The sequence below is a fragment of the Lynx rufus genome, unplaced genomic scaffold, assembly GCF_022079265.1.
Source record: "Lynx rufus isolate CCGP_SWC_20201006 ecotype Redwood Valley unplaced genomic scaffold, mLynRuf1.p SCAF_4, whole genome shotgun sequence".
In the NCBI taxonomy this organism is placed as follows: domain Eukaryota; kingdom Metazoa; phylum Chordata; class Mammalia; order Carnivora; family Felidae; genus Lynx; species Lynx rufus.
The window spans coordinates 31,091,910-31,235,587 of record NW_025814856.1 but is presented as its reverse complement, the minus strand read 5'-3'; the positions used below and the strand labels follow the sequence as shown (position 1 = coordinate 31,235,587).

At 46.3% G+C, this 143,678-nt stretch overlaps 1 protein-coding gene across 1 annotated transcript; it reads left to right on the top strand.

Annotated features, from left to right (window-relative positions):
* The first annotated feature begins 24,493 nt into the window (after positions 1-24,493).
* On the top strand, positions 24,494-140,761 carry PRICKLE2 (prickle planar cell polarity protein 2). Its single transcript, XM_047096902.1, has 8 exons — positions 24,494-24,610; positions 49,911-50,094; positions 81,561-81,674; positions 84,591-84,728; positions 88,777-88,980; positions 92,042-92,228; positions 97,227-98,102; positions 134,713-140,761. Exons 2-8 carry the CDS (start codon positions 49,951-49,953, stop codon positions 135,585-135,587), a joined length of 2,538 nt encoding a protein of 845 aa, XP_046952858.1. The 5' UTR covers positions 24,494-24,610; positions 49,911-49,950; the 3' UTR covers positions 135,588-140,761.
* The last annotated feature ends 2,917 nt before the right edge of the window (positions 140,762-143,678 follow it).

The following is a 143,678-nucleotide window of genomic DNA, read 5'->3' as shown; positions in this document are numbered from 1 at the left end:
ACTACACTTAATGCAGCTGCTTTTATTTTCTTAGATCGTTAATGTATGTATTTTCCTTTATGGAAGGGGGAAAGATTGTCAGAGTTTTAAAGGTAGTTCATCATATTGAGGAAATGTTTGATAGGTTTGTACATCACAGGAGTTCACTTTAAATCACAGTTTTAAATGACAGCTTTGATTTGCAGAATCTTCTTTTAAGAGTTAAATTCTCAACATATCTTTCAGCTTCCCTTAAGTTCTGTTACTAGCCAAAGTATTGTGTGATCATGGTTTCTTTCTTTCTTTCTTTCTTTCTTTCTTTCTTTCTTTCTTTCTTTCTTTCTTTCTTTCTTTCTTTCAAGCATATAAAAGTATAATGAACTTGCATGTACCCATAATGCAGCCTTAATAGTTATCAACACATGGCCAGTCTGGTCATGGTTTCTTTTCTTAAGAGTCTATCGGGATAAAAGATTTGCCACATTTTGCAACAGGGAGTCATGTGGGGGGGGGTGTCCTTTTAAAAGGGGTGATACATTATCAAATGGAGGGACACAGTTTTCCAGCTGGATTTGTCTCATTGGCTTTACCTCTCACTCCCTTGATGTGAACGGTGATTGATCTGTGCTCTAAGTCACCACCTGCCTGATAGCCAGAGAGGTCGACCTTTTGCTGTTCATGTGGCAGACTTTAATTATTAGCCTGCAACTTACATTCACATGCTGTTGCACATTCATTAACTCTCCCTGGTCCTTTCTGATTGGGAAGCCATTGGGGAAGAGAGGCAATTTCCCTTTGGAGTTGACTGGAAGGTCCCCCCCCCAATTATTTGCCATTTGCCCATTATTAAATGCTTTCCTTGAAATGAATAAGGAAGACTGAAGAGGAGTTACGTGAAACAGGTTCCTGCCAAGACAGATCATTAGCAAGAAGTTAGTGGGAATGACTCATGAAAATTAACTGATGTTAAGTGAATTATTTCTAATGTGCATCATGTGCATTTTAATTTTTATCTGGCGAGAGGGTGGGCTGCCTTTTTAAAAAAAGAAGTACTAAGTGCTCAGCTTTCTATTGCAAAAATGTTCAGAGAGTAAAGTTTGAGTTATATAAGTTTTATAGAGGATGGGCTTTCAAGTTTTATGGTTGGGGTGTGCAGACCGGGGGAGTTTTGTCTGTTTTCCTGACCCATCTAAAGAAGGAACAGCTGATTTCTCAGTCGGTGACAAGCTGGTGAGAACCAGTCCAGGCCCGAAGTCACTTTGATCTCAAAATTATTTTCTGTAGCCACTTGTGTTTCAGGCACATTAGAAAATGAAATTCCATGCTGTAATGCCTAATTAAATTAATTTTCTTCATTAAGAATCAATTTGAGTTGTCAGCTCAGTGGTATCCCACACCCGAAGGCCTGTCTCCTGTGAAAGTCTGTGTCTCATCACATTGCTAAAGACACTTTAGGAGGAAAACAGTTAATTCTAGCCTATGTCATGGTGGTGGCCCGAGTCACTTTAATTACGACCTACAATACTTCGGTCCCTTTGAAATGGTGTTGTGATAAGTGAGGGAAAAAACTTTGTGCCTTGCTCCTAAGTGCTGCAGAATTTTGCACAGCTAAACAATGGAATCAAAAGAATCCACCTACAATTCAGGAGGTGATATATGGTGCAAGACAAAAGGATTGCAAAATAAAATGTCTTTATCCCTTGAGAATAATAGTCATTTTTGAGTGTTACTCTTTTAAAATCAGAATGCTTAAAGGTAACCGGTAGCCTATAAATACATGGCAAGGTAATATAAATAGGATGGTGTTGGTTCAAAAAGAACTTCGTTTGTGTCTTCCTTGCACATTAAAATGCTTGCATAGTAATAGCAGCAATTATTAAACTGTATTTTAGGAGCTTTCTGTTCAAATGAGGAAAGAAATATTATATAGATCACTAAAATGTATCATCTGATCAGGGAACCTGGCCTTCTGGAGAATTCTCTACTGGAAACTGACTGATCAAGACTCCTGGATTCTAGGCGTGACCCTGCCGGCTACAGCTAGCTGGCATTGTGGCTTCGGACATGTCACATGACCTGCTTTGGTTTCAGGATTTTCATCTGCAAAATGAGATGTTGAAATATGTGATCCCATATATATGAGTTTTGAAAAACTTCACATTGACTCATGAAGACCTCCCTGTGAATAAGTATTAGTAAACCTTGGAATGAGCCCTGTGCATAGATCCTGTCCCCTCCTTCTCTGGGATTCATCCTTGTTTTCATGGGCAGGACAGTCCAGGGGAACCTGAGAACTTTGTGAAGCACTTTATACCAGGGACCTTATTGAAACAAAGGCAGGGGTGTCACCTGGGCAAGTAAGACCGGGCTTACCCACAATTTGTCTGTGAACCAGATCCGACTTTGTCTCTCATGTTTGAGCGTCTAATTTAGTGGTCCTCAATGTGTGATCCCCAGATTCACAGCCTTAGCCTTGCCATCGCATGGGGACTTGTTAGAAATGCGAATTCTTAGGCTCCACCCGCCCCAGACCCACTGACAAGTGGAAACTCTGAGGTTGGGGCCCCATAGTCTCTCTTTAACAAGCCCTCCATAAACAAGCTCTCCATTTAACAAGCCCAACATTTCTGTTGCACATTAAAACTTCAAAACCACGAAATAACTGAACCCAGACCATAGGCCTTATCACATCAAGACACTAGAAGATCAAGAAAAGAGAAAAGAGAATTTTAGAACATTATTCTGATGTTCAAAGGTGGAAGTGGGGCTGGGAGTTGGGTTAGGGCTGTCTGAGATGATCCAGAGCTCTGGGGTTTTTTTTTTCTTTTTATGTATTGTTTTTGTTAAATGTATTTATTTATTTTGAGAGAGAGAGAATGAGCACCCTCAAGCTGGGGAGGGGCAGAGAGAGAGGGAGAGAGAGAATCCCAAGCAGGCTCCAAGCTGCCAGCGCAGAGCCCAATGCGGGGCCCCATCTGACGAACCACGATGTCATGACATGAGCGACAGTCAAGAATTGGATTAACTGACTGAGCCACTCAGGTGCCCCAGAGCTCTGTTTTTTTTTGTTTTTTTTTTTTAATTTTTTTTTTATTTTTGAGAAAGAGAGAGACAGAGCATGAACAGGGGAGGGTCAGAGAGAGAGGGAGACACAGAATCTGAAACAGGCTCCAGGCTCTGAGCCATCAGCCCAGAGCCTGACGTGGGGCTCGAACTCACTGACCGCGAGATCATGACCTGAGCCGAAGTCGGCCGCTTAACTGACTGAGCCACCCAGGCGCCCCAGAGCTCTGTTTTTTTTTTTAATGTTTTTTTTATTTTTGAGAAAGAGAGAGACAGAGCATGAACAGGGGAGGGCCAGAGAGAGAGGGAGACACAGAATCCGAAACAGGCTCCAGGCTCCGAGCTTGTCAGCACAGAGCCCGACACGGGGCTCGAACTCACTGACCGCGAGATCATGACCTGAGCCGAAGTCGGCCGCTTAACCGACTGAGCCACCCAGGCGCCCCAGAGCTCTGTTTTTAATAGCATCACCAAGATCCCTGGGATAAAATTTTTAAATGACAACTACGGCAGTGAGGTTTTCTAAGGAAAAGGAGGGTACACAGGAGGGATTTTGTTTTTAATCATATTTAGGAGAGACCAGACTGACAGGAAAAGTCTGAGTGAATAGTCTTTAAAAAGAAAGTCATGTTTGCGGAAGCACCTGAGCTATTGGCCAAATGGCGAGCACACGGTGATGCACATACGCGGTCCTTTCACCCCCGCTTTCTACCATATGAAACGTCTGAGACCAAATTTGGATTTCAAGCCAGAGAACCTTCAGCTAGAGAATGCTTAGCTGCCAGTTACATTGGCTTGGAAACCTTCTCAGAAGTCATCCATTGGTCCATAAGAAGACTCTCTCCCGTGCCTCCCTCCCTAGATTTTGGTGATTGGCTTGGTTGAGGGACTAGTTTTAGCACTGAGTCAAAACGGCAGAATTGCTCAATGCATCCTCCTGACGTCTGCTTGAACACATCTCAGCTCTTCAGAGTTCTCATTTTTCTTTAAGATCTTCTGTTGGTATGAGCTTGGAGTCTGATTCCAAACAGGAGCTGCACTCGACATGTACTCGACATGGATTTTTGAGAATCCTGATTGCTCTAAAAGTAGAAGGATGGTGGTAGGAGATGAGGGCCACTAGCTTTTATATATCCTTCATGACAAAGAATTTGAATCCATCTTTCCCCAGTTTCTTCCAGATTGAGAAACCCAGTATAAACCCCCAGCAGGTCTCCGTCCTTCCTCCTCTACCCATCCCGCCCTTTTTGTGGTGGAACTGTTAGCAAGACTGGAATTTTTGGCAGGAAATTTTAAGGGAATATGCCCCTTAGCTGTTATTACTAATAAGTTACCCCATTGACACCAGGTGGCTGAATAACCTAATTCTACATCCTTCAGGCAGGGTATCAGGTGGACAGCTTTGACTACAAAACCAACTTCTACACATTAATCAACATCTGATGGCCCACTTTTGAGGCAGGCAGGGTACGCTGTTGTATGCCACGACACTTCGGTTGAGAACAATTGGTCTAGTGACAGCCTCCGTGTGATCATGTGTGTGTATTATGTATGCAAGTATATCCTTCTGTTTTGAGCTATGATGTGCTTAAGTCAAGGACTGTGCCTTATTCTTCATGTCTCCTCATGACCAAATGAAGCGTAAATCATGCTAAGATGTGGTGTGTTAAAGGAATATAGGAATTTACCAGTACTCGTTCTCTCTCTCTCTCTCACGCACACGCACACAACGCCAGCCATGTGCTTTTTTCCGTCTAGGCTTATCACTACTTTTCCTTTACTTTTCATCACCCAGTGGCTGACATCAGAAGGTCTAGCACGTGCTCACGAAATCCAGGGTAATTGAATGTCAACTCCAGCCAAAGAGCGCTCCTTTCTAAATATGACTTGATAATTATCCCGGACATTTTCAAGCGAGAGGCTAATTACCGCATTAGTTACTACACGACTCCCTCCACCAGCTAGCGCATCTCATAACTTCCCTTAAAATGACAAGGCACAAACGAGTTACAAATTGGAGGATATCGAGGTGGTGTTTTCCCACTTGAACTGAGATCCCAGGGTTTCTGGCTGTGGTTACCAAGCGGTGGCCAAACGTTTTCACTGAGCACACTCAAACAACGTGGGGTATTCCACAACCAGGGTTGATTTCAGCAGACTATCAAGGCCAAGATACTGTCCCTTCACAAATGCTGGAAGGGTCTCTGTGAGCCACGGCTGTGATTTCATGCAAGTTTTGCATGCTTCTTTTTCTCCTGTGTTCTCTTGCCTTTGATTCACTGCTCCATCAAATGGATGGTAGGTCCTTGCCTAAAAGACTCAGCTTGTCCCGTTTCATAATGTGACTACCACAGATTGGCACGCTAGCAATTATGAGCTGAACGAACATGGGGGGTTCAGAAATCACACACTAAGAGGCTCCAGGACCCAATTTTATGGGGCATAAGTGATCATGGGCATTGGAGAACTGGCCAAAAATGTGTGTTCTTGGGGAAGTAGAACAAATCCTAATTAAAAATAATACCTCTTGGGGCGCCTGGGTGGCGCAGTCGGTTAAGCGTCCGACTTCAGCCAGGTCACGATCTCGCAGTCTGTGAGTTCGAGCCCCGCGTCGGGCTCTGGGCTGATGGCTCGGAGCCTGGAGCCTGTTTCCGATTCTGTGTCTCCCTCTCTCTCTGCCCCTCCCCCGTTCATGCTCTGTCTCTCTCTGTCCCAAAAATAAATAAACGTTGAAAAAAAAAAATTTAAAAAAAAAAAATAAAAAAAAAAATACCTCTTGTTTCTGAGCCTCAGTTTATTTATCTATGAGATGATGTGATTAGATACCTTCTAACATCTGTTTTTCTTAATCATGATAACAGCGGCTGACATCATTGCATTGTTACTATGTCAGGCACTCTGCTAAAGCCTTCATATGCATTTTCTCCTCTAATCCTCAAAATACTATACTCTCTGTCCCATTTTAAATCGAAAAGCTCAAAGAGATGAAATAATTCATCCACAGAACTAGTAAGGGGCAGGCCTGAGGATTCTGACTCAGGTGTGTTTGATGCTAAAATTTGTGCCCTTCACCTCCACATTATATGATCCCCAAAGAGGCCCTTAGCAACCTTCTGCAAGGCAGGCCCTACTTCTAGGCCAGTGGTTCCCAGCAGGGGCATTTTTGTCCCTGAGGGGACGTTTGGCTCTGTCTTTAGGACATTGTCCTGACACGTGTCTTCAGCATTTCTAGTTCTCACACCTAAGAACAGCAGTGCTACCTGCCTCCCTGGTGGATAGAAGCCAGAGAGACTAACAAACACTACCGTGTGTGGCCCAGACCCCCACAGTAAAGAATTACCTGGCACAGATTGTCCTTACCATCAAGGTCAAGAAACCCTCGTCTAGGCCCAGCATAGAAACACCCTCTTCACCGCTGTCCACAGAAGTTAAACAACAAGTGCCCATACTCCAGGGACGACAGCCCTATTTTTAGAGTCGTGTACACATGCATATCACAGTCGAACCCTCTTAGTCCATCACCGCATCCATAAGCCACCGACCTTGGCGCAAGACAGACCCATGTTCAAATTTCTGTCCCGTGTCTTTGTGTTTGTCCTCAGGGCCGTCACTTTTGCTCTTAAGCCTCATGTTTCTCATCTCTCAAATGGAGATGATCATCGTCCATCGTGGGATGACGGGGTCAGGGCAAGAGCTCAGCATCCGTACCGGTCTCTCTCGTCCTTGTCTCTCCTGCCTTTTATAAACCTCTCAGTGTGCCTATGCTCTTATGGATGGCCAGGTATGTTCTTGGCTCCACCATTCATGCTGGCAGGAGCCACCGACTGCCATTCGTAGACTGCTGCTCGGTGACACAAACACACAGGAGATGGAGCAGTTGAAATGCACTCAGAGAGAAGCAGCTGGGAAGTATTGGTGGCCCAGGCCAGTGCAGGAGTCTGGGTGGGAAAAGCAAAAGAATCCAGGAATCTTGGCCCTTGGCCAAGGCGTTGGCTGAAATGGACTCCCAGGGTTGGCTAGTTTTATTGTAGAATAAATTGTTGCTCCGTAATGTAAATGGAAAATTAACTGTGTAACTAATCAAAGAATCTTTGTGACTCTTTGTGAAACATACCACCCAGATAAGTTAGAGATTTATGTATTTTCTGGAGTAGACCCCGTAGGAGAAGGGTCTGCGGGAAGAAAGATGGAGGTGGTTAGGTGGAGGAATTTCCTTCATGGAAAGGACCCCCCCCCCAAAAAAAAGGCATAGTTCACAATGTTGTGTTTGCTTCACGTAACTCAAAATGCAGGATTCCTTAGCTAGACTGCTAAGAAGGTCATGTTAAATATTCCCTTTTCTTTCTTTAAAAAAAAGGATCGTTATCATTATGTGCACATTATTTATTTATTTGGGTCAGTGTGAAATGAGAAGAGGAGGAAAGAAAACTGGATGAGGGTGGCGGCTCCCAGTAAGACCTCTGATCCGTTAAGTTGCTTACGGCAAAGAGAAATGGGGATCAGAAGTCACACCTGGCGTCCTGAGCTTTCCAAAGAACCCTCCGGCTGATCCGAGCAAGGTAATACATAGGCAGGGATTTCTTCCCAGACTCTTGGGCACAGAGGTGGATCAGGACAGGACCAGTGGAATAGCACCCGCTTTGATTCCAAAAATTGTTTAGATACCTGATGTAGGAGGGAAAAAACCAAAACCAAACCCTTTCCTCTGCTTGGCTGATCCTAAAGACATAATGTGCGTGGCCGTCCAGGAGTATAAGGCTGGCTTGTTCTCACAGCGACCCCGGGAGGGATGGCTTCCCGCATTTGGACACAAGAGAAAACTGTGCCTCTGAGAGAGTCAGACTCTTGTTCAGGTTACAGCCTCATGGACAGCTCGAGGGCTGGGGCCCTTATCCTTGGATTCTAAACCAGGCTTCATACTGCTGTGGTATTAAAGCCCATTAGAGATCACTGAGATAGCTCCATAGTACAAAAGTACTGAAAGCCGGTGAGCACAAAAATATTCATGCACATGTACACAAATACACACATATACACACATTTATGAACACCTGCACGTTGAGGTCTGTGTAAGTAGATAAGTGAGACAGTGAGCAGGACAATAATGGGAACGGACTCTGCCCTGGTATCTGGGAGAGAACAGGTAGGAACTATGACCAAAGTGTCCCCGGCTAAAGGAAGGCTGCCCCATTCAGCTCGTCTAGCTAATCAGTGTGCCTTGGGACCTTGAGCTCAGAATGGCCAGATCTTCTGAGGGTTTTTTTCCTTTTCTTTTTTGGTGAAGAGAAGCTGTTGTACGGATGGGGGTTTGGCAAACCACACCCTGTAGCCCACTTTCGACCGGCACCTGTTTAAAGTTTTAGAGGAATAAGCCCCGCCCCCTGCTTGCTCACAGATGGTCTGTGACGGCTTTCCTGCTCAGGTAGCGGCACTGAGGAGTTGTGACAGAGACTCTATGGCCTTCAGAGCCTAACATCCATACTGCTGGGCTCTTCGCAGTTTCCCTGCCCGCGATGTAGGTCCAACAAAACACAAGTGGGCCGAATTCGGCCTCCATCAGAATTCACCAGAGACACCTCATTGGTCATCCAGTTTCACACTTTCTTCCTCTTGTTGGCCTCAACAGCCGGTGCTGGAGATTAGTTAGACCATGGTTTTTCACAGTTAAATCTGCGTGCAGTTCCTCTGGACCGCCAGGCTCCACTCTTGATTCAGTGGGTCCGGGTAGGTCCCAAGAACCTGCACATTCAGCAAGCTCCCTGGTGAAGCCGATGCCGCCTGCCTAAGATGCTACCTTGGGAAGCAGGGACTTAGAAACACCATGCTTTTGGGAGGGTCCCAAAGCTCCAGCCCTATCGAGTGGGTGACTAAGTTGGCCAGTGCAGAGCAATGAATTCCATAGAACCCCTAGGTCAGACTCACTGAGGCCTTGCACAGCCCACACAGGAACCTTGAGGAGTTTTGTGAATCTTTCTAGCCCTCCAGAACTGTTACATTTCCTCAATTTGAAGAGCATCCTTTGGGATCCGTCCTGGACCAACTCCACAGCCTGCAAAGGGCTTCTAGCTGTGTGCAAAGCATTCAGTATTTCCGACGTCAGCGTTGCCGTCCAGAGGGGCGATAGCCGGCTCACCCTGCATTCATGACAAGCACAGGGATCTTGCCTGCTAGTTCTGGAGTAAGATCTCTCACACCAAGATCAACCCGAACCTCGGGTGGAATGGGAAGAATGGGCTCAGCAAGCTACGTGAGAAAATTTCAGAGGAGCGATGAATAGAAGAAGAAGGAAATAGTTTCCGAAACTTTTGATTTCTCCAAGCCTCCGTTTCCTTATCTAGAACTCCTTTTCCTTATACTGTTGGTATAACCTTGAAGGTTGTCCTGAGGATTCTATCAGAGGTTGTGTATGTAGTAAAGGTCACCTGTAAATTCGGCTCGTAAATGTCTCCAGCTCTGTCCCTAGGGCTACGCACTCCTGATAGCAGCTTAGAGATCCCCAAAGACTGGGTGTTTGGAAGGTCTGTGCTAGCACCTGGTGGCTCTGATTTGGCTGTGCCCAAGGATCTCTCCAAGACACATTCCTTTTCCTGTGTGTGTGTTTTCTGAGCAGCTGACTCCAGCCACGGGCTGACTTTAAGCTTCTTCTATTCTTGGTGTTTCTGGTTGCCAGTAATGTGGCTCACTCTCATCCCAGCTAGCCGAACCCCCTCTGTGTATCTTATTGTTGGCCGGGCTCCTAACAGCCTTTCCTTGCACAGCCTCTCCAGCTGTGCTGAGCTGAACAGTGAAGAGCGCCAGCGTCAGCCCCCAGCAGGGCTCTGTGTGTGCCATTTAAGGGACGAGGAATGTGGCTTCTGGCGGGTGAGCCCGGCTGCTGCCTCGAAGAAGGGGTGCTAAATAATTCACCGCGGCAGCCTGCTCTGACATCCACCCGGGCCTGGCCCCTGGCGACCCTGAGGATGCCCCAGCAGGGCTCCCGCTTGCTGCGCAGTGGCATCGAGAGGAGCAGGAAGAATAAACAAGTCAGCATGTAAATCGTCTGGTTGTCCGGATCTCAGTGGCCGGGAAGCGTCAGCCTGGGCAGACCGATGGTGTGTGTGCTGATGGTCCCTCAAACCGGAGGGCTCCAGACACCCTCGCTATGCAGAGGCCGACTGCTGGTATGTTTACATTCAGATTCCACAAGCATTTTTGTTTTGTTTTGTTTTGAGAACTTGCTGTGTCCCTGGCGGTTTTACCTGTATTATCTCCTATAATCCATAAAGTCCATGAGGCAGATACTGTTAGAAGAGGCTCAGAGAAGGAAAGGGTCTTGTCAGAGTTCATACAGCTAACGAGGGGGCAGAGTCCGGTTTTGCCCTTGAACACATCCTGCCTGACAGACCCCCTGTTATCCAGAGGTCCCTGGCTACCTGGGAACTTTTCTCTCTCCTCCAGATCCTGGCTGTCTCAGCGGGTTGGACTCCCCCACGTTAGGTCGAACGCTACCAGCTTCTCTATAGGGAGGCGCGTGACGGTGCACAACTGAACCTCTCCCATTGCTCCTTTGGGCTGGACTCTCAGGTTCTGATTCCTGGTTTTGGTAGTCAGCACCTTGTCTTGTCCTGGCTCTCAGCTGAGCAAGATGGTAGCTGGGAGGCAGTGTTGAAAATCGTGGCCTCGTCCCAGGAACTTCCTGCCTGGGGCAAGTGAGGGTCTCGAGGCAGGATTCCCAGGTTCTGCTGCAGGGCCTCATTTAGTCTGAAGGTTGACAAGTGGCAACACAGGCTTGCAGGAGTAGCAAGGTGGACTGGAACAGGAACAAACATTAGCAGGGCTTTTTCTCAGCCTAGGAAGACTTGCTTCTGCAGTTCTGATAGGCCATTTTGCACAAGGCATCACGTGATGCCATTGGATGGACCGATCATCCCCATGCCCTAAGTAGCAGGCCTGTGATGACTGTTTTACAGATAATAATAATAGCTTCTAAAGCTTACTGAGTGTTCCTGCTGCACAAAGTGCTTGGTGAAGATGATTTGAACTCCTACAACAAGAGGTGTTACATTTATAACCGTTGCTCACATCTTTCAGAGAAGCGTTCTCAAGAACAGAGAGGTTAAGCAACTTGCCCAGAGTCACACAGACGGCAAGAGCCAGAGTCCAGAATCAAACACAGATTTCCTGATTGCAAGTTCAGGGCTAGTTTCATTGTAGCAGGGCTCTCTTTTAAACTAGATGTCCTTTATAGCTATTTATAGATGCTAAGCAGATTTAAGGTGAAAAGGAACACAGGCAGAATCCAGTACAGTGGGTTGAGCGATACGTATACCATATCTGCACTTCTCATTCTTTTTTTTCCTCCATCAGTCATCTGCCTGATGACATTCACAGGTGTGACAGTTTCCCAGGGCTGTGATCTGCTTCTGAGAAAATTGCAAAAAAATCTGTTACGTGGACATAAAGGACTGCAGTTACTCATAATTGTCACAACCGTAAATGGATCATCAGCCCTGGCAGTTTATGATCGACCGTGACATGCATAGAATAGGCTGTGGGTCATGGGCACTTCATTCAACCATATTTTCAGAGGGCCTACTGTGTGCTAGGCACTGTTCCAGAGTGCTCAAAGAAACTGCAAAAATCCTGCCTGCCGTCCCCTAGAGCTTACTTTCTAGGTCGCCATAGGGAGACAGAGCGTATAGCAACATAAACAAATAAAATACATAGTGATTTAAGAGTACTAAGTCCTGGGCATCAACTTCCAAAATGACGGTTTGAGGAACACAGCAGACACTTTAACCAGGGAAATAATCCTTTGATTGTGAAAACTATTTTTAAAAAAAACCAACTATTTAAGGTTTCTGAAAATTGTCCTGAGGGTATGTAACAAATGCGGAAATACCTATTCAAGAAAATCTACTAAGTCTTGGTAAGAAGAGTGAGTCTGTGGCTTGTGAGCCGTGACCCCCTCACCTCCTCCTGCCCCTTACCCCCATCAAAAATCATCGTGATGCATACTGTGCTCTGGCAGTATGCAGCCAAGAAGATGGGGTGCTCTCTCTACCGACCTGTCAGTCCAGGGCTACGATTTCACCCTGGGAAGGGCACCTCAGAGACCGACAACACCCTACACGCTACCAAGAAGCCCTACCTTAGATCAAACAGTGGAGCATTGTGTGCCCCAGGGTGTTGTCAAAAATAATAGAACAGTCAGGTAACAATTAGTGGAGGCTAACAGCTGGGTGTGATGCCAATAGGGACCAGCCAGGCGCTCCGGGAGACTATAGTCATGCCCTCTGAGTAGCAACGTCAGAGGCTGCACACTGCGGGGGAGATAGACTTCACTCACCTTGTCTAGTCCGTCACTAAACAAATAAACATCAATAACAGCAGGCTCCAGAAAAGGGAGGAGAGAATCAGTATCCAGAATTGCTATATTACGTGAAATGTTCAGTTTTCAACAAAATACCATGAGTCATACAAAGAAATAGAAAAGTCTGGCACATAGGGAAAAAGCAAGGAAAAGAAACAGCCTGTGAAGGTGTCTAAATGTCAGATTTAGCAGGCAAAGACTCTAAAGCAGCAATTTTAAATACGTCCAAAGGACTACAGGGAACGATGTCTAAAGAGTGAAAGGAAAACATGATGGCGTTGCCCCATCAAATAGAGAATATCAATAATGCAAAACTGTTTTAAAAAATAATATTGAAAAATGGAAATTTTCGGGCCGTGTTGGTGGCTCAGTCAAGCATCTGACTCTTGGTTTCAGCTTAGGTCATGATCTCACGGTTTGTGGGTTTGAACCCAACATCAGTCTCTGCACTGATGCTGTGGATCCTGCTTGGGATTCTGTCTCTCTCTCTCTCTCTCTCTCTCTCTCTCTTTTGTCCCCTCCCCTGCTCACTTTCTCTGTCCCTCTCAAAATAAACTTTTATTTAAAAAAATTTTTTAGTGCTTATTTTTGAGAGCGAGAGAGACAGATCATGAATGGGGAAGGGCAGAGAGAGAGAGGGAGACACAGAATCTAAAGCAGGCTTCAGGCTCTGAGCTGTCAGCACAGAGCCTGATGCGGGGCTTGAACTCATGAACGTGAGATCATAACTTCAGCCGAAGTCAGACACTAAACCGACTGAGGCCACCCAGGTGCCCCAATAAATACATTTAAAAAAAAATTTAAAAATGGAAATTTTGGAGTTGAAAAGTATAATAATTGAAATGAAAATTTTACATGAGTGGCTCATTGGTAGATTTTAGCCCAGAGGAAGAAAGAAACTGAAAACTTGAAGGTAGATCAATAAAGATTATACAATCTGAAGAGTAGGGAGAAAAAAGAAAAATGAAAAGAGCTTTTTAAAAAATAACTTCTCCAGTTTTATTGGGAAACAATTGGCATCCGTCATTGCATAAGGTTTAAGGTATGCAGTGTGATGGTTTGATTACCTGAATGGAATGTTTTAGAAATCTGGGATCAGCTAAAGAGAGAAAAAGGAGCAGAAAAAACAATACTTGAAGAAATAATAGTGGCAGACTTCCAAATCTGATGAAAATTATTAGTCTACACATCCAAGAAGCTAATGCAGTCCAAGTAGGTAAATTTAAAATGATCTACGCTGAGATAACATCGTAGTCAGAATACTGAAAGACTAAGAGAAAATCTTTTTTATTTATTTGTTTTGAGAGAGAACACACGCGTGTGCAAGTGGGGGAGGGGCAGAGAGAGAGAAAGAGAATACCAAGCAGACTCAGCACTGTCTGCACGGAGCCCCATGCGGCACTTGAACTCAGGACCCTGCCGTCATGACCTGAGCCAAAATCGAGAGTCCAACGCTTAACTGACTGAGCCACCCGGGTGCCCCCCGAAGAGAAAATCTTGAGAGCAGCAGGAGAAAACTTTTCAGAAACAAGTGAGCCCTCACAGAATTAACAAGATTCTTAAGTCTTGGCAGAGATATGGGTGCTCCCTTTAAATGTTAAACAGAATTACCATATGTCCCAGCAACTCCATTCTTTGATACATCCCCAAGAAAAGTGGAACATGCATCCTCAAAAAAACTTGTACACAAATGCTCATGGCAGCCTTGTTGGTAATAATCAAGAAGTGGAAACTGCCCACGTTTCCATCATTTGATGAGTTGGTAAATAAAACGTACATCTGTACAATGGCATATTGCTCATCAGTACAAGTGGATGAAACTCTGGTACAAGCTACTGTGTGGATGAACCTTGAAAATACTACTCTAAGTGCAAGAAAAAAAGTTACCGAAGGCCACTTACTGTATGCTTCCATTTATGTGAAGTGCTCAGAATAGGCAAATCTGTAGTCACAAAGAATGTTCCAGTGTCTGTTCGGGGCTGGAATAGTGGGACGAATGGGGAGGGAGTACTCCCAGCTGAGGCATGAAGGGCTGGTGAAAGTGTGTTACAGTTAGATTGTGATCGTGGTGGCATGAGTCTATGAATATACTAAAATCTATCGGATGTATGCTTGAAATGGGTGAACGGTGCGATCTGTAAATTATATTTCAGTAAAACTTTTCTAAGGGGTGCCAAGTGCTAAGGGAAACAGAAAGTAGGGTAAAGGTTTGGTAGCATTAGGAAGGTGGGAGGAAGGACGTCATGAGATAGGATAGTAAGGCTTCACTGCAGTGACACTTTTAAGACGTGAAAAGGTAGGAGAGGGAGCCATGCTGCTGTCTGCGGGAGGAACCTTTCAGACAGAGGGTAGAGCCATTCCAAAGACCTGGAAACAGGCATGTGCCTGGTGTGTCTGAGGACCCCTGTCTATGTGCCAGCAAGGCAGAGAGTAGCAAGAGTAGTATCAGAGAAGCCGTGGGGGATCTGTCCCAAGGCGCATACGCTGAGAAGAGGAGCATTGATGAAGTTTAAGCAGAAGTGTGACGCGCTCTGTTCATTTTCAGAGAATCACTATGGTCGCAGCTTTGCGAATAGACCACAAAGGGTCCGGGTGGAGGGAAGAGCTGATGGTGGCTTGCGTCTCCATCCAGGAGGGAGATAGCCTGGCTTGGAGCGGGGGCTGGATATTGGCGGTAGTGGGAAAGTGTTCGGTTCTGCATTTGAAGGTAGAGCCCGCAGGACTAGTCAAGGGTCGAGAAATACTCCGTGAAAGGGGTCAGAGAGTAAATATGTTAGGCTTTTGGGGCCACACAGTCCCTGTTGGAACTACTCCACACGGCTGTCGAAACCTGGATGTGACCGTAGACATGCATAAATAAATAAGCATGCTTGTGTTCCAGTAAAACTGCGTTTACAAAAACACGAAGCAGAGCAGGTTTGGCCAATGGGATGTGGCGTGCCAACTCCTGGATTCGATGTCAGGGGGAAGAGGAGGAAACAGGTGAAGGATGACTTGAAGGTGTTTGTTCTCATCCATTGGAAAAATGGAGATGCCATTAACCATGATAGTGAATCTGGCAGGCAGAACAGGTCTGTAGAGGGTATGAAGAACTGATCTCTTGTTAAATTTGAGAAGTCTTTAGACATCCACATGTGAATGCAGGGGGATTCGTAAGCCCTGAGTTCGAGAAGAGGCTGGTGTCGAGTGGAATCGAAGACCCTAAAGCAGATCAAGGAAGTGCACGTAGATAGAGGACAGCAAGAGTCTGAGGGCTGAGCCCAGGGATATGCCAGTGTTTCGGTGTCAGGAAGAAGAGGAGGAACCAGCCAAAGAGACTCCGGAAGTACAGCTACAAGGTAGAAGGGAGGCCAGGAGAATGTGACATCATGGAAGCTAAGCTAAGAAAGTGCTTCAGAGAGGGTAAATCTGTCCTTTTCTTTCCCACTCACAGAATCATGTGGGTATGCAAATGAGCAGAGAAATGTTCTTACAGAAGAAATCCTGAATTCCCTCTGATTTCCAGATAGAATTATCGTCAGACTTTTTATTCATTCAGCAAATATTTAGAAGCTGTCAGGTCGCCAGGCACGGTGCTAGATGCTTGGAACAGAACAACATGCCAAAAAAAAAAAGGCACAATCCCTGCCCTCAGAGAGCGTGCAGTCTGGTCAGAGAGAGATGTTAATCAAGTAATCATGAACATTAACCAAGGATGGATCATAGCCGCTCGTGATGGATGCAGATCTCTGAAACAAGACAAGAGTTCTAAAGCAAAGGACTTACCTAAGAAAGCAATACTATGAGTTTTCTACAAAAGAATTGAACCTATCTGGAGGTCCAGGGAACCTTCTGTATTTTTCTTTGTTTTTAATAATAAGTGATTCCCAACACACCACATCCTGATTGGGACATGCCTGTTTGTTTGTTTTTTTAAATGTTTGTTTACTTTTGGGGGGGGCAGGGGCAGAGAGAGAGGGGAGGACAGAGGATCTGAGGTGGGCTGCAGGCTCTGAGCTGTCTGTGCAGAGCCCAATGTGGGGCTTGAACTCACGAACCGTGAGATCATGACCTGAGCCAAGATCAAGAATTGGATGTTTGTTTTTTTTTTTTAATTTTTTTTCAACGTTTATTTATTTTTGGGACAGAGAGAGACAGAGCATGAACGGGGGAGGGGCAGAGAGAGAGGGAGACACAGAATCGGAAGCAGGCTCCAGGCTCTGAGCCGTCAGCCCAGAGCCTGACGCGGGGCTCGAACTCACGGACCGCGAGATCGTGACCTGGCTGAAGTCGGACGCTTAACCGACTGCGCCACCCAGGCGCCCCAAGAATTGGATGTTTAACTGACCGCACCACCCGGGTGCTTCAAGTTTGCTATTTTCTGAGGTAGAGAGTTTTTCAGCTTTTTTTCTGGGGTATCTTCCATTCTGCCAGCTCTCTCTCCCAAGAGAAGCCTGTAGAAGCTCTCGTGCTTACATTTAGGAAGTGCTGGAAAAACGAATCATCCCTGTGTGGCTGTTGCTCGTTCTTCGGGTCCTTTCCAAGAGAAAATTCAGGTTGCTACTCAGCTGTTTAATGAAAATGAGTACTTCCAAAAAGCTGCTGTAATAAGTACAGCTTTCTTTTTCTGAAACAAAAGCAATGTTTGCTACCACATCGTGTCAGTTTCACAATATTTTCATGGAAATGTGCAGTGCAAAGCATGTTTAAATCATCGATGCAGCTTTTAATCTTTCTGGGAGGAGGGAACAAGATCTTTAGCAGTCTTTCATTTTGATTTGTCCATGCTCGCCTGTCCACACTTCTCCTTTTAATTAATGTAATTAAAAAAGGATAAGAGGCCGTGGTAGAATTTGGTGCATTAGGTTAGCGGGATCAAGAATAATGAAAATGTCTGAGATGAGGCAGATTCCTAAAATGGCGTAAAAGAGGAAAGGAAGGCCTTTCTTTTGGTTTTAGGGTGTGCCAGATTATTTTTCATGAGATTCAGAAATGCGTCCGTGGCCTGAGAAACATTTATGATTGGGAATCTTAAATGGACCATAAATAAGGGGTGCTGGGGTGGGTCGTTCCTTAAGTTTGTCACAAACGATTGTATAGTTTATCTCTCATTCTTGCCCCCTTGTCTGAAAACCAAGTGGGGAGTAACATTAATACTAACTGTATGCTAGATACTCTTCAGAGTCCTTTATATACTTTAACTCATCTCATTTACCCAAACCCTTGGTAGATAGATGTCTCCATTTTGCAGATGGAACACCTGAGGCTTAGAAAAGATGAGTGGCTGTTGTTACCGCGTCATGCAGGGAGGAGGTTATAGAGGCACATTGGAATTTAGGTCTTTCTGTTGCAAGAGGCAGATTTTTTCTTGTAAGTCCTAATTGGAAAAGTGGTTAGGAACTATCGAGGAGAATCTCTTTGGAGCATTTCTTTCTTGGGCAGGCAGCTCCACCTTTGTGGGTGCCTTGTGGATCTTTACCTGCCCTTGGTGGGCACTGCGTGTATCTTTACCTGCATTATAGACGCCTCCCAAGTTTATTATCTGTGTGGTTTTGTGGGCTGGCTGCTATTGCTTGAGAGTTCATACAAATCCTGACTGTGGTTTTTGTTGTTTCTTTTTGGAGCAAAACTGATGCATCTTTGATCTCTAGTATTCATTTAGAACTATCATCTTTTTTTTTGGTATTAAATATCCCTTTATTTTAAGACATTATGGCTTTAGTATAGCGTGCTAATGGATTTACATGGCGAAAATAAAAATGGACAGCTGTGGTACATGGTAACAGGGTTCCCCGTGATCTCTTCTTGCCTCTTCTTCCCGGGGCCTGTACTTCACAGCCCCTCTGCAGTCGGTTGAGGTCATGTGACAAGTTCATCAATAGAAGTGGCATCATTTGCCTCCAGGCTAAAGCACCTACACGCACCCCCAGCTCTCTCTTCTCCTGTCGCTGTAACCTGGATATTAAAGGTGTTGAAGGGGCGCCTGGGTGGCTCGGTCGGTTGGGCGTCCGACTTCGGCTCAGGTCATGATCTCACAGTCCGTGAGTTCGAGCCCCTTGTCGGGCTCTGTGCTGACCGCTCGGAGCCTGGAGCCTGTTTGGGATTCTGTGTCTCCCTCTCTCTCTGCCCCTCCCCTGTTCATGCTGTGTCTCTCTCTGTCTCAAAAAAATAAATAAACGTTAAAAAAAATAAAATAAAAAGGTGTTGAAGCCACAGAAACACAAGGAGGAAGCAGACTAGATCCCTGAGTCACTGCTTGGAATGGAGGTACCTGGACATCGCCTGCACCTCCAGCCGACTTTGCATGAATGAGGACTCAATCTTTAATGTGACACCACTGAGATTACAACTGTGTGTGTACTGCATCCCAGTCCAGCCCCTGCTGATAAAAGACTTGTCAGCCTCCCCTCCCCCTCTCTAGAAAGTTTACTAGATTTTGAAATTTGGGGATTTTTTGAAACTATACAAACACTATTCGTATGTATATATATTTATCCCTCCCCATATATATATATAAGGTTTTCAAGAATGTGCTTTATATATTTCTAATATAATATAATATATATATAAAATATATAATAAATATATATATAATATAAAGTGTGTGTGTGGGCTATATTAGATATTATCCATGTAATTATAAAATGAATTATGTATAGTTTATATTTTATAATTACGTGGATAATATCTAATATATTCTACACACATACTTTTTTTTTAATAAAATAAACTAAACTGAACACATGACCTTTGTTAGATGCATGGTTTGAAACCCGGGTGATCTCCCTTACGGTCATGAGGATTTCACAGTAGCAGGGCCAGGAGGTGCTTAATCTAAACCAGAGGGGACTGGTGCTCTTTCTTTTTTGAAAGTGCTTCTGAGACCAAGATGCTTCCATTGCTCTGGGTGACCCATGCCAGTTCTTACCATGTCAGTGGTCAAAAGTCTTCCTTGAGTCCAGATGAAATTTGTTTTTAGTTCATTTAAAGTTCCCGTTCTAGGGGGCGCCTGGGTGGCTCAGTCTGTTAAGCCTCTGACTTCGGCTCAGGTCATGGTCTCATGGTTCCTGGGTTCCAGCCTCGCATCAGGCTCTGTGCTGACAGCTCGGAGCCTGGAGCCTGCTTCGAATTCTGTGTCTCCCTCTCTGTCTGCCCCTGCCCCGCTTGTGTTCAGTCTCTCTCTCCTTTCTCTCAAAAATGCACATTAAAAAAAAATTTTTTTAAGTCCCCATTCCATCTTATTTTACCCCTCTAGCAGTGGGACAGACGATTGTCACCATGACTGTCATCCACAGAGCCTTTCATCTAGGGGGCCACAGTCCTCACTGCCTCAAAGTCCTCATGTACCCTTCTCTTCTAGAAGCCGCCCAGCAGTGATTCGCTCACCCTTCCCTGCAATCCTCTAGCAAGATATTGACAGTTGCTGGCCGGAATGCAAAGCCCATCTGATTTCCCTTAATGTGGGGAGCGCCCTCTTGGTCAGCCCTCGCCAGCATACCTTTGGTGCTTTTCCCCTGTCTTGTGTCCTTGCAGACAAATCTTGAATTCTGCGTTGATGCTAACACTGGTCTCTCATGTTTGTGTTCCACCTGCCTGCAATACCCTTTCCAGCAGCTCAAATTTGACCTTGGCAATTAGAGTAGACTTTTCCTTTATGGCTTCTGGATTTTGTGTCATGTTGTGTAAGGCCTCCCCCCCCCCACCCGCCCCCAATATAAAAATGTTTTCCTGTTCCAAAAGAAAAAAAAAGATTTTTTTGACCTTCAACCTAACTCAAATCCTACTTTCCCTGACTTCTGATCATGTCAGCCGCAATTAATCTAGTCTTCTGTGCCTCTCTTCCTATATGTAGTATGCAGTTTTAGCCACTTTATGTAAATAGCTTAGTTTCTATCCAAACAGAAATTTCTGAAGGTCAGCACTTGTGTCCTTGTCTCCCCAAGAGTGTCCTAAATTTCACAGATCCCAATAGATACTATACTGAGTGTCTCATATGTATCGCCTGTTTTCCCTGCCACCCCCTACCAAGAGGTTTGCTGTTGTGAATGTGAAATTCCACTCTGTTTTTGTAAAAACCACTGTGAGTTTTGTCCCAGTTTGCCAGGTCTCTGACATTTCCAAGAAGTTGTGGTCTCACTTTGTCTAGTACCTAACAGTGTATTTCCTTTTATTTTTCATTTTTTTAGTTTATTTATTTTGGGAGAGAGGGGCAGAGCAAGAGCAAGGACAAGCCCAGGGAGGGTCAGAGAGAGAGAGAGAGAGAGAGAGAGAGAGAGAGAGAGAACCCCAAAGAGGCTCTGAGCTGTCACAATGCAGAGCCTGATGTGGGGGCTCGAGCTAAGCAACTGTGAGATCATGACCTGAGCCAAAACCAAGAGTCTGATGCCTAACTGACTACGCGACCCAGGCACCCTACTAATACTATATTTTCTAAAAATTCTGAGTAGCGGGGTGCCTGGGTGGCTCAGTCGGTTAAGCGGCTGACTTCGGCTCAGGTCATGATCTCGCGGTCTGTGAGTTCGAGCCCCGTGTCGGGCTCTGTGCTGACAGCTCGGAACCTGGAGCCTGCTTCAGATTCTGTGTCTCCCTTTCTCTGCCCCTCCCCTGCTCATGCTCTGTCTCTCTCTGTCTTTAAAAAATAAATAAATGTTAAGAGAAAATTTTAAAATATAAAAATAAAAATTCTGAGTAGAATGGTGTCCAGGATGAATATCATGGTCATGAAGAATTACTGATCTGTAGGCTTTATCATTTCAGCAGTCTGTACAGGATGATGCATAGCTGTCCAGATTCCCCATCACTAAGCTGTGCTCACAGAGCACATGCTGTCACAAGGACTTCAGCATGCTTTTGCACCATCCCCCTCCTGACTGCCTTTAGACCTTTGAGAACCCAGCACGTGCCCTCCCCTGACATGCATCACCCTTGCTCTAATTGCTTGCTTAATTGTCTTCCCCTCTCATTCCTAAGCTTTTTTTAAGGCAGGGTTCACGTCTGTCTTGGTCACCGTGATGTCCCTGAGGCCTCACACAGTGACTAATAGTAGGAGCTCATTTAATGAGTGAATGGGTACCTGAATGATGGATGAAGTGTCTTTGCTTGCCAGAAATATAGCTTTCTGGCCGTGTTGTGCAGCTTCAGAGGAGGAGGCCCCCAGTGCCTCTTGGTCATTTTTGCTGCTGTCTTCCCTAGTTTCATAGCGCTTGCAAATATTTGTGTTGTTTCACGTGGGAAGAGCAGGTCAGCAGCTCACCCACGTTGGGTGGAACTTTGAGTTCTACCCTAGGAGTAGGGAGGATGTTGCAGTCTCCATCAACCCGGTTGCCCCCATATTTTGAACCTTGCCTAGTCAGGTAACTAATTAATGCCAAAGTTAACAGCAAAAACATCATTACGTCCCCTACCAAGAGCTCACGTTTACGGAATGTTGGCTGTGTGCTAGGCTCAGTGCTAAATGCTTCCTACGGAGGATTATTTGATTCTCTAAACAGCTCTGCAAAGGTAGGCACTATTACTCTCCCTCCTCTGTACCTGAAAACGTATGGCCCCTCATCCTGCAGTCAGCTAATATCAGAGCCGGGGCCCGTCCCCAGGCCATAGCTTCCCTCCCCCATGTTATTTTGTGAACTCTTGTAAAGTTGGTAGTCACGTGCCAGCCTGCCTCTTCATTGCTTTCCTGCCAGTCACTTGTGAACTGCTTCTCAGCATTCTCATATGATAGTAAGTACATCAAAGAGTAGTGGGCTCGCCTTCAGATGAAGAAACTGGGACACGGGCATAGAAAGTTGAAGTGACTTCTCCATGGCCACACCAGGGTAGGATGCCTCATTGCCATTGGTGGCCCCCAGTTGTTGTATTTGCTGATCCTGAAGTATCCTGAAGGATACTGAGGTCTAGGGGAACCATCCGCTTCCCCACATGCCCTGAGCTCTGCACGATGGAGACCGAACGCAGAGTGTTGCTCATTGGTTTGTACTCTGTTTCTCTTAGTGAAAAGTTACGCCAGTCCCGTGATTTTCACCATGAAAGGTCTTCTCTGAACCGGAGAGAGGCATTCTGAAAGAAGTTATTAAGCATTATTAATACAATTACATATAACAAAAGACATAATTTAAACTTCCCCACATCTGACAAAGAAATTCATTTGAAGCTTCAGGAACTCCAGCTGGAAGGGCAGAGCTCATCAGAGTGGGTTCTTCAGTCTGGGGAGTGTGGGCAAGGAACCATGCTGGCTGCTTTGTCCTCGGGGACGCTTCTGTGCATGATGGACTACACCTGTCTCCTAGCTTCCCCAGTCCCCCCATCCCCCTCACGCACCACCTAAGGAACCCGCAGCACTCCCTTGATCTCAGGCACAGGGTCGGCATATTGGCTTGCACTTGGCTCTCCCCTGGCCCAGCATACTGCCTAGGCAGCATTGAAAGAACAATTGATTTTAAACAGTAAAAGATGACCATGGAAATACTCCAAGGATAGCAACAACGACCATCCTAGTGGAAAGAAGGCCTTGGTGATTTTTTTTTTTTTTTTACTTCATCCAAAATGTCGGAAAGAACTGTTATTTAGTGAGTGTGATATCGTGTCAATCCTCACTATGGTTGCGTTCAGTATTTTTACTTTATTGCCTCAGACTCTGAGCTAGGAGAGAGCAAATACTGTGTCTGTGCTTAGTCCTCAGAACAGTGCACGGCACAGAGCAGGTGTTCAGAACATACTAAATGAAGGGTTGGTACACGTGAAGAAACTGAACACCCCCAAGAGTTAAGCTACTAGTCCAGGGTCCCATCACTTGCATAAATTAAAGCTGGGATTCGGACCCAGGACTTCCCAGCCCTGTTGAGTTCTTTCTTCATGATTCCTTGGATGGGCCCCTGTTGGTGCAGCAGATGGGGAGTTAGAGATCCAATTAGAGACCCAAAGGTCTGGTCGGAGATTCGGAAAATGTGTGTTCTAGCCTGTCCTTGCTGAAGTCCCATTGTGACTATGGGAAAAAAACCCTTCTCTACTCGAAGCCTCAGTTTCAGAATCTGTAAAATGGAAGAATGGAAGCAGTGCTCTCTAAGGGTCTCAGGGTCCTCAAATGCCCCTGGGCTGATTTATGCTTTCTCGTCTCTTCTACTCAGGAGGAGCTAGGGCCAGGGGTTAAGGGAGGGAATGACTCATTCATCACCCAGGCACCTGAGGAAGGTAGTCTTGTGTTTTATTTCAGACGTGCACAAAAATTCGAGGAGGACCTAGTCTCCAGCCAGCAAACACCCGGAAATGAAAGTTAAAAAGAGAAAAGTAGAGGCATTTGAAGACTCGACACAGTTTTGGGGGAGGAAAAGACGAGCTAGGATTCCACTCCTGGGTTGGTGCATAATATAATCTGAAACAGGCGCTCAGGTTGATAACTGCCCAGATTTGATCCCCAGCACATAAGAGCACAGCCTTTAAAAAAGAAAAAAAAAAAAAAAGGCATGTATCTTTAAAGCCTCTCTTCTTACCGGTGTTATTTTTGTATTCCTTCAGAGGTTACAGAGCTAGGGCCTTTGCATCCCGAGAAGGCTTTCTTCCCTTCTCCCTGGCTCGGGGATTATTGATTTGGAAGGCGAGGCTAATTTACATGTAAATAAATCTCGGTGCTGGGCAGCGGGACGGGACGTCCAGATGCCGTGACTGACTTGCTGACGTCACGGCTTCATTAGCATGCGGAGGATGTGGGCACTGCAACAGCGACTTCTCCGGCACCACCAGCCTCTCCAGCGACAGTTATTATTATTAGTATTTTTTTTTTTTTTTTTGGCCGAGCTGCACATTTCCTGGTTCAGTGTCTTGGGCTCTGCGACCAGCTGACTGGTCGCCCTGAGTCTGGCTCGGGATCAGTTGGTGACGCTGAAGCTGGGGTCTGTGACTTCCTGCAGATTGAGAAGCTGGGTTCTCTGGAAGACAGTCGGATCCAGAGGAAGGGTAGAAGTCACACTTTTTTTCTCCCCTCCCCTGGTGGGTGCCCAGCAGGGTCTGCATCCAGCAGTGCTGTTTTCCATGAGCAGCTCGGGCTGGAGCCTGCTTCTGCTGTCGGGAAGGGTCTAGATTTTGAGGAGGGTTTCCAGAAGAAGATGCTTTGGCTGCCTGCGGTCCTGCTTGCGTTCTTAGAAGCCAGACCCGGGGAGAAAGTGAACTGTGGCAATTGACAAGCTCAGAGGGTCTGGTTGAAGCTTCTCCCAAGACTGAGCATTTTATCCTCCCTGGAGATAGGTAAGAAATTTGTTCTGATTCACGTATTAGACAACTGTGTATTTTCTAGGGAGGATGAGAAGGCTGGATGTAAATGGTTTGCATTAGGAGAGGTTATCACAGCTCCATTCTCTTGGTCAAGTGACATTTTTAGTGGTCCTCTGGCACCTTTTACCTTTTCTATGCTGATTAGAAAGCTCAATTGCAGAGTGACATGTCACAGCTGTAGGGAGTCTTGAAGAAACGCTTCAGTCTTAGTGCTTTAGAAGCAGCCGTTCTGTAAAGGAAGTGCAGTTATCTTTGCAAAATAATAATAAAAGGGGAGAGGGTTTAAAAACCAAACACCTGGTAGTGTTCATCCCCAGTAGTCGTTTCTGCTCAGGGTGTCAGAAACCATTAGAGCGTCTGGGGAATGAGGAGTTAGCTGAGACTTCCAGGTGAAGAAATGGTGCTTGGTTAATTCGCGTTTAATTTTAGCCAGTGCTTTCATATTAGAGATGGTGACAGAGCTCCCAAATACGACTGCACAGCCGGGCTGAAACACATGACTCACTGTGTTCTCTACGTTGGGTTTTTAGAGGAGTGCTCATACTTGGTGCTCCCCACTCTTGGTTTCCCAAAAACCAATCATAGCATTACTAATCTGCCATGGAGGTCTTGCGATGAAATCCAGATCTTTAATCCCATTACTCATTGTTGTGTGGTCCTAGAATATGCTGGGGTCTGACGGGACTTTTATGAACCATAAATAATCTGGGCTGGGCCAAATCACACCAGGGTAAGTGATCTGTACCAGATGCGATGCCATCCGCCAGTCCAAGCGTGGCTCTTGTATAATTTAGGCACATATATTATTTCCCCGGCAAGAGAGTTCTGCTTCCAGGCGGTGCATCCATGACCACAGTCAGGGGAGGGCCCCAGTGTGCCGTGAAAATGTCGGCACGGACTGCCGTGGACCAAAGCCTCAGCTTGCAAGGCTGCAATTTGCTTTGCTTGAACATCTCTTCCCAGAGAGTGTTGTAAACCATCTCGGTGAGACTTAAACTAAATGAAGCAGCCTGGCCTCCTTGCTGGAGGCCGAATTGGCAACTCTGATCCTGCTCCCCAGAAGGTTTATTGGCTGCTGATGGCTTTCACAGATGGGTCAGGATGAGTGTCCTCATGGGCTCCAGAGTAAGTCACAACTTTGACAGAATTGCCATGTTTTGGAAATTTGGATTTAATGGCTCCTCGTGTGCTTGTAAAGGTTTTGCCTTTCCATCAAATGCTCCTTCCCCTCAGAAATTCTTTTTTTTTTTTTAATTAAAACATGTAGGCTCCCTTGGGCATTTTGGCCTATAAATAGTCATGGGGCCGCCAAAATTAATAAAATAGCATTGTTTGGAATGGCAGGTTTGTGAAGGTTCACCATACAGTGGAGGGGAATAAATAGAAATGGAGGAAGGAAGATACGTTGATGGAAGCCTAAAGAATGAGAAAGGAGCTTAGGGGTTAGGCAGGACGGCATAATGTTGACCGAGGACTCAGACTCTGGATTCAGACAGCACCCAAGATACTTAGCGCTCTCTCTCTGAGGAGTGATTCCTGGCTGTATAGTGGGGAGAGCGCTAGAACCTATAGGTGGTGTGGCAGGTATACGGATTTACGGAGATGACAGAAAAAGCACCCAGCACGGTGCTCGCCACGTGGCAAATGTTCAGCAAATGTTAGCCATTACTGCCTCCACTGTTGCCTTTTTATCCTTATTATTATAAGCATCATTGCTAAAAACAAAACGGTCCACTGGAAAGGCAATATGTTTCCATCCATTTGTCTGCAAAGGGGTGTTGCTAGCAGAAGAGGTGTCCTCTCGAGTTCCTGTAATGTCCACTTCCGTTCCCACTCAAGGAAACTTTGCACCCTACTGATGGGATTGACAGAATAAGGGGTGCCATCCAGGGCTGCCGGATTTTGCGGAACTCAAAGTGGCCGGATGGTACAATGAAAATCATTTAGCACTAGCTGGTGCTCAGGCATGCTTAAAGAAGGTCTCCTGTTTGGGCAGCTGACAAGTCACATGCAGAAAGCTGTGGGATCCAAATTGGAATTGACGTATTTCTGGATTTCTGTGCGCGTTTCTCTTCAGTTCCAACTTTGCCTGTGAGAGGCGGTCCTCTTCTTTCTTCTTTTCAGTGCAGACACTTCGCATTTTTTTTCTCCATCTTGAGAGGCCTTTGGCTATGGGCTTCAGCTGCTGGTTGGGTCCTCAGAAGTTCCAGGGCTGAATATATATCACCATATGGGTGTCTCCAGTGTGGAGGTGTGCCGTGAGCGGAAAGGAATAGGCCATCCTGCCCTTGTCTGGTCTCCGCTGACACAATAGGTCTCTTCCAGACTTGTGAGTGTAGTCGCACAGTTTGACAGCTGTTTCTAGCCTCTCTTCTGAACATCTTTTAAATTTATGTTAAATGGAGCTCCAGTGTGGGGGTTTGCAAGACAAATGGAGAATGATTAAAGGAGCCAGAGGAATCTCAGGAGACTCAGAATTGGAAGCTGGTCACTCTTGGTTTCTTTTGTTTTTTTAGTCAAGTTGCGTTTGCAGAGAGAATTCTATTTATATCTTGATAACAGCCCATTTCCCTTACATCTCCTGATGGTGTGTGTGGTGTTGAGAGCATTGCCTGACCACTCTGAACTTTGGTTTCCTCGTGTAAAAATAGGAAATCAATTCTCCTGAGCTCACTGGCTGTGAAATGGTGGCTGTGGTGTCCTTGCCCAATTCTTGGTACCTACTAGGTGTTGGGACTTTATTTCTTGCTGGTAGCAGTAACGTTCATATTTCCCACTAAATCCAAACCTGTGAGCAGCGAGAGGTAGTAGCTTAACGTGCTCATTTGATGGAGGAAACTGAAGACCACAGAGGGAAAACACCTTACCTTAAATGACACAGCGGTGACAAATGTTGGTGCCTAGTATAATGCTGCTTCTACACACATCAGTTCCGAAGGGTCTGAGTTGGAGTGGAGCTTTTCAGCACCCCACTGCACTGCCAGGTGCAGATTAGCAGAAATGGCTGTCTTCAGAAGCCTGAAGACATGGTCTTCTCTCCCCTCGGTTGTTTTCGAACACACGCCAGTGACACTGTTCTGTCCCTCAGACAGAATTGTGGCTTTCGTTTGGCCGAGGACTCTTCTTTTGTGTCTGAAGGCCCTTCAAAAATCATTCCCTCTTCCCTCTCTCCCTGATGGTTTTACTTAAAAATCAGCCAGGTCCTGGTGACTGTGAACTGTCACAAACTAAGAAGCTTTGGGGCTAGGCCCTGGGAAAGTGTTTGCCTCATTCATGTTCATGACTGGTACTTGCCGCTTTGCTCTTGTCTCAACCTGTAAAGATTTTTAATGAAATGTTCATGTTTTTATAATTTGTGTGTGTGTGTGTGTGTGTGTGTGTGTGTGTGTGTGTGTGTGTGTGTGTTTGAATGATGCAGGAGAGAAAATGTTGGATAAGATCACACTGAGTTTCCAACAAGGTAAGCCCTCCAAAATCTCGCTGCGGACTTGGTCAGTTGAGTTTGGAGACTTGGTTTTCTTTTTTCTTGGGCCTGTTGTTTGAGCAGCTCTTTGTTCGGAGTCTGAAGCCTGGGGCTTGCTCATTTTGTTATTTCCCTGGGGACAAGGCAGAGGGAGAAAGAAGCAAGGAAAGGGGGGGGGGCTAGATGGAAGGGTTAGGAGGAGGGGAGGAGGGAAGCAGCCGGAATGCAGAAGCAGCTGAGAGAATATCAGAGCGGTCTCCAATCCACCATAAAAGTGTAAAGCTGAAGGTTCCCCGTGGGTGAAGTTGCAACTCAAAGGCAGGAGCCTCTGTTCTCCTTCAGCTAGAAATTCCTCTCCCCATCTGTCCTATAGAATTCATAGTGCAGCCATTTTAAATCCTCAAGCCCTACTGGTGGCTAAACACAGCATGTGTTTCCCACCAAAGCACCACGGGCCATTTTGAAAAATGCATTATTTAAAAAGAGCACGTTTTCAGGTACAACATGAACCTGCCTCTCCATGGTGGGTCTAGATGGTAAACTTCCAGCACGTGTGTGGCTATAAAGTCTGTCAAAATCAAGTTGGTTGAGACTTGATTGATTGAGACTTTTATGAGGAGATATGACCCTGGAGGGGGCATAGAATCCGGAAACATCACTAGTTGGCAGTGGGGGCCTCAAGGAAGTCAGGGCTGGCCTCGTATGGGAAAGTGTTACCAGAGTCGTGCTCACTCGGAACAGCAGAGTGAACCCGTAGGAGGAAAGAAAAATAGCGATTTCCGGTATCCCCCTTCTTGCTGGTCCTAGATTTGAGCTCCTGTATGTAAAGCATCCCGAGGCACCGGAGGGATCACAGGCATCATTTACTCCTTGGAATATGGCACAGGGTTGGAGCCCAGCTTGGTACCTTTGACAGTATGGCACTCTCTGTGCCTCATGATGGATGTCTGACTTGAGTAGCCTCCATATCGCTCACCCCGGGAGCGTCCCTGGCCCCAGAGTGCCCACCCCTTCTGGGCTTCGTAAAATCAAACCTTACAAATGTGATCCGGCCCCATCCAGGGTTAAAAGTAACTAGGACAGGAATTCTTAGCATTTCATTTCAACTGGGCAGGATGCCATTTTTCCAACTCTTTTCTTGGCATCCATTCATCACTTGCGAGTCCTCAGAGATGCTTGTTCAGGAAAGTTCCAGAACTCAGCTGAGAAACAACCATACTTTCTGTGGTCACAGGGTCAGATAGGTTTTCAGAGTAGCCGTTAGTGTACGTGTAAGAATGTTTTGGGCGTCTGTGTATCTGTCTCTAGTCTGTGTGTTAGCGTTTATGCGAATATGTAGAAAAAGCAATAACTGTCATCGATAGAGCACCTACTGTGGACTAGCTGACATATAAGATGCTTTACATACCTTGCCTCATTAATTCTTGCAGCAATTATGCAGCTAGATATTATTAGCTCTGTTGCCTAGAAAAGAAACCAAGACTCCTAGAAGTTAAGTAACTTGCCCAAGGTTACACAGGAAAGAGTAAAATTGGGATTCAAACCCAGGATAATCATCGTCCAAAGCCTAAGTAACGTCCATTATTTTGGGACCTGCTTACACTTCCTGCCGTAAGATACGCTGCACGTGTTTTTTCTTTGTCTTCTAGATCGCTTCTGTGGATCCCTCATTTGAGGAACATTTCATTATTTAGCTCTCAAATTAAAATCCTTTCAGTTAATCTTGTGATAAGATGAGAAGCAACCATGAAGAGACTAAAACAGAACACCGTTTTGAATGTGGCTTTTAGAATAGAAGGGAGGTTGGTTGGAAAGTCAGTTAAGACACTGAGATGAGGAGTAAAAGCTAAAGGCCAGCGGAAGCAGCCCTTTGTTGGACCAGAGGCAGGGTGGGAAATTCTGCTGTGCTGAAATTGTAGGCAAACATGGGCAAACCCAGTTGGAGTGTAGACAGGGGCCAACCTTGTTAGCTTTTGATCCCCAGTTGCAGGCACATCAGGTTCTAACTAGAATATATGTGTTTGCCTTTCTGAGCTTCCGTTCTTTCATCCCTAAAAGGGAGGTCCTGAATCAAATAATCCATAAGTTCTCTTCCAGCACTGACCTTGATGAGTGTGAACTTTCCGAACGAAACTCCACCTCGTCGGTGGAGGCATGTGATTTGCACCGTCGGTTGCTCTGGCACAGAGAACTTGAAGGTCAGGCTTTATATCAGGACCTGACCCTCTGGGCTGTGGATATGTGCTGCAAGATGAGAAGCGGCGGCCCTGCAGAGAGTGACCTGGAGCTTCCTGGAGGCACATCTGACCTTTGGAGGCCTCACGCTAGTGAAGCGGGTCCGCATGATCCTGCCCTGTGTTGGGGCTGCTCATTCACTCCTAGAAGTCCTCCAGGGTTGTCACCTATGCAAGCATCCTGCAGAGTGCCAGACAGTGAGGTTGCTCCGGCTGAATGTGTGTGCATCTTGGGGCGTTGCTAAAAGTCAGACTCAGCATTGTTTTCCCTAAAGGATTTTCTTTTCATTTTAAATTTATTTATTTAATCAATTACCTACTTAATTACTTAATTAAACCTGCATGCGAGCAGGTAGAATCCCCAGCAGGCTCTGTGTTGTCAGCGCAGAGCCCGACGCGGGGCTCGATCTCACAAACTGTGAGATCATGACCTGAGCTGAAATCGAGAGTCAGATGTTTAACCGGCTGAGCCACCCAGGCGCTCCCAGAGTCAGGATTTTTAAATTGTTATTTTTTTAATATTCTTTTATTTTTGAGAGACAGAGACAACATGAGCAGGGGTGGGACAGAGAGAGAGAGAGAGAGGGAGACACAGAATCCAAAGCAGGCTCCAGGCTCTGAGCTGTCAGCACAGAGCCCAATGCGAGGCTCGAACTCACGAGCCGCGAGATCATGACCTGAACTGAAGTCGGACGCTCAACCTACTGGCACCCCCCAGAGTCAGGATTTTTAACACGGTTCCTGGTGATGCCAATGCTGCGCCTTCTTAGCCATTTTTATAACAGAGTGTTCCACAGGAAAGAAAGTTGAATTCAGAAATCCTGGGTTCTTTCTAAATTTGTTTTTAATGTTTGCTTTTGAGAGAGAGAAAGAGAGCATGAGTGGGGGAGGGGCACAGAGAGAGGGAGACGCAAGAATCTGAAGCAGGCTCCAGGCGTTGAGCTGTCAGCACAGAGCCCGACACGGGGCTCGAACCCATGAGCCATGAGATCATGACCTGAGCCGAAGTCAGACACTTGACCAACTGAGCCACCCAGGCACCCCCAGAAATCCCAGGTTCTAATCCTAATTATATCATTCCTTATTCGAGTACACCTCAAAGAAATCACTTAGCTCCTACAGAGATTCTCCTACAGAGTTACAAAAATAATTAATAATATTTCATGACTACTTATTGTGTGCCAAGCATTGTGCTCACAATTGTATGTGCTGTATCTTATTTAATACTCATGATAATACTCTGTTATCATCTGTATTCTACAGAAGCTAAGCACAGAGAGGTCACACAACTTGTCCAAGGTCCACGGCTAGTAGATGGTCAAGCTGGGATTTGCATGTATACCATCTGACTCTGGAACTTTGGCAACTTGTAGGGATGATAGATGTGAAAGATATTGGAACTTACTTGTGTGTGCGTGTATGTGTGTGTGTGTGTACACAAACATATCATAGAAACAAATACACTTAATTATTAAATATATTAAATGTGTTTATTAAATTTATTGGATGTATTTATTTCTCTGGTATGCCCATTTAAATAGTCAGGGCCCCTGAAATTATAAGAAGTCAGTGAGGCGTTTTCCAGGTGAGGTTGTATTTGTCTTAAGTAAAAAAATGTTCCACTTTATATGAATTAAAGTCAAATGCTTTGTGAAGTTTTGAAAAGCATATGTGTTTGCACTGTTGTCTTGGGTAGTTCAACTAGCCCCCTCTTATTACCTAAGAGGGATATTCAGAGAAAGCAAGGTTCTGGTTTCCTAAAGTTTTGGTTTTTTGGAATTAAATCCAAGTTGGTGTTCAGTCTTATTTTTGGACAATATACCCCATCGCCTTTCTGCCTTAATAGGAAGAGCAGGGTTACCCATTTGAGGGTTCCTTGTGATTTAAGACATGGCAGGCGTGCAAACTATGATCCTGAACATGAATTCCAGGGAATTTGTTCTTCCAGTGGAAGTCATAAGAGATTGTGAGCTTTCTCTGGCTCTGATATCTGTCACCTCACTGGACACCAGGCTTTGATCTGGCAGGATAAGCAGACGTCTGCTTTCTTCCCTCACTCCTCCTTGTTATTCCCCCCAGAAGCTTCTATTTGATGGATAGAGGAAATCTTCTTCAGTGGGGAAAGTTATTTGAATGTGTTTTCATGTTTGAACTCCATTCTCAGAAGCATCCCGACCGTAGAATTCGTGTGGCAAATCCCTGGTACCTGTGTCGCCAGGCCCGGCTCCCTGTGCATTGCAGACCCCACTGATGAAATACTGCGCTCTCCTTGTCACCCCCCAGCAAAACCTCAGAGTCTTTCTCAACACAGCTCACCAGGCAGCCTGGGCCCATCCCTTGGAGTTGGCCCAAGAGATTTAACCTACCCTCAACGTCTACCCTATTGGAAGTTTGTATTAGTTGAATTGTCCGTGAATTGAAGCTTTAACAGGGCTTTTTTCTTGTTTCCCTGGGATACATGCATCCTGTTGTTCTGATTAATTTGGTGAGGCTTCTTCAGGTTCCTGTCACTTCCCATCGCCCGTGGTGTGCGGTCTTTATCCAGCTTTCCTGCTGTGATGCTCCCGGGGGAAGACCCACTTAACAGTGAACTGTTTTCCATAGACGTCCACTGGACAGTTGAGCCACTGGTTAGGTGATCAGTGCATCTGGAATGGCTGCTTTTGGCTCAGCCACTGCCCGGCCCTGCGTTCCAGCCCTTCCCTGATAGCTTATCCGTCACGGTTCAGGAGTTCAATTACGGTTGAAGTCTACTACTTGCATTTGAGTTTATCGTCTCAGAAGTGGCCTGGAAAGCCTGTCTGGCCTCGATGCTTGCCACCAACTGGAACAGTGAGCCCCCACCCGCCCCTCATGCTTCCTGTGGAGCTTGGGCCCCTCTGAAACACCTGCCTCATTAGGAAGTGGTGTGAAAATGCAAAGCATTCACATATTCCTCTCCTGGTGAAGGAGCTCAGGTTCCTGCTCGAATGGCTTCTGAAAGGAGAATAGGTGGAAAGCAGCCTACGTGCTGGGCTTGACTGATCAGACTAGCTTCAACCTGCCTTCCCTGCACTTTGTCGTCTCATTTCAGGGGCCTGACCTGCTGCCTAAACACCACCACAGTCTGCCCTTGCAGGCTTAAATGTTGTTTTAAATTCTGCACCATTGACTTGCTAAGGTTCAGCTTCCTGAGTGGTAACTATGATATCATTTGCTCTTTATTTTTTTATTTTTTTATTTTTTTAAAGAGAGTGAGAAGTAGAACATCTGCAAGATACAAGGCACTGTCTCTGGCCCTATGGGGAATATCAGAGAAGTTCTTTTATGCTTGACCAGGTGTTTTTAACTTGCAATCCATGAGCACCAAAGGACCAGGAAAGACTAATGAACTTTTTGAAATTAAATGCAGAAATTTCTGTGAACACGTCTATGTTTTTTTTTAAGGGACAGGATCTCCACTTTCATCAGATTCCTAATGACAAAGTAACCCCAAAGATTAACTGGATGGTAGGTGGTAGATGGTTGTAACCTCATCCAGGAAGATCTCTAAAGGTTACTATGGGACTGAAAAAAACTATATCCTCCCACTCTGTGTGAAAGCACAACGCTTCTCTGCGTGACTGCCCAGGAGCTAATGTTAAACTCTGTGCAGCCAGGAGAATTACCTGGTTCTCTTTCCTTCTGCAAATGGGTGAATTGAGGTCTGCTGTCATAGGTCCCAAGGCCAAGGCGGTATTTGTTTCTTAGGTGTTTCAGAGACCTTTTTGTGTTCGTTTGACAGTTGAACAATTTTTGAATATTTGCTTTGGGTTCAGTCAGAGGTTTTCAGTCTTTCAGTATATCCAAGGTGTCCTTCCAAACACTAGACATTCTGCAATGCACTTCACAGAATTACATTACACTCTAGCTATGGTACAGTTCTCATTCATTCTTGACAATAAATATACTCTTCTCCACCTTTGCCTTCCTCTTTGAATACTTTCATTTAATCCAGGAAAAAGGCAGTGTGTCTTTGGTATGGTTTTGATGATCTCCTACCGATCATGAGTGTAGTAGACTCACAGTCTACATTTATGGCATCCTTGTAACAATATACATTTTCAGTTATTGCAAAAAAAATAAGTGTAAAGAAAAGAAAACTTTACACAGCGATCACATCTGGTTTGCATGCCCATGAAGGGTTCAGAGCCTTCTGGTTGAGAGCTGCCAAGCTAGATTCTGCGCTGGGCATTAGGGATTCAAAATTTTAAAGAACTATACCTATCGACTGCTTACTGTTCTTGACACAAGATAACCTCCTTGACTTTGTGGAAGTTACATTAGAGTAGGAAAAGTATCATGAACACATGGACACGTAAGACAGTTTCTGATAGTGACAAATGTTAAAAAAAAAAAAATTGAAGGATAATAGAACAGTCAGTGAATGAGAAGGGGAAGAGGGCTTTTCTCTGTAGGGTCCTTGTTAGAGGTGACTTTGAGTGACGTGACTGGTAAAGAGTAGGCCAGCTCATAAAGAGCTGAGGGAACGATGTTCCAGGCAGAGGAATAGCCACCGCAAAGATCCTAAGAGGAGGATGGTCTTGGCAAGTTCAGAAGACACATTAAAGGTCAGCGTGGGGGCGCCTGGGTGGCTCAGTCGGTTGAGTGGCCAACTTCGGCTCAGGTCATGATCTCACGGTCCGTGAGTTCAAGCCCCACGTCGGGCTCTGTGCTGACAGCTCGGAGCCTGGAGCCTGTTTCGGATTCTGTGTCTCCCTCTCTCTGACCCTCCCCCGTTCATGCTCTGTCTCTCTCTGTCTCAAAAATAAATAAATGTTAAAAAAATTTTTAAAAAAAAGGTCAGCGTGGCTGAAACACAGTAGACAATATGGAGAGTAGGACAAAATGAAGTTAGAGAGAGAGGAAGGGGGCAGATTATACTGGACCTTATGGGCCAGGATTCTCATTGCATTGGGAAGCCAGCAGTTGAAGCAAGAGAGCTGAGTGTTATCTCCCTCCTTTTAAAAACAAACAGCTGGTAGAAAATAGATTCTAGAAGGAAGGGCTGGAAGCAGGGAATTAGAAGTAGGCTGTTACAATAGCCCAGGAAGGAGGTCCTGGTGAATTGGCAGGAGAGTAAAGGCTAGAATAGTGAGAAGAGCTAGTGAAGAGATGACTGAGACTCATCCCATCCACCAAGGAAGTCCACAGTCTGGACCGTTGTTCATGGTAACAACTAGGCCAAAAGTGTGTGGGCGTGGCTATTTCCTGTAGACTTTGGGGCTTGGGGGTACGTCGAGGGGGCATATGTCCTTCACCCATCACTTTGTTAAAATCTGAATACAACCAGTTCTTAAGTATTTTCCAACCCTTACTCCTGTAGACCATGTGAATTCAATTCATCAAGGGCTTTTTTCCAATAAAATATGAAACTAGGAAATGTTATTTTCTTTCTGTGGACTTCCCTCAGTCCTCTTGCTGCTGCAGAATGAGGAAACGAGTTGTGGCTCCGAACAAAACCACAAAAACCATTCCATAGATCCAGCTTCCATAGAAGGAAAGTCAGCATCTTGCCATTTTTGCCTCGCCCCCCTGTGGGAAACCCTGAGAAATTAGTTTTGTTTTGTTTTTTCCCCTGGACTTGACTGAAGCCAGGTCTCTCCTGAAAATAAAGTCTTTCCCTATTGTGTCTAACTCAATCTGAATCGCGGGGCTTTACTTCCAGCGTCGGTATTTGGTAAACACCCAATTTCTTGATGTTCTTGTTTCCCAAATCTGCTGGGGTTGTCTTGAGCCTTTGGCCCCATTCACTGAGGAACATGGATTTCTGGGAAGTTTCTGCCTCAAGCCCTTCAGCACGGATATTAAAGGGCCCCTGTCAAGTTTTGAAGGGTGTGACCATTGCCAGAATCCCCACAAGCCAAGCCCCTGAGGGATGCTCTTGCCAGCTGGCCCACAGCCATACCAGAAATGGCTGGATTTCAGTGGTTCTCTGTGTATGCAGCTGGCTGAGTTCCCCTGGATGAAAGGCAGCCTAATATAAACTGAAAATGTTATTAATAAGCAGCCACTTAAGAATTTCCTATGACTTGCCAGTGATTTGGGGGCCTCTATGTGAACAGGGAGAAAAGCACAACTTGTTTTACATGGATTAGGGGACCAGTGCAGTCAGTCTGAAAGGGCATCAAAAAGGCATTCAGGTGTTCGGTGAAGGGCTCTGGAGTCCAACGGATCTACGTTTGCATTTCCATTTTCATCATCTCCTGGCTGTGGAAGCGTGAGTAAGTTCCAGGTACTCTCTGAGCCTTGGTTTTCCCATCTGTAAAATGAGGATAATAATAATTTCCATCTCATACTGCGCTCTGAGGATTGAATAAGGAATGTATGGAAGGTGCTTAGCATAGAGCCCAGCATACAATCAGAAAGTACTTTCTTAAATAGAAAAGTTGGGGAAATCATACCCTAGAAATGGAACCAAATGGACTCTTGTTCCCCTGGCTCAGGAAAAAAATTATTTGGGGTTCTAGACACCCCAGCACTGAGCAGTAACACCCATAGTACATGGCTTCTCTGAGCTTCTCTTTTTTTATAAAAGGGCAATAATAGCCCATGCTATTCTGACTACCGTTGTAGAGGTTCAGAAAGGTAATTAAAAGAGTTACCGAAATTGAAAATGCATGGTAAGCTCTAAAGTGCTTGATTAGTCCCTGGGGTCAGTAATTTAATCTATAACCTGTTCTACCTCAATATATCCTGGTAAGAAAAGAAAGTCACTTGCATGACCTTGAAATATTAAAAGCATGCTAAAGGTAAGTAATCCTTTGGTGAGGACAGTAATCAAGTTACCTTGCTCAGTCCAGCACAGCTTTAAGTATATAGTAGGTGTTTAATAAAGACTTGTAGAAATGACCTGTTTGCTCCCCGTCTGGTTTCTGTTGATCTCTCTTCTGTCCTCACTGGAATACATGAGTAGGGTCTAGATCGACTTCCAGGGAACAGGGACCATGACTTCTTTCTTTTATTTTAAATCCCTCTGCATAGCATAGGGTGTGATATACTGGCACATACATCGTCAGGCTTCACGACACAAAGTGTGCTGTATGTATTCATTTTTTAATCCCACTGGCAAGTTTGAACCCAAGTCATTGTGCCTCCAGATTCTAAGATCTTAAGCCATTGCACCATGCACTGACTTTAAGTACTTCGGCAATATTTCATTCTCAGATCATGTCTTCCTGAGATCAGCCAACTTCTTCTACAGGGGAGGTAGAAACTAAACAAGTACTTCAGCAGATAGCATGGAAGGGGAAGACACACAAAGAGATACTTTCTGGAGCCTTCCAGTCCTTGCCATGAAGTCTGAAGGTGCGTGTGAGACTTCATTTGCAGTGATTTCCTCACAAACTGTTCTCCTGAAGGACTCACAGGGAAAGGAAATTCTCTTGGAACGTGCTCTCCTAAATGACCAATGAAGCAAAACATACGTGTCATAAAACCACACTTAGCATGTGGACAAAGTGAAGCCGAAGAATTTTTTCCAGAAAGAGTAACTGTTCCGTCTACCTTGGTTTATTCTTTGCAGGGTAGCGAGTCTGACAGGCAGATAAGGAAATCGGAGCTGCTCGAGATACCCATAGCCTTTCCTGGGGATGCAGTGATGTGCAGGTAGCACTGTTGCCATGGAGACACCATCCATGGCCAAGCTTTCTCCTCTGAGGGCTCACTGTGTGTACTCATTATGATGTTGAATTAGCTAGCTGTGTGTTTGCCGGGCAGATTCCTCACTGGCCAGGGAACATTTTTACAATGAAGTTAAAACGCCTTCCCAAGGATTGTGTGCGTAATTCTCTAGCCGCCCTGTTGCGGCCACCTCTGAGTCCTCTCCATACCTCGATGACACCTTGTTCTCTCCCACCTCCATGCCTTCTATTCACCTGTCGGAAATATTCCTTCCTTCTCTCTTTGCTTAGCAACCTCCTACTCGGCAACCTTTAAATCCAGCTTCTTCAAGGAAGCCCTCCCTGACCTCTCGGTAACTAGGAGCTTTCTGTCGCACGGTGCCTGGCACATGGTAGGTTTTCTGTTAATAACTGACCTACAGCAAAGTCACAGACAGTGACTTTCTAGCTGGTTTGTTTTGAAACTTACTATTTTGAAAAACTGCCGTGTTGCATAGTTGTTAAAAGATAGTACAGTGAACTTCCATACGTTCTTCTAGATGTCTCTGTTAACATTTTGCCACATTTGCTACTTTTTCTCTCTTTCCCCAACATGTACATATGTATGGTATGAATATTTTTGCTTAACCATGTGAAAATAAATTACAAATGTCATCCTTTACCTCATCATATTTCAGCATGTACCTCCTGGAAACAAGGACATTCTCCTCACTATCCCCGCAAAGAACTCTGCACTTTGATGCATACGGTTCAGCTCTTTGTGAGCATATCTTTGTGTCCCAGTCAAAGGGACTCTTGTGGGTGTTTTTTGTTTTCGTTTGTTGGCTTACTTTAATTCCTCACAATACCTATCGGGATGTATAGTATGCAGATGTTCAGGGAATTATTGTTTAATAAATGAAGCTGCCTGCAGCAGACATTTTTGGTGTCTCCTTGTCCCCTCTTGGCACTCACCAGCCCAGTTTACTGTGACCCATGGTTCCTGCTGTAGCAAGAGCTGCAGCCTTCCTGTCTGGCCTGTGGGTTAGCCAAAGGGCCCCAGGAGGGGTCCTTACCCAATGACTGTTGGTAATTGGTGGATAAGCACCTCTGCCTCTTGGACTCTCCCGTGGAACATTTCCAAGGAAGGCTTTAAACCATCTTCCCTCGCTCCTCGACCGAAATGAGTCGCACTTGTCCAAAGCCGCAGCTGCTTGTGACCTCACCTTACTTTGGCATGTTTCCCTTCGCCAATTCCCTTTCCCATTTTCCTGTTAGGACTTTCCTGGGGATCGTCCCCCCATAATTGTTTATGCTCAGATACCTCCTGAGAATCTGATTCTGGGGAAAGCCAATCTCAGACGTTGTCCCTCAGATACTGAGACATCATACCCCTAAACCAAAGTTTGGTAAGACATGTTCACAATAAGTTTTTCTACGGCCATCCAGAGGGCTTATTTTTAAAAGGGAATGGCTCAGGGGCACCTAGGTGACTCAGTCGGTGAAGCATCTGACTTCAGCTCAGGTCATGAAGTCACAGTTCGTGGGTTCAAGCCCCGCGTCGGGCTCTGTGGTGACAGCGCAGATCCTGGGACCTGCCTCGGATTCTGTGTCTCCCTCGCTGTCTGCCCCTCCCCCCCATCTCTCACTCTCAAAAAATAAATAAAACATTACAAATTTAAAAATAAATAAATAAATAAAAGGGAATGTGTCAGAAATGACAAGATAAATTCAGAGGAGAGTGCTCCGTATATTTGCTCGTGGAAATGTGAATTGACATATTACAAGAGGAAGTCGCTGCGGCTGAAAATTGCCCTCTACCAAGTCCGGCAGTGCCTGGCAGAGAGCAGCTCCTCTTGGTGCAGATGGCCAGAGCCGCTGGAGCCCGGGCGGAGGGCAGGGCGTTGGAGGGAGCCAGGCAGCATGGCCTTGGCTCTGAGCACATACCAGCCTCGTACCCAGCTGGCCCTGTCACAGTCTCGCCCTGTAGCTTCCGTGTTTATTAGGAAACCATTCTTCCTTTCTCACAGAGCTAGAAATCTTGCTTCGAGACACGGCGAGTGTCAGGGTTCGTGCCTGGGTCCTTCGTTCAGCCTGAGTGTTCGCCAAAACGGGGAAAGCAAAGCATCGTGGCTCCGGGGACAGAGTTAAGGAGCCAGTCAGGACACGCTGGTGTCTGGCTATGGAGGCAGGAAGACACAGGAATTTCCAGGGGAAGGGAATGAGGGCGAACGGAGGGACTTGACTGCACCCACTTAGGTGGTGCCATCCTCTGAATTTCACATCTGTGCCTCAGCTCTGGGACCGGCAGCCGCTCATCCGGTTCGGTCATGGTCACGGTCACGGCTGCAGACAGCGATGGGGGAAGGAGGGCTTCTTGAGCACCCTCACCCTCATCACGGCCTTCGTGCTTGCTTTTCTCCACCTGCAGAACTCTCCCCCTGGGTTCTCTCGGAGTTGCCTCACATTCTGTCTTCTGAGCCCCGCTCAGACGTCACTTGAGCGGGGAGGCCTGTCCTGACCCATCCTCAACCCCTCTCTTCCTCACGCCCCTGTTTGTTTCCATCATGACACTTACCGCAATCTACACGTGGCGGGTTTACCTCTTTGTTCACCTGCCTGTTTTCTGTCTGCCTCCCTGGACCCTAAGCTCCGTGAGGTTAAAGCTATTATATGTCTTCAAAGCTGCTCTGTGCCCAGTATCTTCGTACTGTGCCCTGCGTACTGCGGACCTCATTCCCTGTGGTCTGCTTGCCTGGTGGGAAGGTTGGATCGACGGACTGATACGGATGTATGAACGGACAGGTGGAGGGCAGGATGTGTGGGAAAAAAAAGAAGGAAGATTTCGCCACGCTGCCTACAACGAGGTGCTAGAAAGATCACTCTTCTTGGAGTCAGGTGACTTAGGTTCTAATCTGTCCAACTTCAGTGAAGTCATGGGTGAGTTTACAGCCTTGATTTTTGGTTCTGGTCAGTGGATTAAAAGGCTAACTCGACAGCACTGCTGAGAATGAGCAAATGAGATAAACGATACAAAAAAATGATATGAGAGGTGCCTCGGTGGCTCTGTCGGTTGAGTGACCAACTTCAGCTCCGATCGTGATCTCACGGTTCCTGGGTTTGAGGCCCACGTCAGGCTCTGTGCTGACAGCACAGACCTGCTTGGGATTCTCTCTCCCTCTCTCTCTGCCCCTCCCCTGCCCTCATGCACGCATGTACACTTTGTCCCTCTCAAAAATAAATAAACATTAAAATTTTTTTTAAATAATATGAACATTTTACATCCTCTGTAAATGTGAGCAATGATGCTAGTGGTGGAAATGATGCTAGTGGTGCAGCCACTGTGTTCACCCTTTCCTGGCATCCTCCGGTCGCAAAGCACATGTCAGAGTGGAGAGGTAGGAGCCCAGCCCCTGGCGGTCAGAACTCTCCTTTGGGGGTAGTTTACCTCCTGGAATATCCTCACTTCATCAGGCCATCCACCACGTATGGATCTCTTGCCTGCCTTCATTTCTGCCATTCTGACCCTCCACGTGTGTTTCCTGAAGGATGGAGAAGGTGGGAACAGAAACCCCATGTGCGGGTTATATCATTGTGTGGTCGCTGCGGGGCAATAGCTGGCATTCTGTGTCACAGCTCAGCTTTGACAGTCTGCTTTACTCGCAACATGATTAGCTCAACCGTACCTTCGGGCAGGCAGACCCCACCTGCGGTTCTTACTGACTTACTTGAAGCACAGCATGGCAGCGCCTTTTCTGCTGATACCCACTGTCTCTTTACTGGTCGACTTCGGGAGAGTAAAAACTCTCTTCTCCCGACATGCTTACTTACCTCCCAGCAACACCCAAGAGAGGCGTCCCCACGGGACAGTGAACTCAGAACAACGTTCGCCTCATTTTAGGCTCGTGCTTTGCATGCGTGTGAGAAGCTGATGCTGTCATGGGAAACTTGAAGAAATTGGGCAGCCGAGCAGACTGAGAAAGTCGAGCTCCTGCCCAGCTCCTCCTGAGTCCGTCCTGCCCAGGGTGGGTCCCCCAGGTGGTTTTGAAGCGATGGAAGTTGCCGCAGCATTGAGAGTATGTGACTGATGTACAAAGACTCAATTCAGAGCCAAGGCTTAGTGGTTTTAAATTACCCATGCCCCATCTCTCCCCACTTGCACAGAAAATTGAAAGTCGATAGCTGTTGAAATCTGGTTTTCAGATGTTTTTTATCTGACGGACCTAACTTAACTCTGTGATGCCCATAAATACATATGCAGTTCCCACGTTGCTGGCATCTTCCATGCTACGTAAATAAGTTCTCTAATCCTGTTACAGGGCACCGCTCAGAACAAACCCACTTATCTGGATTGAATAATGCTCTTCTGTTTGCTGAGAGGATTGTGTGTACGTGTGTGGGTGTTCTGGCTCATGCCTTGTCATTCCAGGCCAGTCTTGTCTCTTGGTACTTGCTGATGGCGGACACAGAATAAAATCTGGTCTCCAGTTTCTTAACACGAAAGAAAAAGACGACCAACAGCTGTTTCTGTTTAACAGTGATTATCCCTGGGATTGTGAGTGTTTTGAAATATTTTTCTTCTTGCTTATCTGCAATTCCTGATTCTTTTCTACATCAACTGTGTGTTACTTTTTTTTTTTTTTAAGGATAAGGAAGCAGTGACTTTATAATAAGGAGAAAAAGGGTTCCCCTTTTCCTCTTATTAAGAATAAAAAGAGTTTTGGTTTTTTTTTTTTGTCTACAATGAGCTGGAGTCATGGGAGAATAGACACAGCGAGGACACATTCGTTCTGTAGCAAAAAGCTATGGAAGACTTTGGGTTATTTTATCCCTTTTGTCTTTAACAAAAGTGTATTCTCCCACACCTGATCTCGGCTGCCTGAGGCATTGCCACATTACCACATATCCAGTGTTCGTGTTCCTCATCAGTCATTTACCGTGTGTTGGGGCTTTGTTGCCCTTTAAGCAGTCTGCCCTTGGATCCTTTGCGTGAAAATGACCTGGACCTGATCTGGCCACGAACTTGGGACCCATATGGGACAGATGGTGGGGCTGAAGTGAGACACCCCTCTGGTGGCTCATGTGGTGGTGCCTGTCCAGCACCCTTTTACACGCAAGCCCCCCCCGGGTGCCCAGCCGAGTGCCAGGTGGGCTCAGTGACATGGCAGTCGGGAGGGATCGGCATAGGTTCCCTGGAGCAGTTTTAAAAATGGACGTTGCCCAGGGCTCCTGAGACCTGTTTTACCAGGATGTTGGTAAAACACACACCCTGACCCTGGTGTTCCCTTCTAACTGGAGGCCAGCGACAGAGAGTGTCCTCCAAGCGTGCATCTGGGACGCTGGCAGAAATGCTCTCCTGGGCTCTGGTCTCAGATCTCTCAGATCTGGGTCTCTGGGTGACCCCACTCCTCTGTAAGCATCTCCGTGTCATGTCTTGGCAACCAGATTTACAGTTTCCCATGAGTAGAACAATTATTGATAGAGTTTCACAATTAGGAATTGTTTGTCTTGAAAGCCGTGAGGAGCTTGTTTTTTTTGGTTTTTGTTTTTGTTTTTGTTTTTTTGTCTTTCCATCATCTATTAAAATATTGAGCAGCTCCTTCACATCTTGCTAAGTGCTGGGAATGACCTTGAGCCATCAAGGGATGTATGCTGGTTTCCAAACTTGTGTCTTTGGACCCTTGGGACCTTAGGACCAAAATGCCTGGAGTGTGGAAAGCAGGTTGAGCTTGAGAGAGGTCTGCCTCCTTCCCTCACATCACCTTGGGCAACTCTGTTTTCACATAGGAGTTCTTCCGTGAAAATTATTTTCCTCTCGTTAAAAAAAAGGGAGGGGGAGGGGGAAGGAGAGAAAGATTTTTTTTTTTTTAAAGGTCTTAATGATGTTTACAGTGACATCGGAATCTAGAATCCTGCCATTTAGGACGTGAACTTGTCAGAATCACAGTCTAAAGGAGGATCCCTTTTTGCCTTCATCTTATCACCTCTCACACAAAGCAAGACATTGTGGTTCCAGGGTTCAGTGTTGTAAATAACCTGTCAACATTTCCAAGATGAGACATCCACCCCCCCCCCAACACGCACACACACCCAGGCCATTTATAATGAATCCTTCCACGGCACCACCGCATGGTATGTAAGTTAATTAGCATAAATTAGTTACTCTTCAAATGCTGTGGTCATGGGCGCAGATGACAAGAATACTTTGAGATAGTTAAAAAGAGAGCCTCCACCTGGCCACCAGTATTGTGTGCAAAAGCAGATCATGGCTCCTGAATGTGGAGGCAAATGCATTAATAGCTGCAACTTTTGGGTAGGGGGTTGCAGGGGATTTTGCTGGGCAGAGGGAGGGAAGGAAGGGGAATGTGGGATCACTGCTCCCGAGATCCTGCCTTCTTCCTTGGAAACCTGTCATTCACAAACCCAATTATGTGCAGGTAGAGTGTCAGCTCTGACAGAATGAAACCAATGTGTGCTTTATATGGTTGGTTTTTTTATTTTTTTTTTTTTAATGAAATCCTGCTATACTAGCAGGTTCTATTTTCATAAATGTCTTTTTTTTTTTTTAAGCCAAATCATTTATTTCCCCCACACACTCCTGAAAAGCTTTAATCAGTGTGTCGAAAGAGAGAGCTGTTGGGTGTTGCTGTGTACATTTTGCCAAGAGGGGGAGAGAGACCTGAGGATCAAGAGAAATCCTCGTGGCCTATCTCTGACCCTCCGCTCCTGTCTGAGCATCTGAGCCTTGGATTCCCTATTTGTAAACAGGGGTTATTCAATTAGTCTTTCCAAAGGCTGTCATGGCATCCCTCAAAGATGGAAAATTCTTTGCAAATAAAAATGCCTTGCCACAGGAGTGCCTGTTAATTATAAATGAGAAGTAGAAGGGAGGCAGCTAGGAGGGAAAATACATGAGATCCTCATGGTTTCTGTTTACCATTTTTGTTTTCCTTCCTCTTTGATTTTGATTTTTCTGAATGTGTTTGTTATTTGAGGGCACAAAGGTACTTGTGGTTGGGATCAGCCATGGTTTCTATAGTTAATTGTTTGGGTTCAAGGGTCACATAGATCCTACTCTGAGTCTCAGTTCTGCTCACCATTTAGAGTTTACTTTGAACATATTGCTTGATCTCTCTGGGCCTTTGTTTTCTTCTCTAGAAAGTGGGGATGGTAATTTCTTTGTTGGAGGAATGGCGTGTTAATCTGGATTTCTGGGTGTAAGGTATAAGTTAGGCAAATGCTGTGCATTCTGCACATGTATGCACCTTCCCTAATTCTGATCACCTTCATGCTGTTTCACCTATTCCCATAGCGCTTAGCATCGCGCATGATAGGGGCTTGGATAGTTGTTGACTAAATAGACCTTTAGCCCTCTGCCCTCACTCTGTTCTGTTGATCGTTCTACTCCGTGAGATTCATTCTCGATCTGGTTCTGTAATTCCGTGTTTTGTTTTCTTCTTGTCTTTTTTCTTTTCCTGGGGCTTGCGTTCATTGGGTTATGTCCATCAGACATTAAATATTGTGCTCTACCTTGCACCGCTGGAAACGTGACTTGCTCTGATTAATATTCTGGAGACTGAATTTGGTAGAAATTCCTCTACATCTTGTTTTTAAAGTATGGCCTTCTAGTATAAACTGTTAGTCACCAAAGAGCTTCCTAAATTTGCTTAAGCCCACTGATTTTTTTTTTCTTTAAGTCATTAACTGGTATAAAAATATTTGGAGGGAAAAAATCCCTGACCACTTCCTGACACCCTTGACTTCTTTACAGTAGCCGGTTAATTAAAGAGTTACTTAAAATGGGCTCTGACTATTTTTAAAAGTAGCAGCCAGGGTTTGGAAGGAACCTCTTTGAGTTTCGAGATGCAAACCAGATCCAAGTGTACATTCTGTCTGTGTATATTTTCAGTCGGATGAAGAGCAGGAGGTGGGAGAATATGACAAGCCTGACTTGGCTGAACTAAACTGATTTTGTTTCTTGAGTACATTTTGGTGTCAAAATTCAGGCAAAAGACGTTAATAGAGTAAGGACAAAAACCAACCGATCATCTTAATAGATGGAAAAAAGCAGTTCACAAAAAGCAACCCCCTTTTGTGATTAAAAAGCACCCCAAAAACTGGTGTAGAACGAGTCTTCTTCAACTTGAGAAGCAGCATCTGCAAAAAACCCACAGCTCAATACTACTTGATGGTGAAAGATGGGATGCTTTTCCTTTAGATCAAGACAAAGATGTCTGCCCTTGCCACTTCTGTGGACCATTGTACTGGAGGTTCTAGCCACAGCAGTAAGGCAAGACAAAGATATAAAAGGTATCAGATTAGGGGCGCCTGGGTGGCACAGTCGGTTAAGCGTCCGACTTCAGCCAGGTCACGATCTCCCGGTCCGGGAGTTCGAGCCCCGCATCAGGCTCTGGGCTGATGGCTCAGAGCCTGGAGCCTGTTTCCGATTCTGTGTCTCCCTCTCTCTCTGCCCCTCCCCCATTCATGCTCTGTCTCTCTCTGTCCCAAAAATAAATGTTGAAAAAAAAAATTTTTTTTAAAGGTATCAGATTAGAAAAGAAAGAATAAAACTATCTCTCTTTGCAGATGACATGATCTCATATGTAGGAAAGCCTAAGAAAATACACACACATACACACACACCATGCTCTTCAAACTACAAAAAAATGAGGGGTGCCTGGGTGGCTCAGTCGGTTAAGCGTCCGACTTCGGCTCAGGTCGTGATCTTGCGGTCTGTGAGTTTGAGCCCCGCATCGGGCTCTGTGCTGACAGCTCAGAGCCCGGAGCCTGTTTCAGATTCTGTGTCTCCCTCTCTCTCTGACCCTCCCCCGTTCAAGCTCTGTCTCTCTCTGTCTCAAAAGTAAATAAACGTTGGGGCGTCTGGGTGGCGCAGTCGGTTGAGCGTCCGACTTCAGCCAGGTCACGATCTCGCGGTCCGTGAGTTCGAGCCCCGCGTCGGGCTCTGGGCTGATGGCTCGGAGCCTGGAGCCTGTTTCCAATTCTGTGTCTCCCTCTCTCTCTGCCCCTCCCCCGTTCATGCTCTGTCTCTCTCTGTCCCAAAAATAAATAAAAAACGTTGAAAAAAAATTAAAAAAAAAAGTAAATAAACGTTAAAAAATGTTAAAAAAAATGAGTTCAACAAGATTGTATGGTGCAAGATGAATTGACAAGTACCATTGGTGTTTCTATCTACTAACAATCTGAAAATGAAAGTAAGCAAACCGTTCCATTTACAATAGCACCAAACAGAATAAAATACTTAAGGATAAGCTTTACAAAAAATGTGCAGGACTTGTAACTAAAAAGCAAAAAATAGCATTGAAAAAATTAAAATAGGCTGGAATAAGTAGAAAGACATATTTTGTTCATGGGTTAGATCTCATATTGTCAAGATAGCAGTATTCTCCAAGTTGATCTCTAGACTCATTGCAATCTCTATTGAAATCCCAGCTGGATTTTTTTTTGCGCAAAATGGCGGGATAATCCTAAAATTCATATTTCATGATGCAAATGTCAGGGACCCAGGAGAGCCAACACAGTTTTTTGAAAGAAGGACAAAGTTGGCGGATTATATTCACAATTTCAAAACCTACTGCAGAACTACAGCAATCGAGACAGAGTAATGCTGACATAAAGTACATAGGTCAGTGGAATAGAATTGAAAGTCCAGAAATAAACCCTTATATTTATGATCAGTAGCTTTTTGACCAGACAATCCAATGGAGAAAGAATGGACTTTTTAACAAATGGTGCTGGGACAGTTGAATAGCCACACAACTATGAAGTTGGACTCCTACCTCACGCCATGCATGAGTTAATGGCCCATAGACCCAAATACAAGAGCCAAAGCCATAAAACTCCTCGATGAAAATATAGGAGTAAATCCTTATGACTTTGAGTCACACAGTGGTTTCTTAGGTATGATACCAAAAGCACAAGCAACAGCAGAAAAAGAAATAAATGGGAGTTCCTCGTAATAAGAAATGTGTGCATCAGTGGGCATCGTCACGAAAGTGAGGGCCACCCACAGAGTGTGAGAATATTTCTCCAAATCCTATTTCTGATAAAGGACTTGTATTCAGAAATATATCTAAAGAATGCTTATAATTCAGCAATAAACAGAAAATAACAGTTTTTAAAATGGGCTAAAAGTTTGAACGTTCTCCAAAGTAAATTTATAATAAGCGCATAAAAAGATGCTCAATATCATTAGCTATTAAGAAAATACAAACCAAAACCACAATAAGATGCCACTCCACACCCACTGGGATGGCACCAACAGAAAGATAATAGCGTGTGTGGCAAGGATGTGGAGAAAATAAAGCGCTCATTCGTTCTTGGTGGGAATGGACGATGGCACTGATATTTTTAAAGAACAGTTTGACGGTTCCTCAAAATGTTACACGTAAAGTTACCATATCACCTAGTAATTCTGCTGGATATATACCCAAGAGAATTGAAAACATATGTTCACACAAAAATACTTGTATATAAACATTTAGAGCAGTGTTATTCACGAAAGTAAAAAAGTGGAAACAGCCAAAATGTCCAACTGATGAATGAATAAACAGAGCGTAACATATCCACACTATGGAATATTATAATACAATAAAAGGGAAGGAAAGACTGGTACATGCTACAACGTGGATTCACCTTGAACATCTCATGCTGTGTGAAAGAAGCCAGTTTCAAAAGACTACGTATTGCATGATTCCATTTGTGTGGGATCTCCAGGATAGGCAAAGCCCTGGAGATAGAAAATAGATTAGTGGTTGTCAGGGACAGGAGGGAAGGGAATGTGGAAAGTCACTACTCATGTGCCCTGGGTTTCTTTGGGGATAATGAAAATGATCTAACATTAAATCGTGGTGATGGTTTCACAAAGCTATGAATATACTAAAAGCCAGTGATTTGTACACTTTAAAATGGTGAACTTCATGTTAGGGGAATTAGATCTGAAGGAAGCTATTGTCAAAAAAATTAGGCGCATGTGGGGATTAGGATTCTGGGCTCTCTCATTGCCTGGATATGATGTTACCAAAACTAATCATAAAGATCTGAGTACCACATAGAACGACTTATTTTCTTAAAATTTTATTCCTCCCATTTTTTTCCCTCTTTTTTTATCATTGGAAGCTAGAAATGCTTTTGTGTTGCCGATATCAACCTTTTTACTGCTTCATCATTTTTGTAAGCATTGAAAAGAACAGAGGGTAACCTTAAAAGAGAAATCTTCAACTTTGGGGCCAGAGTTTTATCTTCAGCTGCTACCTTTTCACATAATGCACATGCATGATCCTCTTATACTGCATATTAAAAAAAAAAACATAGAGATTTGGGTTTCTGATGAGAATTTCAAACCCATGGGGATATTTAGTACAGGTGACAATGTCTTTCCCCTGAGATCTTGGGGCCAGATTTATTTCGTGGGAAAAACGTATTTTCGCTCTTTTTCTTCAAGAAAAATCTCACCTGCAGTTCTTTCTATAGCCACTTCCATTTTCCAAGCTTCTAGGAAGCTTTTATAAAAATGGTGTGTTGTCAATATTTGTTACATCCACAGGTAATATTTCTGGTCAGCATATGTATTATGTCTACTTAATTACTACTACAGGCAAGCACATTTGCCGCCGTCCATGTCCAGTGCTCTGTCTAGTAAAAGATACTTTGGCATGGCTTTTGGGATACTGATTTAGAAGAAAGGTTGAAGTCCAAGTTTGAACATTGTCATCCTGCTTACCTGGCGGCCTCTGACCTTCCGTGACGTTTCCACATGTGTACCGCCACACCTTTTCCAAAGACAGGCGTGCTGTGCAGCGCTGCTTTAGAGGCTCTTGCCAAGAGCCAGTTGCCAAGGAATGTGTTTATGGTTTGGGATCCAAGGGCTGGTGACTAGCAGCCAGTTGAAAATGGTTTCTTTTGCCTTCCTTCTCACCTACCGCCTTTGCTGCTTACAGGAAGATCTGCTTGCACTGCAAGTGCCCTCAGGAGGAGCACATGGTGACAGTGATGCCCCTAGAGATGGAGAAGACTGTCAGCAAACTCATGTTTGACTTCCAGAGGAACTCGACCTCAGACGACGACTCAGGCTGCGCCTTGGAGGAGTACGCCTGGATCCCACCAGGGCTGAAGCCTGAACAGGTACCACTCTTGATTGGGCGGTGGGGGGGGGGGGGGGCGGTAGGGGGGGTAGGGCGGGGGCAGTTGTGGTTTGGGCCGCCCGTCCTTCCTCGTTCCAGTTCAGAGGGAAGAGTTAACTTTGCTGATTCAGAGAAGTGGTTGGGGCTCCATGGGTTGAACGGCTTCGGGGGCCCCGGTGGGAACTGAGTCCTGCGTGGGCCACTGTTAATTCATTCTGGATTGCCATTATTAACTGTCAACAGAAGACTGACTAGAAACTTCTCAGGAACAGTGGCTTTAAAACATGAGAGAAAGAAACTTGATTTTTGAAGGGTGGCAGGGATTTCTACATCGGCCATGAATCTCTAAGATTTTTTGTTAAAGAAGAGGGAGGAAATAGGGATTTGCCTTATTCTTCCCAGTGATATATGCTGTGTTTAAATACTAAGTTTGGCCTTGCTCTGCAAAGAAAGACATTGGCATTTCCTGAAATATTTGGCACTTCCTACAGGCTGTAAATATTATTGGCTTGATTAGATGAACTCTGTTTCTCTCTGTTTCACTGTGTTTTTCTCAGGGATGTACAGCCTCTGCTTTGTATTTCTATAGTTGGCGTTTTCTCTTCCACAGACTCACGTTGGCTTAGAAGTCCCCTCTTTTTAGCTGGATACTTTGATGAGCTCTGAGCGGTGCACCCCTCTTTTTCCCTCTGACACAGAAAATTCTTCCTCTAGTGATCTTCTCTATGTCTGACAGAATGTTTTCAAGCTTAACATACCCCTAAAATGTGAAGTCAGGAAATCTCTGCGCGATAACGCTTCTGGAAAAAGTTCTTTATGATTAAGAAAGACCCAAGAATTCCCAAGTGACCCCCGAGTTAGACACGGATAACATCTCTTTGATGAGCCATTTCTCATTGTCTTCTAATATATGAGGTCACAAATTGGCACCCGAAGTCAAGCACACTGGCAGGATTGGCTCAGCGAGCAAAGTTGTCTTTAAAATTTTGCATTAGTGACTAATCCTTAAAAATGAGGAGTTTTAATGTAAAAGTTCATAGTTGTATCTTAAAGAATTGAGGATGTGGCATCTCATCCCTGCAAGGATTGGTGCCGGCCACTGAGCTGGATGCTGGCCCTTCTTTTTAGACAGTTGGATCTCTCTGGATCGCCCAGTCCATTTCAGCCTTTGATGTTACCTTCCCAAGCCCTACAGGCACTTCGTTTTTGTGATCTCTGTCCGAATTCTTAATAGGAAGAAAATGTTTTAGAACAGCAACATTCACAGAAAATGATCTCCATGAGATTTTAAGGGAGTTCTGTGCTGAGATATTAGCAGGAAGAAATAAAACCATTGTCTCTCAGCTTACAGGCTAAGGTTCTATCTTTATTTTCTTCTGCTTCAGTGAAGATTGTGTTATTAAAGAGTAGGCTTCAGAAAAATGAGAGTATTTGATTGAGTTTGTCTGAAAAGTCAAATGAGGTGGTGGGTGACTGAGAATCTTTGACATCATCGCCCTGCTGCCAGTGTTTGAGCAGTGAATTTTCACACCTAGATACATCTGCGAGCTTGTTTCATTTTCTTGCTAACCTCATTTCCAGCAACTTCTAAGAGACCCATCTCTCTTTTGTTCACATTGCTTTCTGCGAAATTGGGCCCTGAAATTCTGAAGTTAAGCTATTTTGGGTTCCCTGCTTAGGTAGACTCTTCTCTAAGACCATGAAACATCATTCTGTGATTTTCAGATGTGGAGAAAATTTTCTGTAGGACCAAGAAAACAGGCAGTTGTGGAAACTGGAGTCTTGGTTCAATTCGCCAATTCTGAAGTGAGCGCTTACAGTATTTTTGGAGGCCGCTTGTCTCATCCAAAAGGAACGTTACAGGGAAACAAAGAACCACTTTCTTTGATTTGTTTTGCAAGAAAACAATTAATGCTCTTCAACAAATGGGTTGAATTATGTCCAGTGACAGGATATTCCCATCTCTTATATAACTCTCCTGTTCCTTGGATGGTCTCCTCTATTCCCTGAACTTAGTCAAACCTATGTGACACAGAGAGTTAGAAAGGGCATTTGTTCTCCAGAGAGTGAGAGATTATCTCTTCAGACTCTTTGATGGACTGTATATTTGCCTAATAGAATACGAGTCTATATTTAAAGGTGTTTGAAGGGATCATGTTGGACGAAAGAAATGGAATCAAATTTTAAAATTATGATATCGTTCAGGCGTGTGGGGGGCTCAGTTGGTTAAGCATATGACTCTTGAGTTCGGCTCACATCGTGATCTCATGGTTGTAGGATCAAGCCCCGTGTCAGGCTCTATGCTGACAGCATGGAGCCCGCTTGGGATTCTCTCTCCTTCTCCATTTGCCTCCCCCCCCCAAAAAAAAAAAATAAAAATGAAGATAAAATTATGAAATACTTTAATATCTATTATGGAACTTTTTATACATTTAAAGGTTTTTTTAAAAAAACTCTAATGTTCTAAGAACATTGTAAGATTAAAACAATTTGGGACCCTGAATGCCTTTCACTGAAAATGCTGATGTTTAATATCATGTTAGTCGTCTCTGATTTGATAAAACTCCTTTTGTTACCAAGAGAAATTACAGTGAACATTAAATGCTCTGTGCTGCAGGCAAAATACTAAAGACTAGTTAGGGTTAAGAGTAATGTGCTTTCATTTCTGTGAGAACCTTTCATTTTACTCCCTGATCACGGGGTTGGTAGTATACCTTCAGGTGATACTCTTTATTATTCTATTGCTTCTGAGAAATGCCTTCAATTATATATAATGCACATGGAAGTCACCTCCCATTTAGAGAGGTGTTTTTGAATATGGGCATTTAATTTCATAAAAACCTCCTCGCTGAGGAGCGCCTGGGTGGATCAGTCAGCTTGAGTGTCCAACTCTTGATTTCAGCTCAGGTCGCGATCCCAGGATTGTGGGGTCAAGCCCCACATCGGACTCTGCGCCGAGTGTGGAACCTGCTTGAGATTCTCTCTACCCCTCCCCCCTCCCCGCTCTCTCACTCTGTCTCTCAAAAATAAATAACACATTTCTTTAAATCTTAAAAAAAATCTCCTAGCTTCAAAACCCAACCTTCTTAAAGTAGCGTGAGAAATGGTACGTATGACTGATGATGCCAGAAAGGAAGGGCGTTCATGTTGTGACTTTTAAGGATTTTTAGTCACTGGGGCCGCTCACACCCCTCTCCCGCCGTTCGCTTCAAACAAGGTGTGTCCTGTCATCCGGAGAGCCCTCCGCGACCTAACCTGCCCTGATTGACCATCTGTGCTCGTTTCTAGTTTGTCTTTACGCTCGCTAGCCTGTGCCCCGTCTCCTAGAGCTGTCGGAGTGATAAATTTATAGTGGGTGATACTTCAGGAGGAATTTGGAAAAATATTTAGGACGCCGTAAGAACTGCAGATGGTGAGCAGGGGTTCTCTACCGGAGCCCTATTGGAATTTGGGGCTGGGTAATTTTTAGCTGTTGGGACTGCCCCTTTCAGTGTAGGATTACTCGCAGCTTCCTTGGCCTCTCCCCACTAGATCCCAGTAGCACAAGCCACCCACTCCCCAACACCTTGGGATGACCAAAGCTGCCTCCAGACAGTGCCCAGTGACCCCGGGGGTTCACTCAAGTGGGGTTGAGAAACACTGGATGAAAGTGACGTTAAAACCCAAAGGGTCAGTTGGCAAAATTTTGGCTCAGTCGAGGCATAAAAGGCTGACCCAGATCAGCAGTTCCTTGAGTGCCTACCATGTTCTAGTTCCAGTGGCATAGCTGCTCCCTCCTAACAGGGTCAGGTATTTGGCAGAGCGAAAAAGGGGGGAACCCTTGCTGCTTGAGCAGAGGCCGTGATTTCCAAACAAACAGACCCTGCTATCCTCAGTGAGTCAAAACAAGGATTGGAGTGGGGTGAGGACCAGGGAGCGGCACAGGGGCCACCTTTTATTCTCCAAAACAGAAATTGAGTTCTCCTTTGATATAGGGAAAACTGGCTCGTTGAAAAAAAAAAAAAAAAGAAAGAAAAGAAAATATGAGATACCTAAGGAAGTGGATCAAAATCACCCGTAATTCCACCAGTAAGGAGTATTGTTTTGCAACCTTTATAATAGGCGTGCAGCAAGTATCTTTGTAAAAGGAGTACTTTCTCTTTTGTTTCGGACAAAAAAAATGTGATGATGCCGTCCATTTACCCTGACTTTGTTTCACTTCATCTCCTGTGAACATTTTTCGGGATCCGTACATTTAGATCCAGGTTATCCTTTGGAAGAGTTGTTTGGTCCTCCCTGGGAGTTTCCAGCGCGGAAACCTAGTGGTAGCACCCACCACTAGGGGGAGCATTTGGAAATGGATGTTTAGAAGGGGGTACTTAACGGTCAAAATAATTCCACTAGCATTAAAATGGGTAGCAGCTTGGGATGCTGAGCATCCGGAAAATCGCCAGATGTTTCTACAAAGACAAAGCAAGTCGGAGTGTCAAGAGTGCCACTGTTGAGCACCCTGAGCTGACGGTTTCTTTTTGAAGGGTGCCTTGTTGGCAGCTCTCCGCTGCATTAAATAAGGTGGGGGCAGCCGTCGACCCTGTGCATTTGCCTTTTCCTCTCCTGAAGAACAATTCTGAGAGGTGGAGTGGTCACACGTAAGCCTTTTTAAGGCTTTTGACTTGTTGTGGGAAACTGTCCTCCAGAAAGGTTATAACTGGTAAGTCCTCTGGGTACACAGTCTTCGCCGGGCACGTGTGGATGTGTTTTTTCTGTTCGTTCTGCTCAGTGCTCCATGCAAGCCTGAAGATGCCCTCAGGTTGCTTCTCCTGAGTGAATTCTTCTCTATCGATGTTTTGGATACTCCAGCATCTGTAGACGGTAGACAGTTCTCAAATATGATCGTCCCCAATCCTTGGCTTCCAAACGTTAGTAGTATTCCCTTGGCCTTAAACTGTGTCTTTGCACCTAAAGAGCAGTGATTGGGTCATGCGTCCAGAAGTCTCAACTCGCGCATCACGTGACCACAGGAAGGCGGCAGATACCAGGAGCCAGCGTCCAGCGTTTGGCTTTCCTAATTCTGCCCCATGTGGCAAGCCAGATCATCCAGTGCTGCCTACAGGAGGGGGTGAACTAGTTGGTTTCGAGCCCCGTGAAAGTATGGAGTATCTCTCTTGGAGGTACATAAAAGTCTTTGGCTTTTCATTTAGTGACCGTTGCTCATCCATCAGGTATCAGATTAAATGCGTTTCCTGAAGGCGCGTCTCTGACCACCGCCTACACCCGCTGTGAGATTGTGTCCCCAGTTACATGCTGGGTAGCAGTCCCTGCAACTTCCCTTATTAGCACGTTTTCAAATGTAATTAAATACCTGTGTGATTATCTGCTTGGTGTTGGCCTCCTTCACTCTGCTCTAAGATCCGAGAGGGCAGGGGTCTTGTCTGGTTCGTTCTTCACGAATCCCCCAGCGCCTAGCACAGTGCCTGACCCATGGCAGCCAGCCAGCAGATACTTGTTAAGAGACAGGCAGATGACCCAGATGCTCGGCAGAAGCAGAAACGTTCAGGATTGCATCACACGGAAAAGACAGAAGTCATCAAAATGTTTTGTTTTTTTTCTAACATGAAGGATTATTCTGTATCAGGTTTTCCTGCTCCTTGTGTTTCTCTTAAAGGTATGTGTTCTAAGCAGATTCCCCTAACCGTTTCGGTGGCTTCAGGGTTTTCTCAGCTTATGGGGGACGGGAGACTGGTGTGCTTTTGCCCACACGTGCATGAAAGCTGCTGACTCTAAGACCCGGGCCTGGAGCATGGTAGCAGGAACCTAGGGTCTGGCAGGGAATCATTTGCATCTCAGTCCAAATGTGGGGAGCCCTTTGGGAGCCACAGGGCGAGGAGGAAGAAGCAGCATGGTCCAGCGGGAAGAACCTCACCTCTGCAGTCGGGCACATCTGGCCCCTCCTCCGTACCTTTCTGACCGAGAAAGGTACTCACTTTCCAAGAGTGTTGGTTTTCTCATGATGATGATGATGACAGTGGAGAAAATCCTCAGCGCTTGTTACGTGCCCACCACCGTTTTTAACTTTGCTTGCATTACCCTATTTCATTCTCGAATCAGCCTTACCGGGTCCTTGTCACTCCTGTCTCTGTGTCAGAGGTGAACAAAGCAGGGCTCAGATTTAACAACGTGCCCCCGGCCACACAACCGAGCAGCAGAGACCGATTCAGTCTCCAACAACCCACCCTGGGAGTTGGTATTCCTCGATGGATAGGCCCCAGGACCCCGAATGAAGGAGCGTGTGCACACAGAAGGTGCTCGCTGAAATGGTTGTCACCTTACTGCCCTTCCTGTGAAGCTATCATGTCACCGATAACTGTTGCCCCGAACTGAGCAGGCAGCAAGAGGGGGAAAGGAACAATTGCTTGTCCAGGACAGAGGAAGGTTGGGTGAAGGTGGAGGACAGTTAACAGGAGTCCCACGTTCCTCCTCAGCCTTCTCCAAAGCTTTCAGTCAAATCATTTCGAATTCTGCCGAGACAGAGGCCTTTCTGTTCCCAACGTTGCCTGCTGTGTGAGTGTCGTAAAGGTGCAACATCTTTCCTTCTTTCAACATTTTTTCATTGAGGCAGAGCGTGAGGCAGGGAGGGGCCTCCGCCCTCCGCTGAGACAGAGGGAGACACAGAATCCAAAGTGGGCTCCAGGCTCCGAGCTGTCAGCACAGAGCCCAACGCGGGGCTCAAACTCATGAGCTGTGAGATCATGACCTGAGCCAAAGTTGGATGCTTAACCGACTGAGCCACCCAGGTGCCCCTTTTTTCTTTTTTTTTTTCTTTTTTTTTTCAACGTTTATTTATTTTTGGGACAGAGAGAGACAGAGCATGAACGGGGGAGGGGCAGAGAGAGAGGGAGACACAGAATCGGAAACAGGCTCCAGGCTCCGAGCTATCAGCCCAGAGCCCGACGCGGGGCTCGAACTCACGGACCGTGAGATCGTGACCTGGCTGAAGTCGGACGCTTAACCGACTGCGCCACCCAGGCGCCCCTCTTTTTTTTTTTAAATCTTTATTTCTTTTTGAGAGAGAGAGACAGAGTGAGAGCAGGGGAAGAACAGAGAGAGAGGGAGACACGGAATCCAAAGCAGGCTGCAGGCTCCGAGCTGTCAGCACAGAGCCCGATGCGCGGCTTGAACACACAAACCTGTGAGATCAGGACCTGAGCCGCAGTCGGACGCTCAACCGACTGAGCCACCCAGGCGCCCCAAGGTGCAACATCTTTCTAATGAAGTTCTGGCTCCACTGAGTCAGAGCTACTTGGACAGGGGCTCAGACGGGGCCACCTGACTGAGCTCTCCCGTGCCCCAAGCCGGTTTCAGAGCTGTCTGCTGAAGAGATAAGCTCCCCCACCCACCTTCCTTGGTGCCTGAAATCTGCAACATCACCGTCACTAGGCCTAGGAGGAGTGAGTCCATAGGCCGCTCATAGGCCTTTTGTGCTGCCCCTCAGGGGATCAGCAAGTCAGCGGGGGGCATCACTTCTGGCTCTGGCCTCTCTTTATTTGCCGCTTAGAGCTTCTTTCGCACCCATCTCTGATGGGTGGGCTTCTTGGCGGTGCTCCCCTGGACTGTGTTCCCCCTGAGGGGGTAAGGAGAGAATCAGAGACTATGCTGGAGAGTTTTTCATGCATCCATTCACTTATTCAGCAGATACTCGTGTGTACCTACTATGCTTCAGGCACTGTCCAAGGCACTGAGGATAAAACTATAAACACAGTAATTAAGGTTTCTGCTAGATTGTAGTTGTAAGGGGGTGGGTGTTGGAGACCTAAATTAGAAAGCAAATAGATGTTCCAGATACGTGCAAAAAGAACAATCATTTTAATAACAGTGCTGTAAGCGTTTAGCGGACTCATGTTTACATGTGTCGGCTGTTGTGCTAGGTGCTTTACACGTTGTGTCTCATGTAATCCATACCATGAAGACAATACAGCAGCTTCTGTGATAATGGACGTGGACTGGCATGTTGGGCAGACCGGCTAATCTAGATTGATTGGTCAGGGGCAGCCTCTCGGACCGGCGGTATTTGAACTGCTGCGGAATGACCTGAAGAAGCCAGCCATGCAAAGATCTGGCCTGTTGAAGATGTTATAGTGTCCATTTTGTGAAGCTCAGAAGGGAAATGAAGTCAGTACCAACTTTGTATTTGCATCAAGAATTGGGCGGGGCGGGGGGGGGCGCCTGGGTGGCTCCGTCGGTTGAGGATCTGACTCTTCATTTCGGCTCATGATGTCACCGTCACCATCCCTAAGAGCGAGCCCTGAGTCAGGCTCAGTGCTGACAGCACTGAACCTGCTTGGGATTCTCTCTCTCTTCCTCTCTCCCTCTCCCCACCCTGCCGCACTGCCCCCCACTCCATGCTTGTGTGCGTGTACACATGCATGTGCTCGCTCGCTCGCTCTCTCAATAAATAAACTGAAAAATACATATATTTTTTAAAAAGGGGAGCACCTGGGTGCCCCAGTTGACTGATTCGGCGTCTGACTCTTGATTTCAGCTCAAGTCATGATCTCAATGGTGAGATTGAGCCCCACATCTGGCTCTGCACTGACAGTGTGGAGCCTGTTTGAGATTCTCTCTCTTTCCTTCTCTTTCTGCCCCCCTCCTGCTCTTATGCACCTGTGCTCTCTTGCACGCGCGCTCTCTCTCTCAAATAAACTTTTAAGAAACTTTAAAAAATTTTGGGCAGGGTGTCGTGGATGGTTTGGGGGGAAATGAATGGAGCCCATGCAGTGTCCAGCTCTTGCCAAGGCATCCAGGGATGCGAAGCCTGGAAAACCCCACGGCCTTGGTGGCCTCTGGGACATCGAAGGAGCCCTCACACCCATTGCCTTGATGTTCCTGCCTGCGAGTGGGGGTAAGGCAACAGAGAGCCCCCGTATAGATACTCTCAATAGGTTGATGTCTACCCCTTTTATCATGTGCCCTCCCTTTTCACACGTGAGCCTGTTGGAGGAAATCATACATTGTCTCTTTCACCCCAGGTACTCGGTGCCTAAAATAATGCCTGATGCCGATTACTCGTTCTGTGAAACAGATGTTACCTGAATAGACCATCACATTGGTCTTGTACCGATCCTTGTACAAAGTTCCTCCCTGCTCCAGGGAATACCTCGCCACTCAGAGAGGATCAGAAACTCCACTCGCTTGCCACAGGTAGTAAGGGGCAGAGCCAGGATTCACACCAGCTGTCTCTGCAACTCCACTGCTTGTTTGGGCTCTTCCTCCTCCACCCCTCTTTCTTCTCCGGTGACCCACCCAGGCTATCAGATCCAAGGAAGCCGACTTGGCATATGTTGGAAGTACACGCCACATGCATCACACAAGGCCCTTTGATTCTTAGGGGAGGGAAGTTTCTTCTAATCTCAGGTTGACTCTGGTGACTAAGGGATTTCTCTTTTCTCCACCTCCAGTTTCCCCATCCCTGCAGGAAGCAGGAAACTTCAAAGGCTAACTTTGCCCCATCAGCAGTCTCTGTTTATCTCTGGCTCTTCTCACTCTTCGATCCTGGCCGACAGCCCACGTGGCGAGAACCACATTTCCTCTACTCCCTCCAGTGGCCCCCGTGTTCCTGTGCAGTATTACATACCTGGACACTCACCGGTGATATTCATTCAGCGGGTATTTATGGAGTGCCAGCTATATGCCAGGCCTTTTCCGGGCGCTGAGGGACAGCCACGAGCAGACCAGTATCCTTCCCCTTACGAAGCCGACATCGTAGCAGAGGATGCTGTTAACAGTAGCGTGATTGCAGACGACTTGCAGAAAGTGATGTGTGCTAGAGAAGCAATAAAAACGGGTGATATGGTTTAGATCCAGAGAGGACAGACGTTTTCTGCGAAGAGCCGCACAGTAATTATTTTAGGCTTTGGAGGACATATGTAACCTCTATCACAAATACTCTGATGCTGTAGTGGAAAAGCAGTCAGAGACAACCTGTGGGTGAATGGGCATATGACAGTAAAACTTGGTGTAAAAGAAATAGTCAGTGGGCCTGATTTCACTCAAAGGCTATCGCTTCCTGGTCCCTCATTTAGAGAAGCTGCTTTAGATGGGCTGGCCAAGGAAAGCATCGTTGAGGAGATGACATTTGAGCCGAGTTGTTGCTCCAATTATTACTTGTAATGTTTTCTAGTTATTTGGAGAGAGAGAAAGAGAGAGCAAGTCAGGGAGGGGCAGAGGAAAAAAGAATCCCAAGCAGGCTCCCTCCATGCTCAGCAAGGAGGAGCCCAACACAGAGCTCGATCTCACGAACCTTAAGATCGTGACCTCAGCCGAAATCAGGAGTCAGATGCTTGACCAACTGAACCACACAGGCGCCCCTCAGGCTGAGCTGTTCCTTAGATGACCCACGTTTTGTCAGCCTCGTCCAGTGGTTTTTCAAAGTAAGGGTCCCATACCGCTTGAGAACTTTCCTAAAAATACAAGGCTCTGTCCCAGACCTACTGAACCAGAACTCTGAAGGTGGGCCCACCATTCTTTTTGGACTCTAGGTGTTTCTGATATGTGCCAAAGCTTGAGAACGGCTGCTCGAGGGTCGTGGGAAAAACCGGTGTTCGAAACACATGGAGCCACATCTTGGCTCTGCCCGTTTTTAGCTCTGTGACCTTGAGTGGACTGAACTTAGCTTGTTTTGTCTTGTAAAATGAAGAGACTCTTGCCTAAGTCTGAAGTAGCTATGAAGACTACCTAAGTTTCTCTTTAAAGAGCCTAGGGGATGCTGACCCCTAGCAGGTCCTCATCGAATGGTACCTACTGTCGTCACCATGACCGTTATTTGGGTCCTTAAGACACTGCAGCAGAGTTGCCTGGGGGCCGTAATGGGATGAACCCCCAAAACTACCCCCTTCCATCTCTGGCATCTTGCCCCTGACTGACGTCTCTTGGACACAGCCTGAAGACAAGGTTGTTAATGTTAAAGGGGAATTCACGATGCTTTTAAAATCCTTTTACCGGCCCTGCTCCTCAGCCCCTTGCTTGGCCTGTTGACCCAGAAAATGCTCCGGTCCCTGCTGTTGCAAAGCCATGAATTTTACAGCTGTGACTCACTCCTGGGCTGGGTCCCCAGTGTCAGCACCCAGCTTTGCAATTCACTACAGGCTATTGACAGCTTAGTCTTTTTTTAACGTGCGAAGCTATTTATACCACGAGGGACAGAGGCCGGTAGATCTGGGGGAAGGGAGAGACGAATGACAAAGTGGTTCATCTCTCTGGGCCCGCTGGGTGGTTCTGGTTCATAAGACGGGAATGCTCCGTCTAATAGCCCCTTTAAAAACCCCACAAACACCATCATTAGACTCACCAGCCGTTTGCACTACCATCTTCATTTCATTATTCCATCAGCACATGCTGAGCTCAAAATGGAATTTCATGGCCGCAGTAAGGCACACCGCTCTCCAAGTGGATTGGATTACATTGCTTCCAAGCGGCCTCTCCTGCGTTCACCTTCGCCGTCACTCATCCCAGTGCTTTCGGTGCAGCGTGAGACGTGAGTGGGGAAGGGAGGCAGAAGGAGGCCCAAAAGCAATCTCCCGCACAGTTCTCAGGAAACCAGTCACATCGACGATGCCGTGTTGATCTTGGCTCCGTAAATGCAGTGACATCATCACATGGCAATGGGAAATATGCCCGTGCACGGTATTCAGTAAAACTGCCTGTTAATGAACTTGTTTTCAACAGAACTGTCAGAGATGGGCCTAGAAGCTGGGTTCAGGCTTCAGGGCCTTTGCCGGATCAAATCAGCAGCATTGCGGCCAAGTTCTACCAGCAGGGCCTTGTCAAGACTTGTGTCCAGAGTGTGATGCCTGGGGAAACCAAGGCTCGTTTGCAAACACAGGAAAGGTTAGCTGCCATTGGATTTTCCAGCTTTCAAGACGGATGGCCTTTGTACTAAATGCATTCTGGGATCCTCAAGATTGTGAGTGGGCCTCAGGACTTGGACTTGCTGCCTGTGTTCACTGCTGCCCGCCCTTTTTGCGGACTGTGTAGCCTATCCTGTGAGCTGGTGTGACAATTGATTTACTATCAAGATGATCTCTGCCTTATGACTCGTGAGATATTTTGAGTAGTTTCATGGGATGGTTGGATGAATCTACCATCAAGCCCGCTGATAACTAACTTTCTCCACCTGTCCATCCGTTCAGCTATACGCTCATACCCTCACCCATTTATTCATTTGACAGTTATATTTTAAGTAATCGTTACCTGTAAGCCCTCGGTCCAGGTGTGATCCCGGTGTGGCTGTTTTCCAGGAGCTTCCCAGCTCCTGTCTTGAGATTTTGCATGGTATGATGTGGACTCATTCGCAGGCAGATGTAGACAGTCCCCTTTGTGGAAGATCCACAGAGACTTCAGGCTTTGTGTTGGTCTCCTGTGGCTTCCATTTTTCTCACTTCCATTTCGTTCTTCTTGGCTCGTGGTATTCCCGAGTTTGAGCACTGACATTCACTAACTCTGTGTTCAAATCCCAGCTATGTTGCTCCCAAACATTGACCAAGGTAATCCGCCTTCCTGAACCTTCCTTTCATCATCTGAAAACCAAGGATATCATTATGTAACTATAGCATGGTTGTAAGGATTGAATGAGACAATACTTTAAGCATGGAGCTTTAAAAATGGCTGCTTTTCGCTTTCTTTTGAATAGGCAAAAATTGGAAACAAACCACATGTCCATTAATGGACCAATGGATAAATTGTGTTGTATTCGTACAGTAGAATACTATTCTGCAATAAAAAGGAATGGACTTTTGATACATGCAACAACATGAATGAATCTAAAAATCTTTATTCTCACTGAAAGAAATCAGACCAAAAAGTTACACACTCGAGGATTCCATTTATATGAAACTCTCGAAAATTCAATCACTAGCAGATCAATGGTTATTTAGGGATAGGAGAGGTGGGGAGAGTGGGAAGGAGGAAAGGCAAAAGGGAAGAGGAACCTTTCAAGGATAATAGGGTTTTTTTTTCTCTCTTGTGATCATGCTGATGATGGCTTTGTTGCTATATATGTGTATATGTATATCAAATTTTATCAAGTTATGTTCTATGAATATGTGCAGCTTATTATATTTCAAATACCTCAGTCAAATGAACTAATGGATGAATGAACAAACAGACTTGCTCTTTAGCAGATAGGAAGGCAAGCATCTCATTCCAATGCTGAGGTCTTCCTAGAGTTCCACGGTTGCCTCAGAAATTAAGTGAGCCTTTTGGCCAAGTACTGTCAGAAAGAATTTGCTTAGTATTAATTATACACAATAAAAAGGAGATTTGGGACAGAAACTCGTCAACATCCAGATGGATGGCACTGAAAACTCAGTTCCACAAACTGGCTCATTTCATCATCTCTGTAAATTCTCTATGACAGTGCTTAACATGTAGTTGGTACTCAGTAAATACCAGTGGTTGTCGTTACTGCTATGGCGCCTAGAAAGACTGATTGAAACTCAGTGATCAGCTCTTGTTAAGAGAAGCTAATTACTCGGGAAATTGCTAAACCTGCATTTCCTGAAATGCATGCATAAATTCATAAGCTCTCGCTTGAGAGAAGATCAGGGCTGCCACATAGAGTTGTACAGTTTGTGCACTGCACAAAGGTGCCCGGCCTAGGGGGTGATTGGAGGCTGATATTCACCTAGGCTCTGATGACTCCCAAAAGGAGGAGCACATCTTGTTTAGCATAAGACACCTTGCAGCTCACCTTGCCGTAAGGCAGGACTCTATCTCGAGAGATTGGGGGCTTTTTCTAATTTGTAGTTGGGAGGGTATCTGTAATTTCCCTAAAGGTACCGAAAAGTCTAGCACCAACCTGTAAAGGACTGTGAGCATTAACTAGCTCAGCTCATTGATTACTTTATTTCTTATTTCCCTGCAATCCTGTGGTTCTGGGAAACCTCTTGTTTGACTCTTGCCAAAGAATGTTAGAAGAGGTGGTGTTTCCATTGAGTAAGTGGTAAGGGAAAGGAGGGAGGGTTTTTTCCCCAGTTCTCATGGTCAAGATTGTGAACACCCAATGCCCTTTTCTAGTTTCTCCTTCCTCTTTCACATTTAACAAATCATGGCAAGCATCAGAGCCTTGGACAGGGAGGCGGGAAGGGATAAGAGCTGAAATACCAACCAACTAATTTTGCGAACCACTTGGCAACTCTCTTCCTGTTTGAGGGAGAGGTTCAAATCGATATAGATAAATTTGACCTTGAGTTTGTTCATGGTTATGAAGCATCCATCTTCTCCTGAACTCCATTGCTGTGTGGATCATCAAGAATTCATCTGGATGATGAATATTTCATAAGAAACAATTCTGGTGAAATAAGATCAGTGGGTGGTCTTTCCCAAGCATAGGGATTGAAAGCCATCTCTATGGTATCAGACACACTTGGGACCTGATGCACATCTGCCACTCCCTGGCTGTATTTGTCATTGGAGCAGGTGTTTTGTTTTTTTGTTTTTTGATTTTTGTTTTTTTGCCTTGGTGAAGTCATTTTTCTTCATTTATAAAATGAGATTGTAATGGTTCCTGCCTTAGAGGGCAACTAACACCTGGCATCTCAAGAAGCGTTAAATAGAATTACCGATAGGAAGTCCAATTGGTGTGAATACACTTTACCTGGAAAAAACCATCTGAGATAACAAAACTGGGATCTCCGTCTGATAGGGGCGTGAAATGGTAGTCTAGAGAATGGGGGAGAGGGTGGACAGACACAACAACTATAGAAATAAGACCACAGATATTATTGAACCTCAGGGTGCCTGGGTGGCTCAGTCGGTCAAGCATCTGACTTCAGCTCAGGTCATTATCTCATGGTTTGTGGGTTTGAGCTCAATGTCAGATGCTGCACTGATAGCTCAGAGCCTGAAGCCTGCTTCAGATTCTGTCTCCTTTGCTCTTTGCCTCTCCCCTGCTCATGCTCACTCTCTTTGTCAAAAATAAACAAACATTACAAAAAAAAAAAGAAAGAAATGATTGAACCTGAACCTTGTGTTTGATGTTTAAGAACGCGACATGAGAGAAAGTGTATAACTTTGCACATTGTCACTTGGAGCCAGAATTTAAGGAGTAGAGTTTATTTGCTTTACCAGTCTTCCCCCTACAACATCAGGGAAAATACCTAAGGACTGTAGAGGAGGCAGATAGAAACAGGGGCATTCAAGTCCAGAAAGAACTATGAATCAGAAAATTTCAGTTTCAGACAGTGGTCTCTAAGTGACCTTGACCAAGTTCCTTAGCACCTTATAGCTTCTGTTTCTCATTTAGAAAATAAGGATGTTAAGTATTTTCTTCCCAGTATAAAGTAAGAATAAGGAAGGTAATGTTTCTAAATTGTTAGGAAAAAATGTGATAGTGAGCAATAATCACTATTGATGTGATATTCTCTGTCGCCTTCCTAATTTTTTTGCCTTTTGGTCTTCTATTGCCTGAGAGAGGTATCTTAAAATCCCTCATTGTATTTATGGGTTTGTTTATTCTTGAATTTCTGTTTTTGCTTTATATGTTTTGTGGCTGTATTTTGGGTGCCTGCAAGTTTATTTTTCTAGATTTTTCCTTTAATTGTTTTTGTAACATCTCTTTTTAGTGTTTTTTGCATTTGATTTACTTTAACACGAAAATCATTTGTATGGTTTTTAAAAAGCTTATGAATGCTGCATGAATAATATTGTCCTAGAATATAAATAGTGGACCAGTGGCTATTACAAAGTGATCGACAAATGTACCACTAATGATGTTGAAGTGACCAAGGATCAGTTAATCACACGTAAAATTTCTTTTTTCACTACTAATTATATTCACTTAAATTCTGGTTTGTACAGTATTAACATTGCACACTAGCCTCCTTTGGGTGAATAATAGCAAGCAAGAGTATGCTTTTTCATTCCTTTATTTCAACCTTTTCTCATGGGTGTGTTTTCAGTAAGCAGCACATGATGGATATTGTGTTTTACTTCTAAACTGATAATCTTTTCATCCGTGAATATAATATATTTACATTTGTTGTGATCACTTAATCATTACTACCACTTTTTTGTTGGTTTGTGTTTGCCATCTTTTTTCCTCTCCCTTTTTCTATTTTCTTCTACTTTTGAGTAGAAGCTTCCTTCATGTTCCTTCACTTTGGGAAAACTATAGACTACGTTCCTGTTTCTCTAGTGATGGCTAACTACTTCCTCACATCCAACCACACTGGACCCCTTGCCGCTGTTCAAGTACCACGAGCTTCTTTCAGCCTCACGGTATTTACACGTCATTCATTTTTAACAAGTATCGGTGTTTCCATCCTTCTGATTATGACAGGGAACTTAGGTGATGTACTTTTAGTAGCATTTCTTAGCTTTTTTTTTCTCCCATCTTGAATAGCCTGCATCTCCGTATGCTGTTTCAGCCTCCTCACTTGAGTTCGTATTTGCCCAAGCCTCGGTAAAACAGTTTAAAAACAAAATCATATGAATATTAATAATTTTGAGATCATTTCCTGTTTAGTTTATATCCTTATTTCCTTTTCTTAATATAGATAAGAACAGACGTGGAAACTCCCCATTTTGATAGGTTTGCTTTCTAAAATATCTATGAGGGGCGCCTGGATGGCTCAGTCAGTTGAGCGTCCGACTTGCACTCAGGTCATGATCTCACGGTCTGAGTTCGAGCTCCTCGTCAGGCTCTGTGCTGACAGCTCAGAGCCTGGAGCCAGCTTTGGATTCTGTCTCTCTCTCTGCCCCTCCCCAGCTCGCACCCTATCTCTCTCTCTCTCTCAAAAATAAATCAACATTAAAAAGTACTTTTTAAATATATGAGTAAAATTAAGGCTTTCTTTCCCTTTTAATCCATTTTCTGCTGATTCCCAAAAAAGGTTTAGAGGAGTGTTCAGTAAACTAAAACAAGAGTAAAGAATGGTATAGGCAACAAGGGAAAATACCATAGTCATCACAGAAGACCAAGGCTACGTGATACTACTACAACTGGACACTGTTGTTGGCTAACACATAACAACATCCACTGTTGTTTGCATGAGACTGTGATAACATGCGGATGAGCATTGTTTTACGCCAGATGGTCAGGAATGTCAGGATGTTGAAGAGTTCCCTCCAGAACTGACTCTCTGGGTCTGAGCCTCGTTGACATTGGGTTCTCTTTTCTTGCATTTATTGGCTAACACTTTTGAATGCTTCTCGTACCTCTTCTAGAATGATCAGGAAACTGCCTTGAGTAAGGAAGAGGTGCTATATCATGGCAATTCTATGATCTGTGAAATGTTAAGTTATGCCCCGAGGCTCAACAGTCAGGAGAAATAACTTGCCCGATTATCAGTGGCGATTTATCTTATGGGTCTTCTCTGTGAACAACTGAGTTCCCACATGCTCGTTTGTTATAGATGCTGATGGCTGGGGCCAGTGTCTCCTTTGGAATCTTTAATTGTCTTATTCAAAACAGAAGAACAGTTATAAAAATACTTAAGTGTAAGTATAGATATACTGTCTGACTCATTTTTTTCCCACTGATTTTCACCATAATTTCAGAGAAGTGTTACTGCTGAAAAACATTTGGTCCCAACATGTAATAAAAATTACCCTCAAGTAGTCAAGTTCATAGAGACGGAAAAGAGAATGATGACTGTGTGGTGGGAGCGGGAATTGGGGAGTTAATATTTAATAGGTATGGAATTTTAGTTCAGAAAGATGAAAAAGTTCTGGAGATAGATGGTGGTGATGGTTTACCAACATGGTATTTAATGCCATTTAAAAATGGTTAGAGCGGTAAGTTTTATATTATATGTGTTTTACCACAAAATAAATACATAAAATGATAATAAACTAATAAAATTTAAGAATATACTCTCAGGAATTGGAGCAGTTGCTTCAAGGACCACGTGATCTTTGTTGAGGATAAGCCTGAACACATTAACTTCTGTTGCATAGACCTCAAAGAAATAAAACTTTGTCAAGCTGAATCAGTTCATGCAATCCTTACCATGGAACATTTTCAAAGCATGCACATTACCAAGTAACTTGGTTGATTTCCACCTTCTTTAGATTCCATTGGATCCATGCCATTTTCATGATTAAGCAGCCATTCTAGCCTGTTCAATGTTTAAGGCTTTAGCAGGAATCTGAAGCTTGAAGAGGGAACTATGACCACCTTGGCCATTGATTCATCAAATACTCAGGGCAGAGTGTAATCCTGTGACTAATTGATGAAGGCGGTGGGGAGAAGTGGAAAGAGAATGAGCTTGGAAATGAGACCTAAACTTGAATCCTGGCGAAAGCTCCTTACTCCTGAACAGGTCAAATAGATTATAATCTCGTTGGATCCTCAGTATTCACAGAGTATTTGCAAATTTGCCTACTCATCATCAGAATTTGTTATCCCCAAAATCAATACCCACAGCACTTTTGCGGTTACCCTGAGACACATGTAGAGGGACGAAAGATTGGAATCGCCCAGCATGTATGTTTGCCAGTTGAGGTTGAGCAAGGCAGTACTCTCCCTTTTGTTTTACCTCTCATAAAATGAAGAAGTATGCCTTTTGTCGTCTGTTTAGTGCTAATTGTTTTGCGTTTGTGCTTTTTCGTGGTGATGTTGCTGTATCAGATGCCCCTCAAGCTTAGTGCTAGAGTGCCGTCTCATGTTTCTGAAGGCAGAACACCTGTGAGATGTCTCATGGAGAATATATGTGCCGTAGATAATAATAGATCCCAACTCAGCGTGAGTTGAAGTGCTGTCGACTGTGGATTCACTGTTAGTGAATCAACTATATATACGTAGTTAAAACCAAGACAAGGTCATAGATTGATCCACTGATAAAATTGTTGTGACCAGAAGCTGGCAGGAATCTAGTCCTGTATTTCCCCTAGAAACAGTGGTTTACTATTCACTACTTCAGAGTGTGTTGTTGCTTTATAGAATTTAACTACCGTGAATACCAAGAATTGACCATGATTTCCTTTCCAAAAGCTAATACCTTGTTCACACATGATTCCATTCTTTCTCTGCTGTATCGGGTGGTAGGGTTGCTAACAAATGATTTACTCCTGTTTCTTCCAGGCACATGCAAATTATGCCCACACAAATTAAGCACAACCATGTGACTTGCCTTAACCAATGAAAGGTACACAGAAGTCACATAGTTCACATCCAGATAAAAGCATTTAAAATTTTTTTTTAGCATTCATTTTTGAGATACAGAGACAGAGCATGAGCAGGGGAGGGAGACACAGAATCTGAAGGAGACTCCAGGCTCTGAGCTGTCAGCACAGAGACCAACACAGGGCTCGAACTCAACGGACTGGGAGATCATGACCTGAGCTAAAGTCGGACGCTGAACCGACTGAACTACCCAGGTGCCCCATTAAAAGCATTTAATTGCCGGTGTTCAGCTCCAGGCTTTTGTTTTCTCTGCTGCCATCATTGTGGGGCACATATTAATACAGAGCCTCAGTTACCTGGGACTCTGCCTACTCATGTCAGAGAATTAGTGTGAGTGAGAAATTAAACTGCGGTATGGATAAGGGTTTCATATACAGAGTGTAAAAAGAACTTCTATAACTCAGAAACAAAAACAATTTAAAAAATGGGCAAAGAACTAGAATATAGAGACTTTTCCAAAAGCGATAAAGACATGGCCAATAAGCACTTGAAAAGATGCTCAACATCATTAGTCATTAGGGAAATGCAAATCAAAACCATAGGGAGATACCATTTCCTACCTACTAGAATGGCTATAATTTTTTTAGGCTTATTTATTTATTCTGAGAGTGGGGGGAAGGGCAGAGAGAGAGGGAGAGAGAGAATCCCAACCAGGCTCTACGCTGTCAGTGCAGAACCCAACTTGGAGCTCAATCTCATGAACCCATGAGGTCATGACCTGAGTTAAAATCAAGAGTTGAATACTCAACCACCTGAGCTATGCAGGTACCCTGGATGGCTATAGTTCTTGAAAATGGAAAATAACAAGTGTTGGTGAGGATGTAAAGAAATGGGAGCCCTCGTACGTGTACATTGCTGGTGGAAATGGAAAACACTACAGCCAGTGTGGAAAACAGTTTGACAAGTCCTCACAGAAATGAAATATATGATCTAGCAACTCCCCTCCTAGGTATATACCCAAAGAACTGGAAGCAGAGATTCAAACAAATACTTTACATTGAAGCGTGATTCACAATAGTCGAAGGGTGAAAACAACCCGAGTTTTATCACTAGTTGAATCAATAAACAAAATGCAGTCTATTCATGCAGTGGAATAGTATTCAGCCATAAAAAGTAATGGTGTCCAATAGATCTACAACATGAGTGAACCTTGGAAAAATTATGCTAAGTGAAATAAACCAGAAAAGAAAAATATTGCATGATTGCCCTTAGATGAATTATCCATACTGGGTATATTCATAGAGGCAGAAAGTAGTTGAGAGGTTATAAGAGGCTGGAAGAAGGGAGAAAAATGGAATTATCACTTAATGTAAGGTAGAGAGTTTCTGTTGAGTATGATGAAAACATTGAGGTAGTAGATTACTGTGGTGGCTGTACAACATTGCGATTGTGATTAATGCCACTGAATTACACACTTTAAGATAATTAAAATGGCAAATCTTAAATATGCTTTGCCACAATAAAAGCATTAAGAAAAAAAATTTTTTAGGTTTATTGATTTATCTTGAGAGAGAAAGTCCAAAGGGGGAGGAGCAGAGAGAGAAGGAGAGAGAGCGAGAGAATCCCAAGCAGGCTCTACGTTATCAGCGCAGAGCCTGATGTGGGGCCTGAACTCAGAAACCATGAGATCATGACCTGAGCTGAAGTCAGACGCTTAACCAACTGCGCCATTCAGGGGCCCCAAGAAAAGTGTTTTTCTAATTACAAAATGACCGTGGTGCAGAGCCAGTAATATTTTGTGGTTTGTTACAGTGGCATATTCTAGCTCATCCTAACCAAACCTTTTTTTTCCCCATCTTTTTCTCTAAAATAGCATAGTATTGACCATGAGTTTTATGACCATATCTAACCTTGAACCTGCAGGCCAACCTTCACTGATCTTTTGGCCTCTCAGAACGGGGAAGACTAAATACTTGCAATTCTGTCCATAACACATTTGAAACTTAATGGAGTAGGCAGTGTAACTCGGGCTGAGGGTAGCCATGGCGGTCAGAAATACTTGTTTTGTAATATATATGAAGCCCCTTAGTTTTCCTACTTTTTTGTGGGCTCATAACCATCATTTAATGTGCAGAAATAAAACTGCCTTAAATGAACTGATTCCAAATAAAGATCACCAACCTGTATTTTAAAATGGGTTCCCGGGGCACCTGGGTGGCTCACTCAGTTGGGCATCCAACTACGGCTCAGGTCATGATCTCGCGGCTTGTGAGTTCGAGCCCCACGTCGGGCTCTGTGCTGACAGCTCGGAGCCCGGAGCCTGCTTATGATTCCGTCTCCCTATCTCTCTGCTCCTCCGCTGTTCACACTCTGCCTCTCCCTCTCTCAAAAATAAATAAACATTTAAAAAAAAAGCTTTTTTAAAGGAAACAAGAAGGGAGCAAAAGACAAGATATACAAAGGGAGGGCAAAAATGTTGGCACATGCATGGAAGGAATGTGGAAAGGACTAAGAGAGTGAGAACTATAAATGTTTTCGAAGTATGTATCAGCTAAGGTAGATGACTTGGCCCAATGTGCTATTTGCCAGAACCATCAAAGAGCTAGCATGGTGTTTACAGGCCGTCTACTGTGTTTACCTTTTTAAAGAGAGTTTGCCAAAGAAACTGACAACGTAAGTTTCTGACAGTGGTATGATGGAAGTGGCTGACCTCACAAGATCTAGTTGGTCAGTTCTCAGGAATTCTATAAGCTGATTGTTAAATCCAGCCATTTTTTAAAATATCTTTTTTGGGGCGCCTGGGTGGCTCAGTCGGTTAAGCGCCTGACTTCAGCTCAGGTCACGATCTCACCGTCCGTGAGTTCGAGCCCCGCGTGGGGCTCTGGGCTGATGGCTCAGAGCCTGGAGCCTGCTTCCGGTTCTGTGTCTCCCTCTCTCTGCCCCTCCCCCGTTCGTGCTCTGTCTCTCTCTGTCTCAAAAATAAATAAACGTTAAAAAAAAATTAAAAAATAAAATAAAATAAAATCTCTTTTTTAATTGTATTTTTCTATTTTTTTTTAAGTTTACTTATATATTTTGAGAAAGAGGGAGAGCAGGGGAAAGGGAGAGACAGAATCCCAAGCAGGCTCTGTGTTGTCAGTGCAGAGCCTAATGTAGGGCTCGATCTCACAAACTGAGAGATCATGACCTAAGCTGAAATCAAGAGTCAGACACTTAACCAACCGAGCCACACACGTGCCCCAAATTGAGCCATTTTTAAAACTTAATTGTATAAACTTATATTAAAAACAAAGCTAATAGATGCTGAGAACTTATCACTTCATAATTACTTTCCTGTGTTTCACCATTATCTGTGCTTTTGGGTTTATTTTATCTGTTATACTGCTGTGCATCTCTTCCCAGCCCTACAGGTAGCTCAAAATCATCCACCCCAGCATTGTTTCCACCATGGAAATTGGCAGGGGTACACATTTATGGATTTGATTTCTTGTTCTTTGACACTTAGTAGTGTTTTCGTCTGCCTCTGATGGCTCTGGCATTATTTTGACTTTGCTTTATGGTTACTTACATACTTTTCTTGTAACTCGTATATAACTTCATTCATCCAGGGGGAGTTTCTTATTTGTATACGTGTCCTTTCCGCAAAAGCTCTGAACAGTTCCTTGCATATAGTAGACTGTCTTGTCTACTCTGCTGGGGCTTCCATAATAGAATACCACGGACTGGGTGGCTTAAACAGCAAACATTATTCCTGGACAGTCTTGGAGGCAGGAAATCCAAGATCAAGGTCCCGGCAGGGTTGGTTTCTGGTGAGACCTCTCTTCTTGGCCTCCGGATGATTGCCTTCTGGGTATGTCTTCGCATGGCCTTTTCTCTGTGCATGTACACTCTGGATGTCTCCTCCTCTTCTTATAAGGGCATCGGTTCTTTCTGATGACAGTCCCACACTCTGACCTTAATTAATTGGAATCATCTCTTTAAGTCTCTGCCTCCAAATACAATCACATTGGCGGTTAAGGGGTTTACCATATGAGTGGTGTGGGGCTGGGAGGGGGAGACACGATTCAGTCCACAACATAACACAGACATCTATCACTTATGCATTCAATTGCTTCAAAGCTAAGAAATAGAGCCTTCCCTGTGCCTTGCCTCTGTACTAGTCGCATTATATCATTTGAGCCTCATTGCAATACATTAAGGTAAATATTATCATCCCCATTTTACAGATGGGCATATTGACTTTATAAGAGATAAAGTAACTTGCCCAACTCTGTACAGATGGGGAGTGTTCAATCCGGTATTTAGACCCAAACAGTGTGACTGCAGGACCCAAACAAGCACTATAGGAAACTACCGTCCTGCTTTTTCCTTACATATGTATGGGTATATTTTGTCTAAAGGCAATATTGAAACTGTTACCAAAAAAATAAGTAAGCAACTGTTGGGGAATTTTTAGCCTGTATGCAAATGTGTAGACATTCTTCAAAGAATGTTTTGGTAAAACTGGGGTAGGGAGTCTTTATGTAGTTGCAGTTTAAAGGGGACATGTTTAAACCCTAGGTTCTTTCATTTCTGGGGCCTCTTCTTTAAGACAGGATAAAGTAACTGTCAGGTAGTGCTCCAAACTAAATGAAAAGTATTTTCTAACTAAACAGTGAAGTTTAATACTGTAAGTAAAAGATTTTAAGAGCTTAAAGGTTTGGGAAGAGAGCGAGTGTGTGGAGCTAGCAGGCCTAGAAGCAGAACGAGTCATGTGACTTGGGATTATAGGAGCTGCTGGAGGACGTAATGTGATTATTTTCTTTAATTTGAACAAAGTCGATTCAGCTTGAAAGAAAATCTCTGACTTCACATGCAAATGGGTGTTGGTTTGGCCCCTTCCTCTTAAAGAAACAGTCCCTTGGCAGTTATTCCATTCTTCCTTTTAGCCTCTTCCCCATCCCCCCACCCCAGGAATCATCAGGAACTAAGGAAGTGCTTTGATGGGGTGAAAGGGAAGCTCTAAGAGTTTTACTCGGGGCCCCTCCGGAAACCTCACCTGTGTGTTCTCTTGCTCCATGTCGCTCCCAGTCCTTCGATAAACCGGAAAGGCAGGAGGAGGTACAGCGTGCATTCCCTCAGCAAACAGGTGCTGAGTACCTGCTAGGTACAAGATACTCCTCTGGGGGTGTATCGTGAACCAAATCCCGGGTATTCGCGTTCTAGAGGGAAGAGAGAGAAAATGAACTAGTAAAGTATGCCTCAGCAAATGGTAAGTTTTCTGAAGAAAAGCAAGTTAAGGGTTTACCACTTTCAGCACTACTGACACTTCAGTCCAGATTATTCTTCGCCGTGGAGGCCCTCTTTTGTACTGTAGGAGTTTTAGTAGCATCCCCGCCCTCCAGCCGTGTGCCACTAGCCTGCCACGTTTGCACACGCACACACACTCCAGTTGGGACAGCCATAAATGTCTCCAGACATTGCTAAATAACCCCTGGGGGTCAACATTAGCCCCAGTCGAGAAGCCCTAGTCTCGAGACTAAGAGGTGGGGGTGCTGATTTATTAGGGTAGTCCTCTCTGATCGGGAAGACCTCTCTGATGAGGTGACCTGTGAGCAAAGACTGGAGGAAGTGCGGATGGGCGTCACATAAATATCTAGGGGGAAGAATGTTCGTGGCAAAGGGAATAGCTAGTGCAAAGGCCCTGAGGTGAGAGGACTATCAAGGAGGCCATTGGGAGTGGAACTGGACCCCAGGAATATAGTAAGCAATATGATCAGCCAGTGTTAAGGAGGCGTGATCATAATCTTTATAGTGAAGACTCTGGCTTTGAATCAGAGAGGAATGGGAAGTCATGAAACGTTTTGAGAAGGACACTGACATGACCTGGTTAATGCTCAGATAGGGTTATTCTTGCTGCTGAATAGAGAATCACCTGCAGAGGAGCAAAGGTGAAAGCCAGAGTCCAGAAGCAGCCATGGCAGCAATTCGAGTGAGCGCTTAGTTGTGGCTGGACGGTCCTATAGGGGTGGGGGAAAGCGACTGGATTCCGGATATGTTTGAACCTACATCAGACGTGATTTTATGTTTCGTCTCATTGGGAGAAGAAGAAAAGGGGGGCAGTCTTTGAAATACCCTTCTTTGAAAATGCCTCAAATGAGCTTTAATTCCTGATTTTTGATCCTAATCCTATGGGACTTGAAGCATGATGGAGGTACTGTGTAGGCATTAGATATTAGACTGTTATTTCCTACATTACTTCCTGAGTCAACCAATTAAAATTATAATGTGGGTCTCTAAGAGAAAAGGAGAGGAGCCAAACTTGGTACAATTTTACCTCTTAGATGCCACTCAACACCACTTTTCTCCTCTTGCTTGGGTAATGAAATTCTGGCAAGTGGGGGCACAGTGAACAAATGGCCCTTAAAAGCAGCCCATCACCACTTGCTTATAGCTGTGATGCTCCCCAGTTGTTCTCCAGGTCTCCATTTCAGAACTCGCGTGCACTTTTCATAAAAATCTCCACGTGCCGCAGATTCAAGCAACATCTTTCCCTTCTCCGTGGCACCTGCCTTCTGAGACCTCGGGCATTTTCTAGATATTGCCTCCCTGAATTGAGGTAGATTAACTGAGGTTCCAAGCTTCTCAAACTGCAGGAAAGGGAAAATATGAAATAAGGTCCAATCTTCCAGTTAGTCTCTGGGTTAAGATGGGCTTTCATAAAGCCTTTCAAGTATGTCAGCCCACATCAGAGATTACACGTCAGGAGATTTTGCCTTCACCTTGTGGAGTCACATCTGCCTTCCTCTTAAGCTGGTGTATCTCCTGATGTGGTGTCAGGTGTTTATTAAGAATTCTGGGCTTTTTTTTTTTTTCAGACCCAGAAGAATAAAAATGGGGATAATGTTGAATAAGGGCTTCCTGTGATTCTGCAGTACGCTAACTCTGAGAACCAGTGCTGTATCATTTAGAAATTGCCGTCCGTTCCTAGTAACTGAGACTGCAAGTAAAGAAGTCATTTATTTCTCTCATTGATAAAATAAGTTCAGAGATAGGCAATCCAGAGCTGTTATGGTGTTCCGTGGTATAATAAAGAACTTCATGGTACAAAATGGCTGCTGGAGCTGTAGCCATTGTTGTTACATTCCAGACAGGAAACCATAAGAAGGGGGAATAGGCCAAAAAGGCTTTTGCCAACTGCTTGGCCTCCTTTGAAAGAACTCTCCTAGGAGTCACATGCTATGTGTCATTGGCCAGAATTTATTTGCATGCCCATTCATAGTTACTAGGGAGTTGCAAAAATATTATTCTGTGTTGGGCATATTGATGCTTTAAGTAAAATTTTGGCATTCTTATTAAGGAAGAAAAGGAAAATGGATATGGGTAGACAGCCATCTCTGCCATACTCCCTTATGCCATCATTCCATGGGGTTGTGGAAAGACAGTTTAATTTGGGGTACATCATTTTTTAACTACTGCCTGTTCATTTTGGACCATATTTTGGTTATCTTATGAAGAACACGAAAGGAAAATGTGTTCATCATATATGTGGTCAGTCATACATACTGGGAATCTACTATATCTAGGTTTTTTTCTGTTCCTTTCCATCCATCTGCCACTGTCTTTTTTCCTTGATAAAGAAGGCCAAGAATCCACAAAAAAAAAAAAAAAAAAAAAAAAAAGGGAGAGGATGAGGAAGCCAAGTCCAAAAATGACTTTTCCACTTTTCCACTTTTTGCTCGGTCTAGTGAATACAATGTACCAACCTCCAGGGTGTGGGGAGGGTCCATGAGATATTGTATGCAACAACACTTTGCCCATCAGAGCCACTAAATACATAAATATATTCACTGATCCTTTCCTTCATTGAGATGGTAAAGGACAGTTGAATCTGAGATCAACCAAGAATATCTCACTTCTTTGTTGGGTTCCCATACTTAAAAAAAAAAAAAACAAAAAAAAAAACATGGATGCTTTTGATATGGAAAATGACCTGCCCCAAAATAGGAGCGCTTTGCCCTTAGAATTTCTCATCCTTGCCAGAGCTGGTGGTATCCCCCTTCTTAAACATATATGTATGTGGGTATAGCAAGAGACACCTGCCAAATTAGGTGATACTGAACAAGTTCCTTCCCGTCTTCTGAGCCTCCTGGATGTCCTGGAGAGCAGAGGAATATTAACATTTACCTGGCAGCCTCATGGGGTTGGCCGTTGAGGGAGAACAGTTGCATGACTCTAAAACTCTCAAAATATTTTCCCAGGCCCACCAGCAGGGGCATCCCATAAGGAGGGGTTATATACAAATGGAAACCATCGGGCCCCACCCCAGTCCTGCGGAATTAGAAATGTGTGTTTTAATAAGCCTTCCAGGTGGTTCTGATGCCAGCTAAAATTTGAGAACCACTGCTCTAAATTAAGCACTTTGCACGCTTTGTCTTTCTTTAATTAGCACACTTTTCTTTCCAACGGGGAGTCATTTGACTCCCTGCCTTCCGTCTCTGCCCAGGCAGAAATGCTGTGAAATGTGCAGTTGCTTCTAACAAACCCAGTCTTTCAAACTGGGTGAGGCCTTGCTTTGTAGATTTTATTTGCACACTGACTAAAGCTCTTACAATCCATCTTGACAGACACTGAAATTATTGCCAAACCTCACTGCTGGGAGTGACACCTTAAACAAAGGCCTTCAGCAATTTCTTTGTCACGGGCCAGCTGATTGTGTTCAAAATGCTTTTATTTGGGGGAAGTGTACCTCATACACCTCAACCCAGGGCAGTAGCACAGGGCACCCCTACCTGAGCGATGAGTAAATGGAACAAAGTTTCTAGCACATTCCATAGTCCTGCTTTCGGAGAGTGATGCTCCAGATACACAGGAGGAAAACGTTATCACCATACCAGGTAATAGCTTGGAAATGGTCATCCTTGGCAAAATTCTATTGGACTTGATTATTTACTCGTGAAAATTGACTAGGGAAACATGGTTGGATGAAAATGAGCAGTCTGCAGTATTTTCAGGGGTGGTATCGGATTTAATTTTTGTACTGCCAGAAAGTATACTAAATATTTCCCCCTACCGTTGGTTTGCTTAGTGTTTGCTTTGGGCTGCCCGGTAGTTTTATTTTGGAGGATGCCAGGGGAAACTCCAATGCAGCAGTTCTGTGTTCAGCCAGAGACAGAGTGGGAATTGAAGAGAGGAGTTTCTCCATCATTCCCGTCCCTTTGCTCGAGGAAGAGCTTGCAAAGGCCAGCCCTTGAACACCAGGAGGGGACAACCAGCCAAGCAGCGGCAGGACCACTGGAAGGGGTTGAAGGACCAACTCATTCCCCTTCCTCAGAGCAAGCCAGAGTGCCTACCGTGTGACATGGGGATGCTTTGGAAGGTTGTTAATTTACCAATGAACTCATTAGCTGACTTGGTTTAATAATGGTACATTTCACTAGGTAAGTTTTTAAGTCGTCCACCAAATGGTTGACTGCCTTCTGAGAAACTATTGTTCGTGCATCCTGTATTCATGGAGTTACTGAATGCTGGTGGAAAGGACACATTTTCAGCAATGGTGATCAGTGGGCTTGAAACCTAAACGACAACACAAGATGCCCAGCCAGGGAAGATGGAGCTATGTTCTTAAGAGTAGTCACTGCCTCTGTTGACTTTGGAATTCTAAGTCTTTAGGATGGACGTCAGCACATCAAGGTATTTATTTAGCTGTCTCTGGAGTTCTCCAGTCATGGCCGCCTCTGCTTCTGCCCAGCCCTGTCGTGTTGGGATTCCTTTATCTCCAGTCTTAAAACAGGGTGGAACTTCTCCATTCCAGTCTGCAGGTGTAGACCTGGCACAAGATGGGGTAAGCAGGGTCCTTCTCTGGCGATTTCGAAATTGAGCAAAGTGAGTCATTCTAGGATGGATCTGAAGTGAGGTGGTGTAAATTCGGGTGCTATGGGAAACCTTAAACTTTGAGAAGCCAACAGGCAGAAGGGAAGAAGACTAGGGCAGAGATCAGAGGACACTGGGCATAGAGAGATGAGAATCCCTCACCAGACACCTTCCAGGTACAGGTTCCATTTCCTCATGAGGCCCTCCTACACCACTGGGTTTCTCGAGACAACAGCACATCATTACAGTAATTTGCACTTTTTTTTTCCCTCTGAAATCAGACCAGCTTAAATATCATCTTTCTCCCTTGTAGCCTTCTTTCTTAGACTAAGATGGGTGGGGGCCTCGGGGTGTGGTCTCGCTCTGCAAGCTGACAGCGTTGCTGTATCTCTCAAAATGGAAAAGAGAGGCCAGGAAAATCCGGATTGTTCCCTTTGGAGCACGCGGGCTGGATAATAGACTCACCACTGTGCATTCATGTTATTTATTGTTTTGAGGGCCAGGTACCCAGCCTTCGCCTCATTTAATTGCCGTGGTCCTATGATGAGGATTCTTAGAGGTTATGGAGCTCACTCAGGAGCACGGAGATGGAAAGTGACAGAGCCATGCGTGGGGGTTCTGGTCTACCTGGCCAAGCTGCAGAAGAGGCAGAGAAGGTCCCAACTGGGGTCAGCCCTGGACAGTATCAGCAAAGGCTTGGCTCAAGGTGTCACAGTCACAGGGGCTCTCAGGGATACCTGTGCTCTGGGCAGTGAAGAGGCGTATCTGAGAAAGGAGAGGCTCCATCAAGCTCAAATTGGACTGTTATCAAGCGTCTGCAGTGATTCCTTTCTTATTAGCATCTGTCCTAAGGTTCTGTCACTAGGGTAGGAGTTGTGAAAATGTCAGAGGGATACTGAGGCAAGGTTTTGCTCCAAGCAGTCTCTCGGCGTGGGACGTAAGGCCCATTCCCTAAGACACAGTGCTCTGTTTTCTGCCTGCACTTACCTGCTATAATGTATGATGCCCGGATTCCTCTGAGCGCAAAATGGCGTGCCAGTCTCTGATGGGCCCGTGGCCAGCTTCTAATCCCAAACTAACTCGTGATCTGGGCTTTCATTTCTTCTCCGAGAGAATGCTGATAACCTGTGGGCTGCTTTCAAAACCCAGAGCCCTTCCTTCTCATCCAGGACGTGGCTTCCCGCCAAGTCCCTCTGGCGAGGTATTGCAGGGCCCTGTCTTGAGAAACCACCTAGTCTGTGACGAGCAGTCTATATGGTTGACTTTGGAGGTTTGCTGAAGACTGTGGTAGCCACACATGATGGTGAATGGTTACAACCATTTTTTATGAAAATAAGGGTGGCTTTCGCATTTTGGTGAGACCTTGTCCCTGCAAAGCCTTATTTCCACCCACCCCCACCCCTCACACTTTAACAGTTATGGTTTAGTTTCTGGAGATCAAAGTAGACAGAGATTTTTAACTCTTTGCCCCAGCATTCCCAAAACAAATGTTCACGTCCAGGGCTCCCTGAACTCAAAGGAATTAGACCAAGTTTGTGAAGTGGAACAAATATGATGAATTCAGTGCCACAAGTCTTCTGTCTTCTCTGTCTTGTTGAATGAATACCTTGTTTTGCAAGAGCTGGTAGTGATGCTAAGAGATAGTTGAAAAGAATTTTCCATGATGTCATCTGAGCTTGTGAGGTTTTTTTTTTTGTTTTGTTTTTGGCTTCTCCTATATAATAACATACCTTCCGTTTTGGCCGATTTTTTCTTACCCTAGCTTTGCATACAGCTGGATAGTAGAATGTCTGTTTTGTTTTCCCCAGGCAAATCTAGGTGCTTTCTCAAGTCTTTGTTAGAGTTGAATGAGCCTCAAAAAGTGCAAGAATATGTCCTAACAGTTTTAAAGAGGAGCATTCTAGGATGTGCAAAAATACTCATGTTAATGACAATTTTTAATTACATACTCAGTATCCCAGATTTAGTGACTCTGTGTTCCGACAGATGTGAGCTGCTACCTGCCCTTACAAAGAGCTCAAAACCTAGAGGGCTTTTCATGTAGGTGGAGGCTGAGGGACCCAGCAGCTCACCCAGTGCCAGAGTCTGGCTCTGGCTCCAATGTGAGGCAGGCACTGACACATCCCTTTGGCTAGGCACGGAGCATGCCGGAGACTCACAGGGAAAATGGTAAAGTTGCTCTCTCTCTCTCTTGGCGGGGGGAGCCTGACGACAAAGCCCTACCAGCCTATTTGCCGAATTCTCTTCTTCTGGAAAGCATGATGGCTTTGTTTCCCCCCCTGCAAGAGAGGGAAAACCCCAGGAGGGGTGATTTGCCCCACTGCCTCTTCAAGGATGAGTCCGTCTGCTTGCAGTGAGAAACGCATATGCCGTTGAGTCTCGGAAGGGTGGAGAGAAGGGGGAGTAGAAGAGTAGACGGTGTCCCGCTGCAGGAATGACCCTCCCGGGGAGTGGGAATGGGCAGGTGGTTTGAGTAATGGGCATGTCAAGTGATCCCTGTGCTCTCCATCCCTCAGGTTCACCAGTACTACAGCTGTCTCCCAGAAGAGAAGGTTCCTTATGTCAACAGTCCTGGAGAGAAACTTCGGATCAAGCAGCTATTACACCAGCTGCCGCCACATGACAATGAGGTAAGGGGCTAGCGGGGCCTTAGGAAGACTGTGCGCGGAAGCTTCTGTGAACTGTCACCTTCTTCATAATCAGAATGCTGTGATCCGTGAGCTCTCCAAAGAAAAACTCCGGTGCATTCGTTTTAGGCTTTAGCTTCCTTAATTAGGGCGAAGAGAAACTGCCCGACACTTTCTGGAGAGAATTCTCGAAAGGCAGATCTCATTATGGACTGGACTTGCCTCTCTGCCTGGTGCTGCTAGCTAGTTTGGGGTAACCAGGGAGCCTTAAAAGTTAAAAGCTCAAGTCCAGGTTTTCAGTGAAGAAGAATGAGCTAGTTGCCAGAGTCCCTTAGCTGATTGCAGTTCCCTGGGCCAGTTCAAGCCCTGCAAAAACCCTGTGATTCTCTGGAATTTTCAGCATCGTTTCATGTTAAACGAGTGTGCAAGTTTTCCACATTATGCTGCCTTAGAAGTCACATGTCCAGATCTGCAGCTCTCGAACGTCTGTGTTTTTGTCGTTTAAAGGCCATCTTGCCGGGTCACCGTTTATACACGTGGAAGAATGGCTTGCAGGCCGTAGGTTTTTTTTTTCTGGACCTAGACAGTAGGCACTGTAAGCAGGCATTTCTTATCTCCGAAGTCAGATGGCCCATAAAGGGAAATACGTGAATGCGTCTTTAAAAGATCATCCTGCTTGAGGGGTTTAGGTTTATAAACTAGAAATTAATTTTTAAGTATCTGGTTTTTAAAAACAGTCCTCCTCTAGAATGGACTTGTCCACCTAACTCTGATTGCATGCGAAACAAAAACATAAATTTAAATTGAAAGGAGAAATAACCCCTTAAGAGAACTGGGTGGACCCCAGCTTTCTACCGACGGCTCCCACCCACAAGCCGGATCTCCAGGGAAAGGAGTAGGTACTATTTTATTATTTATATTGCCATATTCAGATCAAATGGGATAATTCAGACGCCTGAAAAATAAATTTGAGTAAGTGAAGCAAAAGCTTAAAAAATTGAAGCACGTCCCTAGAAAGAGAGCCAGTTTCCTGCTGCTCATTTGGACTTCATAAAACAAATACAAACAGTGTTTCCTCTTTTAAAGCTGAGAGCGAGCACTGTAACCCGATGCCCAGCTAACTAATTTGGAAGTGAAAATGCGGGTTTTTACAAGCAGGAGAGGGTGTGCCTTTCTTTAAAAGCACATCCATAAAATGTCAGCTGTGTCACCGTATATTCTGGGCTGTTCGGGTCACGGCAGTGTCCTCAGGGACATCCACATGAGGACTTTTTTTTTTTTTTTTAAACTCTTTTTTACTTGATAGAGCAAGGTTCTCTGTTCTCTGCTGTTAATGATTTATTCCATTTACAGTTAACTGTGGTTTCATGAAAAGAGGCCATTCAAATTCCTTCTTCCTGTTGGTGAGATTTCCTTACTCATGAGCCCGTGGGCAGATTTCGCCCATTTGACATGGCCCTTTGGAGGACAAAGAGTGATTCTCAAATCAATGTTTGATCATTCTGTCATATGCCCCGATGAAACAGTTGAGATACGTACAGAGGCACTGGTTTTCCAGTTGGGATGCGACTGTCCTGGTTCAGAAGTTTCCCTCTAACCCTTGTATCACAAACCATCTGAGCATCTCACCTACCTTTCTTGTTGTTCACATTTCTCAAAAGTCAGACAGGGAGGCGGGATTAGATCCATGTTGCCCAAAGTGTGGCAGACACACAACTTTAGGTGACACACAGACATGGCAGTGAACGAAAAGTGAACCATGTAAGGAGAGAATCCCTCCCACTTAAAGTGTGCTCCACTCCTCATGATCGAGCGGTTGCATAAGCACCGGGGAATTTCATTCTGGACTATCAGTTTCCTCACACCTCTCCAACTCGTGCCAGTCCTTACCTGTGAGTAACCAAGTAACCGCTTGTAACGTGGTTACACGTTAAGAATCTCTGCTTTAGGGTCTCCCACAAGCAGAAGTGGCTAGAATCCAGCAACACGGTTTCATTCTTACACTGTTTAGTTTTATGGTTACCATCTGATTTTGGTAGGTGATACGGACTTGCGACTTATAGTCATAATATACTGTGATTTTTTAAATGTATTCAAGTTTTTAAAAAGTGAGTCCGTTTTAAAACCAGCATTAAGTAAATAATAGTTCAGGACTACGGCAGAATTCCCATTGTGTGAGTTCGTAAGGGGAGAGCCTGGGGAGTGCTGGATTTGAGTGTCTCCGAGTGTCCCTTGCTTACTTCTCCGAGTTTTTGTATTTAATGAGAAGGAAAATATCTTATGCAAGTCGATGTGTTAGCCATAGCCCAGTGGGCAGCCCTTTTCCCTCCTGTACACGGATAAACATGCAGGGACTTCCATGAAGCAGCAACCATACCTCTGGTCCAACTCCTTAGCCTCAAGGCTTTGGTTGTCCGTTTTGGCAAAATAAGATGGGAGAACAGAAGTTGAGAGCTGCTCTGGCTTGCTACCATGGAGCCGTCCGTTGGTGTCGAGGATCACTCACGTGGGCACGTGGAGGTGAACATATCTGGACCCTGCCATCCATTTGAAGAGCCACCTCATTTTTAAAGAAGGAAAACATCCCCGATTTTGACCAGCATCAGAGCTATCCCGCATGATGTGAACCTTAGTGTGGCTTAGAGCAGGGCGGTAGGGATGAGGAACAGTTCCAGAACCTTTAGCCTGCTTATGACGTGGGCTCCGGAGTTTGGCGCCTCTCGTAAGCTGTGTTGGCTGTCCGCCATCCTAGGTAGAGACTCCCTTTAAACAGCCCCGAGCCTGCTGGTGGGACCGTGCAGACCAGAGCAGTACAACGGAATGGGAGCGTGTTTACCGAAGAAAACTCTGGGGCATGGGCTTCAGAAATCCCATGGAGCAAGGGCGACATCCACTCTGCCGCTCTCTGTGTCTGTTCAGGTTCGATATTGCAACTCCCTGGATGAGGAAGAGAAGAGGGAGCTAAAGCTCTTCAGCAACCAGAGGAAACGGGAAAACTTGGGCCGAGGGAATGTCAGACCCTTCCCAGTCACGATGACAGGAGCTATTTGTGAGCAGGTGAGCCTGGATTCCAGGGAGGGAGGAGGGATGGCTCTGACCTCCTTGCACGTGTTTGTTTGTTCAACAGTTCTTTTATTGAGTGCCTACTGTGCGTCCTGCACAGGTCTAGCTCTCAGGGATACAGCAGCAAACAAAAGACTTGAGAGCTTGATTTTGCCCTTGTGTGGGGTTCGGTTCTAGGGGAAGAAGTCAAACAATAAAATAAAGAAGATAGAAAAAAACACAGCGGGAAAGGAGGCTCCAAACACTGCGAGTCTGAGGAGGTTGCGATTTTCAGAAAAGTGGCTGCTCAAGGCGCCTCTTAGAAGGCGGTTTCTGAGCAGAGGTTCCCAGGAATTGCGGGAGGGGGTACTGCAGATCTCAGTGGGTGGAGGGAACAGGCATCTCACAGGCTTTGAGGCATTTCTTTTTTTTCTTTTTTTTTTTTAATTTTTTTTTTAACGTTTATTTATTTTTGAGACAGAGAGAGACAGAGCATGAACAGGGGAGGGACAGAGAGAGAGGGAGACACAGAATTAGAAGCAGGCTCCAGGCCCTGAGCCATCAGCCCAGAGCCCGACGCGGGGCTCGAACTCACGGACCGCGAGATCGTGACCTGAGCTGAAGTCGGACGTTTAGCCGACTGAGCTATCCAGGCGCCCCTCTTTTTTTTTTTTTTTTTTTTTTTAATGTTTATGTATTTTGAGAGAGAGAGACAGCACGAGTGGGGGAGGGGCAGAGAGAAAGAGGGAGACCGACAATCCCAAGCAGGCTTCATGCCATCAGCACAGAGCCCAACACAGGGCTTAAGCTCACGAAACTGCGAGATCATGACCTGAGCCGAAACCAAGAGTCGCCAAACGCTCAAACAACTGAGCCACCCAGGTGCCCCTTGGCAGGATCATTTCTGTTGTGCTCAAGGAACAGCAGAGTTGGCCATTGTGGCATGGCAGAGGGAGCAAAGGGAGAGAAGTAGCAGGTGAAGTGAGTTCATGGAGGGCCAGTGGTATAAGCCATTGGAAGGAGATGGGGAGTCATTTGAAGGATTTAAGCAAAGGAAAGACATGATGGATTTCTATTTTATTTTTTTAATTTATTTTTAATGTTTATTTTATTTTTGAGAGAGAGAGAGTGTGAGCAGGGGAGAGCAGAGAGAAAGGGAGACACAGAATCCGAAGCAGGCTCCAGGCTCTGAGCTGTCAGCCCAGAGCCCGACACAGGGCTCGAACTCATGAACCGTGAGATCATGACCTGAGCTGAAGTCGGACGCTTAACCGACTGAGCCACCCAGACACCCCATGGATTTCTATTTTAAAATGAGCCCTTTAGAAAAAGGAATTTGGACCATGGGTTCATCCCAGGACCGTTTAAAGGGGGTGGTGAATGGCCATCTCCTTGGGTTTGAGGGTTCTTCAGCAACATGCATGCAGTCCCCCTGAATGCTCCCTGGGACCTCACTGAGTTGAAGAGTCTGGGTTCGTGTGTTCTCTTCATCTCCTGTAGCGTGCTCAGGGCATGGTGGTGGAGGGTTTTAAACAAAGAAAGGTGGACGTGCAGCCCACCTGTGTTCTCCCTGCCCCTCCTCTTGGCCATAGAGCCTTCTGGTGCTGATCATCGCTTTCGGCACTGCTCTTTGGCTCTGGTGCTCTTTGAAAAGCCTCCTCTGCCTCCTCAAGCTCTTAAGGAAACCTTTCAGGTGCTGAAGATACATGAGCTGGATCAGTGAAGAGAAAGCAAGATACTGCCTGAGGGGAGTGGGTGCCGTTTGACTGCCCTTTTTAGATTTCGGAGGGGCGGTGTGAGAAGGTTCACGTGGGTGAAATACAGGAGCTCCTTAATAGGGGAGCCACAGGCCCAGAGACTTGGCAATGGAGTCTTTCCCCTTGATATGGGGGTGGTCACTGGTTAAGATGTGAGATTCAGGGGCACCTGAGCGGCTGAGTCAGTTAAGAGTCCAACTTTGGCTTAGGTCATGTGCCCATGGTTTGTGAGTTCAAGCCCTGCTTTGGGCTCTCTCTGCTGTCAGCACAGAGTCTGCATTCTCTCTGCCCATCCCCACCTCACTCTCTCTCTCTCTCAAAATAAATAAATAAAACTTAAAAAAAAAAAAATAAGATGTGCGATTCAGTGTCCTCAGATCCAGAATTTTGCTGCTCTGAGACCAGCCTGCTGGAACCAGCCCAGCTGGGCTCTTCTAAGGAGAAAGAAAAGGTTGGACATTTCATGGGCAGGTGTCAAAAGTAGTATAAGATAGTGACAAGGGCATGGAGGCAGAAGGACAAGATTGACTCATGTTCCTGCCAGATGACCCTGACCATGTTGTTTTTCCTCCATTTGTCATCTGCAAACTGTAGATGACAGATGCCTACGTGGTGGAATTAAGGTGATGATTACGTGAGATTCCGTACTGTTAAAGCAATTAAACAAAGCCATTACACTGAGGTGTCTCTAATACCTTTGTAGCCTACCTAAGCAAACCAAAGCCTAAGCCAAAGACATTGCCTTAGTATTGAGAAGATGACCCTTAAAACCAACCAATCATCAATAGGTAACTAGGCTTTCTCAAATAAAGCAACCACTTAAGCTACAGCCAATCAAATAATTTCCTTGCTTTGCATCCCTGTCTTCTCTGGAGAACCTCCCTCCTAGTCCCAGGTAGGCGGAGCCCTCTTAGCCACTTTAAGTTTGATTAAGGCACCCAATTTCAATCATATGTGCTCAAATACACTCTTAAAAATTTTAATGTGCTTCCATTTGTCTTTTATCACTATGCTTATCCCAGGTCTACCAATGTTAGAAAAGCACGGACAGTACCTTTTGTAACAAAACGTCTTCCTTTGGTCTAGTCACTTCCACCAATGAGCTCCCAGAAACTGTTCCACAAGACCTTTACTTCATTTTCTGTGAAACGTTTCAACCTATATGATGGCCAGGGCCACGGTGTGGGAAAGGTTTAGAGGCAGCTTTTCTATTCTTTAGACATGGTGACTGGAGCTCAGCCACTCATGTGGGGCCATCCAATTAGACCCTCAGGTGTGAACCTCATGGCCATCACCATCGTCAGCAGAGAACCTCTCCCTGGACCTACCTCCTCACACTTGACTCCTGCTTCAAAGCCCCGACCTCAGCCATCACGTGTGGGTTGTCAGGGTTGTTGCCTCGTTCTTTTCCGCGTAAGGGAAGGAACTTTGGAACATGAGTAAGAAGATAGGGGAAGGGGAGACAAGAAGCCCTTTCCATAGTCTGGCCTTAGAAGTGGTGCCTTGTTGGGGCGCCTGGGTGGCTCAGTCGGTTAAGCGTCCAACTTCGGCTCAAGTCATGATCTCACAGTCTTTGAGTTCGAGGCCCACGTCAGGCTCTGTGCGGATAGCTCAGAGCCTGGAGCCCGCTTCAGATTCTGTGTCTCCCTCTTTCTCTGCCCCTCCCCTGCTCATGCTCTGTCTCTCTCTGTCTCAAAAATAAATAAAAACATTAAAAAAATTTTTTTTTAAAATAATGAAAAAAAAAGTGGTGCCTTGTCAGTCAAGACTAAGTCAAAAAGAAGTTAGAGAAAACAGGCTAAATGCCTGCCTCAAAGGCCTTTGGAGAAATAAAGGGGGGCATGCTTTTATGAACCCACCCCCTCTCCCATGTTACAGCCCCCCTCTTCAGCCCCCCACCCCCTGCCACCTGTTCCTGCTGGTGTTAAACTCCCCTGTGCCTCCACATAGAGTTTGGAGCATCTCAAAGATAAGGACGCCTTCACCACATGTCACTTGGCCTCCTGCTTGTAGAGCTCCTGTGTGGTCGTTATGCTAAAAGAGTTTGTCCTCCTTTCCCACCTTGTGACTCCTTATTTTCTCAGTCCCTTCATCTTCGCCTTCCTTGCAGGGAAGGAGAGCAGGGAGTGGAGGGGAGGGAGAGCAAAGACCGCCCTGCCACATATGTGACACAAGGAGCACAGTCACCGGGTTGAAAATCAGTGCACGGTGACCCGCTCTAGGTGGTGGTGGTGGTCTCTTACCGTTACGTGCAGCCCTGAGAGACGGGGCTGGTGTTTGTGCTGACGTGTCTGATTGCCTCACAGTGCGGAGGCCAGATTAATGGCGGGGACATCGCCGTGTTTGCATCGCGCGCCGGCCACGGGGTTTGCTGGCACCCGCCGTGCTTCATATGCACCGTCTGCAACGAGCTGCTGGTGGATTTGATCTACTTTTACCAGGATGGGAAGATCTACTGTGGCAGGCACCACGCCGAGTGCCTGAAGCCGCGCTGCGCAGCCTGCGATGAGGTCAGAGCACGCCGCATGGGGGCTCAAGCCCTGCCTGTCGCCCCTCAGTTGTGCCTTAGGCAACATCCCACCCCCAACGCCCTGCCCCGCACAGAAGAAAACCCTAGACCCCTCCACCTTCTTCTATTAACCTTGCAAGAAGCAAGCCCCACCCCCATCCCTGGTTGCTAGCATGCCTGAAAGTGGCCATCCCCTGGGCATCCAGGTAGGAAAGCAGCTTCTGTAGCTGAGGGGAGTCCCTGCTACTGGGTCAGTTCTGAACTGTTAAAGAAAGGCATTGTGCAGCGTTAGATTTCAGTAATGGTGTGGCCCTGACGTTCTGATTCCTAAAGCTTCAGTGGGACAAACTGGTTTGAGAAGGGAGACATTTGATGGCACTATTTCGCTTTCCCATGATTGAGCAGAGCTCCGATGAGGATTCAGGAGGCGGAGGCATATTTCCTGTGGAGAGCTCTGCCCCACGCTCTGGGAGGTACTTGAATGTGCTACCCCAGGTCACAAAGCACCCTGGAGTACAAAGCCCGTGCCTGGTGTTTTCTCCCACCGGGAGCACATGGCAGTATGATCTGTAAGCTGCAAGAATAGGAGATGTGCTTTGGCTTCAGAAGTTTGGAGCTTCTATTTGCCTATATTCCTATAAAAAGTTTTTCTTTCTCTTTCGTTCTTTTTTTTAAGTTTGGAGGAGAAAGGAGAATGTTCTAAACCTGACCGCTTTTATGGAATAATTTGGGGAACGTTCTGGGATGGAGGTTTCCTCCTACACAGAATGGACTTTCGGTTCTGACCTTGCAGACAGCAATGTGGGCCTCTGGAAGCAGCCCTGCCCTTGTTCAGCCCTAGTCCACTACGTGCCTAGGGAGCTTCCCTTCTCCAGGAGGAAGTTGACCAGCCTTAAGTAATTTGGATTCTAATGCTAATAATGGTGATGTTCTAAAGAGGCCCTCTAGAGAGGTATTTGGGAAACCCAGTTCAGTTCCACCTCTGTAATTCCAGGCCGCCGCTTTGCCTCAGTTTCTTCTCCTGCTGGAGATTTGTGCTCCTAACACTTGCTGTTATCTAATGGCCAAGGAATACGATGATTTAAGTGTTTTGCAATTTTTGTTTATTGAGATGTCATTCACACATCATAGGGTTCATTCACCCTTTATAGGTGTCCAATTTGGTGGGTTTTAGTATATTCACAGAGTTGTACACCTGTCACTGCTGTCTAATCCTAGGTCATTTTCATCACCCAAAAAGAAACTTTGTATCTATTAGCGGTCACGCCCGCCCTTACCCCAGCCCTGGCATCCGCTGGTCTATTCTCTGTCTCTGTGCATTTATATATTCTGGACATTCCACATAAGTGGATCTTTTGTGTCTGGCTTCTTTCGTTTAGAGCCATGTTTTCAGGGCTAATCCACGTTGTAGCATGTAATGGTGCTTTATTCCTTCCCAGGGCTGAATAATACTCAGTCATGTGTATACGTCCCATTTTGTTGAGCCCTTTGTCCATTGATGGACATTTAAGTTCTTTCCACTTTTTGACTATTATGATCAGTAGTGTATGAACATGCATATGCAGGTGTTTGTGTGCACGTATCTTTTCAGTTTTCTTGAACATATACCCAGGAGCGGAATTGCTGGGTCATACCGTAATTCTGTGTTTAACTTTTTGAGGCAGTCCAGACTCTCGTCCAGAGAAGCTATGCTGTTTTACATTCCCACCGTCAGTGAATGGTGTTGCACTTTCCCTACATCTTCCTCAACACTTACTTTTTCATTGTTTTCATTTTAGTGTGTACGAAGTAATGCCACGTTGTGATTTGGTTATGTATATCCCTAACGGGTGATAACGTTGAGCATCTTTTCATATGTTTATCCGTTGTTTTTGTATCTTCTTTTTTTGAAATGTCTATTCAAATCCTCTGCCTGTTTTTTAATTGGGTGGCTTTTCTTTTTATTGTGGAGCTGTTTGTATATTCTGGATACTAGTTCCTTACTAGATACATGATTTGCAACTATTGTCTCCCATTCTCTGGTTATATTTCACATTTTTGGGGATGTCCTTTGAAGCACAGAAGTTGTTAATTCTGATGAAGTCCAATATATCTGTTTTTTTCTTTTGTTGCTTACACTCTCAGTGTCACAGCTAAGAAACCTGGGTCCAAGGTCATGAATATTTACACTTGTGTTTTCTTTTAAGCACTTTATCGTATTTGGCTCATTAAGTCTCTGATCCCTTTTGAATTAATTTTTGTATACAGCTCAGATTCATTCTTTTGCATGTGGCTATCCAACTGGCCCAGCCACATCTGAAAAGACTATTCTTTCCCCGTTGAATGTCCTTGGCGTCTTTGTTGATAATCACTTGGCCATAAATGTTTGGCTTTATTTCTGGACTTTTATTTCTCTTCTATTGATCTGTATGTCTATTTTTATACCAGCACCACACTGTCTTGATTACTGTGGTTTGTAGTAAGCTTTGAAATCTGTGCTTTGAAATTTCAAAAATTCCATATTGGAGGTCAAAACACAAGTGCTTCTGAGGACAAGGCAGGTGTTGTCCGTGAAGGTGACACATTTTAAGACAACAGTGAGTGGTGAAAAATAGGACTGAGCTGGAGAACTCACCACTCACCTGGAAATAGCAATCCCTCTTCTTAAATGCTGTGTTTTCAACAGAGAAACCAGGATTTCAGGCATTAATGTGACATTTCCTGTTTTTAAAAAAGATTGTGTATCCGCCAAATAAAACATATATGTGTTATCTGGAGTGCCCATGAGCTATCAGTTTCTGGTCTTGCTTCATATTCTTCAGGGTAGAACATGATTTCTCGTATTAAATGTGGTTAAGTTCATACCTGGCCAGACCAGAAACTGTGTTTCATGGTGCTGTAGGCTCATCCCAACTGATAAAGATCTAGAATATGCATATACGTCCAGGTTTTTTATTGAGCGATTTGTGGGAAGGACCTGCTTTCCCATGCTTCTCGTTTGGGGCCCCCACAGCTGTTGTCCTTTAAAGTGCCTTCTCGTAGCTGGGTCTTAACCACTGATCATTTGGCTTCCCCATCTCTAGATCATCTTTGCAGACGAATGCACAGAAGCCGAGGGGCGGCACTGGCACATGAAACACTTTTGCTGCTTCGAGTGCGAGACAGTGCTCGGCGGCCAGCGCTACATCATGAAGGAGGGAAGGCCCTACTGTTGCCACTGCTTCGAGTCCCTGTACGCGGAATATTGCGACACCTGTGCTCAACACATAGGTGAGGCGGCCCCGGGTGCTCAGCTTGGTCCTCCTGCCCCTGGATCTCCTCGGTGTCTGGTGTAGTTACAGTCCCTGTGGCCGACCCACCCTGGCTTCACTGAAAAGGGGAATCTCTTGGCTCCGTTACTAGAGAGGCCAAAGAGCGTGCTCGCTTCAGATAGGGGTGGCTCAGGGCTCAGACAAAGTCTGGGGTTTTGGGTCCTTTGTGTCTCAGCTCAGCTCGCCTTCTCTTGGCGGCGGTGAAAAAGCAAGCTGTCTTCGCATGCTGGCCAAGAGGACTCCCCACTTCTACATGGTCTCGGCACTTGCATTCTCGAAAGGACTGGGGCCGTGGATGTTTTCGCGTCGGAATCAGTTCCTCCAGATAGGAACCTTATCATCCCCGGTTGGGTCATGTGTTCCACCCTGGAAACAAGAGCACAGGTGTTTCAGTTGGTCTGCCTGAGTCATAGGCCCAGCCCGGAGATGGGGTTATGTGAGGTACAGCCCCACTACCGAGGGGAGGGGGAGTGGTCCCGGAAGGAAAACAAGAGGGAGAAGATAAAACAGATGTCTTCCACAGCCTCCTTGGAAAAACTTGAGGATCCATGGAGGGAGGACCCAAAATAGTCCTCTAGTAGAAAGGGACAGTCAAGAACACCAAATGGTTTCTGGCAAGCACGTCTTTAAAAAAAAAAAAAAAAAAAAAAATCAGCAAGAGCTGACCCAGCCAAATACAAAGAAAGCAAGAGAACCTGAAAGAGCTGATAAGCTCTAAACTCTCCCGACTAAGCAGCAGATCTGAGATGGTGGAAATCATTTTCTCTTCGCAAATAACCAGTTTGTTCGACTCTCGAGCACTCTTCCAGATCACGCTGCGTCTGTGGCTTGTTCGTTCAGCTTGTCTGTTCTGGCACCTTGAGAATGAGCCACCCTTTAAAAAGAAAAGTGAAAGAGCTGGCAGTGGGTGAGTGCCTGCTCTTCCTGTGGCTTGTGCAGTTCCCAGAAACCTGCTCAGAACCTGCCGGCTCCTTACCTATAGTGGGCAGACGTGGAGATAATCGGTCTGGGCGCCCCTTTTGCCCCACTTAGAAGATTATATCAGCAACGGAAAGAGTTTGATTTCGTCTCCGTGCTTCATCTCAAGTGGCATTTTTAAATGAAAAATTAGCGACTAGTTGGGAGAGCTCTGTGAGCTGGTAAAAATCACAGCTTTGTGGACAAGGCACCTACTGTGTGCTCGGCGGTCCTTTGTTGTTGGGCAATCCATCCCACGGGACTCAGGCCTGCCTCCATGAGGCCTTTCTGAGCTGGAGTCCCCACCGGGCTCAGGGTTCAACCTTGCTATGCAGCCATATCATCCGGCACTCTTCCCTTCCCGGGGCCTGGCGACGTGCAAACCCACCTCCCCCCAACCCCTCAAGGCCTCACCGCCTCAAGGCCTGGTGCTTCAACCAAGAACCCAGTAACCGTCACTTCTCGCGAGATCAAAACAGGGAAACGGGCTTGCCTTTATGCTGAGAGTTAGGAAATGGGGAGTTTGATTTGGACAGGTGGCTGGCCATGTGAGGACGGACGGGGTGGGGTGTGTCAGAGGAAAATGGTGCAGCTTTTGAACCCAGCATTTGTCGCTGTGGATTCTGGGTCTGCCAGTCGGCGCTTGCTCAGAGGAGAGGTGCTGAGTGTACAGATAAACAGCTTACCTGCAGCCATGATACCCCCCCCCCCCCAGTGTTGCTGTGTCTTCTGTCCCTTTCCTTTGAAGTTCAAAAGCTTCTCCAGAAACTGCCCCTTAGGATTTTTGCTCAGCAACTTGGAAGAGAGAAAATCTGTCTGTACCCCCCACAGAAGGGCCCTCTGTCCTCTTCTCTTTCTCTCTCCTAGCTATCTGAGACGTTGATTGGCATTCCCTTCTCCTTCCGTCTTAAATGCGTAAAAAGGCATCAGTGTTTTACCAGAAAAGGGGACCTCTGAGGCCCATAGTATTCTCACTGCTGCAGTTAAAATGCTGTCCCTGATTTTTTTTTTTTTCGAAATCTACTTTTCTGTGAAACCTAATTTTCCTGCAACAGCAGAAGGGTGTGCTCTGTATATCATGCAGACCACCATCTCCTGGTGCTTTGCTCTGACCATATTACACAAATATTCCATATTTATACAGCCGCTCCGAGTGGACCCTGCATCAGGCAGCCGTTGCTAGGGCAACAGTACTTTTGCCTGCGCACAGCAGAGTAAACAGTCCTACGAACAGACCGAGGCTGTAGCAGGCAATAGACACACACACCCTCCGAGAAGGGCTTATGGGGGCTTAGAGGGGGGAATTAAAGAGGAGCGCTTAGATGTGGAAGAGCAGAGCCCTCTTCCAGATGTTTAGAGTTCAGGACCAGTTCAGAGGACCCTCTGACATCAGGGATGTTTATCAGGGACCACGTTGTGCTGCCTGCTGGGCCGCTTTGTAACCCGCCTCCCCTCTGCTCCCCCCACCCTAGCCCAGCCTTTCTGCAAGGCCCCGTCCCCAGAAGGGGCCCCTGCTGCCCACATCTGAGCATGCTTGCTTGCAGAAGCACGGAGAGGCAGCTGGTGGAGGACAGATCCGGGAACTGGGCTTCCTGTGTGCCTGCGACAGGGAGTGGGCAAGGCTGCGGCCGCTTGGGATGCAGGGCAGCCGGGATGCCAGCACAGCCTCCAGGCGGGAGGGCAAGGCAGACTGAGCCAGCCGTGGCGTTCTTTCGTGGACTGCGTCCGGGCAGCGGCCCCCAGAGCGGGGAGGGCGAAGGGCAGTAAGACCACATAAAAAGAGGAGAAGAGTGAGAGGAGCTAGCAGACGCGGGTGTGAGCGCTCTCTGCATATTAACTCATAGCAGCCGGGCGAGGTCAGAGGTTTTAACTGCAGCGGGGACCGAGGCCACTCGCGCAGGGTCACGCAGCTCAGAGCCAGCCGGGAACTCAGCAGATGGGCTTCGGCATCTTTCCAGCCAGCTGGAATGGGATGCGAACCTTCCTTCCTCTGACTCCTGAAGCCTCCCTCTGTACTGCTCCAGAGTTCTGCCTCCCTGTACTGCCCGCCCTGCTTCCTTCCAGAAGCCTGGGGAGAAAATGTGGCTGAGCCCAGCAGCTCTGGGTCCTGTCTCTAGCCCCGCCCACCACTTCTCCTGCCTGGGAAGGCCAGGTTGATTCCCACAGTGGCCCTTTGGCCTTAGAGCCGACTTTGTGGCTGCTCCTGTCCCTCTAAAACTCCCTTCTTAGTCTCTAGGGCCAGACTCCCAAATAAACAGAGACCCCTTAGTTTGGGGCGAAGCTCATAGGAGAGGAATTGCCTTGTGCCTCTCTCTCTCTCCCTGGGCTCCAGGGATATAAAGGTAGGTGGGAGAGAGCATGGGAGGCTGGGACAGCTGTTTTGCCTTTTGCCCTTTGTTCTTGCCTTTCTCTTCTTCTGGGTAGAGTTTGTTCTCTGGTTTCTTGTTTCCACCTCTCTAGACAAGTCTCCCGAAGTTATTCCTGGGAAGTCCAGGTTCAGGACTATCAGCCAAATTAGTACTACTATGTTTCTGGGAAGATTTTTATAATCAGAAAGCAGGAGGCTTGCAAAGGCCCCCTTCCATCCCACGGTAACTGCATACTCCACAGGCTCACCCCACAGGAGGGGGGATCCCAACGTGTCCAGACTTCCATTCTGCCAGCTTAGCAGCTGCTGTCAAAAGAGAGCCTCCATACATCACTGTCTTAGCAACAGTCCCAGGTGACTCTGGCATTGCACTAGTGCAAGTCATGTGCCCACCTCTGCCGCAGTCTCTGGGGTAGGAGATACAGTTCTTTACTGGCCATTGCTAGGTCCAGGAGTGGCTTTAGCCCTGCCCAAAGCTCATGGCCCAAGGGGGGTGAGAAGATGGTGTCCCACAGGGGGATGAAGCCCTAGAACCAGCAAGGGGCAGAAGAGATGCTGAGAAGGAAGAACTCTTGGGGCTCTGGGAGGTTCCTGTAGGGCAGGTGTAACAGGATTATGCAAACCAGGGACGGCCCTGGCATGGGGAGGAAATGTGTTTCTTCCTTCCCTGATGATATTAAGGAAAGGGTGTGCATGCTTATGGAGGATATCTTTGGCGAACCACACCCAAGCGTTTCCTTGCCGAGTGTTGAAATCTACTTTTTCTTTTCCACTGAACTGTTACAGCGATCTCTTCATCTGAATGGCCTATGCCGGTATGGGGTTCAGTTCATCCATTCAGTGTATAAAGAGCCCTTCTGGTACATCAGGCTGTGTTCCTGGACATGCCACAGAAAATTAATGAACCTCTTCTCCTAGAACTTCGTTTGGGAGGGGTGGGGAGAGAATTAACAGACAGCTGTACATGTGGAGTGCTTCAATGTCTAGCACAGTTCGTGCTGTGAAGAAAAATCCAGCAGGTCCGGGTAAAGAACGGTGGAGAGGATGCCCTCAGGTGTACAGGAGGACGTCTCCAAGGAGTTGGCGTTTGAGCAGACCCCCAAGTAGAGTGAAAGAGAAAGTATCAATGTCATGGTTAGGAGCAAGGCTTGTGGATACAGATCTCACCTGTGATTCCTAGTTGTATTAAGTTAGGCAAGTTATTTACCCTTCCCGTATCTCTGCGTCCTCGTCTGAAAAATGGAAATGATACTAGAAACCTACCTCATTACAGTGGAGGGGTCAAAGGAGTTTACATACACGCAAAGCATTGAAAGCGTGTGTTAGTGTCATTAGTGCTGTTTTGTCTGGGAGAATGTATCCCAGGTGGAAGGGTTCATGCACACGTCCCTTGGATCTAGTTTTTCTCTGCTCGGAGCAGATGAGTTCAGAGGCAGCTGATTGGTGGAACCAGGGGGCTCTCCTGATAGGACATGAATACCGTTCGTGTGAGGTCCTGATTATGGATCTGCTGATAGTTTATTCTGTTGTGTTTGGAACCCTGAGCCAAACCAGGATGCTGTGTGTTTCACACGGTGATACAGGGCTCTGAGCAGCTTGTCAGCCTCTCTCCCGTGTCTCCTCTATCCCCAGGGATCGACCAAGGTCAGATGACCTACGATGGCCAACACTGGCATGCCACCGAGACCTGTTTCTGCTGTGCTCACTGCAAGAAGTCCCTCCTGGGGCGGCCGTTCCTCCCAAAGCAGGGCCAGATATTCTGCTCACGGGCCTGCAGCGCCGGGGAGGACCCCAATGGCTCTGACTCATCCGATTCGGCCTTCCAGAACGCCAGGGCCAAGGAGTCCCGGCGCAGTGCCAAAATCGGCAAGAACAAGGGCAAGACGGAGGAGCCCATGCTGAACCAGCACAGCCAGCTGCAGGTGGGCTCCAACCGGCTGTCGGCCGACGTGGACCCCCTGTCGCTGCAGATGGAACTGCTCAGCCTGTCCAGCCAGACGCCCAGCCTCAGCCGGGACCCCATTTGGAGGAGCCGGGACGAGCCCTACCATTACGGGAACAAGATGGAGCAGAACCAGTCCCAGAGTCCTCTGCAGCTTCTCAGCCAGTGCAACCTCAGAACTTCCTACAGTCCGGGAGGGCAGGGGGCTGGGGCCCAGCCCGACATGTGGGGCAAGCACTTCAGCAACCCCAAGAGGAGCTCATCACTGGCCATGAAGGGGCACGGCGGCAGCTTCATGAAGGAATGCCGTGAGGACTATTACCCGGGAAGGCTGAGATCCCAGGAGAGCTACAGCGATATGTCCAGTCAGAGCTTTAGTGAAACCCGAGGCAGCATCCCAGTCCCCAAATACGAAGAGGAGGAGGAGGAAGAGGAAGGGGGCATATCTACTCAGCAGTGTCGGACCCGCCATCCAATCAGTTCCCTGAAATATACCGAGGACATGACGCCCACAGAGCAGACCCCTCCTGGCTCCATGGAATCACTGGCCCTGTCGAATGCAACAGGTAGGTCCTCTTCACCTGGCAAACAGAGCAGAGGTAGTCTCTGGGTGACCAGATGCTGGTCTTCAGGACTTTCATGTTGTTCCTGCCACGTGCCCTCCTCCAACAGATTGTCGAGGAAGGGGGACCCCAGTTTCAGATGGCTTCTGTCTTTGAACGCATTCCCTATAAGCAGAGCCTGAGACGGGTGCAGATGCCTGTGGCATGTTCAGGGCGTGCTCCCAGGGAAGGGGAGGCACAGTGAGGGCCCAGGGCGGCAGGAGGGGCCAGGCGAAGACTCCAGCTCTGGGCTGGAATCTGACTTCACCCTGATCCCACGGGGGCTCTGGAGGCTGAGTTGCATCATACGTTTGCTTCCCTCTTGCGACAAAGTGGCTGTCATCCCACGCCACCATGTCCTTCGGTCACTGGCTTTGGGCTGCTGGAGGACAGCCTGGGGATGAGGTTGTGGAGGACGTGGGCATGGGACACGGCAGGTGCTATTGGCCAAAGACAACATTCAGAAGCAGAGGCAGCTGTGAGCTGGGGATGGTACTCACAAAGCTGGGTAATGCTTGAGACACCGGAGCATCCACAACAGCTTCCAAGGCTTTTCTGAACCCCAGTATCTCATTAGGGAGCTCATTTTGATGTGTGGATAGAGGCAAAAGAAATATGGATAGACAGCAGAGGGCAGGCAGGCTGAAAAGGACAGAAGAGGGAGAGAGCGTGAGAGAGATTAAATTCGAGGCCTGCTTTCTCCAGCCAAACTGTCCAGCTAGTTTGCGTGCATGTGAAGACTGATGGAGATGTTCTCTAAGATGGCACTACTCAAAGCGTAGTCTGAGGAAGGAAGCTAGCCACAGTCCGCCGTGAGATACGTACTGAAAATGACAACGTTTAGGGGCGCCTGGGTGGCGCAGTCGGTTAAGCGTCCGACTTCAGCCAGGTCACGATCTCGCGGTCCGTGAGTTCGAGCCCCGCGTCAGACTCTGGGCTGACGGCTCGGAGCCTGGAGCCTGTTTCCGAATCTGTGTCTCCCTCTCTCTCTGCCCCTCCCCCGTTCATGCTCTGTCTCTCTCTGTCCCAAAAATAAAATAAAACGTTGAAAAAAAAAATTTAAAAAAAAGAAACTCTTAGAACAATTGGACATTGCCACAACATCCACATGCATGCTCAGTGGGCTTGTCTTATCGGTGCAGGTACAGACCAGTCGGTGTTGTGGAAGCCATGAGTGAGTTGTATGTCGCACGTGCTGTGTGTCAGTCTTGCTCAGAAGGACCACATGTCTGTCTGCAATGGACTAAAAATAAAAAACGGGTCCTTCACCATGGATAACTGAGAAGTCCTTTTCTGAGACGCACTAAGTGTGTCTGCCCCTCATGGGCAGAACACCCAAGGAGGGAGACACATGTCTACCCCTTCCATCAGGGACCCCATCGTCAAATGGTTCTTGGTGGAGCTTGTGATAAACATGTGCACGTCAACCCTATCTGGCGATGACAGCCAGCGCTCAGCTCCAGCTGTGGTGGCCATGTGCAAAGATATTTATTTCTTCAACTAGCGATTCTATAGCTCTTACCATGTGCCAGACTTTGTTCTGAGCACTTTATATTAGCTTACTTAATTCAACCCTCACAGCCTTCTGAGGTGGATATACTATTAAGGTTATCATTTCAGGGGTGCCTGGCTGGCTCAGTCGGTTGGGCCACCGACTTCGGCTCAGGTCATGATCTCACCGTTTGTGAGTTCGAGCCCCGTGTTGGGCTCTGTGCTGACAGCTCAGAGCCTGGAGCCTGCTTCAGATTCTGTGTCTCCCCCTCCCTCTACCCCTCCCCTGCTCACGCTCTGTGTTTCTCTGTCTCTCAATGATAAATAAATGTTTAAAAAAATTTTTTTTAAACAAAAAGATTATCATTTCAGAGTTGAAACTGAAGCACAGAGAAGTTGAACCGTTTGCCCAAAGTCACCCAGCTTTTAAAAAGTCAAGTGGGGGCTTGAACCTGTGCCTATGACCCCAGAGCCATGTTCCTAATCGTACCAAATTGCCAACCATTCCACTTTCTCCAGACAAGTTAAAAATGTGGATTTTTTAAATGTGGAACCTATTGAAACTCTGCGAGACAAGCAAAACATCTCTCTAACTCATAGGATGTCTATGCAGTGTGTTTTTAAGCCGTTATCCCTCTCAAATGCTCTCACATTTGTGCTCTCATTTGTCCTAGAGGACAAATAGCAAGTATTTTGTTTCAGATGAAACAAAAATGAGGCCTTAGTGACTAAGCACCTTGCCCGATGTCATAGAAGTGAGCAGTTAGTGCAGAGTGATGACTGTCTGGCTTCCAGCCCAGTTTGTGCTATTCTCGAAAACTTCATATGCTATAATTATTTAAGAGGCCAGGAGATAAATATGCAATTCAGCCTCTGAAGCTAGACCACTTGCATTGAAATCTACATTGGCTGCTTGTTTCAGACATGGAACCCAAGGCCTCCCCCCAGGCCCATGGGAGGCGGGACCCAGGAACCTGCTTTTCAACCAGCCGCCCCTCCCCCCACCCCGCCCCCGCTGAAGCTGAAGCTGATGCAACCAGCGTCTGAGAACAGTTGTTCTTGGGTTTGTCTCTTGTGACTTTATTGTCCTCATGCTGTAACTTAGGAGAAAGGCAGGAGATCTGGGCGTTGGGGATATTGGAAAGGCCACGTGATTGTGTTTGAAGAACATACTGTCTCTGATCCTAGAGAAGAGACACAGAATTTATCCCCATGATTTTCTCTGGGCCCTTGGGCAGAGCCCCTCATGCCCCACTGTTTGTGAGATTTTGGTGAAGCATCCCTGAACCATGTCTGATACAGCAAAAACAATTCCACCCATCAGCACTGTCCAATGGAGGCCATAGCCACATGAGACTGTTGAAATTTCAAGTAATGAAAATTAAATGAAACTGAAATTTCAGGCCATCGGCTGCACTAGCCACGTGTTAAGTGTTCAACAACAGTTTAAGCAGCAGAATTTGAAATTGCATTTGATTTCGGTAGCCACACGGAGCTCACAGCCACTCTGTTGGACGGCACAGATGGCAGACGTGAGCTTGTAGGATGGGCACACTTTTAAGCCCATCGTTTGTCTCTTTGGAAATTCTCACATGAGCCCCCGTGTTCAGACTGACAGCTGACGTTTTGGGGTTACAAGTTCACATCCAGCGCTCCTCACGTGGGAGCTGTGTGAACAAATTGCTTACATTGTCTAAGGCTCCTTACCTCATCCAGGGAATTTGGTAAATAACAGTACTTCCTTCATTGTGTTTTTGGGTGAATTACGTGATCATGCGTTTAAACTTGTTAATGTAGTCTGTGACACGTAAGACCTTCTGTAATGGCTACCTGATACTTTTTGTTACTGTTTCATTCTTCTCCCAAACATACTGGTGCACAGTTTTGGCCTCTAAGAGTGTTTTGGTTACTGACATCTCCCAGCTCCCACCAGCTGTGCAGGTTTGCATTTTCAGGTTTGAGAACGTTCCTGTGGGATCCTCTTTTTTTAAACCAGCATGTGGAGAGCCTGAGAAGTAGGGAACTGAAGAAATGCATTTTGTGCCCCTGTGTTTCCATAGATCTGTCAGACACAGCAGCGTGGAAGAAAGATTGCAGCTAATATTCGAAACACTGCTTCCTCCTTGGTCACTGGGGCAAAGCTTAAATAGCCTTCCAGATCCAGTGTTGCACACACGTACACACACATTCACACACACACACCCCAAAGCCATGATATTTACTAGACTTGGAAAAGTCGGTCATTTTGTTGCCAACGCCCACTGTTGCGTTTAAATTTTGCTAGAAGATTCTCAAAAGAAGGCAGTGCTCAGAACCGTGTGTCTTTAAATCCTGGAACCCCAGTCCGTGAGTAACAGGTATGTGTCATAGAAGGCCTTGTCAAAAAGCCTTGATCCTTAGGTGAAAGCTAGCTTTCAGGATGACGGATTTTTTTTTTTTTTTTCCTCCATGGTCAATAAATCATGTTATTGAAAAAGTCTGTAGTGTTTAATCTGGAACGAAGCATGATCTTTTCGTAGACAGCATTTTTCCTTTGAACCGATCTGGAAAAACAGCCGCAGTGGCTTGCCAGCCTTAAATCTGGCTTTGACACGTACTGATTTGTTTACAACCAGGAGCATACTGTCCCTTCTCCTTGGAAAACGCAGTCCATCCCTTACGCTCACACAGAGTGAGTCAGGCGAGCACGGTCGCCATTTATAATAGCGTTGTGTGGAACTGGAAGTAGGTTGTAGGTTGCAGAAGCTCTCGAACTCTGCCGTTGCCTAAACGTCCCTCCCAAGCAGCTTACAGCCTTGGGTGATCACAGTTTCGCAGATAGCCGTAACAGCGTCAGCGGCAACTGACATTATTGGGTGTTGGTCCTGTACTAGCCACAGTTCTAAGGGCTTATGTGAACTTCTAGTATTGTTATGCCCAGAATTCGTGATCCCCAAAGACCACCAGGGAGCCGAGTCCAATGCAAAAGCAAAAGAGCCTTTATTCGAGCTAGCTCAAGCTCAATCCCCTACCTGCACCAACGCAGCGGTGAGATACCAGGGAGAGAGAGCGAGTTTCAAAAGCACAAAGGTTTTATAGGGGTCTAGGGGCAGCCGATTGGCTGGGGAAGGGGTGTGGCCTCGGCCGATTGGCTGGGGAAGGGTCAGAGTCCTGTTACGCAGGTCGCTGGGCATGTTTTGATCAGGAAGTTTGAATGGGTGAGAGGGAGGTTACTCAAGGGGAGGAGGCGTGGTCTAGGTGAAGGACACAGAACAAGATGGAGTCGGCCGGCGTAGGCCCGCCCTTTCAGTATCCCACTGTTGATATGCCCATTTCATAGATGACATAAGTGAGACACGGAGAGCCTATGTATAGCTCAGGACCACAGAGCTGGGAAGTGAAGGAGCACGATTCAAACTTGGGCATTGTAGCTGCAGGCCTGGGTCCTTAATCAGCATACCAAGGCACATGTGGATGGTGGTGATAAGAGTGGCCGAGGACAACCACGAGACCACAGAGTGTGGTCTGACATGATGATGATCTCACATATAGCATCTCTTTAAATCCTCATAATAGCCCTGTGAGATAAGTCTGACGATTTACCCCATTTTACAGTTAAGTACTCTCAAGTGCACAGAAGTCGTGACCTCCCCGTGGTCACCACTGACAACGGAACCCGAACTTGGGTGTGATGGTCTGCAAAGCCCTTGCTCTTAACCTCTCTGTTACAGTCCTCACAGGTAGGGTCATGGTCACGATCAGGATTTGCGCAGTGACCGTATCTGGAAAGATCAGGATTTCTCTTCCTGCCATAGCCAGGTTGTTGATGTCTGTCTGGCCCTGGCAGGGCAGGAGCCAAGCTGGCAGTCCAAGGCGACCTGCTTGGGTCAGAGGCACTTAAAGACCACGGAGACAAGTGCAGATTGTCCAGGGGTTGGCCCCTGGCAGAAGGCGCCCACAGAATGGAGAGAGAGGCTGGAGTGCGAGTCAGGGCCACGGTTCAGGTCACGCCTGGGCCAGGTGCAGAGCAGAGTTCCCATGGGGACTGGTTGCCTCAGGCAGAGGCCCCACCCAAGGACAACTGCAGACGGTCAGCTGGTCCCCCGCCAAGGGCCCTGGTGTGTAGCAACCAACGTGGCTGGGAACGCGGCTCTGCCTTGAGGACCAGCCACATGCCACAGGAGTGGCTGGGTCAGGCAGAGCTGGGGCCTAAAGGAAGCAAATGCAGATGTGGATGGAGGAAAGAAAGGAAGGTCTGTGTGCATTCGTTCGTTCGTTCATTCTGCCTGCCAGTGTGGTACGAGCGCCTCCCCCGTGAGGTACAGCAGCGTGAATGAGGGCACAGACAGTAGACCAGTCTGACAGAGGTGGAGATTGGACTTCGTGCTTTAATACCTATGTGACCTTGGGCAACTGGCGTATCTTTTCTGTGACTCAGTGTCCCCATCTTTGAAATGAAGTGACAGCAGCGCCTTAGAGGGTTGTTGTGGGAATTCTTGAGTTAATTCCTGCAAAGAACTTAGGACGGTACCTGATATCCCCTAAGTGCTCAATGCCATTAGCTGATAACATGATTAAGTCGGTGCCATGGCCTGTGCAAGGTGCTAGGGATGCACTGCTGAGGTAAAGTAGACAAGGGGCTTACCTTCCTGCCCCTCTCAGTCCCGTGGCGTTTAATAGATAGTAAACATCTAATTATACGATATGAAATTGTGGCAAATGTGCGCTGAGAGGGGTATAGGCGAATCAGGGAGGTCAGACAGGGTATCCTGAAAAAGTGATGCTTGAGGGACAAGGGAATGATTCCAGGCACCAAGAGCAGCATGTGCAAAGGCCCTGTGGTAGGAATGTGTGGCAAGAATAAAGGCCTGCAAGAAGGTCCACAGTGTAAACAACAGTGGAGACTGAATGAAAGAAGAGGATGGATGTGATGATGACCTAGGAGAGGAAATTGGCATTTTACAGTGCCCCTGGGGGAAGGGGTCCTGAGGGACAGAAGAATATCGAATCGAAAACCTAGAAATGTGTATAAGTTTGCCTACTCTGTGATTTTTGACCCAAAAATCACAGCATCAGCCGAAAGCACATGCGCCGTTGGCCTGGGTAAGTAGAGACACAGCAGAGATAGTCCAAAAGGGCTTCCTGCTGTCCTTGATCAGTGTTGCACTGTTGTGGCACCTCCACACATCTGTTACCGACACAGCTTGACAAGGGACACTTCGTTGTGCAACACCGAGACCTATTGATTGCTAGGGGTCCTGGGGTGACTTTTTAGCATTGCAGGCAAACTGGAAGAGAATGAGACACGACAGTGTGGGGCTCTGAAGCAACAACTGGAACAGCTCCCTTTACCAAGAATGTCTGAAATGTTTTTTAATCCTTGTAATGCAGAACATTTCTATATTTAATGCTGGGCAGGAACATTTCTCCTTTTCTTCTGCATAGCTTGGATACGCATCCTCTACCCCAATTTCTTTATTTAAATTGTTGGGTAAAACCTCCCAACCAGCTGGCGCCCGAACTTGAGTGGCCACACCTCAGTCATGCTCATAAATTGCACGGCCCAGATCCTTTGTTCGTTCCCTCCATTGAGAAGGACGGGTGGCTCAGTCTGGAATTACAGATTAGCAAACCGAGAGTCCTGCCCGTTGGCCTCAGGGCCAGCTTGGCAGCTACTTGGAAAATGCATTGGAATTGTCTTTCTTCTCGGGAATTACAGAACTCTGGTTTCCAAGTGTCAGAATCCCACCTTGACTGGTGTAAACAAATAAGTTTCTTGTTGTTTTGTTTTTTTTTAATCAAGTGACTACAAATGTCGCAGAATTTTGGTTCTTGGAACAGCTGGATCCAGGTGCCTAAATGATGTCCTTCTTTTCTTCTCTTGGTTCTTGTTTTCTCCCCACCGTCTGGCTTCATTCTCAGGCGGGCTCTTCCCAGGGTGGTAGGGATGACTATCGGCAGCTCTAGGCTGAATAACATCCATTAGCACCAGTTGAAGGGGAATGGGAGCTGATCTGAGTCTCATTTGCCCAACTTGGGTCACCTAACAATTCTTTTAACCGCTGTGGTGGGAGGAGCTAAGGAATGATGGCTCTGATTGGTCCGTTCGTTCGGAGTCGCTCACCCATCCCCGGGGCCTGAGGCTGTGGGGTCAAGCCCATTCCTACTGCAGGGACTGAGAATAGAGATGGGCTTTTCAAAGAGAAATCAAGGTAGTAGCTTCAAAGGAAATGTGCTTCAAAAGCACACCTTCCCTGTGCTATAAGGAAGTAAACAGCCCCTTGTCATAGGCATCCCATCCTTCTGGGACTCACCCCACATCTGGTTCCTTCCTCCAGAAGGAACTTCTGTCCCTGTCATGCGAACTTGACGTCAGATGTCCGTCAGGCATATTAGCCATGGCTTTCTGGAGACAAAGGGGCACGTCCCTGTGGTGACTTTAAGGTAGGCGATTCGGGCCAGCAAGGAGATGTTTTCAAGGCGCCGACTGGACAGAGCCCAAACCCTCTGCTCAGCGTTGAGAATGTGATTCAGGTTTCTGACTTGATCCCGCAGGGTGAATTTCTCCGTGTTCCTTAGGGAAGCTGCCTCCTCTTGCTGGTACTTCATGGCTCTGAACCAGACTCACAGACCAGGGGCCAGGTGAAAACCAGCAGAATGAACATCGTAGCAGAATCTGTTCATCTCACGTTTCTCTTTTGGGGTCAGTTTTGTGGTATGTGTGGAAGCAGAGGATATTCTCAGAGCCAGGTGAGCGAGACAGGGAGCAGTGGACAGACCAGTCAGGACGGAGCTCCCCCGGAATGACTGATGCATGCCTGCTCTAGGTCATAGTCTCTCTGATGTTTTCTGGTTTCGGAGAAATTTTTCCGGTGTCCTGGTTTCTAATAACCATTCAGGAGGCTTATTTATAACCTCCTTGGGCGTGAGCAGTCATCTATACCCAGAGTAAGTAACCGTGGTTGCTGACAGGAGAGGAAAGATTGCTGATTTTACTCATTTCATACTGAAAAGGCAACACTGGAAAATGGGTCCAGGGTGGAGGCAGGGGGCTGATGGGCTCTTCAGATGAGTTCAACATTTTCTAGAGTAGATTTTTTTTTTAATTTTTTTTCAACGTTTTTTATTTATTTTTGGGACAGAGAGAGACAGAGCATGAACGGGGGAGGGGCAGAGAGAGAGGGAGACACAGAATCGGAAGCAGGCTCCAGGCTCCGAGCCATCAGCCCAGAGCCGGACGCGGGGCTCGAACTCACGGACCGCGAGATCGTGACCTGGCTGAAGTCAGACGCTTAACCGACTGCGCCACCCAGGCGCCCCTAGAGTAGATTTTTAAAGAACCTGTACATTTCTCTTGGAACTTTTGCATTTGAGAATCTCACAAAGGGAAATGATATAGCTCCCATCCCCACTTGAAAATGGCTTTGAAACTCAGGTTTTTATGGTTTATTTTTTAACATATGAGCAGCTAGGAAAATGTACAAGAGAAAAATTAAGATAAAAATAGGGAAAATACACCAGCTTTACCACTTGGCCAGCGCTAATATTTTGGTGAATTTTCGGGTTTTTTCCCTATATACTGGTGCATTAATTTTTCTGAATTGTAAACATATTGAATACTCTGAGTCCTGAATTCCTTCATTTGCATTCTGTCATTAGCTCATTTTCATAGCATTTGTACATAGCATTTGTAACCATCACATTTAATGACTGCATTAATACTCAATCAAATGGATGTTACCACATCTCTGGAATTGGATATTTAGGTCATTCCCAAACTGATTTGTATTTAAATCTTGATTTCCTTTGACTTACATCAACAAAATGTACTTTTTTTGACTCTCTCTTTCCTTATAAACATAATCAAACCTTCTAAATAGTTTGGCTCAGTTTCTAGCCAGATGCTTGACCTTCTCACTGGAGCATCTCCTTCCCAGAGTGTTCTGGTAGGACTAGGGGGCCCATCAGTGATTATGTGCCAGCCATCCCTGGCCTAGCCACTCCTCCTCTGCCCATATGTGAAGTGCCTCCCAGAGCACTGGAAAGGAGTGTGATTAAAACCCCATTCCTGGGGCGCCTGGGTGGCTCAGTTAGTTGAGTGTCTGACTCCTGGTTTGGGCTCAGGTTGTGGTCTCAGGGTCATGGGATCAACTCCCGCATAGGACTCTGCACTGAATGTGAAGCCTGCATGGAATTCTCTCTCTCCCTCTCCCATCTGCCCCTCTCCCCACCCCACCCCCATCTCTCTGTCTCTCTCTCTGTCTCTCTCTCTGTCTCTCTCTCTCAAAGACAAATAAAACCCACTTCCTAGTACAAGCCACCTGGGGCAGTTTTGGGGAATCTGTTTGTCCATGTGAACAGTCACCATCCCTTCCATCAGAGTAACTGGAGGACCACCTACATTATATTCATCTGGGATGCTTGTCAACAGTGCACATTCCTGGGCCCATCCCAGACCCATAAACAGAATCTCTCAGGGCCCAGACCTGAGAATCAACATTTCTAACAAATGCCCCCACAGAACTCTTAGGCCTGCTAAGTTTAAGTAGCCCTGAGCTAGAGAAACCCAGACTCCTCCCTCGTGCCTGAGTGATCAGTCCTCTTGCCAACTTGTCTGTGGTTGGAACTTTTTTCTCTCTCATCATGTTCCTTTGCCTCTTCTCTTAGCCGTGAGTCTAGCCTCCTTCTCAGACAAAAGAAAAATTAGATTATTCTGCTTTTGAAAAGCCCTGACGATGTCCCTGACAGCAAATAGCAAATAGCATCTTAGTAAGTTCAGGGCACATTATCCAAAACACGGATGGTTTGTTTCTTAATTACACTGTATGGACTAAACATGAAAGAGAGTACCATGTGCCAGAGGCATTTGGTGATCTTGGCATTGTCATTGAATGCCGCAGAAAAAGTGGACCATAAAACCTTGTACTCTCCAAATGAGGCCTGTTTCAGCTGTAAATGAACATGAAAATGAAAAGGCCAAGAGACCAAAGCTGCCTATGAATTTGAGGTGGGTTGCTTGGTGGTTAAACCAAATATAATTTTCATGAGCATCACCTTGAACACCCAGGTAGCTGTCTGCGTGTGTGTTTTTCCTCCCTCCTGCCCTTCCCAAATCAGAACCAGACCACGACATGTGTCTGGGAGGCAGCCGTCACCGATCGGGCTGAGTAAACAGGCGGGGCACCGTCTAGAAGATAAAGTCTGTGCCTTCCAACACAAAATTACCAAGACAAAGCCTGGCGTTTTCTTTGGTCCAAAAACTTTGAACAGCTTAAAAATGTCATGCCAAATTCCCCATCCACTTAGCTAAAACGGGCATACTTCCCCCATTCTTTTCCTCGGTTCCAGACAAGAGCCTTTCTCAACTCTTGGCCGCCCAAGGGTTCGGTGTCCCAGTTTGCAGATTACCCAGCTTCTGTCTCCTTTTTTCTCCTTTATTCTTCCCGTGTAGAAGGAGTGGGGGCAAAAACCTGTTCGTTTTGCTCTTTGCTGAAAGCAGTAGAAAATGTCCTTTGGTGTATTTCTGTTCTCTGGGCCTTTCGTTGGAACAGATCCTTGACTGTCCCCTGTGCAGAGTCTAAGGGATTCTTGCTTCTTGGAGTCAGTCATCCTGCCCAGACCCATCTACCCCCCCTGAGGGTGTTATCAGTCCAAGGCCACCTGTGAGGACTTACTCTGATTCTGACGGCACGCTCTCCGTGAGAGTGTTCCTGGCAGTGATTCTGTGCTGCCTAGCAGTGAGCAGTCCAGACCTTGCCAGGGTGTTTCATCCTGGCAGGAGCAGACTATCTGATGGCTGCCTTTTAAGTCAGAGGTGCTGATTTTCAAAGGCAGAAAAGTCCAGTTCAGGCTTCGGTTGTGTCTTTTCCTTGGGAGCAGATTGAGCTGAGAGCTGGGAGAGGATAGAAGAAGAGTACAGCCTAGAATAACTCATTTTTTAAATTTCTCCCTTTATATCTGGATACTGGGTCCTAGGTCAGAAGACCAGGGGAGGGGCACCTGGGTGGCTCAGTTAAGCGCCCGACTCTTGATTCCTGCTTATGTCATGATCTCATGGTCTTTAGGATCGAACCCCATGTAGGGCTCTGCACCGACAGTGCAGACCTTGTTTGGGATTCTCTCCCTCCCGTCCCAACTCATGCATCCATGTGTGCACTCTCTCTCTCTCTCTCTCTCTCTCTCTCTCTCTCACTCTCTTTCTCTCAAAATAAATAAATAAACATTAAAAAAAAAAAAAAAGACCAAGGGAGAAGTTCCCTTTACCTGGGATGCACATCTGTACACAAATGCCCTCCCAGTGTGACTGGGGTGGCCCAGGTCGGTGGCTCTCAGTAGGGGTGAGTGGGGAGGGGTGGGGATTGTGTCACCTAGGGGGAACATTTGGCAATGTTTGGAGACATTTTTGATGGTCCCAACTGGGGGTGCAGGGTGCTAGGGCCTTCCATCGGGTAGAGGTCAAGGATGCTGCCAACCATACCTCAGTGCACAGAACAGCACCTTCCCTCGCAGCCAAGAACCATCTGGTCCCATGAGTCAGTAGGGCCAAGGCTGAGAAAGCCTGGTCTAGACACAGGCTGTCGCCCTGGAAGTGATCACTTTCCAAGGAAGGTGCTCAGAACCACGTCTGAGGGGAGCCTGCTGTCATGTCAAGGAGCCGCCCGCAGCCAGGCGTTTCAGAAACCCCTTTCAGAAAGAGCCTTTCTGCTTTCTGTCCGGACCCCAGCTGCAGCACACATTGAGGTTTTCACACCTACCTGGTTGGAATCCCACTGAGGTTCTACCTGCATGATCTGTCTGGTGGCTTCAACCTCGCACCCCCTCAGCGTCCTGGAGCACATCGATGTCTGCCACCTGGGGCTGTTGTGAATCGTGAAGTCATCTGCAGGAAGCACTTAATTGCGTGCCAGGCACGTGACAACCTCAATATTTGAGAGTTATTATTGTTACTCCTTCTATCAAGTGCCCCAGAGTGCCAGCCTCTTGCCACCTTCCTTTTAACTGCTCACTTAGCAAGAGAGGGAAGATGGAATGGAACTCAGAAATCGTTCACATACGGGGTTGGAAGGAGAGGGCAGGAAGGGAAGGATGGGCATATGGCGCTTGGCGGGTCCGTAGGTGTTAGTGATCCAGACCCACGCCGGCGCCCACAACTGGAGAGCTCTGACGCTTGGATCTTGGGTAATGATTGCAGCCAGAAAGATGAACCCTCTCTCCCTGGATCTCAATCTCCAGCCTTATCCGAGCCTAAAGAGTCTGCCACAATCTGTGGCCTAATTATGCCTCTGTAACACCTATTAGTGCTAATGGAGCCCGCCCTCCCCATGTGACAAAGGGGACTGCCAGCTCCCAGTCCTCAGCCTTTTCCCCGCTGATTTCACACCCCCCCCTCCCCCAGCATCAATTAACTTCTCAGAGAAGAAACAGACCCTGCTTTGGGCCCTGAGCTAGGAAGCCATGAGGGGAGACGACAATGGAAGTTTCCCGCTGAGATCGTTATCAGCCCCAGGAACCGGCCCAGCCAGGCCCTCATCTGCAGATGTGTTTCATGCCCAGGCCCCTGTGCAGGGAGAGGGATTCCAGCCTGGCCCCGAGGTTCCCCTAGCATTCTCCTTCAACAACCCAAATCTCCCTTGAGATCCTTGAGTGAACCCAAATCATCCTTGAGTGGACCGTGACCCGTCAGCGGCTGGGCTTTCTGTCACCTGAGCACTGTCCTTTGTGGCTTCCTTTCTGCTTGGGATTAGGGCTGCCCGAGAAGCAGATGGCTTCCTCTGTCACTTTCTGGCTTCTGAATCTGTTTATGGTGGGGGCCTTTGTCGTTGGGGCACATGGGTGACACAACTTTATCTTGCACTGTTAGATGGAGCATGTGAGATCAAAGGACGTTTTTCACTCCAGCTTTCCTCTGAGCCCCAAGACTAAGGCAAAAACAAAACAAAACACTCTTCGTTCGTTCTCAGAAGTGCCATTTCCTGCCCACCCCCCTCAGCCCCCCCCCCGTTGTCTTCCACCAGCTGAACCCAGAGTCCTCCTGGGAGCACTGAGATGTAAATATTCACTCTCCATCCAGCCCCTAATACCTTGTGCCACAGTTGTATGCACAGGATAAGATGCCACATCCTCCTCCATGGCATTCCCTCCAAATTCATCTGTAATATGCTGGTTGCTGGCCTTGCCCTTTGAAAGGGGACCATGCTTGTGTGGTTCCACCCACCACCCAGAATCCCAACAACCCCGTTTTATCCATTTCCTATACCAGAGTTTGATACAAGATTGTTTTTGGAAACAGAATAGGGAAGAGAAAGGCATTTTTGTCTGTTTTACTTGTATTTAAATCCCAGTTAGCAGATCGTGTAATAATGGTTTCAGGAGTAGAATTTAGTGATCCGTCACTTAGGTAGAACACCCAGGGCTCATCCCAATGAGCGCCCTCCTTATTTTTTAAGAAAAATCTTGATTCTTAGTTGTTTTAGATTCATTTACTCAACAAATAGTTATTGAGCACCTGCCATGTTTCAGTTATACATTGGTGAATAAATCAGACCCAGCCTCTATGAGGGTCAGGGCCCTGGGTAGAAATATGTGACACCAAGAGTAATTAAAGCCAGATGAAGGAGGGCCAATGAGTAGGAGTGAAGGCCTTACCTGTGGCCTGGCAGAAGGAGCCAGGGCAACATCTTGACCTCTCTCACGCTCTGCCCTCTGACCCCCTTCCACGAGTCAAGCCCCACTAGAAGCCAGAGGATAAGAGAGCCAGCCATTGGTGCAACTTTCAGGGGGAGAACAGGATAGAGATGGTTTATCATCTAGCAGGTGATATACAAACATGCACATAAAGACAGATTGCGATAAGTGCCATGAAGGAAATAAGCAAGGTCAAGAATAGAGGTCAGGAAGCCCTCTGAAGTGATGTTCAAGCAAAGAATTGAATTGGGTAAGAAGGACTTGGCGTTACACAGGAAGAAAAGGGGAGGGGAAAGAGGCCATTGGCCTTCGGAATAGCATATGCAAAGGCCCTGAGGCAAGAATTTGTGCAGTTCCAGCAACTGAAAGCAGGCCACCATAGTTGTCAAGGGGGAGAGAGCTATATTTAGAGCTCTGAAGCACTCACATTTTATTGCTGGCTCCAGTTCAACCCCCTGGAATCCCTCTGAGAACCCTGTCCTCCTCCCCTTGCTCAGTGGGGTGTCTTAAAGTAGAAAAAGTCAGGTGACTTTGCAGAGTGAGCTGAGAAAGCAAATGCAGGTGTACCAAGAAGCATCAAAAGAAGGTCAAAAATATCCTGTGTTAGGGAGATTAGGGGAAGAACATGCCCCTTTAAAAAGTTTTGTTAAAAACGTGTGTGTGAACACTTTCTATTGATCTTTCTATTGCTCTTACTTTTTCTTTCAGTGCTGATTTCTGGCTCAGCCATATCCTGGGTTTCACATGTGCAGTACGTTTGACTTTTACCCCAGGTAACCTGGCTTAGCCAAGCAATTAATACAGAAATCTGATTAATGCAAAAGCCTTTCCTTAAGTAAACAGTAATCCTTGAAAACATATGCTATGCGGAAGTATGATTCCCAAACCCCTTCTTTTTTATCTCACAAATTAGCTAGTATTAGCCCTGGCAAATAGACTCCAGGGCTCTTGGGATATGTTTGTTGGTCCTTAAGAAGAAAGATTGAGGGGCGCCTGGCTGGCTCAGTCAGTTGAGCGTCCGACTTCGGCTCAGGTCATGATCTCGCAGTTCCTGAGTTCAAGCCCCGCATTGGGCTCGGTGCTGATGGCTCAGAGCCTGGAGCCTGCTTTACATTCTGTGTCCCTTTCTCTACACCCCATGCCTGCTTGTGCTCTCTCTGTGTCTTTCAAAAAAAAAAAAACAATGAATAACCATTAAAAATTTTTTAAAAAACAAAAAGGAAGAAATATTGTGCAGCTGTCATTCTTCCTGGTTAGATCTTGCTGAAATTACAGAAGGCTTTCACTTAACCTTCAAAGCTCTGGACCCTCCCCACCTTTCCTCAGAATCCCTTTCCTAAGGCCAACATCCAGAAGTTCAGCAGGAGGATTTTGTATTGTTGGGGGGAAAGCTACCATGTAACATCGCCCTTGCTTATAGAATCTCATCACTGTGATAAGACAGGAGATGAGACCTTCACTAATTCACAGGTCGGATTCATTGAATGGTGACCAAGACTCATCATTTGTTTGAGGCCCTTGGCTGCTGTTCACATGGAAAAAGGAGACGGTATCTCATGGGATTTCCCACCTCAAACTCAGAGGGTTTAAAGTGAATATTTAGGGGCGCCTGGGTGGCTCAGTCAGTTAAGCGTCCGACTTCGGCTCAGGTCGTGATCTCACAGTCCATGAGTTTGAGCCCCGCGTCGGGCTCTGTGCTGATAGCTCAGAGCCTGGAGCCTGTTTCAGATTCTGTGTCTCCCTCTCTCTGACCCTCCCCCGTTCATGCTCTCTCTCTGTCTCAAAAATAAATAAACGTTAAAAAAAATTAAAAAAAAAAACAAAAAAAACAGAGACGTGGAATATTCTCCGGACCCATGTATTTTGATGCTGTTGTAGCTAAGGACCAAAATGGAAACGCCAAGCGGGCAACAATAAACAATAACAATTACAGCTATTCTCCCCTTCTTGGAGACCAGAGAAGTAAGAGCCAAAGAGTTTAGGGTCGCATAGCTAGGGTCACATAGCCAGGGTCACGTAGCCAGTCTCTATGGCTCCATATTTCCCTCTATTCACCACTATTCCATATTTCCTTCCATTAATTGAAAGCTCTTGAAGAAGGAGGGAGCTCTTGGTGACATTGCCCCTTCATCGTGGCTGAGAAAAGGGAGTTTACACGCAGCTTAGGTCTTCCTCAGTTAGGAAGGGTTCTCCAGAGAGACATCAGCATGGGAAGCCAAAATGGACAGGGTCCACCGACTGCCACAGGCCCCTCGGAAACTCGTCTTCCACACCTTGTATCATTTGCTTCCCTTCCTCACAGCCACCCAGCCCATACGGGGCCCACAGCAGCCAACCTGGGCTCGGCCAACACAGTCTCACTGGCTGCGATTGCAAGATGAGGGCACCCAGCTGGGGCAGGAGAGCCCCACCTCCTCCTGCTCGCTTTCCCTTGTTCTAATAGAAACTAGATCCTCTGCAACTCTGCCTCACACGGCACTGATTCAGATCAGTGTTTCCCAAGTTTTGGTGGTGGTGGTGGTGTTTAAATAAGCCATGCCCTCTTTTTAATAAACTAAACATAAGAATCTCACACTCCCACCCTGCCAGAGTTTCTGAATCTTTGCATTCCCACCCTCTTGTTCAGAGACCATCCCCTGTCCGTCCCGAAGGCGACAAAGATCTACGGTCATAAACAGAGCTGGCCGCACAGCTGTGGGACTCTGTTAACTAGTGCAGACTTTCCTTAATCTTGCTAATAACGCCTTGAAACATACGTATCCCATCATCTCCATTTCACACGTAAGGAATCCAGGGCTTGGAGATACTGAATGACGTGTTCAGGGTCACAACGCAGCCTATAGTGTGAGCCAGGGTCCCAGCGCTTGGGTCCTATGCTTCCAGCCATAACCCCGTGCTTCTCCGTGAGGGTGCTCTTACCCCCCATGGGACGTTTGATAGTGTCTGCGAATATGCTAATTTGTCATGACAGAGTGTGGGATGTTACTGCGTCTAGTGGGTAGAGGCTGGGGAGGCTGCGAAACCATCCTCAAGGGCGCAGCCCCACCCCACCACAGAGAACTGTCTGCTCCTAATGTTGGTGAGGTTGAGAATGCCTGCCCTACACCCCCCTAGTTTTAGTTGTACTCGGGAAAGGGTAGTCAACACCATAGTAGACTTGAATATGCCTTTTAAAGTGCCCAAACCCCTCCTGCACTCTACACCTCTCCCCTGCTCAGGGAAGCATAGCCACACCACTCCCCACCCTGATGAGCCCTGGCTTGACTTCGCCAAAGTCCCCACACCCCCTCAGCAAACAGAAGCTGAATCTGTCTCCAGAAGTGTTTTTCTGCCCATAGAGAAGTTCCATGTATGTGCTGTACCAGGCGCAGGGACTCCGTTTTTCCGGGCGTGGAGAAAGCAGGGGGCACCTCTTGTCCCACCGATTGACCGTGGGCACCGTCAGACTAGGCCAGCCCTTCCCGCTGCCTTTCTCCTCTTCCTCTCCTCTGTGAGGCTACAAGCGCTTTCCCTCGGGGCAGCCCGAGATGCCGTGATCTGCAATGAAAAGGAACAGCTTTTTTAATCATATAAACTGAGGCAGTCGTCAGGAGCCGTGGCCTCAGCTGTTCAATTAATCCGCTCCCACTCTGCCTCTAATCCCTCCATGAGGGCCCCTGTTGAATCAGCGTCGGCTGACCACTTCCCAAGTCCATTTGATTGGGAGACCCCGAATCCCACAACGGGACTGAGAGAGAAAGCAGGTCAGGACTCCACATCTGCCTTAGTTGGCGGTCCTCGGCATCACAGCGTGCTGCGGCTCACCAGGCACCCCTCACCAGTGGCGCCCTAGGGCACATGGGCATCGCTGCCAGGGCCTCAGGAGGGGCATTGCCTGCTCTGAGCTGGGTGGGTGGGACCCCACTTTCTGGCCCAGGAGGCAGAAGAGCTCTGAATTCAGTCAGGCTCACTAGGATTTGCATGCTCCCTGTGTGATCTGGGAGGGGAACCCCCCTCCTGCCCACAACCCTCCTGAGCCTCAGATTCCTTTGCGTAAAAACAGCAAGAGGAACCAAGAGGAAAACAGCAAGAGGACCTGCCCGGAGGGGGTTCATGAAAATCAGATGAAGTCAGATACCGAAAATTGTTGATTGGCATGCCTTGTCCGAGAGGAAGGTTCAAAAGGGTGCCTCCTGGGAAATGCCAGTGAGGAAAAACTTAAAAGGACAGGACGTGGCTGTGGAGGAAGGGGGCGGTGGGTTGGGACAGGGGGCTAATAGTGTAATAATGCTAGTAATGGCATCAGTTACTGAGAACTTGCTGTGGGACGGGGCGATGTCTAGAACATCGTGTGCATTAGCTCGTTTGGTAAGAGTGAGGTCTGTCCTTATTCCCTGATCCAGCCCCCCACAAAATGTTTCCCTCCCCTTTTCCCCGGCCACGTCATCTTCTATAGCATTTAGCACTGTTTGCCACTTAATACTTACTTTGTGTATTGTCCCCCTCACCCCCTGGGAGGAACGCTGCTTGAGGGCAGAGGCTGGGAGCTGGTTTGCTCTTGCTGCTGTTGCCCCAGCAGCTGGGGCATTGTCTGACACGTCGCACGTATTTGGTAAATCTCACACATGGTCTGCGTTCATGGAATATTTGGTACATGAGTGAGCCTCCATTTTACAGATGGGAGAACAGAGGCTGGGAGAAGTTAAGGGATTTGCCCAGGATCACACGGCCAATGAGAGAGGCAGCCTGAGTCCAGAGCCTTTAGCCACCAGGGCCAAGTTCCTTGTGCAGTGCTGTTTGGCCAGTAGTGATGACCACTGGTAAATGTGCTGTGGCTCATACTTAAAACCAGGTCTGAGAGGCACCTGGGTGGCTCAGTCGGTTAAGCCTCTGACTTAGGCTCAGGTCATGGTCTCATGATTCGTGGGTTCGATCCCCGTGTCGGGCTCTGTGCTGACAGCTCAGAGCCTGGAGCCTGCCTCAGATCCTGTGTCTCCCTCTCTCTCTGCCCCTCCCCTGCTCACGCTCTGTCTCTCTGTCTTTCAAAAATAAATAAATGTTTAAAAAAAAATTTTTTTTTAAACCAGTTCTGGAGACGGCAGGTCCATTGACTGGGCTCAGAGCTTTGGGTAGAGGTGGGGGTGGAGATGGGATGGTGTGAACCAGCCCTGATTTCTTGCGCCTCTCTGTGAACTCCAGATATTTTCCATGTCAAACGGCTCCGAATAACTTAGCACAAGATTTGAGGTGGGATTTGTTATCTTTGCTCTGCCTCACAGCACTCTGAAAAGAGTAGATTTTTTGACTCACATCCTTGTCCTGTGCTCTGTTTCAGCCCCAGGAAAAGTATTTTGCCTCTAGCTTTCCTGAGAGGTAGGCCAGGGTGAAAAGGCCTGGGTTCCCAACTTTTTTGCATGCAATTTTATTGCCTCCTCTAAATTACGCACAAAAGTAGGTTTTTAAATGTTATAGAACTACAGAAATAGATAGAAGTGACCCTTGAAGAACTCGGGGTTGGGGGTACCAAACCCCTGTACAGTCAAAAGTCTACATATAATATTTGAGTCCTCCAAAACTTAACAAGTAGTAACCTCCTGTTGACTGGAAGCCTTCCCAATGAATACATTTTTTATACTGACTGTATCGTATACTGTGTTCGTACAATAAAGTAAGTTAGAGAAAAGAAAATGTGAAGACATTCATACGGAAGAGAAAATACATTTACAGCACTGAACTGTATCCAAAAAAAATGTATAGTTTTTCAAACTATGTTATTCAAGGGTCAAGGTACTATATCAATTGCACTTGTCCCATAATTTCCATCCCCCTCCCCCCCACCATTAGGTGACTCTTCCTTTAGCATTTGTCTCTGGGCACACACTGACAGATATATAATTACGAACAAAAAAGCTCTCGTACCATTTTGCAATTTGTTTTTTTAGTTAACAGTATACCTTGTTCTTTCCCTGTTGATGTGTACAGGTCTTCCTTACCTATATGAAGCTACATATTGTCTCATTATATGATTGTACCATTATTTTTTTTTAACATATCCCCTGTTTCTGGATGCTTGAATTTTTTCCAGTTTTTCATGGTTACATTAGTGAACATTGTTTTACATATATCTGTGTGCTTGTTCATGTTTTTCCATAGCATAAATCCCTAGAAATGGGACTTGTACATCAAGGGACACGCACACTGCAAGTTTCTGTAGATACTGCCTTTTTCTAGGTAATACAGATTTGTACTTTCATCGAAAGTCTAGGTCCTCTGAGCTGGGCACTTGATAGAACCAAATCCTGGTTGAAGACGGGGACTACAGAACATACCCAGTGTGGTCACCCATGTGCTCTGATATTTGGGGGTTTTATGTGCTCATAGAGCAGAGAACAGCTCCGATGGCCCAAGAGTTGGAGCCAGACCAAGTAAAATCCCTCCCTTTCTGCATTCTCCAGCAGCCTGATGGGTTTCTCGGGAGCTAGCCATCTGAACAGTTTCCAGGGGAGCTGTGTTGCCATCCACCCTGGCTGGGTTGGCACAGGGACCACACAGTGACAGGGGCCGGGGAATTAAGTCATCAGTCTCCACCAGCCAAGATCTGGTGGGAAAGGTAACTCAAACTGTCCTGGAGATCCTGCGACTGAAAGCAGCTCACAGCTTGGCAGGTCACAGAATATCCTCACACCTTGTTTGGCGCTAGAGAGGCAGTTATATAACAGGCAGCTTCATAGATTCCGAATTCCGAGGTTGCCGGCAAGTGAGAGGGGGCTCACTTGTTTATTTATTCACACTCATTTGACTTCAAAGCAGCGGGTTTTTTCATTTGAAATAGGCTTCAAAATCAACTGACGAACTTGTTGAAAATGCCAATTCCTGAGCTCCACTGCTATAAATTCTGATGCATTGGATCTGGGACAGGAACCAGGAGACTGCATTTTCAAACCAACTGCCCACGTGATTCTGAAACAGGTGGTACCAGGACCACATTTTATTTTATTTTATTTTATTTTATTTTATTTTATTTTATTTTATTTTATTTTATTTTATTATTTATTTTTCTTTCCACTATTTTTTTTGAATCTTTTTTAAATTTATATTCAAGTTAGCATATAGTGCAACAGTGATTTCAGGAGTAGATTCCTTAATGCCCCTTACCCATTTAGCCCATCCCCCCTCCTGCAACCCCTCCAGCAACCCCCTGTTTGTTCTCCATGTTTAAGAGTCTCTTCTGTTTTATCCCCCTCCCTGTTTTTATATTATTTTTCCTTCCCTTCCCTTATGTTCATCTGTTCTGTGTCTTAAAGTCCTTATATGAGTGAAGTCATATGATACTTGTCTATCTCTGACTAATTTCGCTTAGCATCATACCCTCTAGTTCCATCCACGTAGTTGCAAATGGCAAGATTTCATTCTTTTTGATTGCCGAATAATACTCCATTGTATATATATACCACATCTTCTTTATCGATTCATCCGTTGATGGACACTTGGGCTCTTTCCATACTTTGGCTATTGTTGATAGTGCTGCTATGAACAATGGGGTGCATGTGCCCCCTTCAAAACAGCATACCTGTATCCCTTGGATAAATACCTAGTAGTGCAATTGCTGGGTCATAGGGTAGTTCTATTTTTGATTTGGTGAAGAACCTCCATACTGTTTTCCAGAGTGGCTGCCCTAGTTTGCATTCCCACCAGCAGTCAGAGGACATCTTCTCTCTCCGCATCCTCGCCAACATCTCTTGTTGCCTGAGTTGTTAATGTTAGCCATTCTGAGAGGTGTGAGGTAGGATCTCATTGCGGTTTTGATTTGTATTTCCCTGATGATAAATGATGTTGAGCATTTTTTCATGTGTCAGTTGGCCATCTGGATGTAGGACCATACCTTATTTTAAAGTGAGCCTTGGGAGGGAGGGGCGGGTGGGTGATGGGTATTGAGGAGGGCACCTTTTGGGATGAGCACTGGGTGTTGTATGGAAACCAATTTGTCAATAAACTTCATATAAAAAAAAAAAAATAAAGTGAGCCTTGACCATTCCCTTCTGACTTGCTGGGGACAAAGCACAGGCCAGAGATAACTACCCATTCGACGTGAGACCTCGCAATAGGTTTGCTGTGATAAATGGTGACAAAACAGACCAATCTTGGGTGTAGTTTTTTTTTTTTTTTTTTTTTTTTGCTCCCTTTTTCTTTCTGTCAACAGATTACATCCTTAAGTGTTCCCTGTCTGGGACCCTTCCAAGTGTTTTCATTTCAGACAACCCTCCAATACTTTCTCTCTCTCTCTCTCTCTCTCTCTCTCTCTCTCTCTGTGTGTGTGTGTGTCTCTCGTTTACTCCCTCGGTCAGACACCATTCTTTTGAGGGGCAGAGTCTGCTCTGGTACCCATATGCTGATCCATACCGGTCTGATCGTGGGAGGTGTCTGTCTGCCTTAGATCGTAGAATCAAAATCAGACTCTCACAGAAATGAGGGAAGAGGGTCAAAAGGTACAAACATCCAGTTATAAAAAGTCCTGGGGATGTCATGTACAACATGGGGACTACAGTTAATAATACTGTACTGTGTATTTGAAAATTGCTAAGAGAGAAGATCTTAAAAGTTCTCGTCATAAGAAAAACAGTTGTAACTTTGTGTGGTAATGAGTATTAACTAGACTTATTGTGGTGATCATTTTGCAATATATACATATATGTAGTCATCGTGTTGTACAATGTTATGTGTCCAATACATGTCAGTAGAAACAAAAAAGCATTTTGAACCATCTCAAAAAAAGGGGGGCGTCTGGGTGGTTCAGTCGGTTCAGTGTCCAACTTCAGCTCAGGTCACAATCTCACAGTTTGTGGGTTCCAGCCCCACGTTGGGCTCCATGCTGTGCAGAGCCTGCTTGAGATTCTGTCTCCTCCCCCCACAACCCTTCCCCCCACAAAAACAAATAATTAAAAAATAAATTTTTCTTAATCACAGACTCTTAGCTGAGAGAAGGTCGGAGAATCCCTAGTTCAGGTTCAGAAGGGAAGAAAGGCTGAGTTCAGAGAGGAGAAGCGATTTATTCAAAGTCTTCCTGGAGTTTGCAGCGACGGAGCTGTGAGCAGACTCCAGGGCCTTTCGTATCCGGGCCAATTACTTTTTCCACTACCCTAGTAAACACAGTTTATAGGAAATACAAGAGGAAGTACAATCCCTGGAATTTTACAAAGGAAGTTGAAGATTTGAGTAAGGTAAAAAGGTCCTGGGCCAGGACCAGGGTGCGACAAATGAGGCACCCTCCGTGGGCACATAATTGAAAGGGGTACCAAAAACTCAGTAATCAAGATAAGCAGTATTTCACGGCTGCATTTTAAGAATCAAAATTCATGTAAAAATCCATGATTAAGAAAATTTAAAAATTGTTAAATAAAGTCAGGATCGGTTTCTTTTGGCCTTAGGCGTCAATTTCCACTGCACACGGCGCTGTTACAGTGATGGAGTTAGAAACTGTAAGCAGAGATGTTTGGATTTTAAAGAGGAAGTTAGCGCTAGGCCACCATTTCCCAGAATGTGTCCTTTTGAGTGGGGGTGGGGATGTAGCCAGGTGGGGAAGGGGTTCTGTTGTCATAGTATCTTCCTTATGATAATTTCCACTGCATTTAAGCTAAATGTTTTCAGAAGTTCTTCAGAAGTTGCCAGACTTCCTTGCTTACAGAATCGTTTTTTTTTTTTTGTATAACCCAGAGAGGATCCTTTGGAAAAGCTTCCTTAATTCCCAGACTGGGATATGTGTGCGATTGGTTGGCAGGGTAGGAGGAGAGGGATTTGAGGGCTTTGGAGGACTCTGGATTCCCATCTCCTCCTGGGCTAGCAGCTGCTTATTCCATCTGCGTGAAGGATGAGTCTAGCCAAGCCCAAGTTGCCTCGGGAAGCCAGGTGAAGGGCACAGATCGAGAGCAGGAAGGGAAGTTTGCATGGCCAGGTTCAGTGTCTTTATGCTTTCCAAGAACGCCATCCTGGCTCTGCTCTTGTCAGAAGCAGGGAAATAGGTTCGTGGCAGCCTCATGTATGTCATTGAGTGGAGAAGAAGGGAACAGGGTAGAGCACGACCTTACTTGCCCTCAGAGTTCTTTGGTTCCCTGGCCAGAGATTTGGGGGTATCACATGCTCACATACAGCCGTCTGGTTGGTGTGTGAGCCACACCCTCCTGAATGTGTTGTGAGAAACCGGGGAAACCAAGCTTCCCTTGCAAATTCATGATGAAGGAGAAAGCACCCAGACCTTTGCTGTGTCATGTGTGGTCTGCAGACCAACAACATCAGCCTCTCCTAGGGGGTTCTTAGAAATTCAGAGTCTTGGGTCTAACCCCAAATGTAGTGGACCCAAATCATCATTTTAAGAAGATAACTAGGTAACTTGCATGCCTGCTCAAATTTGAGAAGCAGCTGCCTCTTGGAAGTCTGGAGAACTAATTTAGTCCCTGCCTTTGTCACCCATCCCCATCATTCTTGACCTTGGGCAAGTTGCTCCTTTTTTTTTTTTTTTTTTCTATTTTCAGTTCTTCACCTACAGGTACCCCACTGGCTTCCCCTCCAGACACAGAGGGAGGTACCAATGAAGAGTATCTTAAGTGTAAATGAATAATAGAAGTGATAATGATGACTTGAAAACTTAATTCTTACCCAAGAACTGTATTCTGTAGCTTGATTTTATAAGCTCTTGATGAAAGCCCCAAATCATGTCTCTTTCTGTACATGCACCATTTTGCACGCACTCTTTAATATAACCAGTTTTCCATTCCTTTCCTATCCTTTCATCAATTCTTCATGCTACCCACCCATCCTTTTAAAAGACACCCCAGGGGCGCCTGGGAGGCTCAGTCGGTTAGGCGTCCGACGTCAGCTCAGGTCATGATCTCGCGATTTGTGAGTTCGAGCTCCACGTCGGGCTCTGTGCTGACAGCTCGGAGCCTGGAGCCTGCTTCGGGTTCTGTGTCTTCCTCTCTCTCTGCCCCTCCCCTGCTCATGCTCTCTCTCTCTCTCTCTCTGTCTCAAAAATAAATAAAAACATTAAAAAAAAAAAAAGACACTCCATCTACCACGGAGTAGATGTTTATGTTTTTGCCCGTCTGTCAGTCTGGTAATTGGCTCTGTCATACGTGATATCATAAACTTTTTTGCCAAGAATAGCGTTTTGTCAACCCTCAGCTGTGTGTAAGTAGGCTCTTGAGAAGCAAGGATTCCCCAAGCTTAGAAGAGCATATTGTGTACTGGCCTTACATCCATAAACCGCTTTCATCCAACCTTCTACCCCTCTTATCAAGTTGGCTGACGCTGCTGGGAGAGGTAAGAGAGGCTTGTGGACAGGCAGGTATGACAAATGTGTAAATGTGCCCAGGGCTAAGACCACAGATGGCGAAGGCCCCTGTGCATTCCAACTTGAAAAGGAAAGAAAGAAACTTAACCCTTCAGACCGAACACGGCCTAACATAATAGCTGCTGGTTTGGGGCCCGTGTCCCAGCCCTACCAGTCCAGTGTCCCAGGAGGGGGATGCTTTATGCACATTCACCTTGCAAACTGTCGTGAGTACATTCTTGCCTCTCTTGGTGGTCGTTTTTAATAAACGTTTTATGGATGGGTAACCAGCAGAGAAGTGCAGGAATCATGAGTTGCAGCTCAGTGAATTATTATGCTCCTGTCAGCACTGCCCAGGTCAAGAAGTAGACCACCACCAGGACCCCAGAAACTCCCTCCTGCCCCTTCCACTCTCTCCTCCTCCTTCATCTCCAAAGCAAGCACTGTCCTAACTTCAAACAGTTCGCTTGCAGTGGTTTTTAACTTGATATAAATGGAATCCTACTGTTTGTATTCTTTTGTGGCTGGCATCTTTCACTTTATGAGATTCATCCTTGCTGTTGCACATAGCAATAATTCTTATTTATACAATAGGAAACTATCCATTAATGAAAAGGATTTTTTGAATTGTGGCCACTGGTTCAGAGCTCAAATGTGTGGATGGTTCTTTACTTCTCTCTTTGCCTCTTGTCACTCAAGTCAATAACAGCCTTGCGGCCATACTCCTTGTACTCCTTCTCCTGACAAAAATAAAAGGTAGGAAGTAATAGTTCTCAAGTGGCCGCTGTGTGACCTTGAGCAAATCCTTCCAACTCTCTGTTACACACTTGAAAAACTTGCGTATCCATGCCTAGCTGTTTCATGTAGGACAACATTCCTAAGAATACTTTGTAAGTGACAGATAAGTGGTGAAAGACCATGAGAACATTCCATCTGATCTCCCTACACCAGCACTAAGTACCCACTTATTATTCACTGTCATCCTAATGAGCTAGAGTCTACTTACTCCCATTTTACAGGTGAGGGAATTGAGGCACAAAGCAGGCCAGGGTCTTGCCTGTGGAGGCATAGCTCTAGGAGACAGAGCCGGAAGGTGAAGTTCAAAGCCAGTGCTCCTCTCCACTCCCCTGTGCTGCCACGCAGGTGCTTTATTAAAGCTGCCTACAGGCACGGGAAGGATACTTTCAAAGCCAAGGTGGCCTGGAAGAACCTCTCTCGGGCTCCCACACTGCCCTTTTGTCACTTCGTAGAGTACTAGGAACTTTTCCTGGTATGAAGTGTTCCATCTGCCCTGGAGCGCTTTCCCCACTATTGGTGAGGCTGTCTCCTTCAGACCTTTAACATTTTTTTTTAAACGTCCGTTTATTTTTGAGAGAGACAGAGATAGAGCATGAGCAGGGGAGGGACAGAAAGAGAGGGAGACACAGAATCCGAAGCAGGCTCCAGGCTCCACGCTGTCGGCACAGAGCCCGACGTGGTGCTCGAACCCACGAACCGTGAGATCATGACCTGAGCCAAGGCCAGAGTCTTAACTGACTGAGCCACCCAGGTGCCCATAGGTCCTTTAGGTGTTAGGATAGCTGTCACCACCATCACAGGGGTCTTTCTCAGCACTCTGTTTGGATAGAGCTAATCTTTTGGCCCTGTCAGAGCATTGTGTTTCCTCCCTCCTGTGATTACTCTCTATAATGGCTGTACTGACCTCCTGATTGAGTTATCTCTCTTCCCTCTATAGTGTAATATCCCTTTGAGGTGTCACCAGAAATGGCCTTGCTCACAGAGCCTGGCAGTGTTAGGACTTCATCTAGAATCTTTGAAGAAACCAGATGGGTCTCCAAGTCCCCGTCTGTCTGCTCCCTACCGCTGGGGAGCCGCTGAGCTTCTGGGCCGTGTAGTCAAGTGTTTCCTGAGCACAGACTCCCGTGTGGTCTGCCCGTTGACTTGGGTAAATGGGTTCTGGAAAGCAGCATGGGGTCAGTGTGAGCCCAGAGCAAACCCTGGCAAACAATCTTCACCTGGTTTGAATTTTTTACGCATCCTTTCAATTAGCGATGGGCTTTGTGGCTACACAACCACAATCCCCCACGGGGCTGAAAAGGAGTTAAAATTGACCCCACATGTTTCTAAAAATGTCACTTCCTGGTCTCTCCCTTCACTACCTTTTACACGTTGGGTCTTTATTGGGAAGTTAAGGAGCAGTTCCGCAGATAGAAGGTAAGGGACCTCCAGTCGAATCAGAGTTTTGATCTCGACCAGGCTCTTCCTTTCAACTCTCCTGGGTCTGCAGGAAAAGCGACTTTTTAGTCCTATTGTGACACTTGTCACTTCTCAGCCACTCTGGCTCAAAGGCAAGTCTCTAGAATGAATGCTGCTAAAAACCACCGACTCTGTTGTTGGGGAAACCCGAATGGGTCATGGCCGCCTTTGTAACCAGCTGGTTGTCAAGCAGCTGTGCTTTATTTGGGGCCAGTCTCCCCGAGTGGTCAGGGATGGGGAAATGGCCCTTCCCTCGAGGGGGATCCAGGCGGGCACGGGGGAGGCGTGAAGTCAGAAGCGGGCGTCTCTCCCCACCAGCCCGTCTCAGCCTCCCTCGCGGCAGCAGCTGCCTGAAGGAAATTGTGTCTTTCGTCTGCCAGCACTTTTCCTGGAACCATAGGAGCAGATGGCAGACACGTGACTGTAAGCACTCATGACTACCTCCTCACTTGGGACCCACTAGACAGGCTGGTGACCAGAGTAAGGAAGTAAGAGAACTGCATCAAGGGCTCGAGATTCCAAAGGCTTCAAATGGGGGAGGGAAAAGAAGACAGCGAAGGCCTTAACCACAGGGAACTCTTCACGCCCACCGCGGGAGAGACAGACTGTCAGGAGTGGGTTTGTGGAGGGGAGTTTAGACAGCAAACAACTTCGTAGTTCCCCGATTTGGGAGATACACCACCCCCAACCTCATGGAACGCACTGATCTTTCTCTGGAAAGAGAACGTGTCCACCGTGTCTGGTGCTCAGGCTCATGTTTGCGGGGTGGGGTAGAGCAGGATTAACCCAGTTTTGCTGGAAGATCAGGAACAGAGTGCTTCTTAGCCTGTGGTCAGCAGCAGCTCCAGGATCAGATCTGTTTGTGCAGTGGTCTCAGCTGGGCCAGTTTTAGCCCCGCGGGACATTGGGCAACGTCTGGAGATGTGAGTTGTCACAACTGGAGGGGGGTGTTGCTGGCATCTAGTGAGTAGAAGCAGGGTTGGTGCTAAGCGTCACACAACACACAACAGCCCCCAGGCAGAAAAAGGAAAAAAAAAATTCTCCTGCCCAGGATGCAAATAGCACCAAAGTTGAGAGACTCTGAATCAGTGTCTCTGAGGGTGTGGGGTTTCCTAGGGTAGAAGCACCTTTCGTTGCAGAGAAGATTGTCCTCGAAACTCGGCCACGGCTCTGGCACAGTGGGGCCCTACCTCTCAGGGGCATGTGAATCACCAGGGTGGCTCTGGTGCAAATGCAGGTTGGGATTCTGCCAGTCTGGTTAGGGTGCCATGGCCGCTCGTCCCAGGTCCCGCTGTTAGCAGCCAGGGATTTTGAGTGTGCTCATAATCTCTCCCTGCCTTTCCTTTTCCTTCTCCCTCTCTTTCCGTTCCTGCCCCACCGCTTTCCCCAGCCTACTCAGTTTGAACATTCCGTGCCCTGTCACTAAGGAACATTTGGTGGTGGTTAAACTCCACTGCCCGGATGACAGCTTCTCTCCAGATGTTGCCAATTTGAGATTCTGAGTGTTGATGAAATCAATTGACTGAGTTGGAAAAAGGACCCCAAGGGACCTGATCAAACTTACCCCCACACACTTGAATCAACTTGTACCTCAAAGACATTTTTTGCATGCTCTGATAGACCATGTAGAGCACATGACTTTGGGGATGCTTAGGCCTGCTACAGCTTCATAGCACATTTGCCTTTTAAACCAGAGGCGACAAACTTGTTTCTAGAAAGGACCGGGTAATAAATATTTTAGGCTTTGTAGGTCATACAGTCTGTCACGATTACTCACTCCTGCCATTGTAGTGAGAAAGCAACCCTAGACAATACGCAAATGAATAGGTGTAGCTGTGTTGCAGTAAAACTTTATTTACAAAAACACGCAGTGAGCTGGCTTTGGCCCATGGGTTCTAGGTTGCAAACCCCTATTCTAAACCATTCCGATTCATGTCTCTGCTTCAGAAAGAAAAAAAAAAGTCATATAGGGAAAACCTTACTGAACGTGCGAGTCATAAATGTCTATAGGGCTAAGGTGAGTAGTTACTCTTTCGTTTATTGCACAGAACTGTAAAATGAAATGCGTTATTTAAGTTGGCAGAAACAGCGATGTCTTTGTATGCCAATTTCTTTGAGGGGGGTAGGAATAGGACTAGAAAGGGCAATGAATAAGGAACGGAAAGATGTACCAAAGGGCTAATCTTACCTTGCAGTCCGCGTGGTCTTTTCTCTGGTCTTGAGCACTCTTCTGCTCTCGGAATAAATGGAGAGAGCGAACACCGCAAAGATTGCCTTTCTCTTCCGTCAGACCCAGGGCATTCTTTGGAGGTATTGATTTTTCTCGCTGTCACTGACTTCTGTGAGGCCTTATGTTTGCAGTGAGGGGATATTGCTCAGCCTGAAATGCTGGCATTGCTTAGAGCATCCTGGCCGTAGCTTTGCGTTGATGGTTTAAACCATAGAGAATCGCAGGCTAAATTCAACATGGACCTCTCCTTGTTGGGGCCAGGGCCACGCATGCCGACAGAAAACTGCAGTCCCTGGGTGTTTGTGTGGCTCCCGGCCACACAGATCACTGGGACCAGGCTGAATTGAGGCCATGTAGCACTCGTCACAAATCCTGCATTATTTGGAGAGGAGAATGCCTTAACATCCATGCCTCATGCTGGCAGATAGGCTTCTTCAGCCAGGGTCTCCAGAATGTGTTGGGCCTCTGTGATCACCTCTGTGATCATCAAATGTGGGGTCAGACTCCAAGGGCTCCCTGGGGAATTTAGTTAGCAGTCTCTGCCTCCCACACCACACCTTGCTTGCAGGCATTCACATGCACACATCAGGGCTCAGGCAGCAAGAAAAGTAAGGTGGGTCTCTGGCAGCAGGAGAGAGTAGCATTGTAGACCTCCATTGGGGTGGATTCTGTCTATATGCAGTGATCTGACACAGGGTCTCCTGCTGCACAAATGGAAGAAAGACTTGTATTTCATCTATGTGGAGAAGCAGTCTCCAACTGCAGTCGGGAGCCACAGATTCTTTGAACGGTGGCCCATCTTCAGTGAACACTGCCGTGTGGCCTGTGTGGGTCATCATTCTAGGACTCATTCAGTCATACGATCACACCTTCAAGTGTTTGTCTACCTTGGCAGGTGGCTGAGTATAAAATTCTTGGGACCTGCTTCCTTTCTCTTGGGGAGTTTGAGGTCTTTCTTACTACTCTCTTCCAGCATATAAAGTACCAGAATATGAGGTGGTGAGATGAGGGTTGACAAACAGGAGTCTGTTCCTGCCATCTTGGAGGTTATAGACTAGCCAAGAAGTTGAAGATCAAAGAAACATGGCACACACCTACTACCGTTGTGATGAGTCTTAACGAGGAAAAGTACTGTTCTCCTCATCTTATGTCACTGCAACTCCCAAACTCAGATACTGTTGTCATACCCATTTTGGAGATGTGTCTCTAGAGGCTCAAAGGTTGCCCCCCTGCTGCCAGCCAGGAAGTGGCTCTCCAGTTCAGCGCGCAGAGAGAGGAAAGGACGGTTTCTCAAGTTGAAGTGTGATCTGTGATAGTCCTGGAGACATGGAAGCTGGTGATTTAAACGCATCTCCAGAGCTGGGATTAATAAGCCCAAAACATTTTGTGCAGATCGAGGAGCTAATTATAAACCACACGTTCTTCAACTTTAAAATTGGAGAAACCCCACAGATGGTAGGTTGCAAAATGAAGCATCGCAGACAATGAGATTGACAGGTGTGACCGTGTGTTTCTGGTCCTGATGGCTGGCATCCCACCCGTCTGAATTAGAGTTGGTTGTTAAGTCCTGGCCCACTCCAGGTCAGAGGATAGCTACCTTTTCCTGGCGGGCAGCATAAGGATTCGTTGACCTTAATTCCACAAATATTGATTGAGCAGCAAGGAGGCTCACTCCTAGTTCTAGGGGAGTCCAGTGAATAGGGGGACGTGATGCCTGCTCCCAGGAGGCACCCGTTCAACTTGCAAACATATGAAAGAACTTAAGAAAACAAGTCAGGGTGGGAACCTTGAAAGTCAAGGCTGCGGAGTGACTGGTTGTTGGGGGACAACCTGCTCCTTTAGAAAGAGCAATCAGGGCGGCTCCCTCTGAAGAGGTGACATTTATGTGAGGGCCTTTATGGTCAGCGGACATCAGCAGTGCAGAGGGGAGTGTTTTCCAAAAGAGGCTGAGATGAGCTTTCTGGTACGTGTGTAAGGACAGCTGACGCCAAGGAAGCTGGGACGAGGGTTTAGTGGGTGATCTTTGAGAGACCAGAGGGCCTTGAGGGCTGCCTGAGGACTCTGGATTTTGCCAAGAATGAAACGAACCACAGAGCCACCCTGTTCAGAGGCAGGTACATGATGGTTGCTCATCTGTGGACAACATTGGCCATTCTGTTCATGTCCTGCATGCAGGAAGACCGTGGAGCAAACTCTGAGTCAATAAGAAGCTTTATTAATAAATAAGTAAGTGTATTGATAATGTCCACAGCGAGCGTCTAGCATTTCCAGTCCCATTCACACGTCCCCGGGAGAATAGTTTATGTTTGGGATAAGTGACATTAGGCTCTGGGTTGAACAGTGGGAGCCTCCTGTACTTGACAGAGCGTTCTTTTTTTCTGAGGAGGGTCGAGGTGGTCAAGGTTACACCCTCCTCATGGAAATAAGAATCTGTTCACATGCAGGATGTTCTCAGAAATGCTTGACTTGGAGACTTACAAAAGTCAGGGTCAGGAAAACAGCTTGTTTGGGGATTTGTGGTACTTTGCTAGCTTGTTGATAACAACCCTGATCCTATAACAGGGCTTGAGGAGGAAGCCCAGCAAAGATCGTTGTGCCCACACGTGTGTAGCTTTTGTTTCTCCCGGTGATTCTTGAAGAATTTTTTCCTTCCCTACTGCATGGAGTTCATCTGCTCCGACGACTCATTCATCATCCTTGGTTGCTGTCCTGTCCTCTCCGCCTTCAGGTTGGGGCAGTTCTGGAAGTGATTAGGCTGTTGTAAATCAGCTTTTATGATGTGTGTGTCAGAGATAAGCAGCGGGGAAAGCGGGAGTTAAAGAACTCATCCCCTCTTGCCCTGACAGTTACCCCAGTAATGGAATTAAAAAATATATATGACTGGAAAGTATGGTGGTTGGCAGAATATTTTCTCCACAGGCATATCCAACATTTAAATTTGGCTCCTTAATGCGAGCTCTGCTTTGTTTTTATGCCATTTTATCGGGGCGTGGCTTACCTAAGATAGAGCAAACCAAATATTAAATCCACACCTCAAGGAACTTTTCTGTGTGTATCCTTTTCTAACCACCACCCAGATGTAGATACAGAACATCTCCAGCACCCTCCATGTTTCCTTTATGTCCCTTCCCTCTGTCCTGATCTCAGCCACCATAGACAGCCTCGGGCTGTTCTTGAACTTCATATAAATGGAATCACACAGCACATACTCTTTTTTGTCTGCCAGAATTCTCTATGTGACATTCATCCCTGTGGCTGGGTGTAGTCGTTCATTCTCGCTGTTGTGGGGGATGCCATCCTGTCGTGGTTTCTCAGCTGTGCCATTACTGACATCTGGAGCTGGATCATTTTTGTTGGGGGGACTGTCCTGTGTGTGCATCGTAGGATGTTTAGCAACATCTCTCCGGCCTCTGCCCACTAGACGCCAAAAGCATCTACCACCCACCCCCCGGCCCCCAGCCCCAGTAACTTCCCCAGGCATTGAAAACCATTGCATCATATGCCCCAAATTTCAGGAGATTTTTTTCAACGTTTATTTATTTTCAAGAGAGAAAGAGCACAAGCGGGGGAGGGGCAGAGAGAGAGGGAGACACAGATTCGAAGCAGACTCCAGGCTCTGAGCTGTCAGCACAGAGCCTGACGCGGGGCTTGAACTCACAAACAGAGAGATCATGACCTGAGCCGAAGTTAGACGCTTAACCAACTCAACCACCCAGGCGCCCCAGGAGATTTTTTATTTAGCAATAATTTCACACTTACTGAAAAGTTGCAGAAATGAAACAAACAATAACCAGAATGTACTCTTTACTTAGATTCACATATGATTAACAATTTACCCTATTCATTTTATCATTGCTTCTCTCTTGTTCACACATACACACTTGCAATTTGTTTCTGACCCATTCAGGAGGCAGTTGCATCCACCTCGGCCATTTACTACCATATACTTCCATGTGTATTTCCCAAGAGGAAGGATCTTCTCCAACATTACCATAATTATCACTGTTATCAAAATTAACACAGCAAATTTAGCATACTTATTAATTGCCCGTGTCCCAATTTTCGTCAATTTCTCCACAGTTATCCTTCATGACATTCTCACTACAGAATAGGTTCTGGTCCAGGATCGTGTATTCTATACCATTGCCCTGGTTCCTTAGTGTTCTTTAGTGTCGAATATTCCTTCACACTTTTATGATACTGAAAACAAAAATGATTCAAGAATATAGTCCCATTTTTTCTTAATAGAATTTTCCTCCTTTGGGAGTTTCCCTGATGTTTCCTTCTGAGTACATTCAGGATCTGTCTCCCTGGCTGGAACACTGCATGAGTGATAACGTGGACTTCTTAGGACATACACTGGGTGACCCACAGTATCCAGCCGCCCCTCATCGGCGAGGTCAAGTTTGATCTCCTGGTCAAAGTGCTGTGTGATTTCTCCATTGTGTAGCTACTAAATTTTCCCTTACAGTTAGTAAGTGCGTGGAAAAACACTTAACACCATGCAAATATCCTGCCTCCCCATTAAATTTTACCCCCAAACTTGCGCATGCCTTGACTCTCGCACGAAATCCATCATTACCTACAATGGTTACGGAATGATGATCTTCCAAATGCAGCACCCCTTCTGTGTGCACTCCTTCTACTCTGCTCAGCATTCTACTGCAGGCAAGAACCTATTCTCCTCCACCGTCTATTTACTGATGGGTTTATCTCTTACCGGTATGGACTCATGATTTCCTCTTTTTTCAGTGGTTTATGAATCACTACTGTTTTCAATGATTTGAGGCTCAAATTGCTTAGCTTTGGCTAGTGGGGGCCCCTTGAGGTTGTGCCTGGGGTCCTTCTGGCAAACCTCCATCAGTTTTCAGGGTACCTGGGTGACTCATTCGGTTACACATCTGACTGTTGGTTTTGGCTCAGGTCACGATCTCACGGTTTTGTGAGTTCAAGACCCACGTCAGGCTCTGTGCTGATAGCCCTGAGCCTGCTTGGGATCCTCTCTCTCCCATTCTCTCTGCCCCGTATCTCTGCCTCTCTCACATAAACCTAAAAAAAATTTTTTTTTTCGTGATTTTCAAAAAATCCTTTTTCATTTGTAACACTTCCTTTCTGGCATAACAAGATGTTCCAGGCTCATACCTTCCCTTCTCCTGTCCTAGAATCAGCCATCCCTCCAGAGTTCTGATTCCTTTTAAGGGAGAATGGTATAAAATAGCACGATTTATTTAGCCCTTTTCCTATCAGTTGACATGTGAGTTGTTTCTAGTTCTAGGCTATTGTAAAGTATTCTCTGAATACACTCTTTTACATTTTCTTGGACCTGTGCACTGATTCCTGTTAGGTCTATAATCAGGAGAAGCAATGGAAAGTCATATAATCTCCACTCTGTATACTCAACAGAAATAACGTGAAGTCCACACACACAAAAACGGACACAGATATTCAAAGCAGCTTTGTTGATAATCCGTGTGTGTGTGTGTGTGTGTGTGTGTGTGTGTGTGTGTTTATGCGTGTGTATTTAGCTTCAACAGATACTGCTAAGTAGTTTTTCAAAGTGTTCATACCGTTAGTTTTGTCGGGGACGTGGAAGTTGTTGGTCCCGGCAGGTAGGGAAGAATAATCAGTGGCAGGCGTCATCATGGGCCTTTGCAATCCAGAGACATGTTTTCTAGCAATGGCAGAACTGCTCATCTGCCAACAGATAATGAGATTTTACCACCTGGTCTGCTCTTAAGCATCTCTTTAGAGACTGCTGCTTTAGGATGGGCAAGATGGAAGTTACTCAAGTCAAGAATCTCCCGCTATCTGTAAAACAGTTTTTATTTCAGTGGTGCCAGTGACGGCACTTAGGAACTGCAGGGCCGTTGCTGGGGGTACCCGCTGTTTTCTCAAACATTAGGGTCACGGTGTTGTTTTAAAAGTGCCTCCCCAGGGAAAGAAGGGGTGTCCCAGGGCCCCACTCACATCTTCTGGCCGTTAGGGGCCCATTTAAAACCCTGGGAACAGTCATTCCCGCAGCAGCCTGAGAGAGTAAATATCCCTGTGTGTACACCCAGGGAGTCACTTAGTGTTCCAGACATTTGAGATATGGGGCTTAGGGACAGCGGGCGCGGGAGAAAGCTGCTGGAGGCCAACAGGAAAGTGAGACGGTCTGGTATCGTGGGACTAGATACGAGGCTCCGTGTCAGTAGGAACTGCTTGGGCATGGCCCAGCCTCTGCAGCTCAAACCTTCTGCGTCCAGAATATCTGTCCTCCGTCCTTACAGCACAGTGTTAGATCAAAGAGGTATCTGAAGCCCTTTGTAGAAATTCTAAACACAGGAAGCATCACGCGTAAGAGGCACAGTGGACTCTGAGTAACTCCAATGAGCCTTTGTAGGAATTAGCAACTAGTAAAATGCATCTCTATGGATGCCTTTTAACCACGTGCCCTCTCTGGGTGGACACTACCCCCCCCCCCCCGCGTGGAATGGGAAAAGCCCTCCCACGCGCTTTCCAAGAGAGCTCTTGTGCCGTGTACAGCTGCAGAGCCGCGTGCAGCGATCCTGGGTAGATGGTGGTTCAGATGAACCCGACTGCAACTCGTATTAACCTCCACGGTCCTCTCTTCTCTCTCCCCGTCCCGCCAGGCCTGTCCGCAGATGGTGGCGCCAAGCGCCAGGAGCACCTGTCCCGGTTTTCCATGCCTGACCTCAGCAAAGACTCTGGAATGAATGTCTCTGAGAAGCTGAGCAACATGGGCACTCTAAACTCGTCCATGCAGTTCCGGAGCGCAGAGTCCGTCCGCAGCCTGCTCTCCGCCCAGCAGTACCAGGAGATGGAGGGAAACCTCCACCAGCTCGGCAACCCCATCGGGTACAGAGACCTGCAGTCCCACGGAAGGATGCACCAGAGCTTTGACTTCGATGGAGGGATGGCAGGCAGCAAGCTGCCGGGGCAGGACGGCATGAGGATCCAGCCCATGAGCGAACGCACGCGGAGGAGAAGTACCTCCCGTGATGACAGTCGCCGCTTCCGACCTCACCGGTCCAGGCGTTCCCGGCGCTCTCGCTCCGACAACGCCCTGCACCTGGCCAGCGAGCGCGAGGCCCTCTCCCGGTTAAAAGAAAGGCCCCCCCTCAGAGCCAGGGAGGACTATGACCAGTTCATGCGCCAGCGGAGCTTCCAGGAGAGCCTGGGCCAAGGCTCCCGCCGGGACCTGTACGGCCAGTGCCCGAGAACGGTGTCGGACCTGGCTCTGCAGAATGCCTTTGGGGAGCGATGGGGACCCTACTTCACCGAGTATGATTGGTGTTCCACCTGCTCTTCCTCTTCGGAGTCTGACAACGAGGGCTATTTCCTAGGAGAACCAATCCCCCAGCCCGCCCGCCTGCGCTACGTCACGAGCGACGAGCTGTTGCACAAATACAGCTCTTACGGCCTCCCCAAGTCTTCCACGTTAGGGGGCAGGGGACAGGTGCACAGCAGGAAAAGACAAAAGAGCAAAAACTGTATCATTTCCTAATACGATTGGGGTCAGGGAATGGGGGAAGATGGGAGCTAAGAATGTAAAGTCAGAAACTTGCACTGTTTTAAAATGTAAAGCGCTTTTGGGGGGGGTGGTTGCTGGAGGAGAAGAGGGAAACGCTGGCAGTTGATGGAGGCAAGGTCATAGACTGACTCAATAGGTAGTCGCAGTTCTCGGCATGTTGAATATTATTTGCACATTTCACTTTGGAAACGCTATAGACTCTGTGGAGGCCAGAGTTGGTCACCTCCTTCCCGTCAGTCTGTGTTGAGTCGCCTTTCGCAAGATGGCAAGTTGTTTCCCGCTCGCTTATATCCTCTCTGGCTCTCTCTTACTTTTAGGACCCTTTCTCCAGTAAGTAATTTGTTTATTAGCCAGGACCCCAGACTAAGTTATTTACATGTCCATTGTAAATGCAATGTAAATGAGAGTTCTGATAAAATATTTTTGTATTTTGTAATATCAAAGGAATTTCTATATCGTAGGACTCAGTGAAGCCTTGCATGCATACCCGGCGTCGTCTTTGAGTAGTATTCAGAGGTGGTCCAGGACCACTGTTTTTTTTTTTTTTTTCTTTTTTCTATACAAATTTGTTACATGTCAGTGAGACCTTTTTCAAAGGAGTTTATTCAATTTGGCTTTTTGTGGCTGAAAAAAAAAAAAATTAACTATTACACCCAAAGCATTCTATGCTCCATTCCATCTTCAGGAGAGACATCCTTAGGTCTGCTCCCACCCTCGGTAGAATTTATTCTCTACAAAGTGATAGTAATTTTTATTAAAATTGCAAACGTAACTTTTGCCAATTAGAAAAACCAACCAGTGTCAGTCAAGTCCCGTGAGAAACGCCATCCCTGCTGGGAACACTGAAGTTGCTCACTGTTGACCTGTCCCTTGGGGATAGTGAAAGTGCCCGTGAGTGGTGCCATTGTGTGATGTCCGCATGACGTTGTTTTGAATGTGGCATTATTTTCTGGTGCTCATGTTTCCTGGATTATATTATCTGCTTTCCTTTACCAAGGCAGACGGAACAGCTGCCTTAGCCTGACAACCGGTTGTCCTCAGTGCAAACTTAGGCATTAGACATTTAGGGGCAGAAGGGTTCTGAGGGGCTCTGGGAGTGACGGGGGGTCACACGCAGATTGTATGCCGTGCATGGAGAAGGAACAAGGCAGTTTCAAAGCAGAAATCAGGTCAAGGGTAGAGACTGAAGGGGAATATGAAGGAAGGTCAGAGCAAAGAACTTCTGGAAAGGAAGTAGACTAGCGGTGACCACTACCTTGAATAACCCCACAGTGCTTGTGGAAGGAGTCCAGTTTAACCCACCCCGTAACCAGAGTGTCTGGGTTACCCAGGAGAGGGAGCTGCTCAGGAGATTTCAGGATAATGGCCTTGCAAACCAACCATTGTTGAGAAGGGGATTTCCATTTTGAACTTTGGGGACTGTTGGTCAGACAGAAAATGGGCTCAAAAGTGAGTTTGCTTAAAGAAGACATTTAGCGGTTGTGTTGTTTATAGTAAAAAAAAAAAAAAAAAAAAACTTCCTACCTTGCTTCGGTTCAAAATGAAGCGCTTGCTTTCTGTTCCATTCTCCTCCTCCTTTTAATGGATTGTGGCGGTTGAAATAATCCATTGGAGGACCCACCTTTAGTGAGATGTACTGTGGATGTAGTACACGGCGTATCTCAGTGGCCATCTGCCATGGTGAGGTGAGTGTGGTCTCTTTTCAGTATAGTAGTTAATATTTTCTAGTATTTTCTTATGGAGAGAATGTGAAAAGTGGCTTTTCAGACACCATCCCAAATGGGTCTGGGGAATAGAAGGCTATAAAGGATGTGGAAATGGCACTCCATTCAGGATGTATACAAATAATTTGCTTTTCAGGTATTAATATGACATTTGTCATTGTCACTGATTTTTTAAAAAAGCAATGCAAATGTTGGTTGTGGCTGTTTTCCGCATGCTATCTTCATTATCTAAATGCTTCATTAATTATCCAAGCCTCCGGAGAATTAACTCTATTACGTTTGTATAGTAAGTTTGTAAACTGCTTGGCAAAACTGATTAAGAAATACTGTGCAGCACCATGCTACTGAAGTGGCCGGTTTCTGGTAGAAATCGGGCGAGTCCAATGTGGAGTTTTGAGTTCCTTGGTTGACAAGAATAAAAAGGCATTTTGGAAAAAGAAAAGAGAGACAAAAGTAGATCGCTTAACGTAGCCAACAGCTGAAAAATAACGTCTGTCCTCTCTAGCCTGGAATCCAATGAAAGAAATTCTCCTGGTAAAAAAAAAAAAAAAAAAAAAAGCTGCTTTCTAACTCCATCCTTTTCAGAGTACCTCTTACTTTCCCCAGATGAGGCTTTAGCCACCATCCGCAGAAAGAAGATGGTAGCCAGAAATCAACACGGAACCATATCCCGACAAGGGATGGGAGGAATAAGGGATTTCGGATCTAGCGGTGCAGGGAGCGTCCGGCAGCCGAACTGGTCCGAGCTTGAGATGTAGTGAGAGGCAGGCCTCAGGGCCACACTGTGTGTAAACAAGGTCACCTCCATGTTTTCTATCCCTGCTCCCCACCCCACATGCAGCCAAGCACCTTACAGAGAATGCCCACGAGGACGGTTAAATCGTCACAAAGATGACGGGACCTCCAAGTGAGTGCCCTGGGGAAAGCAGGATGTCACTGTGTTACGAATTACACCTCTTCGTGATACCTTAAACGTAACATCGCAGAATCCTGTTCCCAAACACTCAATGCATTCTTTTCTGAGGCAAGAACTTTGGGTCCTTACCGGAATCCTCCCGCATAACCATGAGCTCTTCTCGGTCGAGTTTTGCCTGCGAGTGGGGCTTGCAGTCACCTCTTCGTAGATCATCATATTATCCTCAGTAGACTGTTCTAGAAAAGTAATCTCTCTTTTCCTAGTTTCCTCTCTTCTCTAATGCCTTAGGTTTGTTTGGTTTTTCTACCTCTCTTCATAGTGATCTTCTTGCCTTTTGGTTAAAACCACAACTTTGGAGTTAAGTTCATTTCTCATCGCTGCTCAATTCATTGGCAACAGACCTGGCTGTTTCCCAGGAAGAAGTAGCCATTGACAGTTTCCTGAATGGCCCTGCCAATACATACAACCCTTGATACTGTGAACAGGTTTCTTGGCAGGCTGGTGGCATCGAGTGTGGCATTCAGGTACCCCCCCTTCCTTCTGTCATATACTTCTGGGATCTCTACCAAGCATGAAGGTGAACGAGGTGAGGGAGATCAGAACCATGTTTCCTGGTCATGCGCAGGTTCAATGCAGGTAGAATTCCTAGCGTTGGTTGGTCGATGCCTGCTTTCTACATTTACCTTCTCATCTCTAGTCGTTCTTTTCTGCTCTCAGCCAGCCCCGTGAACATTTCCAGTAGGGGGCCAGAAGGCAGCTCCTTCTCATCTTCTTTTCACATTCTGTAGGATTTTCTTGCACTGCAACAAATTATATTTCCTTCCCCTCCTGCAGTGGCTTTCTGCTTCTGGGGTACCACTTGCCATTGCCGAGCTCAGATGCAGCCGGTGATGACATCTAGGTGGCACAGGCTCTGTAGTCCTGCAGCCTGGGCAGGTATCATCGAAGTGTCCCTGTGTGCTTTCCCAGAGAGCGTGGATACAGCCTCAGAAATCTTTGTGACCCTCCAACCAGCCAGGATCGGTCGACTAGAACTGAGGTTATTTGATAACACAGCTGATCTGTGAACCAGTTTTTATGTATCTTTCCATCTTTTGCCATTGGCCCCCAAACGGTACACCAGCCATTTAGGAAGCATCGTTCGTAAGTCACGGTGGATGCTAAAAGTGGAGGCTGACTTCTTAAAGCAAAACAAAGACCAGTCTCCGTGGCCTCCTTTTCCATTCTCGTGTTCTTGGCCGATTATTACAGGCAGCCTTCTGTTCATCCTCTTGCAGAGGTCAGATAAGAGAGGCCATCTCATTCTTTGTCCAATCCCACCTTCTAACAAGAAATAGCACAAGCATTTCAATTCCAAGGAGAAGTGCTCTTTGCATATCTCTGTCTAACAGAAACCAGATGCTAATGCCTGCGAAGGAGGATCTATCTGTGACAAAGGAAAAGTGGAAAATGAAACCAGTTATCTGACCGTTTCGTGCCGGAAGAGTTGCTGTTAGCGACTGTTTCGCACCTTCAGGGCTTTGAAATGGGCCCTGTGGACAGCCTTCCGGCTGCAGGGCTCAGCTAAGCCTCCTCTCCTGATTTGGAAGGCAGTTTCAGATTGCCACCTTTTGAGGTGCGTCTCTGGAAGTACCGGGGAAGTAGAAATGAGAGCTTTGCCTTGCCTCCAGTGCTTGGTCCCTTGGGGGCCTCAGCAGACACCCGAACTGGTTTGTCTGACCACTTGGAAGCAGTTGTCAAGGGTAGGACCAAGAAACGATTGGATTCCTTTTTCATTTTCTCATAATAGTAGCCCAGTCAACACAAGACTGCCATAAGCCATGACTCACTATTGGGAGCTATAGTCTTTTATAAGCTTACTTCCTGCTGACAAAACTAGCTTTCCCCAAGGGAAATTAAAAAAAGGAGGGAGGGAAGTCATGTAGCGTAGGAAAACATTGCTGGTGATTTAGGGTAGAAAAAATTGCTCTATCCTGAGACTTTCAGAGACATCCCTTCACCCTACTGGGCACTTGGCCATTCACGTTCAATAGGTCACACTGACCAACCTTTTGAGAATTTTTTGGAGAGAGTTACCCACTAGCAAGGTCTGTTCTCCAGCCTCTCTAGTTGCTGCTCGTGTTTCCGCAATGCATTTTCGTTCTATCGTGGACCCTGACTTAACGCTCTAAGGTCTACAAGTCCTTCATTTTCCTTAGCAAATTAGGACTTTGGCATTTTTCCTTCTCCCAAACACATTCTTTCCTGTACAGAATTGCGTTGCCCATCTCCTGCTTTAACTCCAAGTGCATAAACAAAACCTCAGAGGGTCTGAGAAGGTGAGGCAGGCCAGACTCCGTGTTGTGTGTCGAATGTCAAGGCATTTGTTAAGAAGGTCTGCAACAGGCCTTTGGTGTGGGCTCTGCCAGAGACTGTTGTGAACACTTTGCTTGAGATCCGTGCCCTGTAAAATGGATATGTTTTACTGATGTCTGTAATACATTTGTAAACTTCCAATAAAATTTGAATAAAAGAAATGTTGCCATTCTTCTCGGCCCTCCTTCCCTTTCCGGGTTTTTTGAAATCTCTGCCTTTGAGTGGCTCAACAAAGAAGACAGAGGCTGCACATGTCTGGAGGTAAGATTTCCTATGGAGGATGAACCTGACAGTGCGGATCGGATTTTTCAACTTCAGCACTATCGACGGTTAGAAGCAGTTCTTTGTGGCGGAGGACTGACCTGTGCCTTGTAGGAAGGTTGGCAACATCGCTGACCTTTCTACGCTCTAGATGCTAGTGGTAGGTGCCCCCTGTTCCGAGTTGTGACAACCAAAAATCTCTCTGTGCATCACGCCCACACGATGGCTGCTGTCAAAAAAATAAAGGATAAAAACAGGTGTGGGTGAGGATGCGAAGAAATTGGAACCCTTGTATACCGTGGGTGAGACTGTGGAGATGGTGCATCCTCTGTGGAAAACACTACAGCAGTTTCTCACTAATTTAAACGTCGAACTACTGTACTTGCGGGCAGATACCGAAGAGAATTAAAAGCACGGCCTCAGAAGGATAGGAGCGCCCCTGCGCTCGTACTGGCATTATCCACAATAGCTAAAAGGTGGAAGCGACCCACATGTCCATCAGTGGACGAATGGATGAACGAGATGTGGTGTAGACATATAGCGTGCCGTGTCATTCAGTCTTAGAAAGAAGAAAATCCCGTCCCATGCTACAACGTAGATGAACCTAGAGGACCTCCTGTGCAGTGAAATGAACCAGTCACAAAAAGGCCAATAATTCCTAACTCCACTGACCTGAGACACCAAGGGTAGATTCGTAGAGATATGGGGGTTTCCAAAGGGCTGAGAGGAGAGGAGAACTGGAAGTTATGTAATGGTTATAAAGTTCCAGTTTTTCAAGAGGAAAAATCTAGCCGTTGTTGGTACAACATACTACCAAACTCTGCACTTAGAAATGGTGAATTGTATCTTTATTTTACCACTATTAAAAAATATCTTGGGGCGCCTGGGTGGCGCAGTCGGTTAAGCGTCTGACTTCAGCCAGGTCACGATCTCGCAGTCCGTGAGTTCGAGCCCCGCGTCAGGCTCTGGGCTGATGGCTCAGAGCCTGGAGCCTGTTTCCGATTCTGTGTCTCCCTCTCTCTCTGCCCCTCCCCCGTTCACGCTCTGTCTCTCTCTGTCCCAAAAATAAACAAACGTTGAAAAAAAAAAAATATCTCGACACATTGCTGAACGTCCCTTGGGGACAAAATCACTCCTGGGTGAGAATCACCAGTTTTTGTTTTTGTTTTTGTTTTTGTTTTTTTAATGTTTGTTTATTTTGACGCAAAGCCCAACACAGGGCTCGATCACACAAACCGTGAAATCGCGATCTGAGCCAAAATCAAGAGACACTCAACCGAGTCACCCAAGCGCCCCAAGAACCATCAGTTTAAATGTTTTGCTTTCTTAGCATCTCTGTTACTTGAGGATTCTAGAAACCGACTCCTACCCAGGCCACATAGTTAGTTTTCAGTTATTAGCAGGAGTTGAAAACAAGTGACTCCAAAATATCCGTATTAGCTTTTAAGGAAATGTGTCATCTAGGGAATTCTGTCCACGAATATGTTATGGTTAGGGTGGCATTCATAGTGTCTAGGAGCCAGGACCAAAGCAGTATGTAAATCAGATTTTCCCATGTCTGATCCATGACATCTGGGAGTTGCTGGAAAACTGTGATAACGTTCTTTCAACAAGTATTTATTGAGAACCTGCTGAATGCTGGACACATGCTAGGTGCTTGGAATACAGCAACATACAAACAAAACTTTACCCTAAAGGAGCTTACAAACTCAACTTGCCACCAGGAATGAAATCTGAAATAACAAATATTGTCACCCATCCTAACCACGGGGACTTGGCATTCCAGACAAGACTTACTTCTTTCTAAGGCCTTCTGAGAGCCTTTGCATGAAGACTCGAGTTGTGTTGGAAATGACAGTTACCGTGCTTGTTCTGTTCACAGACCTTCCTGGGGACCATGGCCCTCAGGGAGCCATGGTTTCACTATATGACCCCCCTCTTCCTCCTCTACAGCCAAAATGATTGGAGTCGAGAGTGGCACCTAGCCAGCAATCCATAAGTGATGTAACACAAACCAGTAAAATGGACCAGGTTCCCTCTCTCCAAAATGTAAACTAAGGAATCCTGAGAGACTGAGGCTGTTGGCAATGCAGGCTGAAGCCGGGAGGATGTATAGGGAGGGCAGCCAGGACCCACAGCATCAGGGTAGGATGAAGGATGGAGGAGCAGAAGCTCAGGCAGAGAGCAGGACCAAGAATACAGATGCATGTGACCCCAGGGAGATCACATGTGACCCACAGGAGCTGGTCCCTGGGACTTCCTCACCTCTGAACACATTCCACTTCCTGCCCTAGAGGTACTCTTCTAGGATCAGCACGCAATTTAGGTCCTTCACACACCCTGTGCTTGTGTATCATTACATCATGCACTTCCATCAACTTTTTTTTTTAATGTTTATTTTTGAGAGAGACACAGTGCGGGTGGAGGAGGGGCAGAGAGAGAGGAAGACACAGAATCCCTCCCCCCAATGCGGGGCTCGAACCCACGAACCGTGAGATCATGACCTGAGCTGAAGTCGGACGCCTAACTGACTGAGCCACCCGTGCTTTTATCAGCTCTTACTTGCACTCAAGTGTTCCTTGCAACCCTAATTAACACATTGAAGGATGGGGGCACCTAGGTTAACTGTCCGACTTCAGCTCAGGTTATGATCTCCTGGTTCGTGAGTTCAAGCTCTGTGTTGGGGTCTGTGCTAACAGCACAGAGCCTACTTGGGATTCTCTCTCTCTCCCTCTCTCTCTCCCCCTTCAGCACTCACGCCTTTTCTCTCTCTCTCCCAAAAAAAGATAAAACTTGAAAAAATATATA

What these genes read in the sequence shown, in the direction of transcription:
- PRICKLE2 (XM_047096902.1), top strand. Translation starts at nt 49,951, where the DNA reads ATGGTGACAGTGATGCCCCTAGAGATGGAGAAGACTGTCAGCAAACTC. An exon ending in TGCCGCCACATGACAATGAG is followed by an intron (nt 81,675 to 84,590) that starts GTAAGGGGCTAG and finishes GTGTCTGTTCAG; the next exon opens with GTTCGATATTGCAACTCCCT. An exon ending in CAGGAGCTATTTGTGAGCAG is followed by an intron (nt 84,729 to 88,776) that starts GTGAGCCTGGAT and finishes ATTGCCTCACAG; the next exon opens with TGCGGAGGCCAGATTAATGG.